Source organism: Cinclus cinclus, chromosome Z (genome assembly GCF_963662255.1).
Source record: "Cinclus cinclus chromosome Z, bCinCin1.1, whole genome shotgun sequence".
NCBI classification, from domain to species: Eukaryota; Metazoa; Chordata; class Aves; order Passeriformes; family Cinclidae; genus Cinclus; species Cinclus cinclus.
The window spans coordinates 26,951,292-27,095,470 of NC_085084.1; the positions used below are offsets into that span (position 1 = coordinate 26,951,292).

At 38.1% G+C, this 144,179-nt stretch overlaps 1 protein-coding gene across 1 annotated transcript; it reads left to right on the forward strand.

Annotated features, from left to right (window-relative positions):
• The first annotated feature begins 2,965 nt into the window (after positions 1-2,965).
• Positions 2,966-102,888, forward strand: COMMD10 (COMM domain containing 10). The gene is made up of 7 exons (XM_062513361.1): positions 2,966-2,997; positions 3,148-3,238; positions 6,044-6,154; positions 7,889-8,044; positions 25,414-25,524; positions 101,800-101,859; positions 102,477-102,888. The coding sequence occupies exons 1-7, from the start codon at positions 2,966-2,968 to the stop codon at positions 102,513-102,515; spliced, it is 600 nt and encodes a 199-aa protein (XP_062369345.1). The 3' UTR covers positions 102,516-102,888.
• Positions 102,889-144,179: the final 41,291 nt, after the last annotated feature.

Here is a 144,179-nt window from a genome sequence, read left to right on the forward strand (position 1 = left end):
AATGGACACTCTGAAATTAATTACCTCCCCTCATAGTTTAACCAGTCCCCTTTGTTATAGATGACAATACAATGTTGGATTTTGCATTCATAGATTAGCTTTTTGCATCACAACTATTTTGATATGGTACTATTTATACTTACTTTTAACTGTTTTTGTGTAGTATAATCTGTCAGTCTATGTATGTACTCTATAGTTTATATGAATAGTAGAGTGATAAATTTATTGTAGGCTTTAGCAAAATGTTAAAACAGAGACTAAAATGCCCCTATGTAACCAACTCAGAGAATCGTGTAAAGTAATTATTTTTCTTATGTCTGTGGACTGGCCTCTCCGAGTGATAACAGTGACAGAAACTAGAGCATAAGCATCTGGGAAGGATTTATTGACTCCTCGCTATCACAGAGTGTGGAACAACAGGATAGAATTAGAGGAAGAAATAAAATATATTGACTTAATCTGCAGAATGTCCTGCAGACGAGTCAGAGGTTAAAAAACCAAACAAGAGAGTTCCAGGAACATCAAAAACTCAAAGGAATTTTTGAATAATGTATAAACACATGAATATGCATGTACCCCCCAGCAATGTATCTGTTTATAGAAAACGATGTTTTAAGTTGAAGGTGTGTTCTTTGAATAATCGCCAAAAATACCCAGCGCTGGATATTTGTCTCTTATTAAACTTCTAAAAATTCTAAAGAGTGAACTTTGTTTTTCACTCTTTCCACCACAAGGAAGAACGAATATAAGTAAGTGTAAGCAGTAGAAGTAAGGAAATATAACAGTTTACTAACAGGCGAAACAGCAACAGGCAAAAAATAACAGTGAGTAACCCGTAGATACAAAATTGCTAAATCTCACTGGCCCTCCAGGAAAAAAGAGAAACTTGAAATGGTACAGCGAGCGCCTTTCCAGGATGGCCGGCCCCCCGCAGCCGGCAATGTGGTTTGAAAGACAATGGGAAACTGGCGACAAACCCCTCCTGGGAAGGTAGGAGCTGAGGAGCAGTTCTGATGGCAGACAGAAATCACGGGCATTGCTGAGTGTAACCCCGCGGTGTCAGGCTCTAGCTCGTTGGGTGTTGGTGCTGTCTGTCTCCTGTCATCCGCTGGACTCCGCTGGCATTGGTGCTACTATTCCTGAGCCATGGGAGCAGGAGGGAAGAAACAATCTCTCAGAACTGACATGCGGTGACCCAAGCCTGACGGGCTCAAGTTTTGCACAGTCGCCACGTGCTGAAAAATTCACTCTGAAACAGGTTATGGTTGTACAATGCAGTTTTTTGGATTGTTACTGTTGTGAGCCCAGAAAAATCCACCCGAATCAGCATCTGCTTTGAGCAAACGCCACGAGGGAAAAGGTCACTTGGATTGGGTGCTCCAACGTTTTAAAGGGATCTGCACCATCCCCACCTGCCCTGCAATTCCGTCTCTGGCAGTGGCACTGGGCCTTAAAGAATCAGTAACAATTTTGGGCATAGATAGATGTGGAATCCAATAACATTTTGGGTTACACAGGACGGAGTACAACACAAATGTTTTTAAAGTCTCACTCAGGAATTCTCTACTTTCAAATTCCTGTTGGAATATAACCATGTTTCTCATTTTTTTTTTCCCCCTGCTAAAGTTGCTTATTAAGGCCAAGTCTATTTAATCAGTCATTATCTTTTCAGATGTTCTGGCTGCTATGATGACCATATTGAAGTTGACCTCACTGACTAAATTCCCTTCAGTTAATAGAGGCAAAATTTCAGCATATGTTTATAACACATTTCTTCACAGTACCCTCAAAAATTTCCAACTTTTCCCACCTGTCTCTTGAGCTTACCATAATTCATTACCATTTATTTCCTTCGTGACACACCTTATAAACTTTTGCAGCCACATTCAGAAGTCTTCAAAAGACTTTTAATATTTTTAGCTGGCTTCCTAGGAAAGCAAGGCTTATGTAGTTATGCTGCCTGTTCCTCTGTTTGCTCATCCCATTGTCTTTGATCCTGCTTTTCAATTTCATCCAAATCTGGTGGAAAATAGGGGTTGCAGAGACATTGCATCCATTCAGGTGGAGTAGAAACACACAGTTCAGTGCCTAAGAGTGAATGGTTTCTGTTCATGTAGCTTGAGAACCTTGGTCTGAAACATGGCACTGTGTGCTCTGTATTGTATTCAGAGCAGTTTAATGGGGTGGGACAGAGTGGGACTTTGGGAGCATTACCTGGGCACAGGATGTTTGGGGAACGTGGGAGTGCAGCCAGTCACTGCATTTTGATTCCATGATCTAGATTCCACAATTTCATGGCCTCCAGAACAATTTGCTGTTGCTGTAAGGGTGGCAGCTTGCTTGGACAGGTTCATGGCCTGCAAACAAGGATCATGATGGCAGGTGTGTTAGGGCTGACTGTGCACTCCCACATGGGAACAAATGTCCTCATGGAGCCTGAGGCGCTGAGGACTGCCACACAGTGAGGGCTGAGGGATGTCTCTGAAGGACGAGCACTCGTCCTGCTGCCTTCAGGTGGACCCCAGGGCGGGTCGGACCCGTCCCCGCCGGGCGCTCCCTCAGCCCCGAGGGAGCGCCCTCAGCTGAGGGTCCGCACCTTCTCCCGGGTTACCAGCGACGGGGTGAGAGGACACAGCCTCAGGCTGCGCCCGGCGACGTTAAGGCTGGATCTAAGGAGGAATTTCTTCACAGAAAGTGTGATTAAACATTAGAACGGACTATCCGGGAAGGCGCTGGAGTCACCGTCCCTGGGGGTATCAAAGAAAAGACTGGACGTGACACTCCAGTGCCGCAGTCTAACTGACAGGGTGGTGCCCGATGATGGGCTGGAACGCGGTGACTCCAGATGTCTTTCTCCACCGAATTCATTCAGTGATTCCTTGGGCTCGCGCTGCCCTCGCTGCGAGCGGCGCGGCAGCGCTTGGCCCGGCCAGGCCGCCGTCGGGGGCGGGCCTAGGCCTCAGCCATGGCGGCGCCCGTCGTGCCGGAGAGCGACAGGTACCGGCGCTCCGGCCGCGCCGCTCCCACCGGGTCGCGCTGCCCCGCCGAGCCGGGCCGGCCGGCCGGGGCGGAGCGGAGCAGTCCCGCCACGGTGCCGGGGCGCAGCGGGGCGGGGCCCCTCTGACCGTCCTCCTTCTTTTCTCCCAGCATACGCAGGGCCGTGTCGCTGCTCAACGCCGTGGACCCGGGCCGGTTTCCGCGGCTCCTCTCCCGCCTTCTCCAGAAGCTGCACTTGAAGGTTGGCGGGGCATGGGGGGATCCGGCTGGGGGTCGTGTCGCGCTGGGCTGGGTGGGGCTCGGCGGGAGCGGGGGCTTGGCGGTGCTGGGAGGGCGCGGGGCCGGGCCCGGCCGGAGCTTGGGCAGTGCGGCTGAGGGACCTGAACATCCCCCTCTCTTCCCACTCCCCCCGCCCCTTCTCAAAGATTTTAGATATTAATTTTATTCATCACTAATTCTTCAGAACTGTTTCGGGGTGATGAATAAGAGCCGGTAGCGAATGGTGTGAGAGAGTGAATGGCATGATAAGGAGTGATGCTTGTTATAGCCCGCTGCCTCCAGGTGCTGGTGCCTGCCCGGGGACGAGCGAGTTGCTTGGCCTGTTGCACAAACTCCTTTGCCCCAGTGAATGTTGTCCTCAAGAACAGGATTTACTATCCGGTTTGCAAAAAGGCAGTGATCACACACTCGAGCGAGATGTTGGTTATTTATTTCAGAAAGTGCAGGCCTGATTTTCAATGGTATTCCCCGAGTCAAGCACCCCAACCATCAAAACTTTTTCCCATTTACGTATTTTAGCAAAGGCTCTAGTGTTCATTGGTAACAAGTTATATAGTTTTAATTAGATAATATTCTGTTTTCTACTGGTTAATGATTCTCTCACTTCCCATGCTAATTAGTCTGCATGCTCAGTCTTTCTCTTCTTTTGAGCCAGTGGGTTTCTTGGGCTGGTGTTCTGTGAGCTGATGGTTGCAGATTCCCCTGCAGGAATTACCTTTTACCCAGTCAGAGCTTATTTCAGCACAGTTGCTGAGTTGGCTTTATCGGTTTCTCCCTTATCTTGGGAGTTCTGCTAAATGTCCTTGATGCCCATAAATTCTGCATTCTTTGTGTTTGCCATCAGTGGTACATCCTTCTTCCCAAGTTTTGTTAACCTCCCTTAGGTCTGAGGTCACTGACTCATCTCAAGCCCTAAACCTTAACAAGGCAATTCTTCCAACAATTAATTTGTCTTTCTTAAACTGCACATCACTTAGAGCTTGTTAGCTGCTCTCTGTTGCATGCATTAAATCACCTTTCCTGTTAATTAGGCTTGAAAGGATGCAAGCATCAAACATCAAAGAACATATTTTCTTAAGAAAATGTTATATGTTCCACATTTTACAGTGCAGAGGAAATGCTAAACAGGTGTTTTAATTTTTTTTTTTTGCATTTGTGCATGTCCATCAACTAAATAGGCTCACAGAATTGCGGATAAAAATTAAATCCAGAGCTTTTAGTCTTTTAGTGAATATTTCTGTTGTCTTTTCAGAAGATGTTTTTGGTTGCAGAAAGAAAAAAAAACAAAAAAGAAGTAAATCAGGAGTCAGTTTCATTTTACAGTGCTCAAATGTCAAATGCAGGCTAACTTTAAACTTTGTACAAAGTAAAATTTTTGTAAAATTGTAAAATGTAAATATTGCAGGGGTCACTGTAAAATGAATCTTACACCAGAAATAATTTTGTTAGTTTCATTGTCTTACGCTGGCAGATTTTGTTTATTCCATTATTTTGTATTTAGAAAAAGTATAAAAAGAAACACAGAATTTGTTTTCTCTATGCATATACATATAGACTAAATGGTAAAATGTAACAGGAACAGCATGAAAAAATGAAAACGTATTAAAGATTGTAAGTGTGGAGCTGTAAAGACTCAATTGATTCAACTGCTTTTTTTTTCTATTAACATCACTAGCTTGGATGCTGCTGTTATTGCAGAGAGTTTTCTCAGTTGTTTTGTATAGATATTAACGGTTTGGTAACTGGAATGTATCACCAACTTTTTGTTTGTTTGGTTTGTTCTTTTTTGTTACACCTTAGCATTTTAATAGCTCTTCACAGTTTTAATTGGTATTTACAGGAGTGAAAGTGGTTGTTGTAATTCAGCCTACTCAATCTCATGAATAGTTTACTTTCTAAAGCACCTAACTAACTAGTTAAATTGCTGGAAGCTTGAAATGAACTTCATTGTCTTAACAATGCAGACACTGGGAGCTCTGTGTTTCCTTTTAACAACTAATGATTCAAATAATGTTTCCATTCTGATACTCTTGTTACAGTCGTTGTGATCATTGAAAGTTTTGTGTAATTGCCTCATTTTTTAATTTGGACAGCTAAATTGTATTGCTTGTCTGGTTTTGCAGTCTTGGATTACTAAGTGGTCTAAATGTGGTGTTTGTTAGTAATTGGGTTTTAAAAGAAGACAATATCTGCATTTTAAATTACTTCTTAATTTGCTGTAGTATAATATGTACAACTGCAGTAATTTTAAAGGTACAGCACATTCTCAATTGTCTTCAGTAACACAGCTGGCTACAGATTCAAATTTGACTTTCAAAATAAATATGTGTTAGGCCTTTATTTCCTTTGAAATAGCATGGGTGTTTTTTAGAAGGGTATCCAGAATGGAAGGAACATACATAATTAACTTAAATACAGTTTTATGTTCTGTTTTCTGGAGTGTGATTTAAGTAATGCACTTTGTACTTGCCTTATTTTTATTTATAAAAGGTTGTTGAAGATGATGTGATAATTGAAAGAGGAATATTTCTGTAGTGTCTATGACATACAAAGAGAAAGCTTTTTCTTCTGATGTATGTAATTCTGTGGTGCTGTGTTGGCTTTTAATTTTGATTTTCAGTGAGGGGAATTGCATTTGCTTTGTAATTTCTGTTTAGAAAAAAGTGGATAGCCACTGCATTTATAATGATGAGGAGAAAGGTCTTTATTTTAATAGGTATGTTCATTGTTAAATTAAATGTCAGGACTAAATATTTTTGTGCTTCAGGCTGAAAGTACCTTCAGTGAAGAGGAGGAAGAAAAACTTCAAGTAGCTTTTTCATTGGAAAAACAGGATCTTCATCTGGTTCTTGAAACTGTGTCATTCATTTTGGAGCAGGTATTTTGTTTTCACCATTAGGCACTGATAAATGTTTGTATTTGTTTTTAAATCTAGCTATAGATTTCAAAAATATGACAGTGAAGTTAAGGAATTAGTGGAAATATATCTGTAATATATTTTGTATGTTTTGGGGTTATGATTTAAGTGCTTTTTGTTTTGTGCCCTTCTGATTTGGATGGTACTAGTCCCCTTTGTGCAGTGCTTTTTCAGCTAATGTAAATATTAACAGTAGAAGTGAGGTCTGCATGACTCCAGGAGATCTCTTGATAATCATGAGATACAGTGTACTCTCTTATTCATTGTATCAAGCCAGCCATGCATTTTTAAAGTTCTTGTGAGGAAAATCCTAGATAAAATTACTGAACACAAGTTACTTTAAGAGTCAGTTGTGGAAAGTTTTCATGCACAGAAGCAGTCTGTACTGAGGTGAACAGGCACAACTAATGTAGCTCGAGTATTTGGAGGAGTGCATGAGAGAATGGTGCAGTCACCTTGTAAACAGAAAAGGTTTTCTGATTCCATGGTCTACCTCTGCTAAAGCTGAGAAGCTGTTGTATTACCCTGTGAATATGGTAACTGTTTTAAAAATTGTTAAGCACATGATGTTATCCATCCATTTCATGCAAGTATGAAGAGTGGAATCTTGTGCAGAGGGCATACATAGTTATGGTCTTTTGGTGGATTTAAATCTGGTCCTTTCTTACATATGTCAGTTTATGATCAGTTCACTTAATTAACACATTCCACTGCATTAGGAATAAAACAGTCTTCCTCGTAGCTCCCATCCACCAAAAAATCAAAATGAAATCTGAGGTCACCTCCAGACTGGAATTTTTAACTTTCGTCTTAGCAAAACAGCAGAATTACCTGTTTACTGCCTTGTCCAGATTTCCTCAGTCTGCTTAATTTATATTATAATTATGGAAGATGAACAGAAAAAGCAGTTAATTATTTTCTTTCTTCTTCTGCATTAAAAAAAGGAAGAATATTAGCTCTGTGAAAAAAAAAAAGAGTCCCAGGTGGACTACATGTTTTATGAGAGCTCTGTTTTCCTGCTAAATAACTGTGCTTCTTGGAGCAGCTGCTTGTTCTGTCAGATAATAATTGTTTTAACACCCCTTTGGTCAGTGGAGGCATTATAGATAAAAAGACTCCCATACAGTCTTTGCCACATATGTTCTTTCTTTTTTTAACTGGACCTGGAGGTGACACTACTTTAACATTGCTTTGAAAGTGAAGAGCCATACAGAATGTCTTCCACGAAAAATTTGATGCTAGTAGGGGGGTAATATCTAACTCACTCAGTTTAGGCAAACTGTTCTTGGTTTTTCAGAATATTACCCTGTAGTTAAGGTTTGCTTGAATAGTGTGAATTTGGAAAAGTTCTTCTTCCTTGATGGTCACAATTGGCTTCAAAGCCCATCTTTTTTTCATTGTTTGCTGCTTTGCCATTATGTAGAGTGGTAACCTGTACATCTACTGACCTGGGTTGTGTCTACATTTTTTTGGTAGTTTGTCTATCTTGAGAGGAGTAATTTGTAACACTGTATTTTGAGATAGTTGGCAGTTTTCCATGTACCAAGAGGGTTAAGATGAACAGGATGCATATAGTTCCCCTAGTGAAGGTCCTAGGAACATCTTGTGTGAACACAGTGGCCATTTGTGCTCAGACATATCTGCTATGACTTGTAGAACAGCACTTAGCAATAGCAGTTATTTTTCCTTTAACAGGCAGTCTATCACAATTTGAAGCCGGCTTCGTTGCAACAGCAGCTACAGAGCATTCACCTGGATCAAGACAAAGCTGAAGCATTTGCTAGTGCATGGGCAGCTGCAGGTCAAGATACGATTGAAAAGTTCCGGCAGAGGGTTTTGACCCCTCAGAAGGTAATGTGTGTAGTTTTTCTTCTGAGAGAATAGAGTTGTATTAGTTCCGTTTAAAGCAAGGAGTTTAAGGTGCAAAGTTTGTGACAAACCAGGTCACTTACAGGTCCTAGATAAATTTGATTGAGACAGTTGAATTCTGTTGTCTTAACGTGATGTTAAATGTTAGCTGAGCTCCTGTAACTGCTGGAACTGTCTTGCACTATTAATACATTACCTGCATACTGTTTGTGAACAGGCTTTGCAACATGGCCCGGGGACAATGTGTTCATGAGCATTTGTGGTGATTGAGCTCATCAAGTTGGTCATTCTCTGCACTTGTATCTGAGCTCCTGCCATCTTTAATTTTGTAAGCTGGTTTTGTAAGCATGGTCAGTTTTCCGAGATACTTACTACAGTTTTGTGGTGTTTTTCTGTGATGGTACATAATTTTTTTTCCTGTATGCCTATTGACACTTAAAACTTGCTGCATGCTTTGGAAGTCTCATTGTATCTTTAGACATAGACATCTATGTCTATGACAAGGTGTAATAACATAATTTTGTTGATTCATAATAACACTTCAAATAGTAAGGAATTATATATAGAATGCACCAGTGTCAGCCAGGATCACATTTTTCAAAACAATTGTGAAACATGATTAAATTAATCTTACTTTATTTTTATCATTGCTGGGATAAGATTGTTTGTTAATTAATGCTTTGGTGAGTAAGATAAACATAGAAAATAAATTGTCTATATTAAGTATACATGATGCACGGAGAGAACTAGAACAACATAATTTGTACCAGCCTGCTTACTTCTAAATAAATCTAGAATTTCACTTATGTGTAAAATTCACATTTTGAGAAGATGAGGTATATCTATGGAACAGACTAAAGATATTTTTAATTGCATCACAATTGATTTTTTTCCAAAGTATTTAAACTTGATCCTTTGTAAAACTGGGTAATTTTGGGCACAAAACTTATAGGATTCTGATATGCAAAATTGTAATAACTTATTAATTTAACAGGGTAAATGACTGATAGTATAATTGTGCAAAAAAAAATCAGCAAGATATTTTGGTTTTCTGTTTTTTTTTTTAAATAATGTTACTAATGCCAATTGTACAAGTCCCAAAGTTTAAATGGTTAGTGGTACAGTAAGTATAGAGACAGGTATGACTGTCCATTGAAGGAGGTAAGTAATTTGAAAACCAAGTGAAATAATGAAAGGTAACCTTTCCAACATACAGAGAGTAATGTGCAAAATGGAAGGCAGTTCTGAAGACAGCCTACAAAACAGATGTCTTTAAAAATTTTCTTCAGGCAGACTATGAATTAGTGCATCTTCTACTGCTGGCTCCTCAGCATATGAGAAACTAATAAAAACACCTTTTATCCTCTTCCATTTCCAGCTTGTATCATACATACCAGTGGTTCTTCTGTGACCTGGTTTGGGAATGACATTGCTCTTTTACTTATCTCAACTTTTGTGAGCCCTGCAACGTAAAATGTTTCTAGTGCATGTTACGGTTTTGGAGGTTCTTTCTAGCTTCAGCACCATCTGCTAATGCAGTGATGTTTTCCTCCTATATTACATCCCATATAAAGAAGTTTTAAACTGTCATTTTTAATTGAGCTTGCTGGAAAGCAACTGCAAAAATACTGTAGTGCCATTTATTGTTTTCTAGTGGAAAAGCAGGTTTAAATACAGGTGTATGCCCCTACATATACTTAAACCATCATTTTCCCTCCTGCTTTTTTGCCCAGATAACAGGTTGAGTATCAGTTTAAGCTGGAACTTGAATTTGCTTTCTCAGTTTGTTTTGAAAGTCTCTGAGGTATTAGTCCTTTAGACTTGACGTTCGTGAGATTTTTCCTGTAAGATTAAGTTCACAAAACTAATTGCTGAATAAATAACTTATTCTGCTAGCAAGAAGTAAAATGTTTGTAAAATTGCATTGGCATGGAAGAACAACTTGCCTTGTCCTTATAATCTTCTGAATCTCTGTGATATGTTACAAATGCAGTAGGTGACCACATTGTTTCCTTCAATATTATGTAGCATATCTCATGTATTTTCTGTATTGCCTTTCTGTACCTTGGAAAACAGTGGGCAAAATATTATCTTACTTGTGGCACATTGCTGAACTAGCCAATTTTCTGTAAATGTTCATCATAATCTCTTCAGTTGGAGTTAAAAAATAGTTATAATCCTGAAAAATATTTACAAAAGGGTGATGGCTTTTTAGATTAGATATACAATTCAGGTATTTATATTGATTGAGATTATATTAACTTATTTGTAAAAAGAGATTTGTATTGAATTACTAATACCTTCTTCAACACGTTAGTATGGGTATAACATATTAACTAATTAGTATGCCCTCTATATCAGCATTTGTTTACATGGCCATATATAAATTCCCAGTTTACATTGTTCACTTCTCTTCCAAAAGCAATATTCTGTGCAGAAAATATGGCATTTATATTATCACAAGTTTCAGCAACATAATCACAGGATAGTTGAAGCTGGGAGGAGCCTTTGGAGTGAATTTGTTTCACCCCCTCTGCTCAAGCAGAGGTACCTTGAACTACCTTTAAACTCAGTAGCTCAGGACCATGTCTAGACAGCACCTGAGCATCTGTGAGGATGCAGATTCCACAACTTTCCTGGGCACCCTTTGTCAGTTCTTGGCCACCCTTGAAGTGCCTAAATGTTTTCCTGTGTTCAGAGAGAGTCTCCCATGTTTTAGTTTCAGCTTGTTGCCACTTGTCTTGTTACTGGGCATCACTGTAAAGAGCCTGGCTCAGTCTTAATAGCTTTCCTTTACATAAGGAGTTAAAAAGCTCTCTTGTGACTTCTTCTCACATGTGACGTGCTCTTATCCCTTCATCATCTTGGGGCCTTTGCTGTCCTCTTTCCAGTATCTACATGACTTGCATACTGTGAAGCCCAGCACAGATTATGCTACTCCAAGTGAGGTGTCACCGTTGTTGTTGAGTGCAGGGCAAGGGTCATTTTCCCTAGCCTGTAGGCAATACTCCTCCTAGAGCAGTCCAGGATGGATCATGATCGACATGGTGTCCACCGGGAACTTCAGGTTCTTTTTCAAAAGGCTTTTTTCCAGCTGGACAGCATCCAGTTTATACTGGTGCTTGTCCTCTCCAGTGCAGAACATTTAATTTCGTCATGCTGAATTTAATGAGATTCCTGTCACACCAGCATGACCAAGTCCCTCCAGATGGTAACACAACACTTTGGTGTACTAACCACTCCTCTCAGCTCTTAGACCTCACCTGGAGTATTGCATGAAGGGCTGGCTGAGGGACTCTCAGCATGAGACAGACTCACATCTGTTCAAATGGGTCCACAGAAGGCCATTGAAGGGATACAAGGGCAGGAACACCTTTGCTGTGAAGACAGAGTGAGAGAGTAGGGGTTGTTAAGCATGCAGAAGAGAAGGCTCCAAAGAAGCATTATTATTGCCATTCAGTACTTAAGGGGGGGGGGTCTTACAAGAAAGATGGAGAGTTTTTACCAGAGCATGTACTGGCAGAGCAAAGGGCAACGATTTTAAATGGAAGGATTATGGATTTAGACTAGATTTAAGGAAGAAATTCTTGATGAAGGTGGTGAGACACTGGAGCAGATTTCCCAGAGAGGTTGTGGGTGCCCTGTCACTGGAAGTGTTCCAAGGATTGGATGGGGCATTGATCAAGATGATCTAGTGATCAACATGTTCCTAGCCCATGCTGGGGAAGTTGGACTAGATTTTCAGAGGTCCCTTCCAATCCAAACTGTTCTACGAGTCTATGAATGCTGGTTGTTGATTGGTTTTTCTTTCTCTTTCATGTTCTTTTACAAATACATGCAGGCTTTTTGGTTATCACTGTGTTTTTGGTAGGGTCTGTTGCTGACCTATTGAGGTGGTGTGTGGCACTACATATGAATTCAAAATTTAGTTCATATGTGATTCTTTGGTACTTTCACTTACCATGTGCTTCCTGCACATTAGTAACTCTGAATTTTCTTTAAAGCGGCTTTAGTGGATGTGTAAAGGGATTGCTTGTGAGGATCCAAATGCAGAATAAGGTTATGATTAACATTACTGAGGTCTCACTAGTTCTATTCCAACACATACACAGTGTCCCTGCACGCATGCACAAGACAGAGTTTATGATGTAACTAAGAAAGAGCTATTTGGAATTTTATATTGTGTTTTATTAAAATGTGTGTGGCAAAATAATTCTAAGTCTTCCCTGATGCATGGTACTTAGAGGTTGTTTCAAAAGTATTGAAATGCTGACAGTACAGTATTTTCTGTCATGTGCACAAGATGCGTTGGGCAGTAATTTTCCATTGCTCTTTCAAAACAATAAAAAATGGCAGACAGTTGGTTTTTTTTTTATTGGGGTTATGGTTTCTTACACATTAAGAAAACATTGGAACCTGTGGGATTGATTAGCTTATGGTCAAAACCAGTGGGTAACTGAGTGTCCAATTTTTGTTATTTCATAATAAAACTAAAAAAATTGACTTGTGCCATTTTTGAGAGTAGGCCAGTGCATCTTTTGGCTTGCAGAAGTGTTCAGGTTTGGATTCAAGACCACTAGTTATTATGAGAAATAATTTCTTACAGATAATTTGTCCGTATTGACTTGTTATTTCTCTTAAACTTGATTTTTTTCTTGCCTGCAAAGCACAGGTTGTTAAAAAGCAATATTCTGAGTTCTGGATCTGTCAGTTCTGTGCAAGAGGTGTAGGTGGTAATGTAATGTGCTGGTTGATTCTTCATTAGAATGACAAATCAAATTGTGTTTGTTAGAGCAGCAAAACAAGTATTTCCTAGAGTACTGATTAGGTGAAGTTTCCTGTGGCATATTGAATACTGTTTCTAATTGCTTGAGAAAAACTATTCTTTTTAGAGCATAAGTTTTTGAATTTTTTTGTGCAGACTGCTTAGTAGATAGGGATGTTACTGACTTGAGATTAATAAAAACTGTGCAGTTGAAACAAAGCTATACTGTTTAATAGTATTTCTTCATCTTTTCATTTTCCTTTGCTGAATTGTTGGCAGTTGTCAGCTGTGCAGTTATTAATTATATATATTCTGCTGTTGCATTAATTGATTTTTTTTGTCTTTACTCATGTGACAGTGCCTTTATTATATTATTTCTGCTGATGATAATGCAATCCTAGTAAATTAAAAATGATAGTATTTTTATAATTTTTTCCTTTGAACATATTCTTAATCTGGCCTTTAGAATGATAGGCCAGTGATAGTAGTTTGATATCAATCTGATCCAGTTGTTTTAGTCTTTTCTTGGTAATGTATAAGTTTAGAAATGAGGGCACACTGGTCAGATTAAAGGTATTTTTTTCCTCCCTGCAAAGAAGAGCTATATTTTTCATAGGGTTCATTCTGAATTCTTACGGCAGTTTTATTTCAGTTTTGTTGTTTTTCTTCACTTCTCCTCCCCCTAATATTATGTTCTCTCTATGTGTTTTGGTATTCTGCGCAAATCTGTTTTAAAGGCAGATCAAGCTAAGTGCTTCATAGCTTTCTAGTTTTGGAAAACTATTCACGGTATCCTTAAAATGTATATAATGCAAGAAAAAGAAAAAGGTCCTATGTTGCCAAGCAAGAGGAGTTTTTCATAGCTTTCAGACAGCATTGCTTAATATAATGATGCGTGGGAATGCAGCTAGTGAAGTTATGTACCTAAAATTCTTGACAGAGCTGTCAGTTCTGTATCTTCAGTGCCTACTTGAAGCCATATGGGAAAAGCTCTGAAAGTGATTTTCTCAGAAACTGGCCTTCTTGCTAATGGGTGTATATGTAATGTTAATATGCTAAATTCCCTCTGCTAATGCTGGCGCATCTACAGAAATATGCTGAAACACATGCATCCTGTGGTTATGCAAAAAAAAAAAAAAAACAAAAAAAACCAGAGAATTGGTGTGCTCTGTGTGTATGTCATGACAGAATTTTTTTTTCTGATGTCAGAAGAGCACAAAATAAGGAGAAAAGTTACTCAAACTGTAAGAAATAATTTTGTAGTTTCCTGTTAGTATCTGATCAACTAATTGTTCTTAGAGTGACAAGCTGAGTTCACAAAACCAGTTTTGTGCCTGTGGGCATTGTCACAGTGGATTGTGAACCAGCTTGCCTTATGTGATGCCAATACACTCACAGAGACAAAAAGACTGCAAATGATGAAATAAAAAATAAAAACTCAGTTTTATACCTAATGAGATTATTTTAATCACCCACTACAGCGTATCTGAGTCTTATTCTTTCACTCACTCAGCTTTGTTAGTGGAATTTTAATGGTTTACAGTTTTTAGATACTGCTTCTTAAAGGATATTTTAATGAGTTGATTCCTATTCTTGCCCTCTTCCGTCTTCTACCAAGAAAATATAAGTTATAAAGGCTGGAAGAAGGTACATTTTGAGAATGTTTGGAAATATCTGTAAGTTTTGTTCTGTTCCTACATGCAAAATAGCATTTTTAAAAGGTTATAAAAATGAATACTGTCTTTGTCTTGTGTAACTTCCTGTGTAGTACAAACCATAATTTTTCCTCAGTATATAGAAGAGCTTTCGGAACAGGGTCTGGTTGTGATTTCAAGGCTTGAAATGACAGGTAACTTCTGCGTTGTTTTTTTTTTTTATGGTTACTAAAAATGTTTCCCTTATATCCAGTTGAAAACTGTCCAACTTAATCTTTCCTCCATTGAATCTTGTTATATTTTCTGCTGGATAAAAACACCAGTCAGCCATGACTTAATAAAAGTGCCCATAGATTTGCCATAGATAGAGCACAATAGCACATTTACCTTTTGCACAAAGTGAACCCGCAGATGCTATGGTCTTTGAAACTGGAATGCTGTTTCTAATGTTTGTCATAGAGTCTCTTTCTGTTTGCTTTCAGGCTAGCTGTTTATCAGTAAAAATCAGTTAAAGATGAAAACTTGCAGTAACTTGAATTAGGGGAAAGTCTTTTGAAGTAGTTGCAACTTAGCACTAGTTTTATTCTACCAATTTCATGTCATATTCTTTCTTTTGTATCCTTCCTTTTGAAGCATACTGGTTGTTATTTGAGTGTGTCTTTTTCCTGATTTTCAGGGTTAAAGAGGTGAGGGGGTTTGATTTGAATATTTGAACAAAGAAATCTGAAAATACCACTTTTCTTGGTATACATGCTAAGTAAAATTTGCTGAAGAGGAAAATGTTTTTATCCTTGAAGATAAAAATGGAAAATCAGAAGAAATTAACCTCCAGCTAGTTTTAGATTAAGAATCTAGTTAAATATTCACTAGTAAAGTAGATTTAGGTGCATAATTTGTGCATATTTTCCTTTTAGAGTTAGATTCTAGTCTCATCTATTTTTAATATGCTTTAATATCTTCTCTGATAGGTAAGCCTCTTTGTTTTGCTCCTGTTACTTTTTCTAACATTAATTGCCAGTGAAAATAACAGTTTACAGAGTTAGAAAAAGTGCTGCTCTTAATTTTAATTTTTTTGCTGCCTTTTTAAGTTACTGAAGTTATTTGGGAAAGTTATGCTAAGGAGTCCAAGAGTTACGCATCAAGCGTGATGCGTTTGTTCACATTAGTGAAGATTCTTCACATTCAGTGTCTCTATCTCGCTTAGTTTAATCACTTGACAGAATCTTTGACCTAACCTGTTTTTAGTCTCTTGGTCATAGCAGTGCCTTATTTTGAGGCTAAGATACTTTTCTTCGCATACCCCCCCTGCCCCCACCTGGGAATTGTGCTCCATTTGATCAATATTTTACATTATTCTGTAAATTCACTGTCTGTCTGCCTAGCCCAATCCAACTCTTTCCTTGCCTTTATACTACAGCCACTTTTATTTCTAGTTATTCTTGTCTACCGGTGAAAAATATAGTTCCTCCTTTCTTTTCTTTTTTGTTTGTCTATTTGCTTATGGCCTCACAGTATCTACAAGATTAAGGCAGATTCTGGTTTGACATTGCATTGTAGCATTGTGTCTAGATAGATAGGATCCATCCAGTGATTCTTTCTTTCTTTTGCTTTCATGACTGAGAAGCATTTCAAAAATATTGCTAAAGTTTCAAAGTCCAGTCTTAAAAATTTAGTGGGAGTCATTGTAGTTAATTATGCCACTTCTACTTAACTTGGCTGTGCGTATGTGTTATGACTGACTGTAACTACAGACTTGTAGTTCATAAAAATCTTCAACCTATTGTACTGAATCTGTTATGTCGGTGAGTGGTTGTACCTACAGTTTTGTTGATGGTTACATACCAGTTTTATGAGGACTGCTCCAAGTCTTGTGTTTAATTTGAAGATTTGCATAGTACTGTCAGCTGAAGATGCTAGTCACTCATTTTGTAATTCATATATACAGGTAAAATATGAATGTTATAAATTTTAAACCTGCTGTTAAAGAGTACTTTGCACTGAAACTGCAAAATGCCTCAGTAACCCATTTATGAAATGGGGGTACTGATTTGCATTGAAGTTGAATATGTTTTTCCAGTAGAGGGACAAATTTTTAACTACTGTATACTTTATTTTCTATTTTCTATTAAAAAATTGGAAAGTTTTTCCATTGCTATTAAAAGTGTGATAAAAGACTGCAGTCAGAAATTTTATGCAGCTGTATGAAAATCCAGCTGTTTCACTGCAGTATTGCTCACCTATGGAGTGAGACCTACTGAAAAGGAGCTGCAGCATCCGGAACTTCCTTCAAAGATATTCATGTCACCTAAATTCAACCGAAGTCAAGTAGCAACAATGGAGAATAGAAATCAGTGTGCTTGTGCAGTCTTCTCCCACACTAACAATGCTTAAGTTTTCCATCAGGAGAAGCTTGGTGTTTGATCTGGGGCTTATTTTACAGGAAACACTCTTTTCCTGATTACAGATTATTTCTGTGTTGAAGACCCTACCTGTGGTGCTTGGCAAATTTTGCCTGTCAATCATTGCCTTCTCTTAAAAATTTGCCCCTTTTTTCTCTTTTAATATTTATCTGTTGTATTGAGTACACTTTTGGCTACATCCTGCTGCTCTCTCCTCTGCAGTAGTACTCTTTTCTTGAGATGGAGAGAGTTTTTGAAGGTGTTCATAGTCAGGCATGTTTTGTCACCCTTAAATGGTTCCTAAATTATTTTCATCACCACAGCAGGCAAAATTGATATTGTCATGTCTAATTTTGATTTTTGATTCTGGAATGCTGAGTTTGCTGATAATAAGTGTAACTGGGACTTCCAGCTGTAAATTTTAGAGAAAAGAATTAATGGTTTCCTCTGGTTTTATGCTAGTGTGATCATACAGGTGAGAAGTTAGAGTAATGCATTGTAGACCAGTGGGTTTTTTTTAATATATAATACACATTTAGTCCTCTCCCATAATACAAAATGGATAGTTAATATATTGAAACTAGCCATATATCTTGCAATACTTTCTTTAAATGAAAATTATTCATATATTTAACTGTGACTTAGTATATTTTGTCTAATTAATTACGGAAAGATGAGGGGAAGATATCTCCAGACTTTAAACATGAGTGTTTTGATTTTTGTTTTCCACAATGAATTGATGAATATTTTGTCTTCAATGCAGGAATTAAGTATGGCATTTACTGTTACAAGAATTAAACTGAGTGAAAGGATGGCCATGCTCATTTTCCTCTAGGTTATTTGCTTAGTACAACTGAAAAAATATTAGTGAACAAACTGCACTAGCAAATTTCTTATGTTGTAGATTATTTATTTCCTTGTAATATCTTATTGAATGGACAACATTTTTAAATGTTTTGTTGTTAGTGTGGTACATAATACTGTTATAATATGAGAAAAAGAGTTCCTGAAGATATTTTTCATATCCCAATATCTCTTCACTGTTCATAACAGTTTCAGTTAGGATAGTATGGATGGTTTAAATTACATAAAAAGCTGTTTTAATTATTCCAGGAAATGTTTATTTTTTACAGTTGGACTATTCCTCTCAAATTGGAGGGAAAAATAACTGAAGTGAATGAGTTAATATCTGAGATAAAATGACAAAATTCTGATTTCATTTGTTAAAATAAGATGTAATTTCTCTCCTGTAATTGTTGTATGTGGGACATTATAGGTACATTGCTAAGGTAGCTGTGGGCAGAGACATTGAGTTGTTAATTTTCCCCATTACTGCAAGCAGTGATTCTATGTAGTGCACTTTTTCAGTTTGTCAGGCTTTGTTTTTAAGGTATTGTTTTTGCTCACACTGGGGCTGTTCAAGGATAGTTCCTTTTTTCTTCAGCTGTGGGAAATCTACTTCCTCAAGAATAGGCTGAAAATTGGGTTTTCATCCCCCTTTCATGCACTCTTCCACAGTGTTACTCATTCTTAACAGTAAAATAGTAGACGTTTAGACTTTGCAATCTTAAGATGTCAATATTTACTTTTAACTATGAATTAAGGCAGCCTATTAAGTAGGGAGCACTCCAGCCTTGATGTAGTGAAACTGATATCACCTCCAAGAGTAGCTGCTGTGTGTGAATTGATGCATGCTCTTACAGATACACCATGTTTAGTAGAAATAGATGAGGAGACTGTAACTTTGAAAAATGGTGCTGTGCACTTGTGCATGATAATGGTACTCTTACTAGAAAGAGCTTCAAGCATGTCAGTTTCTTTCTCAGGCTATGAGAAGCATAATCTGATATTCAGTAACACCAAAGTTACTACAAATACCAGAACTAAATGGTCTCTTAAAGTAAGGATTAAATTATTTGAAAATCAAATGGGTGGATCTGTATACCAGTGGAGCATGACACGAATTTCTGTATTGCTGTAACTGACCTACTTTATCTGCAAGGGTTTGTTAGGCTTCAGCCTAATGGAAAACTGTTTTCTGTGGTACCTGTAAAAAAATGAGCCAATTAGAAGTTATTGGCATTCTGTTTCCTTTATGCAGTTTTTAAAAACCTCAGAAAAAATGAAGCCAGTATCACTACTTTGGCATGTCCTCAAATTAATCTGGCTTCCTGAGAATGGAAGTAACTAGATCCACCTAAACTATCCTGAAGGTAGTCTTTGAGGATGGATGTAGTCAGCACTCTGTGCGCTAGAAGCTGCTGGGAACCAAGAGCAGGGGTGTCTGTGTTAATCAAGTCTTTCAGCAACCACCAGTACCAGGAGGGGTCGATCCCACAAGGAGAGCCTACAAGAGAGCTGGAGAAGAACTTTTTACAAGGGCATGTAGTGATAGAATGAAGGGAAATGGCTAAAAACTGAGAAAGGGTAGATTTAGTTTAGATGTTAGGAAGAAATTCTTTACTGTGAGGGTGGTGAGGCACAGCAACATGTGGCCCAGAGGAGCTGTGCATGCCCCATCCCTGGAAGTTTTGAGGCCAGGCTGAATGCAGCTCTGCCTAACCTGGTCTAGTGGGAGGTATCCATGTGTGTGGAGGAGAGGGGAGTTGGAACTAGATGGTTGTTAAGATTCCTTCCAACACAAACAGTTCTATGATTAGAAGCACTTGGTTTTCTGCCAAGATTTGAATTTGCAGAAGGAGTGGTAGGATTTATTTTCATTTGTGCTTGTTACTGGCTTTTAATTCTGAATGTGGGCCACAAGCTCAGTTTGGTTTAAAATTCTCCTCAGTCATATTAGAAGGCATTAACAATTACTCAGCAACTTTGTGGTTGGGGAGTTTTGTTACTTTAAAAAAGTTCAAGCAGACAAACTCAACCATAGCCCATTGACAGTGGAAGAGATACTGAATTGAACTAATACTATTGAAAAACTGTGGTTTACAGCTGATTTTCAAAGATTATGATTACATGGCAATGTTACCACTTTTGTTTACCAATTACCTTCAAGCTGTACTGAAAACACTTGTACATGTAGTAGGTTTCTACAAATTGGATATGTTAGTTTGTCTGTGCTGTATGTTCCTTTCCCATCCAGGGCTTTTATAGCCTTTTTTCCTTCCTAAGCATTATTAAACTACAGGACACTTGCTGCAAGTTTAGAATTGCTTCTGCATTCTCTACCTGCCAGGCTTGTTAACCAGTTCAGCTCAGAATTGTGTTTTTCTCCCTTTTTAGATTTTAAGATGAAACACTGGCTTTCAGCATTTTTCGTCCTCTTTGCTAAGTACTAATCAGCACTTATTGCTCTGCCTGTAGAAATGTTTATGGTCATTTGCTTGCCAGAGAGGCTAATACTGGATTTGACAGGATCTTCATACTCTTTCCTGTAGCCAGGTTATCTGTAATGGATTGTTAAGTAGCATTTAACCTGTAACGCTGATTAATTGTCCATGTATTTTGAATCAAGTATGTTTTCTGAATATAACATTTTATTCTATTTAGCGTAAGCTAGGTATTCTGAAGGCAGAAAGTCTTGCCAGGAAAATGGAGAGCAAGAACCTGAACAAAATAACATGTGAAATTTGTTCTGTAAAGTAATTGGCTGTTTCATAACTGTCTAAATGCCTGGTGGTAATAAGAACTTCAGTGCTGTTGATTTTATATGTCTGAGCAGTATTTCTGTAGTGTTGTTCTTGCAGGTTCATTCCTGTGTTGAGCAACTCGTTGTTGCTCTTACTTGCTGTGAGTCTATGCTTAAAGTGTTTTCTAAGGGACAAACAGGTGCCAAATCAGGGATGAGCCATAGAATGGTGTTATGGCATCCTGCTGGGACTGTGGTAAGAAGTAAGCTGTAAGAAGTGAGTTCTGAGGGCCATGTAATACTGGTATTCTGTAGTTTCTGTAATGATTTGTTATTACCCTTCTAGAATCAAGTAATTAATTTACGTGAAAATTCCAGTTTTCTGCTTTAAAATGAAAACCAACTTCCAGTCTTCATGGGTGTAGAGACGGACAGGTGGTGTGATCTCAGTTCATCAGCCAAGACCAACTGAGAAATGTCCTCGTTGTCTCCTCTGGTACTGACTGAGTATTTAAGCCCCTTTTTTCTGTTGTCCTTTAAAAGTATTAGACCCTGTTCCAGAAGTTTGGCTGAAGTTGGCAGAATTAGATCAGAAATTTTAGGTGAATACTTATTTTCTGAAATTTTATTCCATTTTATTGTCCCTGTTTCACATTGTTTCACAGTGCTTCCCCTTGTTTTGTTTCTTCAAATTAGGTCTTTGCCAACCATTTCTTAGCATTAGTTTCTTGTTTATTTGGGCTCTGTCCTTGCTCTTTCAGGTTGGAGCCCTGCAGCATGCCTATATTAGCATTTGTTCTGCTTGCCTTCTCAGAGTTGTAGTCCTTCATTTTGAGTCTGACAGCCTGGTTCTTGTACAGTTAAGATGATTAACTTGAATTTCTTTGCCAAAGAGTATTTATTTTATTTCTCATTGAAAAGTGTAAAATAAATATATCTGTGTAGTTGAGAGAAGTGTCTTTTGACAACTTATATAGAAACTTGTCCTATGTAACAGACATCTTGAATTTCTTTTCAATTTAGGTTTAATTTATAATAATGTTTATGGGCAGCAAAAAGTGGAAGTAAGGAACTGTGGTGAAGATACTCTGGGAAGAGACAAGAGAGTGTGTTAAACCACAGTGGACTCTTAAGAGAAATGGTGGATTCTGTGGGTGTTGATTTTGGCTGTGTGAACTTTGTTTTATCTGGAGATTATTCTTGAGTTTTATATCAGCTGTAAAGGCTGCCTTGACATTTAATGCTCTGGGATTTTCAAGAGAGTGACTTTCACCCAAATGTTTTCCCATAGTTATGTTAGATTGGTGATGATCTTCTCTTACTGTGTAAAATACTATGCTCTACTATTTAGCATTATTTACTACTATTGTTAGCATTATTACTACTAATATTGTCTACAATTTATCTGTAAAGGTGCTGCTCATCTTCAGTTGGAGGATCAGATCTTCATTTAGTAGGGCAACTAGGTGCTTTCTACTGTGGATCTGCCCTGGCTGGATCAGCTGTGGGTGGCCACTGAGAAGTACTGTGGATGAGGGATAACAGAGCTGGTTCAGCAGGCAGTGACACCTTACCTCTTCCAGAGCCTGTACTGAGTGAGTGCTGGAAGGGGGAGCTGCATGAGTTCTTCCATGTCTGTTAGTCCCGAGTGCCATGGTAATCTCTTCAGGAGCCTGAATGAAACAAAATGGACACAAGAACTGAGGATTTACAGGCATTGTTGAAAGCTTCCTCATATCTTTGTTGCCCTGACTTATTTGCCAAAAGGTTCATGGAACAGGTCTGAAGCATCTTCATATGTTCTTACTATTGGTTATGTTTATTTCCCTCCCTTTTCTTCAGTTTGCATTTGTTTGCTTTTTGTTGTGTTTTTTTTCTAAGCATAACCTTGAAGTTAAATAAGTGCCGGAGATATCAGTGAGGATTTACAGCAATAAACAGTATATTTTCAACAGTGTTTAGTATTGAAGTGACAAGGCAGCTTTCACATTTCTAACATGCTGATAAGAAATTGTGAAAAGAAGCTAAAGGTCTACAGTAGCTAAATACGCAGCTTTGTTTTCATGCTAGGTATGGAGAAATACTTATCTTCTGCCCGAGTAAGTGCTTTTCAGTTAGAATATCACAGATTCTGGTATCGTTCTTCCATATTTTTTTTTCCATAACAAGTTTTATACCAGAAGTAAAAATAATTTTATAGTCCTTTCATATTTGAAAAAAATTGCCCTAAAATATGTACCCCTTTGTGACTAAAATATTTTGCCTGGGCACAAATACCATGCAGAAAGGTGTCACTACTCTCAAAAGGTTAAATGACATTGCAGGATGCTGAATGTGTTCTAAGTAAACAAACATAACCATTGGCAGATTCATGCTGCATTTTTCTTTCAAGAAGATGGACCATTTTGATGCCTTGAGCAGCATGTTATTTATTAATTGAAACTTATTCTTGTATGCTGTGTTTAAAACAGAAAACAGACATGAATTGTACAGGAAAACAGAGTAATTTTTAAGGTAAAACCATATAAAACAAGAGTTACAGCTGTTCTTCAGCTATAAACTCAGGCCAGTGTGCTGCCACATGGTGGTGTATTTGTTCTGAGCCCTCTACAGTATTCTGGAATAGATGTGTATTAAAAGTGAAATAAAAACACAAACTTGAATTTCTTTACTTTTGGTGGTTTATTCTTCATGCTACACAGAATACAGTATTTAACAGCTTCAGAAAAGTCTTAAAAGTCAGGCTCCCTTGGTTATTGTTTTTGTCTGTAGTGGCATTGTTTTATGATCCTGGGTAGGCTGCTATCTTGTCTAAGGCTTGGTTTCCATACTACAGTAATAAACTGTTTAAATAGCTGATAGAAAGTCCTTTCTAAATTGAGGAGCAGATGGTTTGAACCATAGTGAGTGCAGTATGAAGAGCTGTCGCATTCCAGAGCTCACTGTCTCTGTGTTTATCTTTAGTAGTTAGGTGTTTCATCAGTAGGTGGTACTGTTGCCTGCTTAGGGCTGCTTCCACTACTATAACCCATAACTTAGGATCTGAGTCCTTTTCTTGACCATTATCAATTTTCTTAACTTAACTGTACTTTTTTTCTTGATAAAAACCTAATTTTTAATTTTTTTTTAGGTAGTATCTTTATGTTCCTGAAATAATTAATTTCTTAATTTCGTTGAAGTTTGTGGAGAGAAAAATGTTTTCTAGTTGTGTCATTCTGGTATAATTTCCTGGAAAATACTGACTAGCACAGGGACATAGCAGAGTTGTCCGTTGGTGTGATTGACTTCAGTGTGTGGTCAGAAGTCACTCTAGATTGTGCTGTGCTTTTGGGTGGGATGGGCTATGAACTGTTGTTTTCACTAACCAAGATGTAATCAAGTTAGAGAAAATAAAGGCAGAATTATGATTAAAAATTCATTTGCTTTTATAAGTTATGTAACTTTTCTTTAAAGCATGTTCTAGTTCATAGGCTGTGGGCCTACTGTTATTGAAGCTATGCTCCAAATGAGGTGGACCGGACTTGGAACATCTTCACTGTGTCCCTTTGTGTGGTCTGCATTCTTTCATGGATTTGATTAAATACAAACTTCCTTATTATTATGACAAATTTAAGTTTGAATGGTGCATTGATTGCAGAGCAGCTGATGGACTGCAGGCTGACCTGCTGAAGTTTCTCCTGCTGTTCTGTTCCTATAGCTGCACACAAAGGCAGTCGGAGATGGTGTCTTTTCCTTAAATGTGGCCTTGACTAAACTGCCTAACCATCTTTTACTGGCCTTGGTGGTTAAGATGGTACATAATTTTCCTTCTGGTGTGCTTAGTTTTGTGGTGGCCAGTGTTTGGTACATAGTTCTGCTATTGATCCAGCGAACAGATAAATGCAGTAAATATAACAAACATTAGTATGTATGTAAGTGTAAATCACAAGAAATTTTGGAAGTTCTGTCTTTGAACTATCCTTTCCTGTCTTTCATCTAGGGATTACTGTCACTGTGGGATGCAGGGCATGTATTGCTGTTCGCAGTACAAGTCCTTTGATGTGGCTTTATTCTGTTGATGATTTTAGCTGAATTTAGCTCTTAGATTGGCAAGAGAATAACTAAGATGTGGCACACTTTCACTTTTACGAAGTCAGCTGCAATATTTACTAGAAGAGGGGAGACACTAGTTTAAAAGAAATTGTGTGTAAATTATCTTGGCAGACGATAAGACTTTGTATTTCCACTTCTTTTTATTCACTAGGGTCAGGAAGATCATTTTGTGGAAGCCTTGCAGTTCTTTAGTTGGGTACTTCATCTGTGCATGAGCAGTACCTTAATAATGCTTGAAAATATATATATATATAATTTCAGATTGATGATTAAAAAAGCATTTGAAAATGTATTTTCCTGGAATTTTCTATTAGAAATTCTATTGCTCATATGCTTACCTGGGTTTTGTCCTTTCAGCATTAATGATTCAAACAGCAGGATTATTTTTGTTGTTAAGATGTGCATATGGTACTACATACATGAGTAGGTCTGTGGATTAAGAAATCACCATTTTTAGGTGGTTTACTGTTTATTGTTCTTTTTTTTTCTTTTTTCTAAAAGTAAAATAAATGTGAAATGAAATTCAATCTTCAACTTTGCTGATAAACTTCCACAAGAAGAGGAAGCTACCATATTCTGGATCTGTTGTTGTGTTCTATGGATTGGGTCCATCAGATCTAAGACATAGGAAGTTGCTTTATTTGAGTGGTCATTGGCAGTTTGAAAGGTACTTTTGACAAGAGAAAAGCAAATCTGTCTTGGAGTCCAGTATAATTTGAGAGAAATGCATTATATACAGATGCTTAACATTTATAGAGTGTGACACTGTGTTCACTTCCACAGACCTCTGGCAGTTTTGAAAGTTGACTTCGTTGCTTTTGTACCATCTGATTGTCATCTAAACTTTTATTTTATAGCTTGAAACAATTGGATGGCAACTTAATCTTCAAATGGCAGAGTCAATGCAAGCAAAGCTGAAGTCTCCTCAAGCTGTGCTAGAGCTGGGAGTGAGCAATGAAGATTTGAAGGTAAGAAATGTAAGTCAGCAGAGTTGGAATGAGTTGTGGTGATGGCCTTATGGTAAAGTTCTGTTAAGGGCATCCATTGCAACTCTTAATTATTGTTATTTTTGTCATTATTTTTGTTTTATATTTCTTAAAGGTTATAGTAAACACTTGAAATTGTGAAATACTGACACAATAGCATAAGTTTTCAGTAGACTGAGAGCTGTGTTATTGGCTCTTTGGGCTGTAACAGGAGAATATGGTTATTTTAGTTCTCTAAAATGTTTTAGTAGGTAGTTTATTTTTATCACATAGCATATGATTGTGGTTCTTATGCTTTTAATACATAGTAGGCTGCAGCCTTCTACCATGTGTGTAGTTATGTAAGGCATTGCTCATCACTTGCAACCTTTCTGTGCTAATGAATGATGACACTGTGTGAGGCCACAGAAACCCAGTATTTGGAGGTTTTGAGGTAAAGTCTTAAGTTCAAGGATTTTAGTGAACTTGTTGGCATATCAGAACCCTAACTCACTAAAGAGCATAAATTCTTATTCATAAAATCTGTTTCTTTTGTTAGCCAGCATGTTTCAAATTAGGCACATGATTTGCTTTTATCTTTATCTTGCTAACAGAAATTGTAGTCTTCACTTCTGTGGTGTCTGTCAGAACATTTACCTATGAAAAATTCAGTGTAAGGAGTTTGAGGGGAGAAATCAGAACTCAGTACTGCTTAAGCATTGCATTTAATTCACAGTAATTTTACTAATGTGAGTGGAATTTCTGATTTATGGTGAAATAATAGAGAATACACAGCTTATGTTTGTGCATCTCACTAAGACTTGCAGCAGCTGTATATTTTGTCAACATTTCATTGCTGCAGATACAGGAACTGGACAAAGTTTTATGCCCAAGCTGCATGGGTGAGCCTTGAAGACACATTCAGTTCTCATGGCAAAACTATTAAAAAAGTATAGAGGGAAAAATGTCACTTGCATGTAAGACAGAGAGTTCTTCTGTTTCTTGTACAAACAGAATTCATATAGTGGACTTTTTCTGTTGTTTCCTCTCTTACTTCTTTTTGTGGATATGTTTAGATACCAAGATCAGAATTACTTTGTGAGAATTACAAGCCTAGAATAGACTTTAGATAAAACAGTACAACAAGAAAACTAATGCTCTCACAGTACCGGCATTAAAATTTAAAAATCTGGTGAAGATCATTACGGGATTGCGTCCTAATACATTAGATTGCTAATATTTGCTTAGTGTGGGTGATTCTTCTGGTGTATCTTGCATCTTTGTGATTTCTTGGTGCATTAAGTATTGTATCTGAAAATCATAGCTACTAGATACCTTTGCTTTTGCTCTACAAAATTATGTATGTGCCTTTTGTGCAGAAATGTGGCATGAATTTAAAGTATATAAAGTATATATAAAGTATATAAAGTATTTAAAGTATATATTGTTAATGATTGTATTTTTTTCACTTTTTTTTCGTAGTTCATGGCTGTAATTGTGTGATGCTTTTTTCAGGAAAGACAAAATGCTGTTACAGAACAGCTTTTATGGTCTGGTTCATTAGGGGGCAGTGGTGCTCTTTGTCATGCTGGTTCTTTGCTTATTTTTGAGATAATACTCAGAATCAATTTTGAAGTCAGTCATTGTGGGAAGTATTTAAGTGTTTTCATTTCTAATCTGTGTATGAAAATAGAAGTTTCACATGTATATATAGAAAAATAAAGTATGATTATAAAAACCATACTGAACAAGGTAAATGAAATGGGATATTATTTTCACATTTGCTAACTAAAATTAATTATACTAATACATTAGTGTTTACTACAAATCTCTCTACTTAAATAACATTTAAATAGTTCTTATTTACACGATTACATTAAAAACTAGTATATAAATTATCTCTTCAGGAGAGGTAATCATAAAACCTGTAACTATATGGATGTTACTTGTGTGTTATAAAAAGAAATCTGCTATATACTGTATAAATATTTATAGACTACATTTTGTCAGCTTCAGATGAAATCCAGAGTCCCAGAGGAATAAATCCATCGAAATGCAAAAGTAAGATGTTCTTTTAGTTCTTTCAGGTGATTTAAGCTGCTAGTGACATTTTCATTTCCCAGGAAATACACTGCTTGTGAGTAGCAAGAACTTTGATCAGAGCCCGTGATTTTTGTTAAACTATTTTTTACTGGGTTTTGTTACAGATTTCCTGTTTGCTTATACTCAGATGTGGAATTATGCTTGTATTAGCCCCAGTGTGAACAGGGAGGTGGATCAGGTGGGCTGCCCGAAATGGTCTTCCAGCCCAAGTTATCCTGTGGTTTAGGCTGCTTTGGTTGCTGCTATTGTTTTGTATGAGAAAGAGAAAAAAAGGAGCTTTCAATTAAAAATCCAATTAACAGCGTTTTATTACAATGATCAACTTTTTCAAATGTTTAATTGCATCTCATAATCTGAGGGGAGTGAAATTACTTTGAACTAGACACACAAAACAAACTGGTATAATAGGAAACATATTTTTGATTTGCAAGATCCCTTTGCTTACCTTACGACATTTTGATGAGTTTAGGTGACATTTGAGAACTGGTGTGTAGCATATCAGCTCTGTATAGGGGTTTTTTTTAATAGTAAATTTGGTTTTAGATTTTTGGACTGTTGATTGCAACATGGCAATCTGGAGATTCTGTACAGAGTATCATTATTTTTATGGCTATAGGTTTAGCTGACCAGTAGAAGGAGCACAAATTAACAGTCCTGAAAATCTGTGTTGCTAATTTAGATTTTTGATTTGAAAACAAAAACTGATCCCTGAAAGTGCTATGTTTATTAAATATTTCTTTCCTCCAGTAATCTATTTGGTAACTGCACAGACTCTCACATTCCATCCCACTGTTAATAGCAGTAATTCCTTAGGCAATCTAATCCAGACTTTTTAAAACAACTGTGATAATTTTCTATAACTGTAGGAGGAACCATATAAATAAATAAATGTTGTCCGAGTGTGTAGAAAGATTGAAAGGCTTCAGAAATGTCACACAATTGGTGCTGAATGTCTTCACAGAGGAATGTGAGAAATAGGAGTGTGTTTTTAGAGTTGTTGTTATTACTCATCATTAAGAAGATCCAGTAAGACACATTACTATATAAGGTATTTGTTACTGTGTATTTTCACACATGATCTGTAGTTACTGTTTATGCGTGAAAATCATTAGGATAAATAAATTATTCTTGCCCAGTGTTGTCTCTCGATAGTTATCCAATTTTCTTCTGTAAATCCACTCCACAGATTTTATTAGATTCAGTTATCTAATTGCAGTTTGTCTTATGGAAGGCTTTGCTCTTTTCTTGGTTTTCCTTCTCCTTATTTAATCTGTGAATTTATTCTTAACCATAATGAACTTCTTGAGGGAGCTCTATTTTTTGGTATAAATACTATGTAGAGATTCCTTGTGAAAAAAAAAAATTACTTCTTTTGTTCATTCTTTATAGATGTATCTGAAGAATTTTACAGGATTTTGTCTGCTAATGCAAGACAGAAAGTAACTGATAATTGTGCTGGTTTGTTGAACCTGGTAGTGTAATACTTTTGGCAAAAAACAGTTAATATTAGAATTCTTTTATGCTGATTTACTTTTATTTCCTTTTAAATAATTTCTCCTAATATCAAGATGCTTTAACAGCAGAATGTAACACGTGAGCGACTGTGACAAATTAAGAGAGATGGGCAATTGCTAACCAAATGAATTTTAAACAGAACAAATGCCAGATTCAGCACCTGGGATGGGGCAACCCTGGATATGTGGACAGAAAGGGTATGAGATGCTGGATAGCAGTGCTGTGAAAGGTGGTGTGGGGTTGATGGCAAGTTGAATCTGAGCCAGCAGTGCCCTGGCAGCCAGGAGGGCTAGCCATGTCCTTGGGGGCATCAGGGACAGCATCACCAGCTGGGCAAGGGAGGGGATTGTGCTGTTCTGCTCTGAGCTGGGGCAGCCTCACCTCCAGTGCTGGGGGCAGCTTTGGGTGCCACAATGTAAAATGGATACTAAGTTATTAGAGAGTGTCCACGGGAGGGCAACAAAGATGGTGACTGGAGGTGAAGTGGTATGAGCTGCAGCTGAGGTCACTTGGTCTGTTCAGCCTGGAGAAGGAGAGACTGAGGAGACATCTCATAGCAGTCCACCACTTCTTTGTGAGGGTAAGAGGAGGGACAGACATTGGTCTCTGTGGTCATCAGTGGCAGAACCTGAGGGAACACCATGAAACAGTGTCAAGGGAGGATTTGGTTGGATATTAGTAAAAGTTTGTTCACCCAGGTGGTGGTTGGGCACTGGAACAGGCTCCCCAGGGAAGAGGTCACAACATCCAGCTTGACAGAACTCAAGAAGCATTTGGACAATGCTCTCACTGTCACCATTCTCAGGCATGTGGTTTGACTCCTGGGGCTCTGAAGGGCCAGGAGTTGGAGTTGGACTTTGATGATCCTTGTGGGTCACTTCCAGCTCAGGATATTCTATGAAAATAGGACTGCGGTCTGATTACATTTGAAACTGAGCTGATTCTACATATTCATCATTCTACAGAGTAAGCAGAAATCTGGAAATCAGGAATTATTATATTTTACTTGTTAAAATAACAGGATATGTGTTTGGCTTTTTTTTTCTCCTGGTTTTTACAGATTTTCTATGTATTTCTGTAGAGTGAAGAAAATTTATACCTTTTTGCTTTGTTTACTTCAATAAATACACCATTCTGCTTTCTGAGTTTGCTATTGGTTTAGTTTTCCCATATTTCACAAAAGAAACCCAAAGCAAAGTAAATGCAAAATAAATCTATCAGAGCTACATCAGTTGCTCAGTTTACCCTATAGATTCAACTGCAGCCTGTATGGCATGTGGGCAGGACCTACACATTGATCACTGTTTAAGGAAATATGGTGATACTTCCCTTTCCATCTCAGTTTAGCCCTTTAGAACATTGAGCATGTACTCCTTTCATTTGTCATTTCAGTCCTTGCTTTTGGGGATGATGCATTTATGTGGTTGGTTTTTTTTGTTTGTTTTTTTTTAATAGAGGAGTAATTTTTATCTGTAGGGCTGTCCAAAAAGAGGACACTTGAAAATAATGCTGGAAGAACTATGATGAGCTCCAAAGATGAAACAATTGTAAATTGCTTCCCACATTCATCAGCTCCCTCTTCACCACTCTCTTTTTGGATGAGGACATCACCCTTTTCCTTCTCAGAGCACAAACAACCTTGTATGTACACCCTGGAACTGAGCTTAGTTTTCTCATCAAGCTTATTTGTAAGACTCTAACAATTGCAAAAAGAAAATAAAAGTAGGACAGGCTTTGGATGAATGTGAAAATGTTTAAGGATTAGATTGAGAGAAAAGGCTTTTTTCATTCCTTTTTGGAGGAGTTAACTGGGGACCTGGATAGTCTCAGACAGGACAATCCTGGTTCAAGGTTTGTCTGTGCTTCTGAATAAGCCATGTTGCTGCTTTTGGCAAGGTGTACATCATGAAATGAGTTTTGTTCTGAGAATTAAACCCTAATAAATAGTGCTGCTGTTAAGAGAGGAGAAAGTTCCCTGAGAGGAGGTTTCAGAATATGAGAAAGGTCCTTATATTTGTAGGAGTGGTAGTGAGAATGACAGGATAATCTTGAGTGTGTGGAACAAGTCGGAAAAATGAGACTGAAATTTATAACTTGATTCCAGCAGTAACATCACTATGAAAAGATGACAAATTTAATTGCTCTACCATGAGTGACAGAAATTCTGCACTTAAAATGAAGAGCAAATCTTGTATTAGACTGTTCGGTTTTGATCTATCATAGCTGTTACCTCTGATTAAGTCCATTTAATTAGAGGAAAAACATGAAGCTGTGGTCGAGAAGTTTTAAAATGCTCAGAGGACTTTTTTGTTTTCTTTCCAGCAATGAATGCTCATGTAACCTGTGTTAATGTAAGTTGGAAGTAGTTGGACATTTTTATTAGTAACCATTTACCAGGTGGTGTGGCTCCATCACCTTTGGCAATTGCACTGCAGTGTGTGCTTAATTATCTGACTTCATTTGTGGTTTTACATTATTTAATTATCCAGCTTATAGTAAGAATCTCTTTACAGTATACTTACATTTCTTTCATATGGCTATATGCACAACTTATGAATACAGACTATATCACATATGTTTGCAAACCCTGTAACTGGTTAGAGCCTCTACACATGCTTTGTTCATGGCAGAACATTCTTAAGACTTTCCTCCCTGTCTCTGTGTCTTGGAACTAAAGAAAAAGATGGTGCCAATTGGCCATTTATAGTTGCTTGCAGCCTTGGGCAATCTCAGCCTACAGTTAGAAGTGAAACTCTTGTTTTGTGCAGGAGTAAATTTATCTGTAATATGTAGTTGTAATGTGTAACTGTACTATTGTCACTCCCAATAAACAGCAGAAAAGTAGTTCACATACATAAGTTTAACCTTGGTGATCCATTTCATTGCCTGGGAGAGTTAAATTTTATGGACTTGAGACAATTTGAAAAACAGGAAGATCTGATGAGTTTTTCTTATTTAATGCAGTTGTTCATGACATTTTTTTCTAAGAAAACATGTTTCCTGTTTGTCCCACACTGGTTTTGTAGGCTTTGTACTTCAGTCTCTTCATTTGAAGAAGACACATCCCTGAGATTCCTGGCAAATTTTCAGGCATTTATATTCTTTCTTGTCTGTTTTTCTCAGAAACTGTGCAGTGCCTTAACAGATGAACTGCTGCTTTTATTTGTGTGTAGCAATGGAAGATAACCCTATTTTGTTCAGTACTTTTGCTCATCTTGTGCAGAGCTTCTGGACATTATTTTTCCCTGTGCTTTTACTGAGGCAATAAGCTCTGTAGTACCTTCACAAATATGTTAAAAATCATAATCTCTCCCATGTCTGTTTCTTACTAACTCTATGGTAGAAGGGTAGCCTAAGAAATGGGTGAGGTTAGGGAGAGATGAATGTGAAAGTTGGGCTTGCTCTCGAAGCGAATCTCAGGTTACCAATATGGCTCTTCTGTCTTTTCCTCTGTCACACTGATGTTTACTGCTGCCTTTGGGAATTGGAGGCAAAGGCAGAAGTGGACCAGGTGTAACAAAAAGGAGGACAACGGAACTGGTGAAGGGTTTGGAGTCTGATGCAGTGGAGCTGAGGGATCTGGGGATGTTCAGCCTGAGAAAAGGAAGCCTAGGGGAGACCTGATGGCTCCCTACAGCTGCCTGGAGGAAGGTCATAGCCAGGTAGGGGTCAGTCTCTTCTGCCAGGCGGGAAATGATAAGAAGAAATGGTCTCAGTTTGCACCAGGGGAGGTTTAGACTGGATATTAGGAAAAATGTCTTGACTTAAAGGGTAGTCAGGCATTGCATATGAAACTGGTTAATTCTGGTTAAGAAATCGCAGATTCTATTACTATATAAGATAAATAAATTAAAAATACTGTGCAGCCCAAAGGAGAAAAATTGGCCTGCATCAGAGGATTTTCATCTTGCTAGGCTCAGGCCTCACAACTTACTTTGGGACCACTTTGGGGCTGTGCATCCTATACCTAGTCATGTTTCCTTCTCCATACACAATCTGTTGCATGTCTTGTGGAAGATATGTGCTTATCTTCCTGATAATGCCAATACTCATGTCAGAAGAGGCTGTGAAAACAGTTGAATGGGTGACAAGGAGTGGCTGCCAAACCAATTCAGTACTTTGCTTTTTGTGTCATATATCTTTAAAAAACATTATGGTGAGAACGACCATTTCCAATTACTCTGTTGGTTCATACCTTGCCAGCAGTTTTGTATTGCTTAGGCTATTACAAACTAATTAGGTGTATTATGTGACAGACATGTCTCCAGGTCTGCTCACAGCAGTATAGAAGGAGCTCGCGCTTCTTCATTTACATTCAGTTTACATTTGTGTTGACCATTGTAATTCTCTCCTGTACTTTACTTTTTCTTTGTGAGTTCTTTAAATTCATTGTTTTGTGAGTTTTGGTACAAAATGGTACTGTCAAGGAAAAGTAATCTTATGATAATGAGTTTAAAACCATTAAGCAAGCATCTTCAGGGGTTAATAGCATGGTTATGAATTTTAAAGAAATTTGATTGCTCACTTTGTGGAATTGCTGGACTTGCTTTCCTGTTACTTTTGCTGACGTTTTTGTCAGTTTGCAACTAATGTAATTGCCAAATCTGGCTTTCTGGTGAAACAGTTATGTCCATCCTTGAAAGAGTAGAAAGTTAGCATCTCCTGCATTGCTAACATCTATCCTGCTTGAGGCAATAAAAGCACAGTACATAGTGTCAAACAGTATCAACGCTGAGCATTTGACATCCAGCAGGTGTCTTACAATGTTGTGGCACCCTTTGCAATCCCTCTTCAGGTGGAATAAGGTAGGTTATCACCTCAATCATATGCAGAGGACACAATTTTCACTTATTTCCTGTTGTTTACAGAAGTCTGGTATCTGAAACTGTGTGGCATCTCAGTTTGTGCCACTTGGCTTTGTATGAATGTTTAACAAACTTTAAAAACTGCTATGACAAGTGACCTTTTTCACTGGTTAAAATATATGAAGTATGACCTCTTTTGCAGGAAAACCACGACCTGCAACACGGCCTACAGCCTCTGAGAAAATCTTGTTCAGTATGATCATATAAAATCACTCCTAATGAAATAAAACATATTTCTTGAAATGCACACTCAGTGGCAAGACAATAATAGAAAGAGATTTCAAGGGAGAGAGGAAAAAACATTTTTTCCCGTATTGAGACAGATCCAGTTAGCAAGCCTTTTGAAGCCTTAGAGTAATGAAAGGATAATACAAAAGGCAAAAGAGAACCAAAGCTACTGAAAATGCTTGTCTCTCTTTTTTAGTAATGCCTGATTTTCAACTTATTATATTACCTCTGGTGCATAGAGGCAGGCAGTAGACTTTGTAAAAGGTTAAAAATACTATATTATTTCTCTGTCCTCTTTTGCAATGTCAACAGAAACAAGAAACTGGGAGATGTGTATGCTTTGAAATAAGTCATGTTATGAGACTTGGAATTTGACAGCAAAACAAGTTGCTGATAGCTATATTACTGTGGACCTCTACTGCTACTACTATTCTACTCTTGGTGTACAGTTGATTAGGTGCTTCAGCATTAAAGGGCTGACTTGTGTGCTTCATGAGTTAGAGAAATGTATTAAAGAATCATAGAATCCTTAAGGCAGGAAGGATTCAAGATCATCAAAACCAACCGTGACTTAGCATTGCTAACCTGTATCCCCAATGCCATATCCACATGCTGTTCCACATGCTGTTTAAAAAAAAACTTGGGGGACTGTTTCTGCAGGCAGCCCATTCCAAGGCCTGATCATGTCAGTGAAGAAATTTTTCCTGATATTTTTATGAGAGTCACAGGCTTAAGCTTTCTGGAGGGTAGTCACTGTACCTTAAGGGGCTGCCAACAGGAAATTTAGTTGTGCCATCATACCTAGTAGTTCTGCAAGGATTGCAGCCTGGAAGTGAGTATAGGATTCACAACTGCATAGAGGAGTTTGAATTAATGTCATCTTTACTCCTCTATTCTGAATCCTAAATAAAGAAATTTCAAGCTATAACCATACACATGTGAAAACAAATACGTCTTTTGTTCAGGAGCAACTGCATTTTCAAGCAAACACTGGCTGAAAATACCTGAACTTACTGTTAGGAAGTAAGTACCTTTTATTAGAAGATCTTATGAATAGTCAGAAGGAGAAGGTTTATTTGAAGATGTAGTTAGAGGCAGGAAGAAAGCATTCTGTAGATTGAGGAAAGTCTTTCTGACTACAGAGAAACAATTCCTGAGCTGTTTTTTCCCTGGTTGTCATTTCTAGATCACTTTGCCTCTTCACATTCTCTTTCCTTCTTACTTTTTGTCATCTCATCTTCATAGGAACAGATGTATTATTGTCCTATTGAAGAAATGCAACAGATTCCAGAACATTTTTGAAATTCCTCAAACATCAGAGTTGCTATTCAAGTGGGACAGAATTTCTCAGTTTGATTCTATGTCTATGCTATGTCTAATAAATTCAATGCAAGCTCTCAAGTGCTGCCACATATAGCTAGTTATTTTTTTAATGGTTGTTTCTGTTTCTTTTATTGTTGGACAATGGTTGATTAAGTGATATGTCATTATAGTCTTTTATTGAATAGGCATCCTTTGTTGTTGAGGCCTTAGAGCCCTCCTTATGCTGTAGGGTATCTTTTGCTCCAAAAGGATGTGAAGCACAGTGTTACATAAATACAGGATGTTTAGGCAGTTTTACAGTTTTGGAGTTCCTCGGTGGCAGTGTATTCTTGTTGGTACTCTTGAATGCTAAAATTTACTATGTTCTTGAGTGAGTATTTTGGTTTCCTCTTTCGAAATTTGTATCCCGTTCAGTGAAAAAGAAAGTCTTTCTTGTGAAGACCAAAATGGGATGGTAATAATATCGATGAAATGAAGAACAGCCAGGCTTTAGTATTGAAATTGTTGTCTTTGATTTCTTTCCAAGTGCAGATGTATTTGAGACATCATACAGGAGAAGAAGGTAAGCCTTTTCAGGAGAGCTGCTCTGCTGTAGCAGCAAGGAGCTGCTCTGTTTGAGTGCATTAATTTGCCAAGGGTACTGTAGCCAGGCAGATTCAGGTAAGCTGGCACAGTGATGTTTGAAAATGGTATAACACAGAGCAGAAGTGCATGAAACAGATGTGGGAGGTGGAGAGAGTAAGGGCAGTAAAGAGCACAGAAATGCAGGAAAGTAGTGTTCATTGAGAGCTACCTGAAGTTGAGTTGAGCCTGAAGAATTTTTTTGGAGTAAAACTGAGGATGATTATCATGCAGGCAAATTATGTGCTTTCAGAAGGGTTATGTAGCATGATGCAGTGCTTTGTTCTCAAGCACTGAACAGTCATTCTGAAAAGCTCTTGAAAATTCAAGTAAATTATAATTTGATTTTATTTTTTTAGTGGAATTGCTTTAAAATTCACATTGCCATTTCAAACTGCAATTGTATGCTTCTGTGGCCTTCAGGGAGTCATGAAACACTTGAAACCATCCTTGACTTTGACATGGAGGCCTGTGAGGTTTCTCTAGGATGATACATAAGTGAGTTGTGTTTGCTACTTTCAGAAGAGAAGAACCTGACACATTTTTATGTGTAGGACTGCATTCCAAGGCTGAGCCACAGACCAACAGCAGATCTTTTGAGGAAGTGTGGGAATAGTAAGGCAGAAGAAGGATATGGGAACAAAAAACTCCAAAAAATTACCAATTCAAAAAACCCCAAAATTACCCAAAATTATCTACTGTCTGTGCTTTATGGGTAGACAAATGAAACGTATTTGTCAGTACAGACCATGCAATGTGCAGTGCTGTAATTTAAGCACCACAGTGAGGCATCAGGTTTTTCCTAACTGTTCTAAACTCCTTCTTTCCTTCTTTGCAATAAAATTATTTGTTTTTGAAACATTCCAATCCAGCTTGACAGACTGCTGGCTTTTTATGGTGATGTGGCTTTAGATGCTGGAAAGATTAAAAAAAGAAATTCTTCCCACTGTCTTATGAAGCAGTTCAGTAATGTTCTTTCACTGTTAGCCTTTTTCCTTTTTCTTCTTTTTTTTTTTTAATAAAGATGGAAATAAAAATTGTGGACCAAACATGAATCAGCCTATAAAACTGCAAAAATAGCTTTGCATGTCAAAACCAAAGGGCTATTATTTTAGTATGTGTCTTTATATGCAGATAAGCACATCCCATTTGCAGAGTTATGTGAAACTGATATGTGTTTAATTCTGTCAAAAAAAGTTGTAGGAGTAGGGCAAGTGTGAATATCAGGAAGACTGCACATTATTACCACTGAAAACAACTTCCAGTAGTGTTCCAGTGACAGGTCTGGAACAAGTGCAGAAGTAGTCTGCCATTATATTTGTACATGTGTTTATATCTTCATATTACCTCAGAGCTTGAAAAATTGAATTATTCTTTGGCTTTGTGGAAACACGATCTTTTAAAGAAAAGTACCTATTTGTGATTCTATTTACATGGAATCACTGTTTCCTTATTTGAGTCTAATTCCTAAGCTTCTGGTAGAATACTCTCTTCAGTTATGGGTTTGGGGTTTTTTGTTTGTGTGTTTTTTTTGAGTTTCATCTGTTTGTTTTTGTTCGTTTGTTTTTAGAACTCTTCTTGTGGGGGGGAGTTTGGGTTTGCATTTGTTTTTGGGTTTTTTTTGTTAGTTTCTTTACTGAATGTAAAAGTGTTGAAAAGAAAGCCTTTGTAGCTAGAAAAGTGTCTTGTAGTTTGTGCCACAAAATGCCTTTCAAGTTTAATTGACCTGAACTGTAAAATTTGCCATTCCCTTTCTGCCAATGGTTTCTCCTACATCTCTTGGATTTTTGCCCAAACACTAGGTCATTATGAGTTAAAGTCAGGCTTTGATGTCGTTAAGCACTGCCTCTCGGGCACTGTGGGTAGCACATAGCCAGGTGCTGAAAATAATGCACCTTGGAGCAGAAGAGGTCTTGGGTCTGCTTCCTTCCTGCCTTGAATCTTAGTACAGGGAATCAGCTGTGTTCTCTCCACTTTCTGAAGTTGGTATATAAAATAGTGTAGAAGATGATGGATGATATTACCACAGGTGGGTGAATGCTCTACAGAAAGTAAAAAACCCCAACATTTCCAGCGAGTATAAAATAGGATGCACTCATACTAGCAGAAAGATGGGTGAGGTCACCAGAAGGATTTTCCCTCTAACTTTTTTGATTGTAATAAAATAATTTCTTAACAAAAGTTTTATATATACATATGAGACAATAAAAGTCTGTGTTGCTCTTAGCTCTCTTCCTCTGTGGCCTGAATTGCACCTGGAAACTAGTTCAAAATGGGCAGGAAATTCTAGACCAAGGAGAAGATTACCTCTGGAACAGGTATCAAGGACAGTAGCCCATCATTGGGGGTTCAGTTTCCTTGACTATTCTTGATAGAATGTTGAAGATGTTTTTAATACTAAATAATGCTTAACTTCAGTGGTATTCATTGCGTGCGAAAAAATGTCAAGTATCCTTCAAGACTGTCACAAAAGCAGTAGAACAAACTAGTAGATAGAAACATTGGAAATAAAAACAAAGCCAAACCCCTTTCAACTTCTGGCAGTTGAGAATTGTGTTGATACTCCCTCTAAATACATCAAACCCCCAAGTGTGTGCTTTCTTCTGTGGAGGGTGAATGAAGTTGATATTCTCACAGTTGTGCCTTTATCTTTGTAAAGATGTGCTGCAAAATGGGGTGCTGAAATGAATTAAAAAGTGAAACAAAACTGATGTCCTGAAAATTTTTAGAAATTGTGAGATCTTATGTTTCTGGTGGGATCTAAAGAAAAATTGTACTGGCACTGAAAGGAATAGACTGATTTACAAGTGGTTGTGAGTTATTAGCATGAGGAGGGATGTGACATAACAAAGAAAATGAAACTTCAAGCCATGCCCTATTTTTAACTATTAACATTTAATTTTCACAAAACAGGAGTCATCTTCCAGATTTTAGTAGGCTTTTAAAGGCTATCATTCTGCTTTACAGATGTTGATGAAAGTGAGACTCTTAAATATGTATGCTTGTCTCTTTAGTATTGCTACTAGCGCAAAGATAAGGATGATTAAAACTTATTCTTTCCAGAGGCAGGAAAGATAAATTACTTGCATGGAATTTGTTAAAGTTGATGCATTGGCATTTCTTTTTAATCAAATCAGTTACATGGAGAGAAAATTAAATATTTTAAAAATTCCCGCAAATTAAAAAAGCAGGAAATTGCTTAGCACTTTTTTCTTTTTGGTAATCATGTTTGTCCTTGTTTGTCTGAAGTGCTATTTGATTAGATTGTTCTTCTCTTATTAGTAGTATTGTTCATATGCTCAATCTTAAAATGACATCATTTTTAGCCCAAACAATTCAGTTTAAAAGAGCTATCTATATAAAGTTTGTATATCAAGTTTTAGAGATGAACATATCTTGTGCTACCATAGCTGTTCTAGTATAATTTTCCATTGTGTCCAAACATAAGTGAAAGAGTACAATAAGAACTTGATATGTAAGTGAAGTAAATAGAACTAAAAGGTACAGGTATGAAATAGCAATGATAAGAAAGAAAAGCTTATGTGGTTGTAATCAGCATGTATTATGAAGGAGAAAACAGGAGAGGAAGAAGAATGGGAATTATGGAAATGTCAGTGTGAGTAAACGGTTATAGTTACAGTTTACAGTTAGAGTAAATATTGGGCAAATTATTAATAGATAAGATTAAATGAAGCCAAAATTCTTTTTGTTGAAGGATCAAGAGTGATATGAAATGTATGATATTGATCAAGGCAGGAAATTAATGGCTGAGAATCGAACTCCTCTTTGAGCTGCAGGAATTAACCTACCACTTTGTTTTCACATCTAATAATTGGTGTGTATCTAAAGGAGCTAAGGAAATAGTGGATGAGAGGGGTATTGCTTGTATTATATCCAGTGATAAAAAAAATAATGAACTGTAGAAGTGTCTAAGAAAAGACAAAAATGGTTTGCAGTGATCAGGACAACTGCAACTGAAATGCAGAGATTCATGTCTACGATTATAGTGATTATTGTCTAAAGGATTTCATTGTATTTAGTACTTTAAGTAACATTTTCAGGGAGGGGAAAAAAACTGAGAACATCACTGGAAATGGCTTAATATGGTTTGGAAGAAATTATTTTAAACTCTGAAAAGTTTGAAATTTTCACCCTGTGGAAAACCTGTTCTCAGTAACTAAGATGTGAGAAGTAGACATTTGTGGTATATGTTGAAAATTCTCTGTAAAGCAAAATACTTGGGCTTGCAGAGGTATCCTTGCTTTGAGCAGGGAATATGGCCATGGTTGAGCCAGATGGCCTCCTGAGGTCTTTTTTCAAGCTAAATTATTCCACACTAATGCAGAGATTTCATTTATGAAAATGTAATGTTCTAAAGAACCCTGAAAAGATGCTGAAGAGATTAACATGTTTAGTCTGCCCTGTTTTACTTAAACAAGAAAAGTGAGATGGATTGCGTGGGTTCCAAAGATAAACCTTTTGTGGAAGGTTCTTAATTTGTTTTGACTCTTTCTAAAAACTATCCTGTACTAGTCAGTTGGTCACATTTTCCATTCTGAGTTTTGTGTTAAGATGTCCTTCTGAATTTTCATTAGAAATGTTGCTTAATTGGAGATGTAAAAAAAAAACCCTATAGCATTGCAGATGAATTTTTCACTGAAATTGATCCTCATTAAAAATCACTCAGTTTCTATTAGATAATGGAAAATAACAAGCTAGCTTATAGCCTGGCAGATTTGGGACCTATGTCAAACATTAATCAGTAGTATGATAGTTAGCACAGCCTGGCATTATGGTAATTATGTGAAACATGCACAGTAAGGGACAGTTTGACAAGAACGAGCACCAAAATTAGGTAAAAGCTATTTACAGGCTAAAGAACCAAAGGCAATACTTGTTCTGTGCCTAGAGTGCAAATTCTGTGGTATCCCATATGTAATGTTACATGAAAATAGCATTTGAGTATATATTTTTGGTTGCAGTTATTCTGGGCATGGCTTGTTGTTTAAAAAGCAAACAGTTTGAAACCTGTATCCTGATCTCTCGTGACTCTTTATGATTATTGACTTAGTTTATTTTTACTAGAGTAATACTAGAGATTTAAGTTTGTTTAGTACCAATAAGCAGAGTAGCATTTCAATGAAACTTTTTTCTGTTTCTTCTATGAGCCTGTAATCTGATTCTGCATTTTACAGTGTAGGATTTGGTGAGGGAGGTATGAAGGTTAAATGTTAAAATTAATTAATTTTTTATCCCTGCAAAGCTTCAGCATTTGAAATGTTGATCATAATTTTGCTGCATATTCCTTTCCAAACTCTGCAGTGTCCTACTTGGAGAAAATACATTGTTGTAATAGCTAATTTATACTCTTGGAAGGTCTGAAATTAGTGGTAGATTTGTTTTAACTTGTTACTTTGTGTGTAAATAAAAGAAGCATTTGTAAATTCCTTGCAGCCATGATATCAGATTTTTGCCACAATTGAAAAATGTTCCTTCAGAAGGAGGAGTTGAGATACTATTTTTTTTTCTCTCTTAATGCTCTTGTGATTTAGGAATGGAATCACTTTTATTCTGAGAATGTATTTTCATATGAAGTCATAGATTCTGATGTTAAATTTTCTATGTTACTCCTATTTGTAAATTGTTAAAAGTTAAAAAAAACCCCAAAACAATAAAACGCAAACCAGAACAACCAACCTGAATTCTGTAATCTGAATCAGACTAATTAACACAGAAGTAAAATATTAGCAAAAGGTCATGCTGTGCTTTGGTGGTAAGTTCAGGAATAGAACCCACTCACTGTCTCCTGGGAACCAGGATATCTTAATTGTACTTCTTGTGAACAGAAGGGAACAAGGTTATTTGTGATGTGTTTTGCAACAGCTGACGGACTCTGAACTGTTCTTATACTGTCAGATTCTCAGAAATAATATGTCTGAGGCATGGCTGCTTAAATTAGAAAATCACACGTGCTTTTATTGTCTTTAATCCTGTGTTGTAACATTCTGGACTGTATTATTGCAGCTTGTTCCTTTGTTTTACTTTTAGCAATGCAAATATGACATGCAGAACAACATGGTGAGGGAGTAAAGAAGTGAATTTTGACAGTCATAAAGTTTATGGCACAGTTAAAACAGTGTAAATGGAACTTTAGATTTGCATCTCACTGGGGCTATTTGTTCTAAGTAAGGTTTTGTAGAAGATGGACAATCTGAAGAAATGTTAAAGTCCCTGGCATGTGTTTCCTTTCTTTCTCTAAGATTTGCATTTACAGTGGCCATTTGTGCCTACCTCAGAACAGAAGCTTTTTAACAGCTTCTTGTGGCATGTGAGTTGTGGTAACTTCCGAGAAAAGTGAAAACTAGGCAAAATTTTTAGACTACGTGTAACCTAATAGTCCTGTCTTTCACGTTGTTGGGTTGTAGACATATTCATTATTATTTGTATAACTTACTACAGACACTCTTACCAGGATGTATTATGTATTAGTCTAGTAATTTTTTGAGATCATAATTTGATGGATGCCTTGCTTGTTGAAAGTAAAAAGCTTCTCTATGTTATTTACTTTTTCTTGATTATTTTTTTTATGTGCAAGGGATTAATTAATTCCTTGTGCTTTATCAATCTAACTGATCTAGTTTATTACACTATGTCCATAATGCTCATGACCTTGGAAAAAACCATAACAATTTCAAATGACTGCTACATTCACCCATGTCACTTGAAATGACAGTCCTTACAGGGTAAATGGCAGCAAGCAGAAAGAAACATGCTACATAGAAAACAAATACCTTTTTCTTTCTTGCTTCTATATTTAGGTTGGGATAGTTAACTTGTATTTTCAGAGGCCAGGTTTATATAATCCAAATAACCTAAGTAACCTGAATTCTGCATTTTGATGCAAACATAAATTTTAATAACTGACATTTATATTCATTCTGGACCACATTTTGGCCTTTTTGCAGGAATCAGAGAACCATGATTTCCTCAGTGCAGCAGTTACTATGAGTGTGGTACACAGTCTAAATATATTTGTGGAGGTGGTGTTATAGCTGTCTGTTGAGGAACACTATTTTACTTTGTCCTGAAAATACTTTTTACTTGGTGTTTACAAGGCTTAAAAGGCCTTTTTCCCAAATTTCAATATTTGTAAACAGGACACTGTGATTTAGTGGAACTGTGAATAATGTGGCAGGCAGTAATTTAAATTGTGGTTTAGTGGGTATTTTTGCCTAAAGGACTTTTTTTAATACAGTGTGATAATCACTACATCATAAAACATGGATAGGAGCTGGAGCAGAATTTTTGTCCACTGTGGAGATACCTGAATATAATTTTACTGTTGTCCAAAATCATAGGAGTAGTCCGTTGATCAGAATAATTGTATTGCAGCACTGACTCAAAAGATAACAGTTTTTTGTTTATACTTTTGCTGTGGCCTCTTGTTTTTCCAATAGCAGCTGGAGAATCTGTTAAAATCAAGTGAAGTGTATCACTGTAGGGCGAATGTGGAGACTTTCCTTAATCAAATGCTACAGCTTAGCAACTAGAGTTGCATAAAAGATCTTATCATTGCACTGTTTCAAAGTTATGTTTTAGTTTTTTCTGGGGTATGAGTGCAGGACCCTACACCTTGGTTTTCTTTTCTTTTTTTGTAGTAGTAGTGGTAATGTAAAAGATTTAGGAACAATTTACATCTAAAATTGTGTTTCTGATGAACTCCCATGTTCCTGTAGCAATTTTAGTAATCACGTGCTGTTTAACTGGAAGAGCGACTTGATATTGCCTGGTTTCTCTCTACCTCCCATGGTAAACCTTCTGTTTGTTTTGTGAACTTAGCAGTCAGAGGTGCTTGGATAAAACTTGCCATCTCCTACTTAATGCCATTTCACAGCCAGCAAGGCTGCCAAACTGCTATACAGTTTTCCTTTTTACTTCATTAAGCAGCACAGAGGAGCAGATCACAACAATTATTTTCTACCATAATGCCTCATTTGACTGAAACATTTAAGTCTTAAAAATACAGCAGTACCATAAAATAAAAGGCTTAAATGGGGGATGGACCTCTTCACAACTCCTAATAGGTCTGAAGGGAGAAAAAGTGTGGGGATCCAGGTTAAGAAAATTGAGCTTTTTCAAATGAGTGAAGCATGAGTTGGAAATGGTGAGAAAAGGTTAAGCTGTGCTAGTATATTACATTAGAGATAAAATTTAAACTTCCTTTTTTTTTTTTCAGCAAAGCCACACTGAAGGAACAAAATGAAGCTAAGTGTTTCTGCTTTCCCTAGTGGCAACACTTGAACTGTAATAACAGTTAAAATAATCTGTGTGCTGTTTTGCAAAGGACATGACTGTATCAAAAGTTCCTTAATAAGTGTCCAGCCTGCATCTGTGATGCTTTAAGAGTAGGGCAACAGTAGTCTGATTACCCCCTTCAGGTGCTAAAATGGCTTGCAGTATAAATTGTTAGCTTGTGGTAATCGAGTTTGTGATTTCATATGTGTTTTTTGATTTTCAAGAGCTGTAATAATTAAAAAAGAGAACATATTTCCTTATTTCTCCCTGTCTTCTTTCCAACATCAAAAAGTTGGCCCCTCCATTCATCTGTAATAGTGGTTTTGGCACATGGTGTTTTGTTTGTTAAAAGGAAAATAGACTCAGTGCTTGTGTTAGCCTGGCTTCACAGTTTTTTTTCTTGAAGCAGCAGATCAGACAAAATGTTCAAGAAGAAAAGGTGAAGAGTGGACAGTAAAAAAGTGTTCTGTGTGCAAACCACTGTATCTATGGAAAATGCTTCTGTGGCCTTGGGAGAAGCCTGCAAGCCAGTTAGAATAAAGTTTGATCTCCACAGTATATAATGGCAAATTGTTAGTACATATATGTGTTTCGAATATGGTTTTTCTGTTGTGAGTGGACATAGATCACAGTTATTGGCTAGACTGTGGTGGTGGTGTTAACTGAGCTTGTGTCTTGCTTAGAGCTTAACTTTGCTTGTGAGTTCAGATTTCGCTGGCAATTGGGCAATAGTTGTGATGATGCATTTACGTAAGAAAAATTACGCTTCAGTAGATTTACAGTGTGACAAATTGTGGACAGCACTTGGGGAGGGCTGGGTAATACCCTGCTGTTTAATGCTTTTACATTTCACTGAGGATAGATAGGATAGATAGATAGATAGATAGACAGACAGACAGATAGTTACAGCAGAGGATAAATAGGTAAGATTTTTTTTTTTTCCTTGTAAGGAGAGTAGGTTCTGAGGAGGTTCTAAGGAGAGGAGGTTCTGGACTTTCATAGTTTTTCATTGGTAGAAGACCTGTGTTACTATTTAATTTACATATTGATGGAACCTCCCATCAACTGCCTTCAGGGTTGAATCAGTGGCATGCAGATTACTTTGATAATACTACCTGAAAATACTCCAGAACACACTGCTATGGGACAGAACACACTGAATTAATCTTGAAAATTAGAGCTCTACAATTCTCATTGTTTCTGTCCTTCATACAAAGTAGGACAAAGACAAAATAGAAGAACTGACTCTTACAGAAAGCAATTTTTTGAATTTTTGTCACAAATTTCCACTATTTCATTATTTGTGTTTATTATTTTAATCTGCTTACCTCTTTAAATTTAGGTGATGATTTCTGAAGTAGTGTCTAGGCTGTCAGATTCAATTATGGCCTTTTGGTAAAATAATTTTAGCTCTGAAAATTTGTCATTTCCTTGTCTGAGATTCTGTTACTTGTTCTGGCTTCATAAATTTTACCCTGAACCTCTGGCCATTTCAGCTTATTTTTCCAACACAAATCTGAAATAATGAAAATACTGAATTGTTTCAATGGAAAATGTTAAAATAGGGCTTTGTGCAGCAAGGTGAGCCATGACTTGATAAGTAATGAATTTTGCTAATTCTGCATTGAATTAATTGTGGAGGAAACCACTGGGAATTTTCTTCTGGTATATTTTAGGATTTTCCCTGCATGATTTTCTGTGAGGAATCCACAGAGATCACTTTGTTGAGTTATGGGTTAATGTAATTAGCTGAGTAGACATAAATTTACCTTCTGTGTTTAAACTAATGAAACTGCAAAGAGTTACAATGCTGATTGTATTCCCCTGCTGCAACAAGCAAAACCAGGAGATTTTTTGATGTGATTTTGAAGAAAATATGTAAGTGCTGTTACTATAATAAAGGCGTAACACATGCCAAATCCTCATTAATATGATACTCTATATAGCATACAGGTGATGTGTGCTGACTGGCCCAGTGGTAATAACTTGGAGTGCTCATGCAGTGTCCCAGAGCTGTGATGGATAGAGTGGAAGAAGACAAAAATATGGAGAGCAAAAGGGAGCAAGTTCAAGGTTTTTGAACATATGACCTACAAAGCTCCTCCTCCTGTTAAAATACTGGTTGTCATTTGCCTACTGTGTGGCTTATTCCACTGCAAAATACTCAGTTGTGCTTCTTAAGAAAACTAAAAGATGCCTAACCAGAACCAGACCTACCACTGAAGTTCTGGATTATTTTTATTTTCTTGCTTCAGGAGGTTAAAATAAATCAGCTACTCCTACTTCAGCACCAGGAAAGGAACATATAGAAACAAGTATGCAAGAGCCAAAATAAGGGTTTGGCAGTGCAGTCTGTTAAGTGACATGAGAGATCAGACTGAAAATGTTAAGCTTTTTAAATAGAACTTTTGCTATCCCATTATCTTGTTTCTTAATTACACTCTAAATCAGGAGTTGTTTTAATTACCACTAGAGGTTTTAAAGAAATAGTATGAACTGATACCTTAGGCTGGCAAACCTGGTAGCACCAAACACAAGCTGTAGAGCCCTATTCATTATTGAAGACAAACTTAGTAGATCATAGGGTATTATAAACACACTACCAGTTAGTTTCCTTTGTTGTCAAGTTCAAGTGTATCTACTGTGCAGGCTAGAAGTGTCTTGGCTTTGATTAATTCAGCCTGTAGGGTGGAAGGAACTATAAGATAAGAGGAACAAGTATACCCTGTGGTTCCTTACAGTTGCCAAGTTTTTCTCTAAGTGCTAAAGCTTGTTTCAGTATAAACTCACAGAATGATTTTAAAGCAAAACCTAAAACTGAAGGCAGAAAAGGGTGTCATCATGCTTAGACTTGGTGTTTGTTATGAATTTGTTATGCTGAGCTTGAAGTACTTCATTTTTTTGCAAGATAATTTTTTTTCCACATGTTTTTACAAGATAAAAGGGTTTTTTTTTCCCCCACATTTGCTGGAATATTACATTATTGAAGTACTTTACAAAAAAACAACACAACCCTAAGAAAGGTCATTGGGCATTGAGGACTAAAGTAGCATTTGCATCACTGGTCTTCTACTTCTTTCTCTACATTTGGGTTTGGAGACATTTCTGAAAAACACTGTCCCTGAGTCCTGGAATGTTTTACCCTAATTTGATATTTGTTCAGTACTTGCACTGTACAGCTCAGGGTGAGAAGACATGATTTCCAGAGACCATGCAACACTTGAATCAGGTGCTTATAGTGCTGCAAGCTTTGGTGTTTTTAACATGAATTTTTCAATTTGCCTTTATTCTCGCAGGTTTCATGTGAGAATCTTAGATTTCATTCTGTCTGAAATGGGGTGAGCTCTTTTTGAACTGAAACCTAATTGCCTTTTTTTGTTCTTTACCATGGTTGCCAGCTAGAAAGATGGCAACCTCCCTATTTGTTTGCAGTGTTTCTTTTAATATTGACATCCACATAGCTATAACTCGGTTACTCAAAAGGAGTATTTATTTTCCGGAAAATACAGAATTTTTCTTTTCTGAAGAAAATGGTGGGTAAAAAATGGTAAAATTCAGATGAGGATTTATTCCAGCTTTTAAAAAAATTGAAACTTTCAGATCAGAGGTACTGTTTGTATGTTATCTCTGGGTTGGTTCAAGAAAGAAATAATGTGTTTATAAAATCTGTTAATAAATGTTTGATCAGTTGAGCATTCTAATTGCTGGAACTTGGAGAAAATACTGAAATATAGCTGGATAGTTATACAAGCATTCTTTCATTTTTATTTACAATTTTAAGTGACGATATTTTTAAGTGCAAATAATCTACATGTAAAAATCTGTTCTTGTGGCATAACATATACTTTCAAAAATAAATAAATTTATAGTATTGTATCAAGACAATATTGAGAAAATAGACCCCAGACTCCTTCCTTGAAAAATAAATAATAAATCACTCAGTATTACTGTTTTTTAAAAGGTGAAATAATATCTTAAACAATGCTAATATTCACATCAAAGTGGGAATTCATGGCACATGTAGCCTTCATAAACCCAGCAAGCACCATTGTCTGGTTTCTTCCACTTTCTTGTATTTGCATTTGATTTTGTTTAACCTTGTGAAGTGTAAAACTGGTTTTGGTATGAGTGACTTCTTACATACTGTAATTTTGAATTGTACATGGGAAGTACTGAGCAATACATAAAGAAAACTACAACCCATTTACTTTAGTGCACCTAATTATTTGCAGATAAATGGGGAAATTTTTTTCTGTAAAACTGGTTTTCATGCTTTCACCTCTGTGCAGTGAAGAACTGCCTGTTTCAGGTAAGCGTTTTTTTCTCCTTGTTTTAACCATTACTGTCACTACCCCACAGGTGGTAAAGCAGTAGAAAGTGAATTTTTATCATCTAGACCCACAAAATATAGGAAAGAGAGAGAATGCATTTAAATGTTCCTGTTTAAGATATGTAAGGCAGAATTAAAATATGTTTTTTTTTTATCAAAGTGTAATGCTTCAGCACCTGCACTGACTCCAGAACCAAAGCAGCAGTATATGAAGTGATGCCACTTTTAGGCAGGTTTAGCATCATACACCTAAGCTTCTTGTCTTGGTGTCTGCCTTTCACAAATGCATACAGTGGCCTACTTAATTTTTCCAATTATTTTAACAAATTTCTAAATGCCTGTAATCAGTGGCTGCTATGTGGGAAAAAAATACTCTCCCACAGCCAATCCATCCAAGCCACACTTAAGTTCATCAACTTTTTCCTATTGTAGAATCTTCTACAGTATTTCAGCTTAATTAGTTTCAGAACTCTGTTTGAAAGAGCACAGCTTCAATGTCCGTTGAAGCTTTTGCATTTCTTTGAAGCTTTCACAGTGTCTGTAAAGAGTGGGAAAGGAAATACTTCATGAAATTTTGCAATGAGAATAAAATATTAAAAATACTTTATGAGCTTAATAACCATAGGAAAAAGGAGTTTTTCTGGGATTTTTTTTCAGTTTCATGTGTACATTTTAGAATTGTATCTTTAACTTCCACAATGCTGTTACTGAGTGCTGTTAAGAATGTATAATTAACTATAAAATAGATTTCTAAAATATACCAGGGACATCCAGTGTTCAATTCAATACTGATTTTAATTGTATAGTGTTCTTACGCATCTTATTCCACCTTAGCTTCTTATTAATGATGTATTTGTTGGAATTTAATACCATGGCACATTTTATTAGGAAACTGCTTTTGATTTTAGTGGTTTTTTGTTTAGTTATTCTTCCTCTCTGAGGAACAGTGTGGTGCTTCTAGTCAAATTTCCTGGCTTCCAAGTTAAATTTCATATGAACTGTAGGGAAGAAAGATCATTATGATGCTTATGTTTTCAAAAGGAAGAATCCTAGGAGGGAAGCCTTTCTTAGAAGCATCCAGAAAGCAGGGGATATTGAGTGCACTTGTTTTGTATTGCGCAGTATATCTTCATTTCTTCTGGTAGTTGTTATCACCCAGTGGTAATCTAGATCAAAGGCTATGATTTAAGGTTACTGGTCTGGATGTTGTTTTCAACATATTATTCATCTTCATTCTCTGCTGTCTCAAAAGTATCATGCCAGTCTTTACATCAGAGGGATAGTCCTGGTCAGTCACTGTAGGAGGTGTCAATGCTGTCTACACAGCTGCCTCGTCCCAGTGATGGTGTTCTGCTTGCAGACCTACTCTGCCTAGTGGTTTTCTGTGCCTTAAGCCAGCTCTTTTTGGAGCAGCTTTCCTGCTTCTGAGATGAGATTTTTTTCCTTTTATATTCCAGCTTGAAGAAAAGGAGTATTGCAAAGGAAGAGTGGAATTAATATATGTTTTACTTCAGGCTAAATATTGAACCATGATCTGTGTAGTAATTGCAAGTTGAACTCTACCACAGGTAGTCATGTTGGTCTTGCAGGAGAAAGACATGAATTTTTTCTGGTCATGGGCTTGTGCTACATTATTGAACAATTTTTTTGGGTAGAATAGCAGTAGACCAGGGCACTTTCCTGTGTATTTCTGTTGTTTGTAGCAAATTGTCATTTTATCTGTCCCCAAAAGTAATATCTGAATATGTGAAAGTAATATAATTTATTTAAACTGAGTATTGAAGTGGTATACATAAGGCAGTACATACTCAGTTACCTTGAGGAAAGCACTGGAAGTTGAGAATTGCAGCGGAGATGTAGACAGTTTCTCAGAGCATTTTGCTGGAGTGTTTCAAGTATGAGTTTTGGACAGAACAAATTACACTTAGACAGGAGAAAAAAAAAAGGCAGTGTGTTATATAAGGCTGTCATCTTGAGGTGCAGATACATATTTTTAGGCAGCTGGTCTGAGATTGTCCTATATGTAACCTCCAATATCTAGTGGATATTAATAAACCTGGACAGTTTTAACAGATACTGTGATCAGATAAAGCTGTCTTCTAGTTGTGTTACACAGTTCTTATGTCACTGAGAAATTGAAGCACATGAAAGAAACCACCAGAGGGTGAATATCACAACTCCTGATACTCTGCAGATCCATACTGTGATTTAAATAATTGTAAGTGGATTTCCATAGGGCAGAACACATGTATAGCCTGTGTGTTTAACCTTGTGGCTCTTGGTCTTGTGTAAATACTAATTTTTTTAGTTATATTCTCTCATATTGGTATTTTTGTGTTTTCTGTCCACTAATTTGTAATATGCTTTAGAAATTTAGTGAAAGAGCTACAGAAAGAATTAGTAGATTTTCAATGTCACATTTGATTTTCCTCAATCTTCGTCTCTTTTCAAAGACTGTACCGTTAAAATAAAACCCCTCTTCTTGATCTTTTTCAAAACTGATGGACAAACTATACAATAGGAAAATCACATGTTGTCTTTTTGTAGCTCTTACACTAACAGGAATGTCTTCCTCAGGTTTGCAACAGAAGGAAAAATGACAATGAAACAGAAAATCAGTGATGGTATTGCTTTTGAAAGGCAACTTTAAAGTGAAAGTTTCAAAGAAAAAGCATTTTCATTTAAATTATTATTAAATCTTCTTTGTTTGTTGTCATAGAATCCTTCATTATGTTGATGAATGAAGTAGCTTCAGTAATCAAGTATTTCTTGTCAAATGAGTGATTTTAAGAGAATCAGTGGAAATGCTGGTGTTTATTGAGATTGTTGTATACATCCAAAGACTTAATATGTTTCAGCAGAGAATGCTGTTTAGCCTGAAAGGACAAATCTCACAGTGAAAGGTTATTGCCAGAGATAGCTAGTATTCTGTTATAGGTGAAGGGCTGCATGCTGGCAGAGTTGGAAAGGAATCCAGCATGTATGCTGCTCAGTCTAATTATAATGTTACAGATGGTCATTACATAGGGAATGCCTCCAAATCAGTATCATCCATGCTGAGAGGCTTCCAAGAGTATACGCGATCCTGAAAGAGCAGCAGCTTGCTATTTTTCCCCAGGAATGTAGCTCTTGAAGCAGCAAGGAGTACCTTCCCTTCCAAGTTACCTTCTTGTTTGCGCTGACTTGGTATTTACATTTGATTTTCCCTTCCTGATCACCATGCTACATTCCTTAATATGGTTTTCTTTTCATTGTATGCATGCATCAGGCTGAACCACATGTTAGATGAAGACAAGTATGCTTTACTAGAAATGAATGATGCATATATTGGTTAGGATTTTTTCATTAGAAGAGTATGGAGACACAGAGACTGAATTTAGCTAAAAGGGAGTAAACCAAGCTAACAGTGGAATAATGTTATTCCAGGTTATAAGAAACTATAATTGCCCAAGCTAAATTTGTCTTCAAGTGCCTACAGAAACTGGCAGTGAGCTTTCAGTAACAGCAGTAATTAAGATTAGCGTGTTAGTGCATTATCTTCAAGCACAAGCACTAGTGAACTGGTAGGAAAAGTAACTGTTAGTATGAGTAATATAACAGTGATGGGACTTGGGCAAACAAGTCACAGAATTTAAGTGACGTTTAGGTCTAATACAGGATTAGACATTTAATAGTCCATCCTATTTTCATGCTGAATGAAAATGCCTCCCCATCCCTAGGTAAAGAGCTCATCACCTTTCCTGCCAGTCCTGGACAGCACATAAAGAGGATTGTGTTTGTATCAGTGGTTCATATAGTTCACATTTGTAATTAAGCATACGTGTCTGTGTTTAGTTACGTTCAGTTTTATTGCCACCCATTTCCAAAATGCAAAAATACGTGCCAATTTGATGGTGCAATCTGCACAGGTTTGAGTAGTGTAGTCTTTCACCTGTGTCTGCACAGTTCTAGGATATATTGCTTTCCTACAGCTGGGTAGAGAATTTTGAAGGGTCTGAACACCAGGGATTTGGGATTTGCCTACGCATCTGTCTTGCTCCATGCACATTCATAAAGTAGCCAGACTAATGCAAGTGTAACAATGTAACTAATGTGCTAGATGAATCAAGGTCATATTAGAGGAAGATCATTGCTAGTCTGCTTGGATTTTCAGACATGTCTTTTCATAGCAGAATACTCTTTATTAGGGTAATGTGCAACTTTTGGGTAGAACAAGCAGAGTTTTTCCAGTCTGCTGCCCCACTATTTGAAAATAATAGGTGCCCTGCTGGGTTGCTATGTGTAGGTTCAAACAAGTGTTACAGATCTAGTATATGGACTAAATTGAGCGTGCTTAGGCATGATACAGATTGCAACAGCACAAATCAAGCTTTTGTCAGGTACCTGTAATTGTTGGGTTGCATCAGCTGCTTCTAATTGTGAAAAGTTACTGAACAGCTTGTACACTCCTTTCACGTGTTACAACTTTTATGCACCCTCATTTATTTATTTATTTATTTATCTATCTTTACATTGGGACCTTATTTTTAAAATACATTATCTTTTTAGCATTTAAATAATTAAATTTATTATCAGTATGATGCAGTCTTTGTACATAATGACAAATTGCATGACAAAGTTATGTTTCTTGAAAGATTGAAATCCTTACATAAGGGGCTTACAATGCCAGGAGCTTGCTTATATTAAATGGTGTGATTAGAATGCTTGGATAGTTGATTTAGTTTGTTCTACATTACATTACAGAACAGCTGTTAGTTTATTGCTGGCTTTCTCTGGGATTAAAATATAAGGATGGGGGAAGAAGCTGTAATTGGCAAATTGGTAAATTATGCAAAACAGCACAAGCTATAAAGTTGTTGTCTGGTGCTGCTGCATTGAGATGTCTTGCAGACATCAAAAATACCCTAATTTTTTGTTTACAGGAGAGTCTGACCAAACCACCTCTGCACCTTTAGGTGCAGTAGCAGTTACGTCAGGAAAGGTTGATGTTTCACCCTTTCTGCTAGAGTCTTCAAGCTGACGAATACCTCAGAGTGAGGACATTTTGTAGGGAAGTGTGTGCAAATGGTTTTTCCCACAGTATGTACCAAAAGAGAAGATGTGAAAGAAATGATAGTCAGAAAAGTGGTGTGTGAGCTTGGAATATGAGTAAGGTACAGGTCTGATAAAAAAGGACTACTGAGATCTTTTTGCTTTCAGCAACAGTAGTACTGTTTATAACCAAACAAAAAAAGTATTTTGCTCCTGTGGTGTTCCTTGCCTTGATTACTGCTGGCAAAAAACATTCAGCATATTGTTCATGTGGTGATGAAGGCTTCCAGTTCCCATCAGTGCTTATTAATACCCACTTATTGTGTGCCACTGTTGCCTAAGCTTAAGAGTTTTTCTCCTTCTCTTTTCTTACGTCCCTGGTTTATTTACAGAGAATAGTTACTGCCTCTCAGCTTTCATTTTATTAGTCTAATTAAACAAGCCTCTGTTGGTATCCTCTTTGTACTGTCCTTTCCTCACTTCTGCCATTACTCTTGTAGCTTTTCCCTGCACATGCTGGAGCTTAAATCCAGCAATGAATTTTCTATGACAGGTGGCCAGAAGTATTCACTGAGTTCCAGATGAGATTTTACCAGTCTCTTGTAAAACATCCTCATCTCTACTGAAAATTCGTCCCTTGATACAGTCAGATTATAGCATATGCTTTTTTATTAGCGTATTATTCTAGCATATGCCTTTTTGACAGCTGTAGCTCTTTGACAGGTTGTATGCATCCCAATTGATTAATACATCTAGGTCACATTCTCCTGCTCTATTATTTTGACTTGATGATTATCTAGTAGAATAGCAGTCAAAATTTGTCCTGTTGCCAGAATGCTTGACCTTGTCTTTGTGTTACTGTATTTTGTCATTACTATCCTTTGGTCCTCGAAGGCTATTGTAAATTCAGTTCTTGTAATATGATATTCTGATTTTACTCTGTATTGATACTAGTTCCAATTTTATGTATCATATTTATGAGCCAGGGCTTTTTGTTTATTTTGCTACAAGGTCATTTCTTGCAATTGTTTTTAAAGAACTCCAGTCTTAATCTCATTTTTAGTTCAATAGTTTCCTTCCACATTATGGCCTCACTTTTTTTAGTAAAATCCTTTGCATTCAGTTTGGCTTTTTGTGTCTTACTAGTGTCCCTACAATTTGGTATTGTAAAGACCTAGTGAAGTACCTGTTTTTGTAAGACACATAGGTTTCAGTTGTCTAAAGTATTTGTTACCTACACAACAAGAAGTTATCCTGGGCTATTGTGCTTCTGTATGTGAGCATAACTAAGTCCAGCCATTTTTGTTTGGGTGAGAATCTGTTCATTAAAATGCAGTATGAAGTTGATGAAAATGCCAAATGAAGAAAGTGAAGTTCTTCAGTGTCAGAAGTACCATTAGTGACTCTTAGCACTCTCTCTGAATTTCTTATGAAGTTTTCTGAATGTAAAATGTGCTTGTTTATAAGCTTGTCTGTGCATTTTTATGCGACCTTTATAAGTCTAGGCATACTTTTCAAAAGTGTATTAAGTAATTGGTAACCCTGGTGACACACTTCATTTTTGGATTATAAAATTAATCTGTAGACTCAGAAATACATTGAGTTCCTGCTTGCTTCATGCTGTGAGAGGCAGAGCATTTCACAAAAATGTTTGTGAAGTACTAAGTTTTTTTTTTTATGATGAAAAATAATACCAAGGATATTAAAAAAAAATATCTGGCAATATTCCACTAGCAGGCTAGCCACAATATTACAGAACATCTTAATGAAATGCACTATTCAAGCCTGTCTTTCTTGAACAGAAACATGCTATGCAAATCTGCTGGAAAAGACCTGTATTGGTGTGGCCTTAACCAACATGACTGTTAGACATGATTGTTAGATCCTAACTGTGTCAATCTTGCTAGCCTTTATCTTGATAATACCTGACTATCTCATTTGTATTTAAAAAAAGAAATTACAATGTCTCTCCCTCTGCCTTTTTAGTTTGATTAGTTCACAGTTGAAAGTGTGAGACATTTGAGGGAAAAGCTAAATTAATGGGTTGAGGCTCCCATTCTACATGTGGTTAAGATGCATTGTTCTTCCAGGAGCAATTGCTGCTGTCTCGTCTTTTGTCACAGTCACATGAAAGTAAGTCTTCATTTCAGTGCTTTCTATTGTTTGTCATTTGTGCTGGTGGGGAAGATTATGGCTGTTGTGCTGACAGAGTAGGGAATGGACAGGGAACCCATTCTGCAGCCAGTGCCATAAGAAGCATTGGGAGATGCTTAAGGCTGATGATTACTGCCTGCCATTAGGTTGGAGCTGCTAGCGATGATATCATTTCATCTTTGTGTCATGGAATCAGATGCAACTACTTACTGTAATTGAAGGTGTTGTTTTTCTCAGTACAGCTGAGAAAAATTACTTTTTAACAGTTAATTTTAATGCATTAAATTGGAAATTTCTGTGTTAGTTACTTGACTCTGACCAAAATGATGCAGTTTCTTCATGAAACTTGTGTCACCTAACCCATGATTTGCAGAGGACAGAAGTACTGCTCCAGTCTTGCTTTCTAGCTTTTTAAAGTCTTCCTTTAAAAAATCAATGTGAAGGATTTGCTTTAAACCTTCAAGGCTTTAAAAATTGCTTCCAAATTTTAAAAGTTGTCTCTGTGTTTTTCATGAATTAGCCAAATAATTTTGTTCAATGCCTGTATTTGACATTGGAAGAAGAGAAACAGTAGGGAAATTTATGGTTATAATTAATTTTTCTTTCCTTTTTTTACTTCTCAGAAAAAAATACTGGTAAACTATCTCTTTAAGAGCACCAGCAGCCTTTTACTCTTGATAAATAGATGTACAGCCAAAATGGAATCAAGGTTTAAGGATAGTAGATTGGCTATCAGCAGAAGGTGTGACTGGTCTAATAGTGAAATAGACTTTTATTTTTAAGTGAAAGAGTGTACACCAATTTGTCCTGTATTTTGTGGTTTTGTCTGTGACATTTGTTACAGTGCTTTGGATATTTTTTATGGCATTATATCAAGTATTCAATAACCTGATCTGTGGTGTTTAGAGTCCCTGCTACCAGTTTTCAGTTCAGAAAAATTGACTTTTGGTTTTGCAGTATTAGATTTCTTTGCTGCTATGCCTTCATCCACATCACATACACAGAAGAAGTAAAGTTTGTTATAATCCAGATTCATCATTATTTGCAAACCAGTAGGAACCAGACATTGTACTTGGCCAAAATCACTTATGAAACTAAAGGTCCTTTTTCACCATGCTAATTTGATCTTCTGTAAATGTCATCAAAACAAATGACAAAGTAAAATGCCACATGCAAGATGCACATATGTGAAAAACTGCTGCAGATAACAGTGAGTGGAGTTTTTTCACCACAGATGCTCAGCCTTGGGAGTCAGTGCACTTGTTTGAAGTGTTGCTGTTTGTGAGAAGGAAGATTGAGCTGTCATTTCATTGAATAGTTAATTTTGGATTGATGGGGGAGCAGTCTGTAGAATTGAATCATTTTTCATAAATGATCCTGAGTTAATTACTTGTATGGCGTTATGGAGTTTAAGGTTGCAGATTCAGGCCCAGACATTAGAGGTTATATCTGTGTAGCATTCTTTGACTACAGGACAATGTGCATTTTTTTCATAGTGTTTCTTCTCTCTGTTTTAGAAGGTGTATTATGGTGTAGGCAGAGGTATGAGGAAGAAGAATAACAGTCTTGAGACAAAGAAATTGGGGTATTCCTTGAGAATTCTTGGAAAAGCTAAATCAGTATTTGCCAAAAATTATTTAATTTGAAGCAAAGTTTGAAGCAGACAACTCCATGGAAATTTTTAGCCCAAGAATTGTTTTGGCAATATTGCCAAAACTCTCCTTTAAAAACCCCCCAAAAATTCTGTGTATATTCTTATGAAAACTGGGATTGGATGAAGTGGTGTAGTGTTTATGAAGCAATTAGGTATCTTGAACGTATGTATTTAGTCTTAAAAACAGTTCACTTCTTTCAAAGGTCAGTAGATCTGTAGTAATTTTTAACTAATTCCTCATACCCTGGAAGTTTATTTTACGTGTAAGACCTTAAATCTTAGTTAAAATGAAAATGTGTTACATGATGGTCCATTTCTCTCAAGTTTACTGTTGCATATGTATGTGTTACTCTGACTGTTTTTGTGTTACTTAATATCTTAATACATCTACTGTAGGAATTATCTCTGCATAGATGGCAGTAAATGGTTATCTGAAAATCAAGCTAATTTCTCTCTCTCTCTCTATCTAAAATATACGAATCTGATTTTTAAGTACAGCTGTCTTTTGGAAACCATGCTTTTTATTGTTTTTTTATTTATACCTTTTTCAAAATTTACCAGTAAAATAAAATCCATAATTCTAATAAACATCCTTTCTAGACAATAAATCAAGTTTTTGAATCCCCAAACCCTAGGAACAAAGGCAGAGAATTATGAAAAATTAAATTAACTTTCTCTGTTCTCAGTGCGAGCTCAGCAAGCTTCCTGCCCCTTAAGTGATACTGATCTGCGCACACCACATGGCAAAAGCTTTCTTGCAAAACTTTTTGGACACTTCAAGGCTTACTGTGATTTGACAAAATACGCAGTTTAGAGAGAGAAACATATTGGAGACAATACATCATATTCTGCTGAGATTTGGTCCCTTGTAGCTAGTAACTAAATTTAAGGCACTTCTAAATTTGTTGACAAAAAGTTTCAGAAATATTTATATCCTCTTTTCATTATTCCAGACACATTTTTAAAAAAGGCACAAGATACATATTTTCAAACTGTGATCATGTTTTATTTTACCTTATTTTTGAGAAAGCAGTATTTTTTAAAAAAATCTAATTTAAATTTTGGTTTTTGCCTGCACAAAAGCATGCTAAGCACTAAACAGAGTCTCAGGTTTTGTAAATTTGATTTAGTAGACAAGAGATTTTATTTTGCATTGTGATCTATGGAATCAGGATTTTAATGCGGTAGTTTGGGACTAAGTATTTTAAATACAAGTGTAGAATGGATTTCAAGCTGATAGTGATAAAATACTGACTGTTATTAAAACACTTCTTAATAGACGCTTCTTAATAGATATGCACCTATAAATATAGTTGCCTTTCATTTCTTATTTCATAACTATTGCATCATTCATTTTTATGACTTTTATGGGACAATAAATTGAAAAAAGTTTATCACTGAAGGCAAATCTTCCTCTAAAACTCTCTCTGCACATTTTAAAGTAATTTAATCTTTGTTCTTGACGTGTGCATTTTGAAATATTTTTTATTGATGCCACCATTCATTACGTTATTTTGAAAAATACTGAATTTAATAAAAAATGGAAGTCTCTCCCTGCAGAATTGAAAATCAAAGTAAATTACAGATATCATTTTATATAGAACAGAATTAGTTATTCCTTTATAATCTGTGCATTGGCATTTTCTGACATTGCCCTGTCTTTATTTTGGATTTGAGACCTGTGCTTAGACTTAAATTGCATGACATTGCTTATCATAATTTGTCAATTATATTGCACTGATACAGGTACCTAAAATATAAGTTGGATAGCCAAATACAATACGAGTTTATACTGTTGGATAAAAAACTCCCCAGGCTTTCTTAAATAGCTAATGGAATTTCTGGTGATTCCTGTGTGCTGTGGTCTCATTGATGTGACTGGACAGCTCTTAAATGTCTAGAGGCACTATTTAGATGTTTAAATAACTTACAACAGAATGTGGGTAATTTAGACTAAAATTGTATAATTTCAGCAGCTAGACACTGAGATGTAGAAAGATGTTATAGGAGGCAGAGTAAATATGTAGGAACATTCCTAGGTAAAGGAGTATTACAGGGGAGCAAAAAGTAGAAGCTGAGTGAATAAAGAAACAGCTTAGCTCTGTTGCAAATTGTATGGTGATTTGATAGAAATCCAAATTATATTTTTGATCTCTAAGTTCTGATTGATGCAGTCCATTGTTCTTGCAGTATCTTGGTCCTGAGTAGATTTACAAAACATTATCTTCAGACGTCCTTCATTGTTCAGTTGTAAGCAGTACTTAAAACAGAATAGTTTGTTTTTCTTTCTTTTAGCTACTGGTCATTCATTTGACCAAATGGAGCCTGAAATTATGGTACATATGAAAATGCATGCTGATTTGTGGGAGATAAACTTTTTGTAATGACTTAATTCTTCATAAGGCATATTAATAAATAATTTACAATTTATTAACTAAATCCTTAATTTATTCAGCAGACTTTTATTTACTGTTCCCTTGTGGCAGATCCAGACTTTCAGTCAGGTTGGGAGTGACCAAACCTGTTGAACACACTGAACAAGCAATTTTTGACAGTGTGAAACCTTGAGCAGGGAGTTTGAGCAGTATGTTCTCCAAAATCCCTTTCATCTTCACCCATTTTCTGAATCTGGAAAGGCTTCTTGTATTGCCTGCTTAAATGGAAAAGTGTAAGAAAGGAGATGCAAAACAATCCTGCACAATGTTGCTGGATTTGCATTAATTCTGCATTACTGCAGAAAGTTTACTGATAATTGTTTCTCTAGATACAAGAGTAGCTGGCTGCACTTGTTTTGGGTGCAGTATGTAGTGGTCTGGCACAAAGTGGTGCAAAGCAACGAGAGAGTCTTTGGGCTGCATGTAAAAATATGGTAACTGCCCCAGTTGTTCTGGAAGCTACCCTACCTTTGCACACATCTCTCAGTGAAATGGAGAAGGTGGCAAGTAGGAAGTAATTGCTGGCCTTGCTACCTGTGTTTGTCTTTTTGAATTTAGGGTGGAAGTGATGAGCTGGAGAGCTAAAGCAAATTAATGGAAATTCATGCTTAAACCTTTTTCGGGAAATAATTCTTAACTCTTGTTTGCATTTCCCAATGACAGAGATTCTAAAGATTCCTCTGTACATTCTTCTGGACCAGATTTTCTTTCCCACTCTATGGATGCTAACACTAAATCTCTCTGACTGCAATTTGGTCTGCTTAGTAGTTTTACCGTGAAAAAGGCTATGGAGCATAGATCTCTTTTGTAGCAGTCTTCTAAACGTATCAAATTGTGAAATGTATGCCCTTGATCAATTATTTTATTATAAACAGATTATTTTTTTCAGTTTTTTAGTTCATGTTCTCTGAATGTTACTTCATGCTGCTGCTTTTCCCTGAATTCCTTTCAGTTTGTGTACTTTCAAAGTGAAGTTACTGAAAACGGACACAGCTGATGCTTTTTCTTCTACAAAGAAAAAACCCTAAACAAAAAAACAGTGTCTTATATGCAACACTTCTGTTACTGTACTAGAGAGGGCAGCATCATCCCACTGTTGATTCAGTTTGTGGTCTGAAGTAGGTTCAAGATCCTTTTCTACAGAAAAGGAACATTTCAGCATTAAATTTCTTTCAGTACTGGCGGCATGGTTCCTTTGTTGGCAATGGCTTTATTTTTTGTTTCCTCCAAATCGAGAACCATTTTTCATTCTGTAGCAAAAGAAAAGGAAGGGAAGCTATCTGCATTTGAAATGCTTGATATCAGAGTTCTGAGAGGTTGATTGTTTTTTTATTTTTCTTCCTGTTTCTACTCTTCTCCATCCCCCTCACCCCTACATCCCAAAATCTGTGATGCTGAAAAAGAGGTTAAAGAACAGCATTAAAGATTCTGCAGTCTGACTGCAGAGGTCACTCTTCTATAGAGAAAAAAAGGAATCTAAGACTTTTTTTTTTTTCCCCCAAGGAGAAAATAAAAAAGTTTGAGGAAAGAAGGCCGTAATGCAAATCTTTCCATTGGAAAGTCTCTGAAAAGAACAAAAGCTGTCTTAGGAAGATCAGAGATTTCTTCATTTTTATGGGAGCAAGGATGGCTCTTTAGTCGTGGGGCCAAAGATTATGGAGAAGAATACAACTTTTTTTTTTTCCCTAGAAACATTTGAATCTGTCCTTGGGTTCTGTTTCAGATCCCATTTCCTAAAGAAATATATGAAAAAGGATGAATACATCTACATGTAAATCTACCATTCTTGTAATATTCTTGTTATTAGAAATAATGAGCAGAGTCAACCCAACAGTTTCCAGAGCATGTAGTATTTTTTGCATCCTGTGCAGGTCTTGTCTGCTGTTACTAAATGATGCTCTATGGCAGGAAACCTTGGAAAAATAAAAGCAATTAAATGTTTGCCTTATATGTATACTGCATGAAGGAGAGAATAAGTGGGGAGGGTGGAAATTTCTTGTGTAAGTATCTTGTCTGGATTGCACTTCAAATATATTGTAAGTCTAAAGCAAAAACAGTGATGCAGATTAGTTAGTCCCAGTAAAATTAATATGCAATTGACTTCATTTGTGTGCAGCATTGTATTAACAGTGCAAGATGTTTTTCCATGGAGAAGTGATATTCATGAAACAGTGGTTACAAGCCACATGTCATTTTTAGCCACTTAATGTTTGTACCAGTCAAATGTCTGAGACATGTCAGTGTAAAAATTATTCTGTCTGAGTCCTCATCAGATACTTCTGTTGAAAAAGAACACTTCAGCACCCTGTGTGGGTGGGTAAGACACACTGTTAAGTATGGGTTAACTTAGTCTCAATAAAAACAAAATGTGATTGTATTTGGAGTTTTCATTCCAATTATGGTAAGATGCTACACTGCCGAATAGCTATCATGTTGCCTTGTCTGTGGCCATGAGCACAGAATTGTGTGAAGATATAAAATTGCTCTTTATTTTTACATGGGAAAAAAAATCTCTGAATACCACCCTTTTACTGAAAAACCAAATAGCCTTATTTTTCTTCCCCTCTTACGAAGTCTTTGGGTTTCCTATCCTTTAAAGCTCATTATCTAACTATAATCACTTTAGAAACTAATATTGAGTGGAGGATAAAGAAACAATGGCATTGTTGTAGGAGTAAAACTCTGTCAAGAATAAAGATGATATTTATTACAAAAATAAACTCAGTTACTGGAAATTCTTCCCCCACCCCTCAAGCTTTTGTTGACATGCAAAATAGATTTTATGTTAGTAAATGAATTAAAATACAAAGCAAGCAACCAAACTGACATATGCTTCTAGTCCATTTTTAGTTTCAAATGCGTTCTGAAATTTGAGATTGAATACACTTTCTTTCCCATAAAATACCTGGGTATGCTGGTTTATAACTTATAATTCATTGTTTGTAACAGCTGCTAGGTTCAGAATTTTTATAAACCCTTACTGTCATGAATGGTGCAATTCTGGTTTTGTGAAGGGTAGTAAGAGGTGTTATTCTCTTCAATCTTCATATTCTTTCATTAAAGGCAATGAAAACACTAGCCTGAAAGGCCATATGAAACATTTTTAAAAGGGTGAACAGACTTATCCTCATGCTACTATTTTGCATGTTTAATTTGCAAAATGGAGTCTCACTAGTCTGTCTCTCAGAGCAATATCTGTTTTAAAAGTCATATCTTTGTCTTTTTAATTCTTGATGTTGGACATCCCATCAGGATGGATTTAAACACTCTCCTGACAACACTAAATACAAATACTCTTTCTTTACTTAAGTATACTTAATAATAAATACTTATGGACCAATCTTATTCAACAGTGTAGGCTAATTCTGAAGCAGACTGGAATTTTCAATTCTGGAGTAATCAGTGCTCTGTTTTGTTGTTATTTTTGTTTTCTTCTGTTTTCCATGAGTCTTTGGATTCTACATATTTGTCTTCAAAACAAGTGAAGCACATCATTTTTCTGAATTCATCTTTTTCAACCTGAGTCCATTGTCAGATCTTAAACTGTGATTCTGCTGTCACAAGAGTTTTTATTACCATTTCTGAAAACACAGAACTCTTGTAGTAAATCAGTAAAGCCCAGCCTGGTGCCTGGGGAGGGGCTGTCACATCTTGTGCTGCTGCCTGGTGCTGCAGGCATGGGGGTTATCACCACCTTGCTGCATACTGTGCCAAGGCCAGCCAGCTGAATGCTGCTGCTGCATGAGGAGTTGGCTTCTGTGGGCAAGCAGGAATGCTTGCTCTCATCTACTGAGGTTGCTGTCAGTCCTTTGCATTTCTTCTGGTAGCAGGACATAGGTTAAATACTCTACCAACAATAAACCCTCACAGAAGCTGCAAGGATTTCCGTTGTTTATTATTATGTTGCAAAGATTTTTTTACCTCTTTCAGAAGCAAGTTGAAATATGCTCCTTTTTAAAATTGCTGAATTTTACAATTCAGAACAGGTATGTTAGTCCTGATAATGGAATGATTCAGTGACAGCTCAAACCTTTGGTTTATGGAAATTATTTGCATTACAAACTACTGTGGGCACAAGTGTGGGAGAAAGAGTAATACCATTGTTACGGAGCAGGGAAATATACGCAGGAATTGGAGATACAGGAATGGCTAAGAGGGCCCACAAGGTTATTATCCAAGTCTTGGTCTTGAAAGTTTGTATTTCTTCACAGAAACTGACAGCAAAGAGATTTCATATGAGTTTTCATTATGACAGCTGCTACACTTGTGGTTTCATTTTGTGAAGCCTTGCTATTTTGAACAATACTTTATATTTTAGTTCTGAAAGTTTTACTCAGCAAGTGGGTATTTTAGGAATTGTTCAGCTTTTTGTATGAACTGTGCCATTCGCAGAGGAGATGTGTTGGCTGGTATATATTTCTCCTGCTGATTGATTAGATCTAAAATAGTTCAGATATTAGTATAACACTTCTCATTGCTAATGGATATCTGTTACCTGTCTGAAATGGAATCTTCTGGAAACTTTGGCATATATTTAGGGGTTACTTAGTAGACCTCTCTAACCTTTTCCCATTTTCTATGTTTAAAATATTAACAACTAACATTTAAAAATTCATTACCCAAGTCATGTTTTTCCCTCCTGCCCCCAGTTATTCAATACCTGTAGTTTTTGTTGCTGTTATTCTGGTTTTGTAATCAGAATGAAGAGTTAGTAAATTGTATTGTGAAATAAATTATTTTCATCTTAGAGGCTACTAGCATAGTATTTAGTTATTTTCATAGCAAAACAATATACTGTAACATTTTAGGCCATGGTACTTTAGTGTACTTACTGCTGCAACTGGTGTTGCTACGTTTGAATGTTTATGTTGATTACATGAATCTGTTTTGGCATATAAATACTTTGACTTATAAATACCTCAGCACAAATACAGGCTGGGCACAGGATGGGTTGAAAGCAGCCCAGAGATGAAGGATTTGGGAGTACTGGTGGATGAGAAGCTGGATGCAGTCCAGAAAACCAATCCTGGGCTGCATCCAAGGCAGCGTGGCCAGCAGGATGAGGGAGTGGATTCTGTCCCTCTGCTCTGCTCTGGTGACACCCCACTGCAGTGCTGTGTCCAGCTCTGGGGTCCTCAGCACAGGAAGCACATGGACCTGCTGGAGCGAGTGCAGAGGAGGGTCACAAAAATTGTCATAGGATTGGAGCACTTCTCCTATGAAGAGGGGCTGAGAAAGCTGGGGCTGTTCAGCCTGGAAGAGAGCAGGCTGCAGGGAGACTTTATAGTCTTCCAGTACCCAAACAGAGCCTATCGGAAAGCCAGAGAAGGACTTTTGGCAAAGGCATGTCGTGACAGGATAAGTGTGAATGGTTTTAAATTGAATGAAGGTAGATTTATATAAGATATTATCAAGAAATTCTTTACTGTGGTGGTGATGGGGCACTGGCACAGGTGGATGCCCCATCTCTGGAAACATTCAGGGTCAGGATGGATGGAGCTCTTAGCAGCCTGGGCTAGTGGGAGGTTCCTTCCCATGGCAGGGGACTTGGAACTAGATAATCTTCACCATCCCTTACAAGCCATATCATTTTAGGATTCAATATTGAAAACGAAGTGTCATCAGGGGGAAAAATTAATAGGTGTAGCGTGAAACTGAAAGACGTCTTGAGCTGTATGATTGTTACATGCAGCTTTATTGTACTTGGGTGGTTTACCTCCCAACTATTGCAACTAATTTCTTGAACAGTATCTGTTCTCTGAGAACAGTGAATTTTTTTTATTTGGTCTCTTTTGAAAGTCTTCCGTCCTTATTTTTGTGTGTATGTAAGAGTTATCTTTCATCGTAAGACTTCTCTGTAATGCTTCCTCTGACATTTAAAGAGGAATTTTATTCCCTAATTGCCATTGTATTGCAATCCTATGCAAGAGCCAGGCTACTTTTGGTGCTAATGTAAATAGGCTTTTCATTCCCAGAAATTCCTAGCATCCTTTTCCTGTTCTGCCAACTTGAATCATAATTTTTACAAATAGATCACTGGATTTTCCTGTCTCAGTTCTGATGAGGTCTTACTGGTACCCTGTGCTGTGGTTTGCAGAGTGTTCCAGCAATTTAATGGCTGGATTCCTGCTCTTGTCTTGTACCTTACCAGATAGTAAACCTTGTGTCATCTGTGTAGTCAGTGTTTGTGTTTTCATCCCCTAGCAATCTGAACCTTTTATTTGTTTACTTCCAACTTCGGAAAAAAAGAACAGAGGTATCAAAGATAATTTCTTCCCTGCTAATCTTGAGAGAAGGATGTAGACCATTCTGTAAATCCTTGACTAGATGAAAAGCTACAGAAGGAGTTTACATGCCATCTGGCAAAGAGAGTCCATGCAAGAAAGAGAAGTTATAAATGCCTCATCTTACCTGGACCACACAAATGTGTGCACACAGGTGTATATTAAGGACCTATTACGGACTGTACTTAAATGTTACTAGTTCATTTGCTTTCCAAGTTTTATTTTCTTTAGTTCTCCAAGAAAATTACATACTCCGCAATTGAAAGATTTTGATTACCATACAAGTTCTCAGCATTTTTGGTTGTTTTCCTGCTGTGTTTTAAAAAAATGTCAAGATCTTGTCTTTCAAGTCCTAAACTATTCAATATGATTTCACTGTTCTTACATGGTGTGGGAGCTCTAATACAACAGAACATTTACATATGGTACAAGTTGCACCTGTGATACTTCTGTTTCATTTCATGGGACTGCTCAGATATTTGAAAATGATTGGATTTTTATATTCTGTTGAGTTGGAACAACCAGGGTCAGAAGATAAAAATTGCTGCATCTGCCTCAGAATTGCATGGGGCATTTACGTTCATATTTTCTTAAACAAAATTCATCCATTCGTCACTTCAGTGGAGTACTGAGAAAGATGACTTCTGCTTTCTGGGTTGTTTGTTTTGTTTTGCTTGTGGTTTTGTTTTGGTTTGTTAGTTGTTTTCTTTTCTTTTTTTTTTTTTTTTTTTTGTACTCTTGTTGGTACATCTTGTTGAAAGGTGAGATTACTTCCATGCCTGAAAGTAAGGGAGTCTTGGAAGCTAAATGCATATACTTCAAAGCACTCTAGGGTCACTTGAATAATTAGTTAAAACAAATGACAATATTAAATAAATACATACTTTGATAAAAATTATTTATTAGCTGTTAGAAGTGTTGGAGTACTGAAATCTGTAGTTAATACACAATAGTATTTCAGCAACAGAAACTGCATCTGTTAATGCACATCTGTTCTTGCACATTTTGTCACCTTTTAAAATGATCTTCTGAAACTATGGATTTGCTATATTTTCAGAAAAAAATTATCTTTGAGTAACCTCTCTCTTGATAAAATTCTGTGAGTGAACCTGTATTGAGTCATCAGAGACATAGACTCAGTTTTTCTCTCTGAAATTACTGAATAAATGAACAGTAATAGGTGACTGTTGTTGTTTAGGGTTTTTTTTTTTCATCTTTAGTGAATGGATCAGTGTGTAAACTCCATTTGAAATATATTGGAAAAGCAGTCTAAATAAAGAAGTCAAGCTATTTAACTGAAATGTGATTGAAACAGTTTACTTCAAATATAGCCAAAATAAGTTATTTTTGGTCTTAGGAAAACCTAAGTATGTGAGACTGGCAATTTTACAGAAGTGACATTTGTGAACAATAGTGTTACAAGAATTCCTCTTACAAGATGAAGACATGTTAGCGCATATGTATTTAATGGAAATCATAATGTTTAGGGAATGCTTAAACATAAGTGCACAATCAGTGTTTCAGATTTGCCCCAGCATCTTACTGAAAGGAAGGTGGATGACAAATATAGCCCAGTTATTTTAGTTCTAAAAAATATATCCAGTGTCCTATGGATGGTTTCCTTTTTTATTCTTAGCATTTCTTTGTATTCTTTATTCTTGGCATTTTGTATATTGACAAGATATTATGGATATTAAGAGCTGAATTGTTAAGAAACACAATTTTACATTTATGAAGCTTCTATGTTCAGAAATAAAGCCTTTCTTTAATATCCATAAAACTCAAGATCACTTTTGCACCTAATTTCAAGCACTTAAATTAGCTTCCACTGTGCACTTCAGCATGTTGTAGGTCCTGTGATTCTCATGACATATTTTCTTTTATTTAAATTTGAACTGAGGCTAGAGGGCAAAACTATAATTTACCTTTATGATCTTAAAGAAGCTGAAGCAGACTGAGTAGATGAAATACTATTGCTACTTGGTCTTGAAAAGGATACCTTTTTAGTTTTGAAGATAAAAGATACAGCAGAGTGCAAACCCTAGTAAATTTACCTGTGTGGACTGAATGATTGGTGTCTGTTATCATTTAACTCTTCCTTGGACACTGACCACCTTTCTAAGAATGTTTTATGAAAAGGGTTTGTAAGTAATGTGATAAAATGAAAATGGAGAGCCAAGAAATCCTACTTTCAGTGTCTCTTGCCAAAGTGTGACAAAATTTCTGTTTCTGAATTCCTTTGGAATACCCATTATGGTTCCCCAAGTAGCTGGAGAGGTGCATGGCTGATGGCAGCAGCCTTTGGCTGCAATCTGGCTGCCAAGGAAAGCATTCAAGCTCATGGGATAAAGCAGTAGGAGCAGTATTTCATAAATACAGTGCTGTTCCTGCCTCAGCAAGCCTGAGTGTCCCTTCTGTGTGATTCTTTATTCCTTAGCCACCCAGCAGTTCCCAAGCCTCCACTGAGTAAATTCAGGCTCTGGGATTTTCATCTTCTTTCAAGGCATATGTTGCTTTATAGTGCTGTAATGATGAATCAAATCTCCCTGATGGAAGCTTTTTTAATAAGGGTGAATTTTAGACTATTACTGACTGAAAAGTAGTGATCGAATCTGAGAATCAGATAAGATTGAGTGGTACAGAAATGTAGCCAGGACAGTAGGGAGAGCCCTAAGAAGACAACTTTACTTAAGCAGTTGGTATTGTGAAGTAAAAGAAAAGTACTCTGGGAGCAGAAAAAATTCCCCAAATTGAATGCAAGAATAAGGGAGTAAGAAAAATAGTGAACATTTCCTTAATGAATTGCATTTTGATGGAAGGGTTTGTATTTTTGTAATGTGTCTCATGTGGCTTACAAAAGTACAGTAATCTTCACAGGAGATGAAGTTCAGTAGGTGCCATTGTGTGTAATCTTTTTCTAGAATTGTGCCGCTTATGCTGACCAAGTGGAATGCTGCTTTCCCTAATGCCATTTTATAATGGTAATTATATTTTTTTTGTGGAAACTCTATAAAAGAAGTTATTGTTTGGATGAAAGTGCTATATTTTACAGGAATTATTCTTTCTTAACTATTCTCATTTGAAAGTTCAAGGATGTTGTATCCTGCTGAGCCACTGGTGTTTCTATTTTCAGTACTTTGTGTGCTGCTTGAGTCATATTGATTTCCAAATACTTTTATAGTGTACAAAACAGGAAGAATGTAATAGCCTCATGCAGCAACTGAGATGGTGGTGGCTTTTTTCCCTAATTAAAGTATTTATTAAAATTGCAACAGGAATTTCTCAATGTAACAAGAAGCTGCATTTTCTCTGTTTGCAACCCAAGCTACTGCTTGAACTGATTCCAGCTGTTTCTTGTTATTTTTCAAGTGCAAGTATTATCTGCTGTGTAAAAAAAAGCAAAGGAGTTACTTTTTTTTAATGTCTTTTCTAAATGTAGGAATGGAACACACAGTTTGTGCAGGTCAGAAGTGGTGAAGTCTAACAATACCAAATTACTGACAAAATAATAATTTTCCTTGTGTCTGTGTTATCATTGTTTGACCTATTTATTTGAATGTCATTATAATAATTAATAGTATGGAACACCAACCTGCTGTAATTAGGGTACTTTTGTTTCACTTACCCTGAATATCTAAAATACACAACTTGGATAGAATTTTGGTTGTGAAATAGTGTTGGCAGTTCACATTTACATCTGTTTTTTTTTTTTTTTTTTTTTTTTAGTGAGAATGCCTGTAATATATTTACGTATGAAGTAAGTTGTGAAATGCGGGAACAGTGTTTTCTGCTTCTAATAGGTATGGGTACCAAATACTTCCCCTTTTTTAAGGTGGAAAAGAAATCCCTGGAGCACCTGTTTGGTTCCTCTCAGGAGGTTTAAAGTTCTGAGATTTGATGGTTCCGTGTAGCTGGTCACATCCTAAGAGTGATCAACAGTCTGCCAGATTTCCTGCTCAGACATTAAGAAGTCTGGTGGAAATCATCTGGTAGGATTTACTTTTGTGTTCTTAAAAGACTTGATTTCATTTTTTCCTGTCATATACGCCTGTGATTTCTCTGAAGGGCAGGACAAATATCAGAGGCTGAAGCCATCATCATCAGTATGCACCTTCCTCCTGGAACACAGAAAGCTTACCTTTTGCAGGTTTTCTGATCCCCATACTGGGAGGGAGAGGTGGGTTCTCATGGGTTGCTCAGTGTTTTGGTTAACAGCATTTTACAAATGTGTACTCAGCATCTGGTTTTCACATACAACTCATACACTGAGTCATGTGTGGTTAGGCACATCTGTTGCATCCACAGAGGAGCATCTGAAGCCATTGTCTGTTAGAAGCTTAGGTTGTGCAGAAGGTATTCTTTATTATTACTGGTGGAATTCATGGTTTAAAGAAGGAGGATATCAGTGATAGAGTTACATTTGTCAGTAAAAAGGATTTCTGAAGCTGAGGAGTGCAGGGTAGTTTGGACCTTCTCCAAAACTTGTTAAGGTGACTGGGTGGTTTCTGTAGTTGTTTATGAACTGTAACAATAGCACCTTAAACACAGGCAAATCATGCGATAATTTCAGGCATGGGTAGTGTCCTGGTTTGAAAGACTGGTATTTGCTAAGAAAGGAAAAAGCCTCCCTTCAAAATGAAGAGCGTGATCCCTTCTCCCTACAAATTATTATAATTTTGAAATTAAGGGCACTCTCAGGCAAAGATATGGGGATAGGAATAACAGTTCTTTACTAGTATATCTAACAAGACAAACAAGAACAACAACAGCTATGAAATTAGCCACAAACAGAACAGTAACTCAGTCCCAGTGTTTTTTGGCTGCAGGCACCTTTTCCCTGAGCTGCAGTTCCCAGTGCTGGGGGTGGGCAGGTCCCGCAGAGCTGCAGGAGGGCTGGGGGTGATGGCAGCGCTGTCCCAGGGGGAGAGAGAGATGGAGAGAGAGCTCTCCGCTCACGGTGTGGGTCCTGGTGCTCAGCAGAGTGCTGGATGGTGGCAGGTTACAGTGAGAAGGCAGCAGGGCAGGGTCTGACAGCAGTGAGGATGGCTCCCGACGCTGGGATGGCAGGGATGGAGCTGAGGCTGCGATCGTCCTTCTCGTCCGAACTCCGCGGGGTAATGGGGCGAGCCAGAGCCTTCTGTCTGCTCTTCTGGATGTTTGGATATGGAGGGGTTTCCCTCTTCCCTCCCCTCCACTCTTTCCCCTGTCATTAGATCCTAATCAACTTATCTTAGCATGACAATGGGGAAAATTCCACATAGAGAAAAAAGGGGGGGGGGGGGGGGGGGAAACAACCCCGAACAGTAAGTTTTAAGCATTTTGCCTCAAACTGCATAATGGACTTGTAAGAGCAGAATGGGCAGTCTGAATTTCATAAGGCATAAGCCCTGCTTTTATCCGTCTTCCTCTTGTACTGCTGATCCTTGGTCTTTCACAGCCTTTTAAATACAGCCTTTTTGCAACCTGGGCCTTTGCTATTCTTGCATCCTCTGCTTTTCGGTTCTCCATACTTTCCCTAGGATCTCTCTTTCTGGGAGAATACCTCAAGAATGTGAACTAGGCTGTGCTGAACAGCAGAGAAATGGGAGGATGATGTAAAGGCAAAGAAAAGGGTAATTCAGGCATTCTGTATTCAGATGTATCTCCTCAAAGAATTCGCATAAATGGAAAGAAGGATTAGGCCTCTGAATTAAGGGTCTGCCAGGAAATCTGTTGCTTTGAAGACAAAGGAAATAAATGAATAAAAGCTTCACTAACATGGGGTTAAAATTATTCATTGGTACTCTGTATTTTTTGAGGGTGTAGGGAATTGTTAATGCAAAGCATCTAGAAACGAGAAAGTGCATGATTTAATGTGTTCAGCTTCCACTACAGGATTTTAATTCTGAATTTCTGGAATCTTGCCTTGCTCTATCTTCACATGCTCTACACAGCCTCTTCAGGTGCTCTAACAGCTCTAGGCACAGAACACCTAGGCTCCTTGCCTGGCAAAATTTGGATTTTTAGATAGGTATGTTAAGTAGGGGCTTTTCCAGCACTGAGGTTACTCTTCACAAATTACACCCGATTTGCCTGGGGTTTCATTCTGAGATGCTCCTTTCATTTACTCATTGCTATACTTTCAGGATTCATTGTCATATATGTCAGCAGGCTATTAGTAATTCCATGACACGAAGGCATTTTTGTTCATCTCTAGGGAACTTTTCCCACACAGTCAATTCAGTTCAGCTGTGAAAGGAGGCATTCTTGATTCCTTGGGATAAATATGTACTCTTTTCAAATCACAAGATGCAGCTCTTCCAGGCTACTCTCACTAACAGCTCCACTGGTTGCAACACTGAGTGTTAACATAGTGAATGCAGCTGGAGTGTTTGCAAATGTGTGCTGGAATGTAAATGTGTGAATACAGCATAAACAATAACACATTGTTCTAGTTCATTCACATATCTATTCATGTATCTTATAATAATTTTCAGGCCCCTGAGAACCATCATCTAGTCTGGCCTCTTGGCTATCCTTTTCTGTATGGATTTCTCAGACAGTAGCTTCTGCTGGAGTTCATCTTTGAGTGCCAAAGAAGTCAAAATATGGACAACCTCTACTAATTGCAGAGGTTTTCCTATCCATGGACACTTGTCACTGGACCATTCCAAGAGACTGTTGGCAGGTCTCTGACTTCATAACCAAGCCCATTGATGAGGTGGTAAGTGCATGATTTTTCATAGCCTAAAGCACAGTCTAAAAGCATTTGATACACCAGAGGCACATTTGAACTGCAATAAGTTTTGTGAAAATTCAAAATATATGGAGTAAAGAGTGGTTTTTTTGTCATATTTCTTTCCATCTTAACTTTTCATAGGGAAATGTGGAAGAGAGCACTAGGCTTTTTTAAATACACCTTTTAGGTCCAGGTGTAAGATTGCTGAAGTTCTCATGCTTCATTCCTGTGTGCAGGGCTCAACAAGTCCATACAGGCTGTAATTCAGATGAAGAGGAGTTTAGCACATGAGTTGCCTTAAGGCGAGATCTTAAGAAGAGCCAGCTGAGGAAGAATACTTTCATTGAACTTGTGTTTTAGGTACTAACTAAAGTCAAAACTTAAAACAAGAGTTTGCATATTAACTTGTACACTGTATTTTTTCAGAGTCTTGGCTATGCCCTTCCTGTGTTAATTTTCTGTATGTGATTGAGCTGTGTTTTGGGAAAGCCATAGTCTCTAAAGCCTTAACACTTCGTGTTACTTTATCTGTGGTACTTTGTCGACTTGTTATGAGAACAACACTTCCCAATGCTCTCTATTAACTTCTGTAGTTATCCTTGCAAACAGTAATTGAGCTTTTGGTAAATTTAAATATCCTTCTTCAAAGGCATGCTGGTAGTTTTTTTTTCCTGTGACTGAGTGATAATCTTTGTTATATTTACAGCTTTTAACAAAGCTCTGGTTTCTCAGCTGATTAAATTGTACAGTTTCTATTTTGTTTTCTTTAAATAGAAATACTTTCATCTTCACTGCTTTTTTACTTCTTGAGATATTTTTAAAATTAAAATGATAATATGGAAAAGCCAGAAGACATATGTTATCCAGTCTTGGTTTAGACATTTGTAATGGATTCTTGAGCCTCAAGTGAGTATATATCAAGAAGAATTTAATTAATTTAACCAGAAAGATGCAGGAAGTTTGTTCATTTTGTCACAACTCATGATTTGTTGATCATGAGTTAAGATTGTATTAATTTCCACTTAATCCATTTGCTGTATTTCAAATGCAGCTTCTAAAAAGTAGCTGTTGAGGGGTGGTACATCATCCTCCTCTTGTTTTATCCTGAAAATGCGCTACAATATAGATTGCATTAGTAGAACTTGCTTTATTTGAAATAGTGTCTGAAAATCTATAGTAGCGTATATGTGTTTCAGAATGCATGTTTTTATATATATACATATATATTTACTTTACTTTTAAATCATTGCATTAATCACTACTGTCAAACCAGGTTAAGTCAGAAAGCTTTTTCAGACTTTTTTTGGGAAGAAAAAGTAATTAATGATATATTTTTTTCTGGATCAGGAAACTGTTTCTCAGTGCAAGTGTGAGTTCTGTCTCACTAATATCAATATTCTTTTATCAGTTTTACATGGATTCAGCAATCTAAATGCTTTCTTCAGCAAAACAAATCAAAATCTTTTAATTAATAGTCTTTAGGGTCTTTTCATTATTCTGTCCTCAGAGTTGTAAAGTGGAAGGTTTTTATTATTTGTTTTTTTTTTAATTAAGAAAATTAATTTTGTCTTAGTCTTGCAACATATTTCACCCCTGGCATACTGAGCAATGCCATTTTGTTCTGGTGATAAGTGAAATATCCTAGAACTTTCTTATGTGGAATCGTTTGGCTTTGTTAAACTAAACACGTTGAACATGTCAGTGTGCTTTGTTCTCCTTCATGTTCTGTATTTTGATGAGAGGTTCAACAACTAAGGTATCCATGGGCTTCGCAAAGTAGAGACAGTTTTGTCAGACTTTTCCATGCTGTGTAGGGCATCAAGATTTGATTTAAGCATTTGAAATGCATTAATTTCAAGTGTTAAATTTTGGGGTTTATTTTTTGAATTGTTACATGAGCTGGCTAAACAGTAAAAGGATGATGGTATTCCTTATCTGGAAGCTACATTTGAGAAATTTGGTGGAAAGATGGGAGCTTTAAAAATTTGAGCCAATTCTGCTTATGTTGGGAATGGGGGAAGAAGCTGTTTTTGGTGAGCTGCATCATTAAGGGATAGCAAAAAGTTGCATCGTATTAAAGAAAGGGTGCCAGTAATTGGAGTTTTTTGTATTTGGGTGAAAACATTTATGAGGGCTAAACTGCAGATTGAAAAGAAGTGACCCAATTTTGAAATGCTTGAAGTAAGTTGTTCTTTACAATCATGTTCCAGATAAGCATGCTTGCTAAGGACAATAATCCCTGTGCAGTGTAAATAAAAGGGTGTTGTAATTAGAGATGCAGCAGGGGCCTTGGACTGAACAGTTCATAGCAATAAATGTGCTTTTCTGATCACAGGATGGTGATAAAGTGTAAAAGCCATTCACATTTGTCTTACTGAGCGAGTTCTTTTATAACGAGCTAGAATTTACTGTTCTGCAGTGTTGGATGGGCCTTTGAGTAACCTGATATAGTTGGAGTTACCCATGCTCATTTCCAGGGGGCTGGACTAGAGGACACTTAAAACTCCCAGCACAAACCATTTAATAATTCTGTGTTTTCTTCTCATCAGTAAGGCTAGAACTGAAAATATTTAACAATCATACCCAACCAGTCTGACTACAGTATATGACTTTCATCCTAAAGAAGCCTGCAGATCCCTTTCCAGCATCTGTAGAGCGTAGGGTGGGAGAAGGAATGAAGAGACCACTGCTGCTTTGATTTTTTTATTTTGTTCTGGATTGTGAAGGCATGAAGACTGTGTTATGATACAGGCTGTGCATAGGCTGCCAACGACAGAACGTATGAGCTGCGGGATAAGCAAGTGTGCCTGATCTCAGGCCCTGATTGAACTTTGCAGAGTGTGTGGAGAGCATACTGTCTCAATGTGTGATGCTTTAGTAGTTGCATTTTGTGTTTGTTTTGTTTTCTCAGAGAAAGAAGAAAGCCTTTTACCATTTTTACAGTCTGTATTCAGGAATATTTTGAGGGAAGATGTAGTCTGTGTTCAGCTGTCACCTAGGCAGTGTACTGGAATGTTCTCAGTGATTTTATGGATTTAGAAGTAAAGGAACTCAAACTGAGGGAGATGTTGAATTGTATCACTGCAAAAATATTCAGCAGTTTTTAGCCAGTGCACTCTTTTGAGCTGCTTTACTCAATTTGATAAATTATTCACAGATGACTGCAAATTCTAGCCAAATTGCTTATTTAAATGCATCATTACTGGCCACCTCACCAGCTTATCTTCCATTTTCTGCACAGTGTACTTCTACTTCATTTCAAAGCTTATTTTAGTTAAGAAACCACTCTATTTTCCCTGATTTACTGGCTGTGCTCAGAAACTTACAATTTTTCTACTCTTTTAAAGCTGTTTATGTGTTGCTCACATTGCAACAGATACAATGCTTGACTGTAAGACTTTTTTCATGCATATTTGGACCAGTTTATATGATAATGTGTAAAGTAATTTGTTATTTAATGAACAGTTGTTTATTAGCTTTTACCCTTCAGATTTGGTTGGCAGATGTTTCATACAGAATGGGTCGGGATCCAAGATGTTACAGTATATGTAGTCTTTTGCTATTCAAATGTTTTAGCCGAAATATAAGTAAAAACAGCCTGAATTTTTTATTCAAATCCAAATTGTAAGGGGCAGGCCAGTTCTCTTGGATGACACCACAAATGTGGGTAAATCAGTAGCTTTACAGACTACAAAATCAAGTCCCAGTGAAGAGATAAGGGAAGGAAAAGACTAATTTATTGCATTTTCTTTTATATTGTTTTTTAATCATTTGAAACCTCAACTGCAGCACAAATGAAAACCAGAATCTTACTGTTTTGTCCTTTGCAACAAAAGGCCATTGCCTTTATCAAGCGGGCTGAGGCTATAATAACTACAAAGCTTTCCCACACCTACTGGTAGGTGTGGGAAAGTCACATACAGATAGGGATCTTGATTCCTTACAAAGGAACTTGTCAGATGCCAAGATAACCCGGATGACTTCTAAGGCTACCCAGTATGTCAGACTAGCAGGTGTTCGGCCAGCTGCCACCCAGGAGCACTGGTAGCCTTGAGGATCCATCCAACTAGCCACCAGCCAGCCTGTTGGCCAGAGCTTCCAGGAGGCCCTAAGATACTGCCGTTAGGTCTGGAGGTCAGAAATCCCGGTATCTTCATTGTCCACAAGTCAGGGATGGCACTGCTTTGGAAATCCCAACCTGTGGGTGTCTCAGTATTTTTTGTTCAGCAGCAGCCAGATGGTAGAAAATGTGGGAACCCTGTGTCCTTGACAGCCTTCAAGCCCAGGGAAACAGGCAGAGAAGCAGACAGAAGAGCAGGCATGTTTCTAGCCATTCTTTTTGTTAGAATTATTTTTTTTTCAGGGACCTGTAAAATTCAGCATTTTCTACCTGAAAGTTACTATACTGAAACATTCTTAACTGGCTATATTGAAGGCTAAAATCCTTTCAGTTTGAAAAAGAAAAAATATTAGAAGATAGGAAGTTGGTGATATCTTGGCATCTCTATGTCTACAATACTGTTTATGAAGTCAGGTCAGAAAACTAAAAGATCCAGAAGAAATAAGGATTTGGATGTTTGATTTCCAAGAAGGAGCTTGAAACAGTGTAAAATGTTTTGCAGTTCATTTAGAAATTTTTTAAAAATTTGAGGAAGAAGAAAGATATTGAGCATAAGAAAGAGGTTGTAAATAATTTTTTATTCTTCTTACATTTTAATCCTGATTTACCCTGTGGCAGATAACAATCAACAGTTTGCAAGGCAGTGTGCCACCCATTTTCCTATATTTAATAGTTAAAACCTCAAAACATGTTTATGCTTATGTTTCTGTTTTTGAATATTTGTTCAGCTTCTAAGCTCCTGGTTTAGTTTTTTTAGAACTACAGAACTTAATAGAAAACATTTGATCTCAGTTAATTTTTTAAATTTTAATTACTGGCATATCAGAGAAGGGGAGAACAATTTGTCCTGTTTCCAAATACACTGTAAAGCTTGATGACACTTACTGACAATCAGAGCATCATCAATATGCATGTTCCTAACTGAATTTTTACGAACATTACCTTGAGCACAATTGTTATCTTTGTGAAACATTAATTAAACAACATATCCCAAAGCACATCAAGAGTGAACAAATAAAAACCCAGGTGGATTGCTACTCTCATTAGATTATCTGCCTTCCTTTCTCTTCCATTCTTTGCCTAGAATTGATATTTCTATTTGGAATTGCTAGATCTTAAAGTGGATGTTTTGAAATGTTACTGCTGTTAATGTGGTAGAGCAGATTTATCATTTAGAGAAGGAAAGAGCTGAGAGGAGGCAAGAAAAGCAGGTGGCCAGAGGCCCCTTTTCTGTTGTGCTTCATTCTTATGTGTCTCTGTGCAAACCCAGTACTTTAATACTGAGACTGTAATACTACATCCACCATTGTCCTGGGGTTATGGTAGTTATGCAAACATCCACATTTAGCAATAGGGTAAATTTTTATTTAGAATGAAGGATGGTGTTGAAATGTCAGTTTTAGAAAGGTAAAAAATAGTAACAAAATAAAAGCTTGTAAATCCTTCACTACATCTGCTTGTAAAGACTGACCATTTCAAGACATGTTCAGATTTTAACTCCGTGTTGTTCTCATATCCTGGAACTGCTCATGTCCTCTGTATCAAATGTATAATGTATATTTTACGCATATTGCCTCTTTTTTATCTCCTGTTTTCAACACAGAGATCCTTGAAAGTAGTAAAGATAGGCTTTGTGTTTAGTGGCTTTATATTGTGGTAGCTTTTGACTTGTGCTGAGAAACACTGCTCTTTTTCAAATATTTCAAATAAAAAGGATAATGTCTCTTTTCGTTTTCTCCATCACAAAATAAGTTATTCAGATGTGACCCTACATTATGGCTTCTATGAACCATTTGGCTTGAATTTGCATAATCCTCTGTTAATTGTTCTTAGTGTTCATGGTCTCTAAGGTGTGAATTTACTATTTACTCCATGTTTGTTCATACAGACATGCGCCTGACAGTGAATTTGCTTACTTTGTCATTGTTTGTAGCTCCTCTTTCTTTTAAAGAAAGAAAACAAACCCTAAAGATGCAAAAGATACTACTACACGTTACTTTTTTTACAGATTTGGTTTTAGAAATCAGAGTGTACATCACACAGGTCCTCTGTTTTCAAAGCAATTTTTGAGGAATGGGAAACTTTTCTTACTATTTGAGGGAACTTTAATTAAAAACATTAAACTTGTTCTCACTCAACTGCAGATTGTTTAGTGATATACAGTTGCTAAAGTGTGACAGGATCCTTCTACAAAATCCCATAAATTGAGCTTTGCAGTTTAAATGTTCTTTTTATATCTGTTAGCTGAATGAAAGCACAAGAAGAAAATTAAAATTAGTTCCTGTTCTGTATCTGAAAAAAAGCATCTGAAGACTGCATTTAAAGACAAATTTGAATAAAGAAGGCTTCAGGGGTTTTTTTGGTGCAGAAGCAATAGGCTGTAGGAGATGAGATTATATGGAAATAGGAAGATTGGAGATTTTCAATTTGGACAAAAGCTGACTGATAATGTTTTTCTGTTATGTGGAAATCAGTGCTATAATAGTAGCAAAATTAAATATTCAGTGTGTGTTCATTTAGCTACAGATTGGCCTTTTTGGGACTTCTCTTAAATGCAGGAGTTAAACAAACTACTTCTAAGAGTTTTGAAGACTTTCTTTTCTCGGTGCCCAAGAAAATTAAAGGGAAAAAGAAGTAAAACATGGAACAGTGAACTCCTTTCTCAATTATTTTACAAAACAATACAGATTGCAGGGAATGAATCATCTAATGATATTTCACTTCTTAAAATTTTAATGAAGGAGATTATTCTCTGAAGTAACCTGCTGTGTGTGTTTCACAGTGACAATACACAACATTTCCTGAAGCTATTTCTGACATCACTGAAGCTAACATGGTTTAGGATGTTTGCTGGAAAATTAGGTGTGGAAGAGATGCTGGTTAGAGTACACACGGGGATGGTACACAAAACTGAGAGTCTGGGCAGAGTGGAATTTTATTACAAGCTGTCACATACACTCAGGAAAAATATATAAATGGGCTGACAGTCTGATATACTATGCTGTCACTTCACAGTAGTAGAAAGCCTGCTTCTGAGATTTTGTAGGTGTGATAAAGTTAAGGTACATGTTGCTATTAGTGATGTGTTGGATGTAGAACTGAAAGCTTCATGTCATGTTGGGTCATATTAGCAACAACATTGTGATCAGTGGGCAGAGGATAAGATATGTGGGTGGCTGTTGTTTTGAACTTCATGATTTTAAGGTTCAGTGGAGGCTTGTTGTCACTATCCAGTGGATTTTCAGTTTATTTTTAATATGGCTTAATATTTAGCATGCTTTGAGAAACTAATATTCTCTAATACCTCTGAATCTACTTTGTTGTAATATATTTAGTGATACAGCGCTCAGTGATAGCTTCTGATTTAGGATGCATCACTCTTTAGATGAGAATTTAAGTACCTGGAACTAAAAATCTGCTATGATTTCCTAGCTTTCACTAGATTGCTCTGTCATACAGCACCTTTGTAAGTTCTCTGATCTTCACTATAAAATCAATTCAGATTTTTTTCCCCACTGCTTTGATGGCAAGACTCTTCCAGGTTTTTCTGTCACAGTGTTTAAGAACCTTAATTTCAGTTTGAAGTGACTATTGGCTAATTTATGCCCATTTGTTTTCATTCCAATGTTCTTTTACCCTCTTCTTTCTCTCAGTCATATTTAAGCTGTTGTATTTATGCTCTGTAATAAACTGGAGTAATCCTGCATTTTGAAAGAATTTGGGAGAGGTGAAGTAAATCTCTTCAAGCATCTCAATAATTAATTACTTCTAATTTTCTCCCTGCCATTATAGTGGTCACTCTTTACATTTAGAGTAATAGCATTATACCACTGAGACAGTGTTAAATGCAAAGTTTTCAGTACTCCTTAGGATCTGTACTCCCTTTCTCTTTGTAGATGCCCTGTACACTTCATGCTTGATGATGTAGAATATAATGTATAATATTTCCTGCCTATATTGGCATTAGATTTGCTGAACATTCTAAATATTCAAATTACCTATTACAGTGTAATTTTGACATGATATTCTGTGCAGCATTACATTTTCTAGCTAGGATTACATTGATGTCATCAGCACAGATTGCTTTTGTTCAGTTCCTTTTATTTGGACAGACCTCAGAAATGTATGTATGACCTCTGCAATGAACTGTGAAATCATAAGCTGTCCAAATCTTGAGCTGCTCTTTGTTGCACAAGTGCCAGTAAATTTGTGGAGTTATCAAATACTAAATTACTTCTGTACAGAAGGACCAAGGCACTAATATGCATTCAATAAGTTCTTCGTTTTCTTATGTAAAGAGAAAAATAAAAAAAACAAGTTGTGAACAAGGGAAACTGGGTAAATGAGGAACAAAGATTCTCTGCAGCCCATGTTTGAGATTCTTACAAAGGGAGCTGAAGAGACACAGCGTGATCTTCAGCTAGAACTGTACTGCTGTTGTGCTGAATTTTATAAGCATAACGGGCTTGAACAGAAATTAATTAAAATTACTGTTGTGCTAATGTTAGTTGCATAGGTATAAATACTGTTCCTGAAAAATGCCGTGACACATACTCAGAGAGAGAAAATAACTTTCAGCATCTTTAAATATCTCCCTGTATGTAGAGTACATATGTTGTAGACTTTTTTCCTCTTTTATGTCTCATTTCTCTGCTTTCCTACAGAACACTAAATATTGAGTCTTATTTTATGACTCAGGATTCATCAAGTCATTACAGTAAATTATGGCTTTAAAGTGTTCTTATCTCTTTTTTTTCTTTTCCTTGTATTAGGAGAATTATAAGTTTGTCCATTGTTTATTTTGGTAAAAAAGCAGTGGACATAAGTATACCTTTCTATTAAAACCCTTAGTGTTAATTAGAGTTCTGTTAAAGCAATTGCCTACAAAAATCACTGAATTCTACTAAAGGTGATGAAAATATTTCTTCGTTCTAATTAGAAGTTTTACATGATAAGCAGAAGCCTTGGTGAAAGGCATCATGCTCTTGTAGCTGAGGGGCAGGAAAAAGAAACAGTCTTAAAAAGTAAGTAAATTGTTTCAGTGTTGACATATGTGAATGCTACAATATTATTCTTGTTTAGTTTACAGTAAGCTCCAACCAAGATGTCTTTTAGATAAAATTTTAGCTGCTTATATCCTAAAAGAAAGAATCAAACAAACAAACAAAGGAACCCCAACAAACAAATCCAGTAATAAAGTGTTTTTGATTGTTGTAAAAAGACAAAGCAATCTAAAAAGTATTTAGTGTGTGTTATAAAGGGAATTTAGGATTAAATAATTTTCAAGAAATATTAAATCTTTTACTTACTAAATTCAGACTAGTTGTTGCTTTATTATTGAAAAAAAAACTCTAAAATCTTGGTAGAAGTAGGAAAATCTGCTGCAAGTTCAATTTTGGGGTGGCTCATCTTACCATGTGGTTGCATACCAGCTTTGCAATGGCTTGAAGAGGCAAAGCTCTTACAAGAATGTAACATCTAACTTCATTCTTCTGCCTGAAAGTCTTGGTGGATTTGAAAAGTTGACTCACATTACCCAGTTTGCTCCTTATGAATAAGAGTGTCAGCTGAACTTTCCTGAACTGTGCTGCTTTAACCAGCTGCATATGCATAGAAATCAGGTGTCTTAACATAAGCTGATAAACAGTTGACAACTATACGAAGTGATTATCAGATTTGTCTGGATGTAAATACTTTTTTCCGTTAATATGCTGTCACCTAAAGCTGTATCAAATCTTAAAGCATATTTATACATGTTTAGGCAGAGTCTAGTGTTTAGCAGCAGGCTGGGAATTTCTACAGTAGAGCAGCAGACTACATTTTAATGAAATAAAGGGAGGGAGTAGATAAGTGATAATCTTGCATAGGGGGTGTTGCACAAGGAAGGAAAAATATTTTGCTATCCAGAGAAGCAGTAGGTGCTTTGGCAGCAAAAATATTAATCATGTATGTACTTTTTGTAGTCTGAATAGGAGGTTTTGTATTTTTACTGTAAATTTAATGCTCATTTATAGTTAGCACATTTATTTTTGTCCAATATTTGATAGAAAAAGGGCTCATTGGTTTCATAAATTTGACAAATGTGAGTACAAGAAACAGTATATACTAAATCTGCAGAAACAACAATTAAAACAATTACTGTACTTTGTGTTTACTTAAAAATAATATAACATTCTGAAAATTCTAATTCTAAAGGAAAACAACCATTTTATTAAAAAAGGGACTTTAGGAATGGGAATGCAATATTAAAGGAATTATCCAGGTCTTGAAAACAATATTGTGGAAAAAAATACATGTTTGCAAGAGGTTTGATGGTGAGCAATAATTCTGTTTAATTACCAGTGTAAAAAAAAAGAATAATAATTTTCAGAATCCACATGGATTCTTACTTTTAAAAACAGAACTAAAAGCAGGACATAATGCTTTTCTAAAGTTCATTCACATTTCAGAGTCATATTTGGCCTATTCCTGGCATAAACCATGGCTTTTCTTTTCCTGAAAAGAAATTAAGACCTCTCAAACTGTGAGTTCAGAGTATAGAGAGAAAACTAAACTATTTGTGAAAGAGAAACTGGAATAAAGGTGGAAAAAATGGAACTGAGAATTAAGGTGATTTGGGAGTTAAAGCAAATTCCTCCTTATTATGTAATTAAATATATCTTTCTAAAGCTGAGTAGATAAAATACAATATAACCTTTAAGCAGCCACTTAATATATTCCCGTCAATTTGACAATGGCATGACAATTAACAGATGGAAGGAAGGCATTTACTGGGATTAGCAATACAACTGTCATTGACTCATACTTACTTTATAAATTGAGCTGATATGTCAGGAAGTTTTTAGTTGAAGCTAAAGTGTTGGTATGGTCATGGAAGTAATAATACTTTGGAAATTTGTGCTCAGAAATGTGTTTGCAAACTTTTTTTATGAGTTTAAGGAAGGATGGGATAAGCCTTTGAATAGAGGTCTATTGAAGGTTATTAGAGAAATACATGAAACTGAAGAAATCCAGATGAATTCTGAAAGGTTGTCTGATGGGAATGCACAGCTGCCTTTAAAGCCATTGGTTTCAGAGTGTGCACAGTGAAACAAACGAAATCTGAAAATATTATATGTTTTTTTAATCTGGAAAATGGTTTATCTTTTAAGGGAAGCTTTGCCTGCACATTTCCTTTTACCTTTTTCATTCTAAATATTTGTTCTGTAATTTCTGGCATTTTGATCCAAGGGGTGACTTCCTTGAGAATTTGTCAGGTTTTGTGTTCTGGGGTAGAATTAAACTGAAGTGCCAATTTGGTCTAATTCTATAACATCAAACAGAAATTGTAATGACCAAGAGTGTATTTACAAGTTTATTCTGTCAATTAAACACATGCACAGAAAGGTTCTTTTGATGATGTAAGTAGATTCGTGAAAATGAATTGGCATTTGTTTACTTTTGGGGGCCAGACACATTGTTTCAAGAAGTAGTTTCAAGAACCTTTGACATCAATACCAAAATATTTGAAATATTGCAAATGCATGAAGGGAGAAGAGAAAGTCTGAAGAGAACTTAACAACTGAAATTGGTGGAATTTAAATGGCATTGCAGTTCTGGTTAGCAGAGCATGACAAAAGGTGTTTCTTTCTGGACCATTGAGTTGATTTCAAGTTTAAAATGTTTATGGTGGGTGTTAGAATCAATGTGGATTAGGAATGGAGACAAGCATCAAATATGCCTTTGGTTTTTAGAATTCTTAGCTTTTCTGGTATCGCAAAATGAAATCTGTCACACTTTGCATCCCTGGAAGTGTTCAAGGCCAGGTTGGATGGATTCCTGAGCAACCTGAGGTAGTGAATAGCATCCTTATCCTCTGCAGAGGGGTTGGAACCAGATGATCCTTAATGCCCCTTCCAAAACAAGCCAGTCTGTGATTCTATGATGAAAATAGCTTCCTTCTCCAAGATTGTATCTCTGGCTTCCCTTGTATTACTAGGTATTCCTGTAATGTGCTTCAAAGTCTCTTGTTGAAATAATTTCTAATGCAGGAAAAAATGTATTTTCTAACTTAGTTTTATTTAATGGCAACTTTTCCCCCATTTATTTTATTTTTTCTGTCCTCTGCCAGTTCTACTTGGGCAAAACCAAATACAGCTATGCATTTTTTAAAAAATGACACTTATTTGTTTTATCCTGATTGTATAAAATGCAGATAGCACAATTTTCAAAAAAAGTAGTTTGTGACAAAAGGTTTGCATATTGAGAAAATTTCTATTGTCAGTCTGCTTGCTGTACAGACATGCGACCTGCTCATCTTAAGACTGGCATTCTGATTCTGTGCTAATAGGCCCATTGTTATTAATATATGCTGCCTGCTTCTGATCTGCTTTGCTTAGAATGCATGTGGTTTTTTAGTTTGTGACATTTAGGGGTTATGGATTAAAAATAATTAAATTTTCCAAAACAAAAAATATCTCATACATTTTTAACAGTGTTTACAAAGGAGCTATTCTACATTTTCCCTCTAGCAAGATGGTTCAGTATTGAATTAAGTGTTGGTGTTTCTATGGCCATATAAGTTTTAATGTTCTGGGCAAAGATATTAATTGTCTTTTGAAATGGACAGACAGTTTTGCCTAAAACTGCTTGTTAATTAATTGGATTTTTTGAAAAGCAAGTAATTTTCAAATGAGGTTTAGATCTCAATTTTTTAATAGAGACTTTTTCATATTGTAGGCATGAGGGTTTTTCTAAGAAGTACATTCTGTGATGTAACAGTTTCTATTGGACTATGAAGGTAGAATCTAAACAGTATAGTAGTTCACATCAACTGTCATGCAAAAGATGTCCCAACCTGGACTGAAAGTAAATGAAAATAACTCAAGAATCAAGGTGTTACAGATCTTCATTACATGAGGAAACTCAATTTACTGATTTATACAGATCTGCTCTTTAGTCTTAGTAAGAAATATAAACTACTAGTATGAAATTATGTATGAGGCAAGTTACCACTCTTGGAGTCTCCTAAGCTTCTTCAGAAGTGCCACTTTTAAAACTTCAGGTGTTAGTGTTGAGGATCAAGAGGAAAGTGAAATCAGCAGATGCATTTGCAAGTAATTTCATCTTTCTGCAAAAGGGAGAACTGAACATTGTGGCTAGGTAAACTTATAAAGAAAGCATTAGACTGTATAGCCAGTCTAATCTCATGCTGTGCTGCAGATGACACACAAACCTGTGAACAAATGTAGTATATCTTTGGTAAGTTCTCAGGGATGCTGGAAAGCTCACTTGTGTACATTTTTATACATTTGTGTACACCATTGCAGTTCTTTTAGTCTACAATGATGTAGTGTTAATCAGTGAATACAATAAAAGCTGGTAGTTTTACCCTGTTCCATTCCCCCCTTTTGTCCACTGATATTTATCTTAACCATAATAAAATTATTTCATGCAAAGTGTTTACATAAAATGTGGACACCCTTGAGCACATTTCATTTTTGTGAGAAATTATCTCTAAAAGGAGTTTATTTATTTCAGGTGCATTTTTTCTCCCTCAAAGGGGGACCCCCCCAAAAAAATAAAAAGCCCAAATAATATGTTCACTGCAGTTCACTGGAAAGCAGCTGCAAAAAAAACCAAAATGCAAACAAATTAAATAATAAAGCATTTACTACAGTTCACTGAGATGTAGCTATACTAGCAAAAATACTGTGCATATTTTGAGCCTTTAATAGGTGGACTTTATGGTGGTCTGTACCTGTGGTCCACCAAAATTGCATTTTGCCATGAAAATACCAGGGCAGACTGTAATGAAGTCCAAGTATCATCTAATTGGGTATTTTGGGGATGGCAAAATGTCTTTTCCTGTCTTTTCCTCCTCGCTCCTAGAGCAGGGTGATGACAAGGCTGGACAGAAGCCACTCTTGCAGACTCTTGATTCTGAGATCTGTCTTTTTCAAGGTCTCTGTTGATTTCTACATTGATCTGCATGAACTAAACACTTTCTTTGTAATTCCCAGTCACAATTGATTTCACACATTTTCTTGATTGTGAAGCTATTTAAACCACCATGGTCAGGCTGGAAAACATTATTAGTAACAAAGTTATATTTAGTTTTAAAATCCTTGCATTATTTTGTGCTTTTGATTGTAGTCATTCAACTAGAGAAGATTTTGGAGCTTTTTGTAGTCAGCAACTAGAAGCAGTGGGATTCTGGAGTAATATGAAGTAACTGAAGTAAATGCCTTAAAGTTTAATTAATTTGTGTTGGTTTTGATTGTGAATCTCTGTCAGTGTTTCTTGGTTTCCATGAAACAGTGCTAGAAAAATGTATTATACAGGAAACTGCAACACCAGGGAGATGATGTCGTGCTACATTAAAGAGTAGTGTAGAAAATACAGCATTTGCTAGTAACCATTGTTATTATTATCATCTGAATATTGGCCTGTGAGATTCATTCTGGTATGGCTTAAGAGTAGTGAAATATTCCAGGCAGATTTTGAGTAAGAGCATTCAGGAAGGTAATTTACAGCCCCATTTTGATATCTATCTTCGCCTCTTCAGTCTCTTGTTTGCTGGGGAGTATTGCCACATACTGGCCTGTAAATACCATTTTCAGTTCAATTCCTAACCAGTCAGTACCCAGCTGTGAAATAAACGAAGTCTAATTTCACAATTAGGTTAACACCATGGAGTCAAGGCATGATTTCGCAATCATTAACTGTATCTCTGCACTGCTGGTAGTTCACAGAAGAATTGTAATGTTGGGTACAAGATAACCATTCTGTCACATTAACTAGAATATATGCAGCTAATACAGAGTTTATGCCAGCCTTGTGTTTTTATGCTGTCTTTGATTCTGAGAGAATGGGTTATGTAACCACTAATGCAAAATTAACATACTGACTTTCTATTAAGCACATTTTAGTGGTTGAAGATAATCTAGTTCCTTGTATTATCTGACCATAGCATTTTGCCTCTGCACCAAGAGCCCTATGGCCCAATGATGCTCTGAATGGTAGTGTCTAGAGGTGAAGATGACTAATAGTGGCAATTTTTTATCCAAGAGCTCCGGACCCTTTAGGTATTTACTCTTACACTTGCTTTTTATGGATGTTTTATACTCTTCTTAAAGTTTCAGAGTTATTGAAGCTTGTGCTGGAATTCTTTAATCACACTCCAGTTGCAGCACTTTCAAACTGGTTGTGATAAACAGGATGCCAGTAGGTCTTCAGATCCCAAGACTTAACTGAACAACAGCCTTGTCTCTTGTGAACCTCATTGGTCTCCTACCAGATTACCTGGATCGTCTTTCTGTCTACTCTCACTGCTTATCACTCAATATCTACTGAAATTACTGATGCATCCACAGCTACGTTTTTTAAGAGTGAAGAACAGTGGCCATGGAGAAGGTGTGGTTGACAACTTCTGGGATTTTGTTTAGATCGGCTCCCTGTGGGAATTATTCGGAGAAACTGAATGCTCATTAAATGGATTGAAATTGTATTCCTTGTCAAGTCTTCAGATAAGCGATGGTTATTACCTGTTGGCAAACATGATTGTTATGAGGTGAACTCACTAAACAGATAACATCTCAAGTATTTAATAGAATAACCTAAAATCACCTGTCACAGAGATACATTTTAGTGCTACAATTGTTACATATAGGTGTATGGGTTTGAGACAGTGTAAAGAAGTGGGCAGTCTGAAATTAGTAACTTCCTTCCCACCTATGATTAAAGAGATACCAACAGATATTAGTGGAAAAAAATAAAAAAACAAAACCACACCAATTTAGTAACAAAGCTACAACAGGCAAGAATAAAGAAGGTAACAGTAAATGGCAGCTAGATAGCAAACTGCTACAAACTCAATATCCCCCGCACCAACAAATAGACCCGAAATGCTGGAAATGCCCTTCCTGAGACCCTGCCCAGCAGGGACACCCTTGGGCTTTTGGACAGAGCGACGAGATGGCAGCAGATTCCTGCCGGGAAGGCAGGAAAGAGCTCCCAGAGCAGCTGGAGAGATACTGGATGGCTCAGCCAGGGCCAGGCCCTCCCCACAGAGGCACATCAGTGCGAGCCCTGGCCAGGGGCTCTCACTCGGTGTTTGCCATTCACTCAGTGTTGGTGGTCCCAGCCTGGACACTCACTCAGTTTTGCTGGCCCGGCTGGTTGCTGCCAGGGCCACCACACTGCTTCTGGCTAGTGCCTGGACTGTGGGTGGGCACCTGCGGAATCCTCCCCAAGGCAGTACAAAACTCCTACTGCAACCTCTCCAAGATGAGGAAAAAAAAAAAAGTGACAGGAGAATCCAAAAAGGAGAAGATCTCTGCTTAAGCAAAGACCAAAGAGCCAGTGAAGCAAATACTACATGGCAAAACCCAGGAAACCGCCTGCAAAAGATGGTTGTAAAAGCACTTGTTATAAATGAGTTCATGTTCGGGGGTGGAGTTGTGGGTTGTTAGTTGATGTGATAAAGTTATTAATCGTTACAAGATTATGAATTGTTAATTGATTGCTATGAAGTTGTGAATAATGATGGGTAAGTTGTGACTGACAGGTTGGTGGCACTGCAGTGTGGGTGTACGTGTGGATACTGAGGGCAGGTGAGAAGTGTTCGGCCGGCTGGGTGAAGGGAACTTTCTAGATCATTACTTCATGGGGTGAGGACAGCAATCTGTGAACTGTGATTGGACAATGCGCCAGCCTGTAAGAACAAAGGGCTCCGAAACGATTGGTCCAGATTGCACCCCTGTAAGAACCAACCAGCGACCAAGAAAGAAACCAATCACAGCGAGGGTTGGAAAAGGCACCAATCCGTGAGGGGTGAGGGCTGTGAGGACTCCGAGGTGCCCAGCACAGCTGGGTCCTTCCAGGGAGCTTGATGTCCTGAGAGGCGCTCTGTGCAGCGCAGTTCTTTGGCTGGCTGGCTTGCCGAGTGCGGCCTGGCCTTATCCTAGGTTCTCGCCTCTGGTGGTTTTAAATAAAACAAAGTGCACTTACCAATTTTCTCATTTGTTCATTGAACACCTGTGATAGCACACTCTGCACTAGGGTTCTTGTTTGTAGAGTCTTAAAGATACAGTGCGAATTTTTGGGCACAAATAAATAAGGACTGCAATAACATTAAGGATTACCCCTGGACAATAGAACTGCAAGTAGATTCCCTATTCTTAACCCTGTTACAAACTCAGCAAACCTTCCTCTAGTATCTCCTCACTTCAGGTATATCCAGATGATAACCCTTCAGATCAACTGCCCCCAGCTTCCAAACATCTGTCCTGTACTGGGGCTGTGCAGGACTGGGTGCAGAAGCCTTACAAGTGGTGAGCAGAAGAGAATTGCTAAAGTAGGGCTGATGGCTGTGTTTTTGCTTGGGGAGGTAAATGCTCTCTTATCTTCTTCTTATGATGGAATGCATTTTAAGGATAGACTCTCTTGTCATTCCTTGAAGGGTGTATTTCAGAAAGGAAAGTTTTAGTTCCCAGAAGAAAAAAGGAATGGCAAATCGTTCTGGATCTTCATTCACTGTTTTACCAAGAACAGCTATGTTAAATGTCTTGTAGCTTTTGTCCTTCCATATGTTTATTTTCAGATTTCAATATTTTCAACACACAGAAAATCTGAACAACTACTGAAGAAACATTTTAGTTCAAATACAAAACCTAATTTTGACTATATATCAGAATTCTTGCTGAATACAGGCATGTGGTTTATTCAGCTGGCCCTTTTGCAGTATCAGGCTTTGTTACTGCATTATGGAATTTTATGTCTCTGTAGGCTTCAGCTTTAGAAGGATATTATATAGAAGGATTTAGAGGATATTACCAATGCCACAAAACCCCAAGTACTGTGTTCATCAGATTGAGAAGTAGATTGCCTACTGGCAAATCAACTGTTGGATCTATGTATTCCTTAGGTAGCCTCTAGTCCCACAGAGCCATTGCCTGACCATAGAGTCCTGCCTACTTTATGGTTGTAAACCAGTCAAACTTTTTATCTCCAAAATAAACAAAACTACTCAAATAGCATTACTTCTCTTTCCAAACAGTGTTTTAATCCTTTAAAAATAATGCTCCCACATATGTTAGACTGTTGTTCTCATTAAAGAAACTGGTTTCTAATTTGGGCAATTCAATCTTCTGTGCAGAGTTTTGGAATTACTTTCTTCAACAGATAGAAAACATTTCTCATACCTGGAATCCAGTGGCATCTCCCTTTAGTGTGTGTTCAACTATTAATTCTGTCACACCAGTAAGAAAACATAGATACTCTTAATATGCTCTTTTATAAAGAGTGCTGTCACCCTGATCCTGACCAGGATCATCAGGCTGTCTTTCTGGTTCACCAGTTCAGCTGTCACCCATTCATTCTTCTAGTTAATTTTTTTGATGCTCAGTGACCAGTTTTACACCTCAAATGCAACTGGTCGCTGCCTTGGTACTAACAGCTGCCTGAAAGGAGGTTGTAGAAAGGTTGGGAAGTAGTAGCAGGACAAGAGGAAATGGTTTCCAGCTGCTCCAGGTGGGGCTCGTGTTGGACATCAGGTAGAAATTCTTCCTGGAATGGGTTGTTAAACGTTAGAACAGACTGCCCAGGAAGGTGGTAGAGGAAGTGTTCAAGAAATGACTGAGTGTGGCATTCAGTGCTGTGGTTTAGTTGGCATGGTGGTGTTTGATGAAAGGTTGGATGGACTCTTTGATCTTGGGGTGTCTTTTCCAATCTTAATGGTGTGTGATTCTTAGAAAATAGTATTTGCAAAGTGACCTGTAATGTCTTACTATTCCATTTTTCCCTTTGAAGAACTCATATGCTAAAAAGATAAAAAGGATGTTTAGTTTAAATATTAATTTTGTGTCTATTTTTGTGAAAAGATTACGCCACATACACTTTTTATTGCTTGCTCTGCTATTTTAGTTTTGCATCCTGCAGTGCTGTCTTGAAAGAGAAAAATGTAATTAATTGGAAGCTAAATGGATTCGTTTTGAGAGGGAAGCATAAAAAGTATCTTGGTTTTGATAATTACTGAAACCATTGCAGCCAGCCTGAGTACTGGATTGTGCTCCTGCCATCCGTAAAATAATCTGTACTGTATTCTTCATATTACTTGCTGTCTTTTAAAGCAACCTGTTTGAACTGTAATTCAATAGCGTACAGACTTGAAGAAAATTAAAAAGGATTTGATACATTCTTTCAAGTTGCTTATGTTAGCCAAAAAATTATTTTTCGTTTCTTTCCTAAGATATTACTTACATGCTTATATTCATAGTCTGGCTTTGAAGGAAACTGTGGGTGAGAAATCTCATTTCGTCTTTGGTGTATGTGAAAACACACAGAACTTGTACTTTCTGTCCTTAGCACTTCGTCCAGTTTTCAGTAAGCAGTGAGAATTCACACCACTCCACTGCATCAAGCTTTAAATAACTTGTCATCAAAAGTAGTAAAGCAAAATCCCTGAAATTCCATTGTCTGAAATCCAAAAAAAAGCTGATTTTGTGTCATTAGAACGTGTGCAACCTTCAGTGACAAATTAAAAAGTTGTTGCTTGATTGCTTTGTAGTAAGTGGTTGTTTCCACATTCTTATTAATTTTGTGAAGCAATCATGAGAGAAGACAATATAATATATTTGTAATTGTTATAAAAAGGTGAAGCATTTTGTCTAATTTGAGAAACTTTGATTTTAATGGTCTCTTCCAGTTTTGCACTGTGGCCTATTGCCTGAGAAATGTTGGTGTTTACTTAGTCAGGCTAGTGGTGCGATGTAATTTTGTTCACACTCTGACATCAGTGTGTCCTTGATACGAACAGGTAGTTCCAGTTCAAGGCTTTGCTGGGTTGCTTATAGGAAGGAAGAGATACCACCACTAATTTGTAGATTGGGAGCATCGTAGCAAAAGCTGTAGATATAGTACAGCCCTTAGAATGCAGTAAAAATAGTAAGTAGGTGACTTCCTCATAAAAAGAAGTAAATTTTAAAAATGGATAAAATATGCATTACTTAGCAAGTTAACATCCCTCATTCCTGCATGACTTCCCTGTCTTTCAGCAGCTGAGATTTGTTTGCAAGCCCCTAGTTGCTAGCTGCTGGAATTATTTGCCCACTGGAGATCAAAAACATACTTGCAGACGGCCACTAGCATCCTTTTAGCACAGAAAAAAAAAAGCCCCAAACACTTTAGCTTTGGTGATCTTCCTAACAAAATCCAAATTTGTGATACTCTGAGTGACCCATTTCAAACAAAAATAACTAATTTACAAGTTATCTAATCTTGACATTTTGTAAATATTTAAGCAGATTTTTTGGAAGGGTGTTTTCACATCAGTTACATTGATTTCTTGTGGATCTGAGCTTCCTTAGATCTCTCCTCTCACTTCTGGCATCTTTTTTCCAGCTGCTTACCTTGTGCCTCTGTAGAAACAATAGATACTTTCAAGTATTCCAGAGATGAAGAAAGACTGGCTCTTTGTGGTAAAACAATACAGCAATGGAGTTTCTTACTGAAGCAGGGTCAGAAGGTAGTAATTCAAAAAGATGACAGCTTCCTCCATTCTTAAATGGCGATATAAATCCTTCTTAGAATGTTAGTCATCTGCGTGACTTCACCATGTAATGTTTCTGTTAGATCAGTAACTCTAGACGTGGATGCAGATGATAACAACCCAGGTTTCTTCCCTGGACAGAGAGGATTTTGTCTATCTTTTAGACAAGAACAAAGGGGTGGCTTCCTGAGTGGTTTGAATGACAATTTTGGCTTCCTCTAAATCCAGCTTCAGACCCAACATTAGATGAGTAACTGACTAGAACATAACGTATTTGTAACTCCAGGTTAATTAAATCAGCTGCAAGCGAGACATGCAAGAAGCTCTTTAAAACACTCTGTGCATGATGTTGAGCTGCTCTTCTTGCTAATAGGGGGTTTTGACATTTGTATGTCTAGATGCAAAGAGTTCTCAGTGCAGCTTTGATGCTGTAGGCTGAGCTTCACTGTTCCAAGACACTTACCCAAGGTGCATTGTTTGCCATTTAAACTCAAAATCTTAAACTGGTGGATGACAATACTAGGTTAACATTGCACTCAATATTTACACTCAGTTTTGTTCGTTTCCTAGAATTTGATTATTTTCTGATTGCAATAATGAAAATACTTCACAACTATGGCTATGTGGCATCTTTTTGATATGTACTTAGTAAAATTTAATGTGGCATCAAATCAAAATGCAATCCGCTGTGATCAAATCTGGTGCACACGTGAGGTCAGAAACGCTTGAAAACATTTCTAGTGCCAGCATGCCTAGGTTTTCCGTTTCTTCAGCAGAGGTTATCTGTGAACACTATAACAAGAAGAAAGGTGAATTCCTTAGTATTAGAGGTGAACTGATTGTTGTGTCAGTTTTGATGTGAGCTATCTTTAGAATAGAAATGTGAACTCACTGATCTTCAAGGCTTTGAAGATTTATACATACTAGCCCCATTGGAAATAAAAGAAACACACAACTGCCTGTTTTTCCTTGCAGTGTTCCTGAACTTAATTTTTTTAATATCCTAAGTTCTGTGACAAATTACTAAATTGTGAAACATAAGAATTTAGTTTCTTCTGAAGAGTAAAACCAGTTATCACAGTATAGCTCTGACTAAAGAAGAAAGTTATATTTTGATAGTTACAGACAGTATAAGCAGTATGCAACAATTAGGGTGTATGCAATTTCCCATGAACTTTTTTCCAAACTTGATATGGTGAAATTTGATAGGAAGAAAGAGTGTTTGGTTGTTTTGGTTTTTTTTAAATAGTAAGATTACTTTTTTAGAGAGCTTTCTGCAGTATTTGGAGTACAGTAGAATTTGCAAAATTAGCTGAGAAATGAAACAGGAAAATAATAATTATTAGGACCTGTTCCTCAGATTAATCTGTGACATTCTTAGTAATTGTGACAGCCTTTCAGTGAATGAAGTGATTTTTAAATATATGCTTTGTTGGATATACTTTTTTTGAAAGTTATGCATGTTTTGCTATTGAATCCTGAAAATACAGCAATATTCATGTGGATGGATGCTTGTTGCTATTAGTGACTGAACCCATGTGGAATCTAGTAAGGAATCAGTCAGGAGCTTGTGCAGTGTGTATAGTTATCTTCAAAAAAGGAAAGGGCATGTGAACGTAAATACAAAATACAGAACTGACATAAAGCAAGTCAGTAGATCTTTCAGTAGATCTTCTATGAGCCATTTTCTGTACTTGCAACATACAGGGAAGTATCAATATAAAACACGTGCTTTTAAGTGATAGGCATACACTGTTACACATCTACCCCCATTTCTCCAAAAAGCATGTTTGTTCACTGATGTTTTTCTAGAAATGTATTTAAAATAATCTGCACAGAAGTGTCAACCTTCATCTCTAGATTCCTGGTTTTGAGAGATTTTTCATGAAAAAGTATCATTAAAAGGCCAACCAATATAATGATGGTACTCATAGGAATGTAAATTCCCTAGGAACACTTTGCTTGGATACAGCTATTGGAAAAAAAGGCTTTTCTGTCTCTCTTTTCTTTAGCAAGATTGTATTTACTCTGACACAATGTACTGAGGTGAAGAGTGTAGTTTTTGGGGTTTTTTTCAGATAATTCTCTCAGTTTTAAAAGCATTTTTCTTGCCTACTTGAAAAAAGGGACATAGCTACCTCTAATGCTCTGTGGTCTTCCCAGCCTATGTGATCTTTTTAGTAGTTGTGTCCCATCTCCTGTCTATAGTTTTGCATCAGTTCATTCAGCCAGTAATGGATATTTTTGTGAGGATGGAGAAGAACGGGAGTTATGAAAATGGCAATAACTGACAATTCTTATCACAGTTTGGGATTATGTCTGGTCTTCTGTACGTTTCCAAATGCCTGCAAAATCTGTTTCCTTATTATCAGACTAGGCAATAAATTAATTCTTGGTATTTTCCATGCAAACATGTTTAAATGATCTGCTGGAGTGAGATTCAAGATTTATCTGTATGTATCTCCAATTTATCTGTATGTATCCAATAAATCCCAGTAACACATTGGTTAGATCTTAGGAGACAATACAGACCTTTTGATAGGGTGCTTACATGTAGGTTTTGAAGGAAGGGAAAAACATCTTTAGTATGATGCAGATCTTGATCTACCTGAATCCACAAGGAATTTGAATTTCTTAAGTTTAAATGTAAAAGAGCTGCAACTCTGAAAGGTAGAGCGCAATACATTTGCAAACCAGATGTTAATATGTTGGTCAGGAAAAGAATGGATTAGTATTTTATACTTTATAATGGTTAAACACTTAAACTTGAAAAGCATTTAATTCAGTCATAAAATATGATTTTTTTTCCTCTACAAAAATAATAATTTGGTATTGGAAATGGAGATAAGCTGGAAAAAAAAGCTTGAAGGTCACATTTTTTGATGATGTGAAAAAAGTTAAATTAGGAATATATTAGTCTGTATATTAACTCTCTGTGTTTTGCTGAACCCCTGAGCTGAATTACATCCATTTACAGCTGTAAGAATATGAAGAAGTTGTAATTACTGTCTCTTATGTGCAGAGTTAAGAAAAAGGTGTGCTTCTAAGAGATGCTGGTCTGTTTTAATGCATGTACTCTTCATAAAATTGATCTCCTGACCAAGCAGCTCAAACTTTTTGATAAATTCTGTGAGATACAAATAAAAAAAGGGCTGTAAGTTGTAAGTGCCTAGGTGAATGCACCTAGTTCTCCTGGGTCCAAGCAAATCTAAAGGAAGTCTGAATTAATGTAGCACAAAAATTGATAGGTCCAGAGGGAAATGTAAGCTAGTAATAATCAACTGGGGTCTGTTTAGGAATGTATCTTAATTTGTCCATAAACTGATTATCTTAGTTATCCATATAATTCTGTTATATCTGAGATTTTAAGGATATCTAATAGGAATAAATTGGAGAATGGGTAGCAAATGTGAAAATATTCTTCTCTCAAGCCTAATGGAAATGTAGCTCAAGATAATATTAAAGGTAATATTAGAATATGGAGACTGGGATGTATATTATCTCACTTAGTTACTATTAAAAAGCTTTGCTGAATATACTGTATTTTTTACATGTGCTCAGTCACAGAACATCATCATTACCAATAGACATTTAGCTTATAAATATATAATTCAGCTTATCCCTCCATTTGCTTCAAAATACTTGACATTTATTTTTCAAGATTGTTGAAGTAGTTATAGCTTTGCAGTTGAGAACAGTAGTATTGGGTTTTTCTGTTCAAGTTAGCTTTAAACCAGTAGTTTAGCTTTTGCTTATAACTTCTTATGCATTTACTCTGTGCTTATGCACGGGGTTGGGAACTTAAATGTGTGTAATAGCTGTGTAGTATGTAAGGTTGCAAAACTCTGTCATTAGTAATAAGGCTTTTTGCAGTAGTACATCAAAATAAGACTATCTAGAGCACTGTATTAAAAACAAATCCCAACAAACCACTACAAACACATAAACATCCCCACTGTACAACCAACCAACCAACCAACCAAACAACCAACCAGCCCCCTAAAAGCAAAACCCCATTCTTTTGGTTCTAACCAGATATTTACCTCTGCTTTCTGAGGTATTTCAAGGAGTCCATTTTTGCTTGGTTTCCATAGAAACATTTTGCAGCAAGAAGGTATTAGTTTTTAAATAGTTAGCCAAGATAAGAGGAAATTGGAGACTCTTACATATCTTGTATCTTATATAATTTTATGCTGATGATCATGTTCAGCTAAATGCTTAACTGTTTGGTCGTGGTTGTAAGCTAAGTATATATTAAAAGACTGTGTCTATTTTGTAGAATTAGCCAGACATTCAGAATGGCTGTTTTAGTTAGGATAACATATTAATATTGACTGTGAATACAAAGGTTTTATCTTAATTTTCCTCTCATTTCTCTTTTGTCTTCCCTGCCCCTCTTCCAACCCCAAAGGAAATTTGGTTTTGGAGACTGATGAAGGTGTTATGTTTTTACAATAATAGCAGACAGTAAGTGAGAAGATACTCAAGGGAAGAAAACAACTCTAATCAGTTAAACTTACTAGATTTCAAAGTTCTCAGGAGGCTGTAAGTTGTAAATTGATACAACCCTGGGGTGGGAGTGGAATGAAATCAGATTTCTTCTAGTCATATGAAGGCAAAATGACACTAAAATCTAATTTTTACACTTAAAATACATTCACTAATGATACATGGCCAAACACGTTAAACCACACATTTCAGAAAGTTATTACCATATTCCTTACAGTGAATTCAGAATGATATAAAGATTTTTCTTGGTGACACCTGCAATTCACACAGACCTTTCTGATAGTAAATGCAAAGCTTTGTCATGTTTTACAGTTGATGAACACATTGAACTTAACAGTAACTTTTACTTAGCTAATGTGCTGCACACGCTCATTAGCTATGCTCATTGAACATATTGCTCCAGTGCAGTACCTGCCACACTTCATGGATATTGTATCAGTCAAAAAGCCTGTCTCCATGTTCTCAAAGCAGCCCAAAGAATGAGCGTTTGGTACTTTATAGAGATTTATTTGTCTTCATAAGAATAGCATGTTCAGCTATGTTCCTCTGATGCTATGAAACTGTCACACTCATGGCTGAAACTCTTAGAAGTAGGAGCTAGAAGTTAGCACTGGCACAGCAACAAAATTTGGGATGTAATTAGAAAAACTATTGGAGTGACAAAGTGTGACAATGGGAATAAATTTTGTTTTCTGGTTGTTGAATTTAATTTTGTTTCATGTGAAGATGATAAAAGGAAAGAGAAGATGAGATGCCAAAAAGTGAGGAAGAGAGTAGTGTGAAGGTGAGGGATGGGAAGATATTTATAAGAAAAGTGGAAAAAAGAATGATACATTTGATGAAAAGAAGAAAAAAGTTAGACATCCAGCAAATCGGTGTTTTCTTATTTACGTCTGGGAAACACATACTAGATCAGCGGCAACATCTGGAAACTTGTATGTGCAGATAAAAGAAGTCATCTTAGCTGTACGTTTCATAAATAGGTTGAGGCTTTGTCTCACAGTGACATTTAATTAAGTAAGTAAGCTGAGGGTGATTTTTTTAACCTTGAATTTTAGTTATGGTTGAAATATTATTTGTAATTTTGTATGCTTATCTGAGTAAAATTCCATTAAGTATATTAGGAATTTGCCTGCTCTAGGGAGTTTACCAATATTCTATCTACACAGTTACTTTTAAGACAATTTTATTGAGTAATTGAAGAAGTGGATGGTAACCTAGTCCTGTGGCACATGTTAATTGCACTTGTTTATATTCACAGAGAATCAAGCAAATAAGTGAATAATGGATATCTCAGCTAAAAATGGGGAGCCATCAGCCTCCTCAGAGGCAGGGTTTTTAGGTAGGGATCTCGTTATGATACAATGTTTTTGTAATTTATATAGGAACTCCTGACCATATAATAATGATAATTTGTCACCTTCCTTAATGAAGTCATGCTAGTGAAAAATTTAATATAGTAAAGAAACATTTTAAATTGTGCCATACTTCTGCATGGGTTTTTTTGTGACACTACACTCTGTTGAAGTGGTGTAGTAGATGTACCAGGTTTTTACACATACAAACAAATGTGCTTTAGCAGATGATTAAATGCAGATAAACAACATATTTCATACAAGATTGTTACACCTCTCTCCCATTGACACCCCTACTCCCACCCCAGACCAGAAACATAGACTAGCATAGCATGCTTTCTTTTAGAACTCCACAGATATTTGCCTGTCACAATCCAACATGAATTTCGTCCTGGTTTTCAGAGTATGATTATTAAATAATATGGGAGGACAGATCTCATCCTGTTCATAAAGCATAGTGGGTTTTTTTAGTACATATAGAGAGAATCTGAATTAAAAGACCTACACTTCTTTCATTTGCATATTCTATCTTCTAACTAGCACTAACTAATGTAGTTAGAAAATAAGAAAGACAAGTAGTGAGAAGGAGAGAGAGAGAGAGAGAGAGAGAGAATTTATTGTGCTTGCTGGTCTGAAGTAGTACCAGAAGATGCCCATCTTGAATGAGACAAAGGGATTGGAGAAATGACATCTGCTGGCCAGAGGTCTTTCTCTGCCACATCAAAATCCAGCAGACTCCCCTTCCAGAAATTATCCTAGTTATTAACTGTGACTGGTAAACTTTTAAGATACATGATGTCTTCCTTTAGTTGAACCTCCTCTTTGCATTTTTGATTCCTTCCATTCAGTCACCAAAATCCTAGGAAGGCAAATGCCAAGCAAACATCCCAGCTGAAATGGTGGATCCTTTTGCTATTAATGTATCTTTCTTTTTCCTCAACCTTCCTTCTCTTCTGAAAAAAACCCTTGTTTGCTTTCTTTTTTGTTTCTTAGCTGTTAGAAAGCCTTTAAAAATGCTTTTACTTCCCTGTCATGGCATTATGCTCTTTGGAGGGAGAATCAGCTGGAGTCATGGCAAAGAAAACTGCTGTCCTGGTACTTTTATTTTGCATTCACCATACGATTCACAGTATTGCATTGTTCCTTCCCAGAGGGGGAAGATTGGTCTCTCATGCAAATCACTGGTCCTTTTCTAGGCTTTTGTAGCTGTCCTGAAATTGTTGGAAGGGATCCTTCTTTCTGCAGAGTGAGAGGGAGGAATTGCACCAGACAGGCTGGCCCCAGTTATTTTATCTTTTTCCTGTGTCTCGTACAGCTCCTTTTGAAGAGCAGGCACCAGGCAGTACATATACTGTGTTCCCAGGGCTTCTGCTGGTCTTGTGCATTTGGTGTGCCAAATTCAGTGACATTATTTGGCATAACTTGAGACTTGCATTGCTTTGAGTACATAGAATCTGGCCTGCAGCCTTGTCTGTATGCAAAAGTGTCCACTCATTTAATCTGAGTGGATAAACAAGATTTTCTATTAACCCAAGTGGTACATGAAGTTGGTACCAGTTAAAGAAACGTGTGAGTATGTTATTTCAGCACCATCTGTTTTATCTACAGTAGTTTTCATCAGTTGTGTTATGTGGTGGGTTTTTTAAGTGCTTAAGCACTGCTTTGAAGCTGTTGTGTTAATTGTTAACTTGGGCTGAATCTGCATGGGTGCCTAGCAGTGTCAGCATGCTAAGATTGGAACTGTTAGATTAGTGAATGGAAGTATCAGCTCTGTGCCTGTGCAGTACTTTAATAGCTGTGCCATTTCAGTCAAATACACTACTGACTTTGTTACTGTGAAATGGTATTTACCAGATCTTAGATGGACTGCTGAGAAAGATGAATGTAATCTTTCATTTTTGTCTGACTTAAGGTAACTAAATTCTTTACATAGATTATTTGATTACCATTCTTCACAGGAGGAGAGTAGATATACTAGTAGATTTGAATTCTTCACTTAAATGAAATATACATGTATGAGGAACATTATAGTGAATGGAAGGAAACTAAACATTATCTTACATATAGCTTAATCTCATATTCTGATTTACTGGAGGTAATGTTGAAAAGAGAAAAGAGAAATTAATAAAAGAGAAATTAAGAGACAGAAAAAAAGGAGCATGTTTTATTCCTCAATTTTCTTTAATTTGTTTTTTCTTTCTTCTTTACAGAACCTGAAGAAGGTGTTTGTAGAATTTAGCCATCAGGAGCTATTTGAGTTCTACAATAAGGTCTGTAGATTTTAAAATACTACAGTTTCTTTGTAAACACCTTACGCTGCTCAACAGGGATTGTTGCTTTATTAATTAAATCTAATAAAACTGGAAAAAAGGGATGCAGCTTAATTTAAGGTTGTTGGATTTCCTTGATCGCATAAACCATTTTCAAGAAGAGCCTGTGCATTCAACTTTGGAATAGGCAGGGCTTGGATCACTGTACACATACCTGGCAGTTAGATCAGGAGGAGTAGCTGATGATTGACAGTGGGCTTCTCTCTGGAAATAGCATCTTTGTGTTACATCTTCAGTCAAGATGCTAGGCATATAATCCAGTCAGAATGAACTCTGTTATTTCTTTTTCCCTGTTATTATGCATTGGAAATTCACAGGAAAACATCTGTGCATGCTAAAGAGGTAGACAACTGTTTCTTTAAAATTTGAATATTTGAACTGCAGCAATGAATTCTAATAGCTTCATGTAAAAACAAATATTCCTGAGTACAGGATTTTTATATTGGTATGCAAATATATTTGGTATGCATAGTAGAAGATACAGGATATTTCTGTTTGCGTGTTTCTAAATGACATTTTATGAGTGGAGGTTTTTTTCTCTTTTTTCCTTTAAATAGCTGGAAAATATACAAGCACAGCTGGATTCCCTTACGTGATGTTTTTGAAGACTTATTTCTCCATCATGCTCCTGCCACCTCATTATTATGAATTGAAGATAGATTGCCAGGCTGTGCTGCCTGAAGGATTCAGCAGGTTGCTTCTTGTAAAATTATATGGTTTATCTGCTTTTAAGACCAGTGCCATTAACCAGCCTTTCATGAGGGTCTGAAGATTCTAATGGACTTTCTTTTGTTTGCTTAGCAGTTGTGAAAAATTCACTAAAGTTTTCTTTGCATGCAGTGGGGAAACACCCAGCCCAACCCCTCTCCCCCAGAAGAATGCTACCCTGCTTCAGAAATATTTTTTTCATTCTATTATGCATGTTACTTGATTCTGGTAGAAATTTGTGTATTAGTGAGAGACTAAGAAAAAAACCCTTTTTCTAGACATAAATGTAGAAATTGTAAGAAAATACATAGCTAATAAAATCTCTATACTTTTCCAGAATTATTGACACAATTGATAATGCTTCTTGCAGATTTGTCAAAATAAATTCAGAATTTTAAAAGCTTGTTTTGGGGCTAGTCAAACTTCATTTCTTTATCTTTGTTCTATTTTAGTTTGGTGGGTTTTTTTTCATTGAAATAATCAACAATGTCTCTGATTTCAATGTTTACTCTTGGCACTGAAAATAAACATGGTTTGTTAGTAGTGCATACCCATTAATGAATCTAAAAATTATGGTGTATAACTGAGGGGAGAAATCTCAGAGTATGAAACAAAAAATACTAAAGTGGCCTGACAGGTTTCTGAAAGCTCTGTTGATCCTTACACATGCTGTTTTTACCAGCAGTGTTTTTACACTGAACAGGAAAAATTGAAGTATAGTTATTAAAGGCCAAGTTAGTCATACTTTCACCCATTAGTTCCAGATGATTCATGAGCAGCAGGAGAAAGGTAAAAGTCATCTTAGTTCTTGTTTGTTGCCATTTGTTGACAGGCAACTTCATTTTTGCACAGTATATGACTCTGGGCTTTGGGCTTATAGAAGGTGAGAGGAAATTTGCCTGTTCAGAGATTTAAGATTTTTTTTCTTCCTGATGCCTATATCCTGATGCCAGCCAGACCGTTTCCTTCTGTAGCTTGTTTGCTCATGACTCTAGATACAAGTACAACCAAAATGTATGTTTTGAATAGCTGGTTCTCCTGAGTAGTTTAGGTCCTCCTGTCTCAGATTTTCTGCTTTGTTGCTTTTGGGGAGTCTTTTTGTTGCTTTGTTGTTAGGGATTGTGCTGTCAGCTCTAGAATACTGTGAGGTTTGCACAAGTTGCCCAAGGTGAAAATTAATAGATCCAGATGATAAAGCTGTTAACAGCCTATGTGTGAGTAAAGGGCACTGAAGAGAAAACACACACTTAGCATACTTCTTAGCTCTCAAAGGAAATGCCAAATGATACTCTACCACTCTGGTACAGTAACACTGTTACCCTGGAAGAAGAAATGAGTCACCATTGCACAGCTGAATATCCTCAGCTATCCGCTATAGCTTGTGAGGCTGGCTGCTGAAACCACGTCTTGTCTTAAGTCCCTGGCAAACACGCCATGTCTTCTGGAGATACAGTGCTGCCACCCACAGATGTCACATCCTTGGTCTGGCTGTTCAACCAGAGTATGCCAGGTCATCATGTAACACTGCATAAACTGGTGCATGTCTGCAGGTGGACACATCCCCAAAATTCCCTCAGCTTGCTTACAGTAGCAGTGTTTTGTAATTAGTGCAGCTGAGGGAATCCCGTTCTGCATTACATGTCTTCACTACCAGTCCTGTGGCACACTGCTTTGTGCAAGAACACTGCTCTTGAGCCTTTTCACTGAGTTTCCAGAGCTTATGTTCTGGAAGTCAGGTCTGAAGTGAATTCAGACTTTCCTTTGTGGATGCAGGAGTTGCGTGAGGGGTTTAAGTTACCTTTGTGAATATAGGCAGTGATTGATGAATCCTGGAGGAGGAGGCGAAGGCTGGACTAGTTTGGAGAGCAAGAGCCATTGGACAAGTCAGCAGGCACATCTGAAAAAGGAAGTCAGAGTAGGAAGAAATGGGGCACAAGAAAAGGGAAGGAGAGAGCAGAGAAATTGATATTCCCAAGGATGGGTGTTGGAAAATACCAGGAAGAGAGTAGAAACACTGGAAAAGATGACAAAATTATATCTACAAAGAAAATACTAAGCAGAGGGGGAGAAAACCTTATAGAAGAGTGAGAGGAAAATTGGGGAATCAAAGTAAATCAGAATTGACTGTGGAAACTAACTAGTTGTCTAATTGCATCTAGTATTTCAAACTAACCCAGAAGTGTCAACCTTGGTGCAAAGTTGACCAAGATCAAATTGTGGGATAATGAAAAACATATTTTAAATCTCTCTTTAATAGGAAATATTTTAAAATGATAAATTTATGTTGAAAGGGAAGAAAAAGCCTCAGATTGCAATAATTCTGTAGACTTTATTTATTTTTATTCTTGTTTGCAGATGACTGAAAATATTTATGATTTCTTTACAGTGGCTGCCTTTTGTTTTTTACTAACCAATGAATTCTTATTGTCAAAAGCTTTATTGTAAGAAGTACAGTGGTTACCTTTGGTCAGGGATTGATGAGAAATAAACATTTAGTTAAAAAAGACTTTTCTGTATGTAATGGGAAGCTTTGGAGTTGTGCATTGTTATGTAGCACGGGCATAACCTGTGTCATCTTAGAGAAGTACATTGTCACTTAAATTTTAAGTGCTCCTGACTACAGAGAGAAAATTGGCTGAGAAAAAGTGGGAGAATTTGGGGGAAGTTTGTTAGGTCTTGGAGAAAGGAAGGCTTTTATGCTGATTGCTTCTCTCTGGGCCTGAATGCACCTGGAGAGGGGAAGCTTAGTCTTCCCCTGAAAGAAGCTGCCTCTGCTTGATTTGTATAACGTCCGGGTGTCTCAGAAGTGTCAGTGAACAAGAGGGAAAACAAGCACTGGCACAGACTGAGTAATGCCTGGGTAGATCTGCCTGGAGGAGGGTCTAGACTGCCTTAGAGCTGGCAGAAAGGAAAACAATTCCTGGGAGAAAGGCAACATATAGACTACACAGAACTGATCACACCAGGATGATGTGGGAGCTTAGACATGTGTGTGCATTCTGAAGGTGTTCAAGTTTTGGGTATGTGTACTGGTAAAAACCAGAACAGTGAGTCTCGGGGGGTATTTTGAAGGTTTTATTGCAGAAAACAAAAGGGATGCATCCCATGCTCTTTCCAGTTCAGGATCCCAGCATACTGGCCTGTAATATCTTTTGGACATGATCCAGATTTGAAATTATCAAGGCTTGACATAGTATTGAAGGAAGATACTTGCAGAGATTTATTGAACTCTAAAACTGGAAATTGCAATGAGTAAGAATTGCTAAATCTTCTTTCATATCTTTCAGTGCATTTTAAAAACATTTGATTCGTCTTTGTTCAGACATTAAAGACAGTATTTTCTGTGACAGTACTTCTTACAAAACTATAATGTCAAATGGACTTTAAAAAACTATCTGCCTCAAATGGACCACTGGCAAAAGAGGGAATTCTTTTGATTCAGTTGTAATAAGCATCAGTAATATTTTGAATATTGGCAAAATATCAGTAATATTTTTTGAAGATTTGGAGTTCTGAACCTAAGGAAAAGCCAATGTGAGAACTGCCTCAAAAGCACCAAATTACTGGTGAAGAGCAATCACTTGTACATCACTGAGGTAAACCAGCACTAGCAGTGCATTAATGCTTGTTGAGTACACTTGCATTAGATTATCTTTGCCCAATTCAGACTTGGACATGTAATTCCTGTTTTTTAAGCAAATATGAAATGTTTGTAAATTTTTGCATTTTATTTTTGTTGAAATAAAATATACAGTTAGACAAATATAGCTTTGCTGTCTCAAATTTTGATTAACTGCCAAACCTATTTTGGTTCTCCAGAGGAGGCTTTCAAATCCTCCTTTAATTCCTGGGTTTGCTGACACATGCATTTTAAGTAATGACCTGCAGTTTCATTTCTACAGTCTGATTTTAAGGGCTCTGAATTCTTGTTCTTTCAAAGCATAAAGAATTTACTGACATGCTAATTCTTACCTTGGTCAAAGGAAGAAAAGTGGTTATTGTTACAAAATTGTATAAGCTCCCCTTCACACTTTTTCATATTCTCATATTCTTGTTTCTAACATCATCAGTAACATTTCATTGCTTGGCTGTATTGGCATAACATATCTTCAAAGATTATGAATTCTCTCACATTATGACATAATAATGACAAAGCTTAATAATGCCTGCTGACCAGTGAATAAGTATCATAGCACTTTGTGTTATAAGCTTTTATAGCTTATTTTTTATGACAATGAGTAATATTTTGAGCTACTGTTTGGATGTTCCTTTTCTGTGGAGCAGATAAACAGACCTCAGTAACAGTGATTTTGAGTAGGTGTGTGAACCACAGTGCTGCTGACTAATACACTATTACAATCAGATGCTGTTCATCTGTGTACAGCTATGCATCCAGGAAGCACTTAGTCCCTCTCACTTAGAGGGATTAATCTTTTTTCTGTTGAGGTCAAAATATATTTCATGGTTACCCAATGTTTCTTTCCTCTGATTACTGAAATCATATGAAGGCGATTTGGAGTCCTACAGACACTGGATGCATAACTGTCTTGACCAGCTGTTCTAATGACATGATTGCATTTTTAGAACATTTTTAACTTCTTGTCATTGGTGTTTAACATTAAATGCCCCTTATGGTGACATAAAACATATATTCAGGAAAATGTGGATGAATGTAGTACCTGTCTCTGAGATGACTGTGCAGATCCACACAACATGGCATGGGCATGGGCCACTGTAGAATAATAGTTCTGGGACTGGACACAGTGGAGCAGCAGATTAACTCTTTTGGAATTCACCATCTGGTCATTCAGATCAAGGGAAGGGGAAAGGAAGCAGCACTCCCTGCACAGTGCTAATGAAATTCCTCACATCTTCACTGTGTTGGAAGGGTTGTCCCACGAGGGTTAATATGAAGGGCTCCACATACAGGTGAGCTGCCTTTATTGCACTTAGTTCCCATCCATGGTTTCAGTAGGTAGGGCAGATCTTTAAAAAATTGCATTTCACAGGCAGCATGAGAATGCTGCACTTTTCCAGTCATTCACTTGTCTGTATTTCTGCTTCCAGAGTTAAGAAATGCTTCTTTGTTAAAAAGAAAGAAAAAAAAAATCAGTTTAAGAAATTATGCAGTTAATGTATGCAATAAGCATTTTAAATAATGTTTGCATTCTTGTGTTTGTTTCTAATTTCAAAATGTTTGTCATAAGCCTATATCCTTGCAGGCAGCAAAGAATGAATCTCAGTGATGTCAGTGAAGCCCCAGGAGTGAGGAAAGGATCATGTATCCCGTTCCATGCACTCCTCCAAATTGAGCCCTATGGGGCAGCTCAGGCTGTGAGCCTTTGTTTGCACCTCAGACTGCCAGTTGCTTGAGCAGTCACTACCTCTTTCCTGGATAACAATGCATCAGGAAAAGGTCAGAGATGCTGACTGCATTGGAAAAAAAGTCAGAATAAGTGTTGTTAGCTTAGCTCTCCACTTTGGAATGGATGAGAATATTTTTTTTTCATGCAAGCTGCAGTTCTGCCCAGGTCTCCTACATGTAAGGAATGAGATCAGAGTAGTGCTTTGCAGATCAGATGAATCCCTGATACCTCTGTCAGGACTCATGCATTGTGATGGTGGATCTCCACCATCTTCTGCTCTTCTAATTCCTAGCAAATTTTTGCTGCTTCTGGCTCATACACAGCCTGGAGAGAAGCACAACAGGCCTCAAGAACAGGAAAGGATCTTGCTCTTGCTTCATCTGTGCTCCCAAGAGGATGCCTTCTCCTCTCTCAGTCTAGTGTTCACTACAGTTCCAGGTGGTACCCTACCTACAAGCTTTTGTTGTGGTTTTCTCATCACCCAAAGTTTGAAACTCACTTTTAGAGAGGTCCAGAAAAGATCTGTATGAGATGAGAAGCAGAACAAGACCAGCTTTTCAGGATAGTCTCTTTTATTGGTATTATTCACTATTTGGCCATTTCTAGAGCAAACTCTGTGTTCAGCTAATCAATGATACAATTTATTCTTTGCAGCCAAACTGCCTATGTGAATAGAATTATCATTGTTTCCTCCCATCATCCTTATGGATTGCAACAAGCTAAAATATCCTTGAAATCAGATTTAGGGCAACAGAGGTGAAGTACATCAGATAAATGTAGTAGAAATGAAGCCTGTTAAGTGTAAACTGATACCTTTGGAGCTGTGTTCACACACTCTGACAGAATGAATGGCAGTTTCTTAGGTAATCTGATACTAGGAAATAATAAAAACCACCCTAGTTAAAATATATATAAAGAGCGAACAAGGACACAAATAAGCAAAGCAGAGTCTCTTTTAAGCAAGAGCGCACAGTATGTCACTGATGATGCTTGAAGTGAGAAGTTTTCTCAGGTCTTACTTGGGGCAGCACAGACTGTGTATAAGCCTCGTGCCTCATTGCAGTACCCAGTAAGTGACTCGGAGTGCTTTTAATGTCCTCCTCCAACTGAATTGCATCTCCCCATATTCTGTCAAATGTCACCCCTGCATCTACCCATTAACATCTGTTTGGCAGCCTACTGATTGATTCCTTTGGGTCTGCAGTCAGAAGGACAGTCTGGGCACTCTTCTGTATGTCAAGACAGAAAACACAAGGTCCTGAATGACCTCAAGCACTGCTGGGCAGTGCTGCTCTTAACTGCTTCTGGAAACAGCACCTGAATGGGAATGCAAAGCATCTCAAGTAATTTTAGTGACTGTCTCAACAGGCTTTGTTTGCTAGGGTTGATAGACCAGGTTTTGGGTGGGTTAGTGTCTCTCTCAGCATTGAAGTTGGTAAATTTTTAAGATCCATCTTCTGTCTGAGAACAGAGGGGTTTCAAATTAATATTTAGTTAAAATACTCAGTATGAAAGAGAAGCCAAAGGTGGAGCTTATTCTGGTGCCTGGAGCAAAGTTCATGCTTTAACTACTATGTTAGATGAATAAAATCTACCCTTGAGTTCCTTCCAGATAGGCCTGGATATGAATGTATAAAAGTAACTGAGTAAGAGGTCATATCCCTATGGCATAATGATTTCAGCATGTTCGAAGAAAGGAAATTCCTATTAATCAACCTTATTCCAGTGTGCAAGGCCACAAGGCGTGAACTTGGTACCTTATTCTGATTTCATGGCCCTGCCTAAATCAGATCTAGGCTGCAGATATGACTGTACTTTTTACTTGCCAGAGTAGCCCTGTTGTCATAACTATCTTCAGTCAAGTGATTTTGGTGGTTTCAATTAAGACAGAGCCTTCAGCTGCCATGTTAGCCTACTTCTGCATCCAAGGTATTAGTCCTTTAAAATTCAGCCCTTGAGAGTTCTGTCAACCCCCAGATAAAGCAACCATATCTCTTGTATAAAAAGATACAAGAGATCTTCTATCTTCTTATCACTTGTATGAAGATCTACTCTACCTCTTGACTATATGTGTGTGTGTGTATATATACACACACACACATAAATATATGCACACATCTTTTCAGAATACTTCTGATGACTTGGTGACCAGTCAAAGATACTACAGCTTTCTTTGCATAATTTTTCTCCTTGTTTCTCCATTTCTCTTTGTATTTCTCCTGCATTTAAAAGCTGATTTTTTACCCAGTCTGGGAATACAGTGCAGCAGTAATCGCCTGGTATATAGACATAAGGATGAGAAAGAACAAGAAAACACAACTGTGCCAACCTGTAATACACTTTGCAGGAGCTGATTTCCCCAGATTTATATTAATTTATTCAAAATGGAATTTCTGTCCATGCCTTTCCCCAGGTACAAGTTAGCTGAAATCCCACTGTTATGGATCATGCTAAGAGCACATTTTCCAAAAAATGCAGAATGCCTATCTGTAGTCTCTAGTCTTTAATCCATCAGATTTCATGAACATGATCTCTAAGGACAGTTGTAAGCCCTAGTAATAAAAATTATGCATCCCACTAAATCATGAACTGGTGTTCTGGTTCTCCCTTGGATTTTGTGAAAACCTTCCTCCAAACTCACTAGTTTTTTTGACCTCTTTGCTGATAGACTCTATCTTTTACTGATTTTACCTTATCTCACTGAGCAAACTGGTTTTGTTCACAATTTTCCCTATGTTCTTTAAGTTGAAATTAATGTTTTCCTGTGTTCTTTCCCTATTTCTTACATATGTACTCTGTTGACTTTTCAAAAGAAGAGTCAGGAGTTGCCATTTTTCTGTCAAGAATCCTCTGTTGGTGCGCACTTTTGAAGGACTCAGTGCAAATCTTAAAGTCAGTTAAAAAACCATTCGCAAATAAATTATACTGTATAAAACTGCACTATTCATTAAAATGACACCCAAAGTCACTACTGGTGTTCTGGGGAAGTGGTGAAATAAACCAGCTAAACAACTGAGAAGATCAGAAAACAGTAAAATACAGAAAAGAGGAAGGGAAAGGGAAAGGGAAAGGGAAAGGGAAAGGGAAAGGGAAAAGGAAAGGGAAAGGGAAAGGGAAAGGGAAAGGGAAAGGGAAAGGGAAAGGGAAAGGGGAGAGGAGGAAATAATCTCTGGAACTTTGGACACATGAAGCACATATCTAATCCACTTTTATTAGATAATCAGTCCTGCTATGAAATGAATGTTTCCCTTGCTTCTTTAAGTTATCATGTAAACTTCTACTCTACAGATGTTTTGCTGTATTAGCAAGAAGATCCCTCTGTTATCTATAAGTAGAGTCTGTTTATTTGAGTACACAGTGGTTTTCAGTCACTTCATTGAAAAGCAAAGAGGTCTGAGAATGTCCAAGACAGTGTGGAACAGCCTTGGAAATTCATTTTACTATCTATAAGGAATGATGGGAGCATTATGTTCAAAAGTACAGAAGGTTGAAAACAGAAATATCAATATTTGAAACAGATTTTTATTATCAGAAGAGAAGGCCCAGCATGAAACATAGCATGGCAAAAACCACTCAGAGTCTTGTCTACAAGTCTTACGAGATTTATGATCCATGGTCCTGACCCATGCATTTTTGCAATGCTGAAAAAGCAAACACAAGGTAATGGAAAACAATCATGAGTCATTCCTTTACTTCAGAGGTGATTAATGTGACACGGTCAAGTTAAATCCTCCGAAGAGACATCAGCTATGTTTTGCACTGATAGGTTTTGTAAGCATGGGTTTGATACTCTTCCATAGGAGATTTTAATTTCCTTCTAAAAGATATGGTTCATGATCAAAACCAAGGTATACATAAATACTAGCTGCTCAGCTGTTAAGACTAATGGTTTTTTTATCAGCAAATGATCTGAACACAGAACATCTTTAGTTTTATGATACAAATACCTCTGGACTACCAAAAGCATGTGGAAGTGAATTGAAATATTCTAATGGGCTATGCTGCAGAGGATACAATTGTGTCTCGTCAGACTGCCATACTCCTGGTCTGCATTTAAAATCGAAAAACATTTGTTGCTTGAAGTGAAAGAAAGAGTGGCACTCAGAAACACAGGCAACAAAAAGGATGATCTTAAAAATACAGAGGTCCTTGGAAATGCTGCCAAGTAAAACTGTCTAAATAGGCCCACTTCCACACACCTGGATTGTCACTTTGTCAGTATGCTTGCAAGCATTATTGAGCCCTGATCTGGCTCCCTGTGCATATTTGTGAACCTACTGGTGTGATCACAGACAGCACAAAGTTACATTTAATCCCTCAGTAGTTTCTCTTGATGTGTGTCACTTAAGGCGCTAATCCAAGAGCTCACGACTGTCCTTCATCCAGTTCATCTTCAATTTCTAAAGGGAAACATGTCCTAGGGATGCTTTGCCACTACCCCCAGCACTTCAGTCCTAAAACGCCTCCATTCAGACCTTTGATTCCAGTTTTGTGTGTGCTGCGTTAGCCCAGCTCTTCTATTGCCTTTCTCAGTTTCAGCAAGTCCTTAGTTGCAGCAGCCTGTCCTCTGAATGGAAGCTGAGCCCAGAGGTTCCCTCAGTGTAACTGAGCCTAGTTTTGTGGCTAGGCTGGAGGGCAGTGTTTTGCGGAAGTTATTTCAAATTTTGTCTTCTCTTACCTATCATCAGGATGTCAACTCTCAACTCACATCCTGTTTCTGCTCAGAAAGGCAGAAGATTGGTTATATGAAACTTGTTTTTGATGTATTGAGTGCAGTTGTATTCTAAGGTCACAAAATCAGGTACTGTCCTACCACTCAAAGTGTGAAGTGAATGTGTTCTTGGGATATGAATTCCACCTAGACAGAGTCTGTTCACTCCTTGTTTCCTTCTATAATATCAGAGACAGGTGAACTCAGGGCTGTGTACATCCACATACACAGATGTATGGTTCATCATCCTGCTGCAGAAGAATACATCTGTATTGAATGAACCATTTGTATTTGGCACTTTTATGGTCAGTTTTTTCCTAGGGAAATACTGGGAAAGCTCAACAAACTCAGTGTTTACCTGACACTTAATGAACAGAATTTTGGACACAGTCATTTTGGCATTTGGAAATGTATGACTCATTTAATAATAAAATTTTAAGGGCACTATAGCAGCTTGTTCCCACCCCATCAGCTCTGCCTTTACCATTCATTTCATCTTTGCCCCCTCTACTTTTCACAGTTTGTCTTCTTCCCCCTGCCCCGCCCCAGACTTCACCCATATCTACCTAAATCCATATTCACCATATGTGCAATGGCTGCTTGGGCTTCAAAGGGTCAGTGCTGCTCCATTCTGTGTGGCAGATGAGCTAATGGTGGCACTTCAGGAGCTGGATTTAGGGTTTGGTGGCCCTGGAAAGGAGAGAGCTGAGCAAGCAGGTGGGACTCATCTCCTTCTGGCATCATTCTGTCATGGGCTGCAGTACTGTGACTTCTGCTTAAACTCCTTAAATCCCTTTGTTTATCTTGTAAGTAAATTCCCTTTCCAAGTCACCATTTCTCAGATTGCTCTCTGACACCTTCTTGTTGCTCTTTGCCTTGGAGAGCTTCTGATACTAAATTTCTCTCAGTCAAGGCATTTTATTTAGTACACTCTTTATACCAGCCCTGAGTTTACTGTGTCTTCACCTTGTCTTGTTCTTACATTACTCACAGAGATAGTTCTTATTTTCTATCAGAATTATTTTTCAGGAACATATAGTGTGACAGATCTCCAGGGATTAAATGTCTAGGTAGTCTTCTCCTGGTTTCCCAGTTCTGTGTTGTAAATAAGGATCAACATGCTAATCAGATTTTTTTTCTCAGGTTCATGTTAATGTCAGCTCTTGAGCACTGATTTCTTTCTTTGTTGGGAAAGTGTGAGGTGGGTGAGTATATCCTCATTTATTCACCCAACTGTTTTTCTTATCTGTTTTTTATAGCATCCAGACAACATAAAAGGAGTTTTTTCCTATCCTAATTTCTCTTTGTTGTGTTTTTGTTTTGTTCTGTGGTGTGGGTTCTTGTTTCTGTGTGTGGCTTCCCTCCCCCCCGCCCCCGCTTTGTTTATTTGGGGCTTTTTTTACCAGCTTTTGGTGTTATTATTTATACAACCTTTATTCTTAACTTTGATCTGATTATTTAGAAGTTTGCTCTATTTTTGTAGGATCCCAAGTATAAGATGTTAGACTGTACTTATTCCTCTAGTACTGCTCTGTTACACTGGCAATCCATAAAAGAAGAGTTGCTTTAAATGTGCTGCCCACTGGAAAAATAGAGCTTAATTCACCTTTTTCCTGAGAGACATCTTCAGGCTGTGAAAACTTTTACAGAGATATAAAGGAGACTTTATACTTCTCATATAGGAGAAGCCAAAGGCTGCTTGAATGAAAGCAAAGTGACATGGAATTTCAGTCCCAAAAATTTTTACATGTCTTCGCAAAAAAGGAAATAAAGGATGAAATTGAATCTTGAATTTATAGACACATGGTTACGCATGGAGTAACCATGCAGACAGAGCTACAGATTATGACCTTGTTGGTGAAGTGTGAAGATGGTCAAGGAGCACCCCTCTGATGTGATGTTCCAAGAGGGATAGCTTTTATGCTTCAGGAGTGTTTGAAAGTTCTTTGGTGCTTCTGTCTTTTTTTTGAAGGGCAGATAATTTCTTGAGCCCACTTAACTTGTTTTTTATATCTTTCCAAATTGATATGAATTCATAACCTTAGTCCTTGTGGTCTGTTGCTGATTTGGAGTTGGGAGTAGAGTCAGTGGTAGGAGGATAGAGAAATTTTATTTGAGTAGAGTTCATTTCACCACAAAGTGCTATCAAATTATTTCTCAAGTGTCACATATTTGAAGTAAAAAGTACTGTAGTGCTTCAGGGGTCTGGCAATATCTACAAGGGTGACAGAAAGGTAATAAATTGGGCAGGGAGCTAAGCTATTTCAGAATCCTGTCTACTGCCTCTGTTAAGATCCATTCTAAAGGCATTACATCAGCTTAAATAGAGGGAGTACTTGCTCACATCCCCTGTTGGGTCCTAGAAAGTTAAATGGTCAGCAGAGGCAGAAGGCAGATGAAAAATTATTTGCTGCTTTGAATTCCACCAACCTTCATCTTTGGAGTTATCCTAACACATTGTAAAAATCTTAAAAAGTCAGTATGTGACAGTGGTGTCTAGTAATATAAGTAAAAAAGAAGAAGAGTTTCTATTATCTGACAGTAATAAAATCCACATGCCAGGCAGTTTTTATTCTTTGATCCATAAAAGCCAGGTGTTCAAAGTACAGCTTTAGTGTCTACCTCATTAGCTAAAATGGAGCCTAAATTGAAAGTGGAACAAAGTGTTTGTGTGTTTTGGTACATCTTTTAATATAGATAATCTATTCAAGGGAAATCAATCAAACAGGCTGGCTTTCAGAGAGTGCATGTCTGAAAGGAATAGCACTCGCTTCCCAAGACTTCTGTTTTAAAAACATACCCCTCCTTGAATACTATAAATGTGGCTAATTGTGATAGTAAAAAGAAATAATTGTGTAAGAATTTACATTGTTACAATATGAATAATAGGATTCAGGCCCTTAAATTCAGTTGAGAGACAGATTTGTTATTTAGAGTCTATTTCGTAATACTGTTTGTTATGTCTTTTGAATCCAATTCTGTGCTCTTTAGAGATTCTGGGGAGGGGGGCTGCCACATAGAATTTCCTAAGAAAAAAAATATTCAATGTCAGTTCCATAGCAAATGAAAATAAAAAATGGGAACACAGGCAGGTCAAAGCAGTGGTATACAGGGATACCTGGGCTAGGTGGGGTGCTGAAGTTGCCACAGAAGATCAACCCACTACACAGGATAATATATTTTTCTACTCAGCAGAGTTGTGTAGACAGAAGCTATAATAATGGTTTAAGAACTCAAATTTTTGAAGACCAGTGGTGGCAAATGGTTCACTTAAAATTTTGAAAGAATCATTTGTATTCTTCTCCCTCTCCTCTACTGGCCTCATCTTCTAGCACTTCGTAAGTAATTTTAAAACTATTTATATTTTCCTTTCTTATGTAACTGGTCACTGATTCAAGATTCAGGATTCTGTGTGGAGCAGTTTTTATTTGCACTCAATTTTATCTGTCTTATATCTATTTATACTTTCTTTAACTTTTGGGATAGGTTGGCTTGTACAATGACAGAGTAAGGCAGTCCAGATTCTGACAGGGCCCTCTTCTGTGAACTAAAATAATTCTGGTTTGCAGTGAGAATGCTTACTTATTTGTCAGGCTTCCAGGAGGGAAGTGGCAGAAGCAAATGCTCTAACTGCTAAACTTCAGCTGGGTGCTATTCATCAGGGTAATGTCATGTTAAAACTGCCACATAGCTCACTCTTAAGGTGACTCCTATGCCCAGTATTTCCAAAAGTAGCACTGTCATAATTTCTGTCATGACCATACACAAGGCAAAGAATAACTAAGGTGTGTGTCAGCTGTCAGAAGACTTTTAAGTATACCTCTAAAATGTACTTAATGAAGAAAACTTTCAGATGTTACAGACTTCCATTGGCTGTGTTTGTATATCTGCATGCCAGATTTTGACCACAATAGACAGGGACTTAGAAACCACCTATTTGAAGCCTGTAAAGCAGAAGATAGATCTCCAGTAGAAGTGATTGGAGTCCCCACCAGACTTTTTTTCCAGGTGCCTGTGCTGATGGGACATGCTCTTCCTCAGAGGGAATCTGAAAGGCAGTTATCTGTTTTACAGACCAGTATTAGGTAAGTCTGCCATGTTCAGCAGATGTGGTGTCTGGAAGTAAAGACTCCTTTCTGTGATGTCTGGATAGTCACTGTACATTTAACCAGCAATCTGTAGGGTACTGGCACACTTATCTTTAATGGAAGGAATACCGTCTCTCTTTATTCTCACTCTTGCCTGTTACCTGTGTGTAAATCTAATATGTGGAAGGAAGCTGTTAGGAATACAGGTGAAAAAAGTGCAGGAGTTCTTCCAAAAGGCTTTTCTTTCCCTCTCAATCTATTTTTTTGAAAACTCTTTTTTTTTCCTGGAGAGAGGCTGATGTGCATTGTCAGTAAAATTGCACCTCTCAGCCTTGAACAGAAACATGAAGGAGGCTCATCTGTCATGTCCCTCAAACATCACAGTGAGAAGATGATGTACCGTTGCCTTGGCCATCAAAGGGAAGGGATGCTTTTCATGCTGTGTAGCTCATGGGTAGATGACAAGGTTAAAAACATGGTTTCAAATCTGCCAAGTTAGATTACAGATTTGATACTCACTTTTAACTTTTAATCCAGAGTTTTCAGGGAACTTTCTTCAGTAACTTTTCTGGGAGCATCCTTGAGACTCGTTACGCAGTCTGGCAAGCATGAGTGAGACACTACCCTGTCACTTGAGGTCATGAGTACATTAGGCAGAGCAGTGAAGGAGTCTATATGTATGTATATGTATATGTATATGTATATGTATATGTATATGTATATGTATATGTATATGTATATGTATATTTGGCCTAATTTTCTCTGTTGGGATATTTGCTTTCTGTTCTATAAGCATTCTTTTGAATCGTGAGCTGGATTTTCTTGTAAAATATAAAGGTCAGAAAGCTGACTCGTACGCAGATTCTTTGTTGGAATGAGACTACCCAGGTTTTTTTCAGAATTTCCAGAAATTAGACAGGTTCCATTTGTTTCTTCTCAGAACAGATGGTGGGGTAGAATTTGAATCACTGAAGTGATAGTGGGAGAGAAGTTACAGTGGGGGAAAAAAGGGAATTTAAGTGAAATTTTTCGCACTTTCCTATTTTTTTGCTGATTCCCATCTTTTGTTTTTATATTAAGAGTTTAATAGATCCAGTTTTCAGATTTTTCTCCATTATTCAGAGAACTATAAAATCAGATGGATACAATGTAGAATACTCTGTACTTTTACTATATACAAAATGGATAGTTAAAAAGAGTTATACTTTTGCCTCTTTACTTGAGGTGAGGTCTATTTTAGTTGCCTGTTTCCTTCTTCATTCCCTGAAGTGACAGAGCTAAAATCAGGACTAATTCTCCCACTCTTTAAAATTAGATGGATGTCTGCATTTAGCACGGAGTCTGAAGAAGGCACATCAAAGCCACCATCACTACCAAAACTGAAGCCCTGGGTAAGAACTCAGTCTATTTCTAAATCATCCCTTTAAATTATTTCTGTGGTGATATTTTTTATTTATTTTTCTGTATTGTCTGCAGTTGTAGGATCACAGACCAGGCTAACCCAAGGAAATAGCTGACACAGGGCAGCCACAGAGATGGAGGACTACGCTCTGGATACCAGCAGAAAAGGCAAAACTGAACCCTAAGATGCTCTCTGTTGAGTTTGAATTCTTATTATAAGTGGCTCTTATACATGCCACAGATGATCCTGAGAGAATACATGAATTAATGTGCCTTGAGCCTGCTTGCAGCCCTCTCACTGACATGAACAAAATCCCAGAAGTGCCTTGCTGCAGGTTATATGAATGAGAGATTTCCCCACTCCCTACATCATAAACCAGTAAATGCAGTGAGGATTTTATTGTTGGCTTCTGTCACTTCTGTTGTATTGAATCTGTCCTCTTAATGTACCATGCACAGAGCTGCAGAGGGCTGAGAGCTCAGGTGCCCTGTGCAGGGGTCTACAAGCTCCTGCCTTTCACAGGCTTCCCTCAAACTCATTGTGGGTGGGCTCTGCAGGCTGACCAGACGTTCACTGCGTTGTTTAAAAAAATGCATGTTTATTGTTTTCTTCCTTTTTGTTCATGTCTCAGTCTGCTCTCTCTGCTATTATGTGCCCAACCTCAGTACCTCGGGCTCCCGCTGAATATCACCTCACCCCCTGCAAGGGTCTCCAAGAAGCTGGATGGGATACTTGTGGCATAGACACTTGATACAAGGTTAGAATTTCACCCTTATGGAGATTTTATCTTTCTTTGCTTATCTGTCTTGACTTCCATCTGTGCTTTCAACTGTGCTTCTGGGTTAAAGGTCTACACATGGTTGAAAAAAAAATCTATAAGCTTCCAGAGACATATTCAGCCAAGTATTTACAGAAAGTGCCTAAATGGAGAGAGAGATGTGAATAGCCCTACAGATTTCAGTGGGATTATGGATGCAATTAAAATCACACCTATGATAAAACACCTGGCTGCACTGAAGTCTAGTAAGGGGTTTCCCAGAAGTGTCTGGAGCCCAAAGCCCTGGGCAGTTTCCAGGGGGCTCATCTATAGCCCCATTGTGGTGCAAATGCTAACATCCATGCTGTGCCATTGGCCTCCCTTGCAGCCAAATTTCATTTTAGAAACCACAGAGCTAGGCTGGGAAGCAGACAGAGGAGAGAGCATGGCTTTGCACATGTCTCCTCCTTTTCTGGTGAATGAGCAGCACTGCCAGAGTTGCTGGCTCTGTGACCTGTGATGAGCTGGCAGAGGCAGCCTCAGGGCTGCAGATCTGAGTTAGCCATTCTTGTCCCTTACCACTCTTCCCAGTGATTTTCTGGCAGGGAAGAAAAGCAAGTTAGATTGATAAACTTTTAGGCAGCATTTGCTGTAGCTTCAGGAAACACGACTGTGGTCAGTTTTATCTCAGTGCCATCCAGAACATGAAATAGCATAAGGAAAGTAGGGCAAAAATGAGAAATCTTAAGAGGGAAATGTAGTAACACAAAAAAGGGCAGAATTCAGTGAAAGACTATAATAGTAGTATAGAAAATGAAAATAAAGGTGTTACAGTTCATCAATGTGAGGGTAAAAAGGTGAATTTTAATTTTTTTTTTACCCATTGACTACCCCTCACATGATTTTTCTACCTCTTGGATGCTTCAAATTACTTTTCAACCTCTTTTCAAGAACTTCTAATGATAAAACACCAATTACAAAGCTGTTGTCACATTGCCCTTAAACTTTCTGACTGCATTATTAAAATGCTTCAGCATACCACTGTCACCTAAAATATCCACAGTGCATTAAACTGTGGGTGTTTGTGGGTTACTGTAAATGTCTCTACATATAGGCTTAAACGGCTCTCTGTTGGTTCCCTAATTTGGTTATCAGAAACCACTGCCTCCTCCTCTGCCCATCCCTGGTCTCTCTGCTTCCACACAACCTCATTAGTTACCAACCTTTAAATGTTCCCCCTCCAGGTCCAGGCCACTCTCCATTAAAAGAGACAGCATACAGTTGGAAGATTTTTGCAAGAGATTACATTATACCCTCAACTCCCCTGTGTTTCATTTCCACTTAACAAAAAAAGCAGCTTGAAGACACTGGAGTCATCAGGGATCTTGCTGTGAGTAGTGGTGGCATCTTAGGTGCCTGTTGGACTGTTAATGGCAATCCCAGATGGTCATTTAGGAGATCCAGGCTTGCCTTTTCCACTGAACAATTCAGTACTTCTAAGTATCCTGTCTGCTCTGTTCAGAGCCATGAATCATCTCTGAGGAGACTGATCTGAGACCCACATTTCACAGGCATTTTCTCAATATCTAAGGTGAGGACTTAGCCCTACTTGATATTTTTTAAATCAATATTTCTTTAAGCAATGCTTTTATGGCATTTCAGTATTCATCTATAGTAATTAATGAAAGCCTTTTATCTGTGTAAATCAAAACACTTTTGGAAAGTTGGAGTGCATGAAAACTCTATTAAAGATGAAGAAATATGAATCATGCAGAGAGATTATGTACTTTGCCCAATTGCCTGGCCAATTAATGGATTAATTCTTAATCCAGTTCCATATCCAGAGGGCTACACTGCCAGATTTTATCTCCTAAATATAAAATATTCTACATCTGAAAAAAACTAATCAAGTTAATGACACAGTCACTTTGCAATTCAAGTAATACTCTATTTTTAATGAACTTAATGAAAAAAAGTGTTTGATAAGGGTGTTTTTCTGAAATGTCTGTATTACAGCCAATGTTTAACTCTCAACTGTTTGGCAATGTTTAATTTTCCTTATTTTAATGTTTTGCTCTGGTTGTCTGCACATGCAACTGGGAGAGAAGTCTGTGTCACAGAGAAGCCTTATTTCTAAGGTGTTTCATCACCAAGACTTAGGTGAAGAATACAAGTGGAAGGTGGTGTTTACACAAACTTGATGTTCTCTGATTTCCCTGTGCTTTTAGTTCCAAGGGGCTAGCAGCTTTCCATTTCATAGCAGGAAAACAACTAAACCAGAGGGACCTCACCTACACAAATGCATTTTGTGAGATAATTATTCAACTGACATTACAGAGCTTAAAGTCTCTCAGACTTCATGGTCTCTGAAGACTGAATTCATTATATCCTAAACAAGACAAATTCTCCTTTGGGGATTTTCAGTCTGTCTGTTTTTCTTGTATATATAGTTTATCTGCTTAGGAACGAGGCAAGGAGAATAGATCAGCTCAAATTTGTTGATACTTTTGACATATCTTTTTTCATAAAAAAAAGAAAAATAAAAGAGTTGCTTGTTACTAGAAACATAACCTACTTCTTATGCTTCTCTCCTCAGCTGAGACACAAGGCCCTATTCTTAGCTCCGCTTTCATTTACATTGTGCCTTGAGGCAAGATGCACAGGATATAACAGCTCTGCAGTTATGACTGGTTTAAACTATGCAAAATTAGAGCTCTCTCTAACATTACAGGCAATTTTAAGGGTATGTGAAAGAGTGTTAGGAACCTATTATAGAAACCCTGTCCAAGGATATGCAGTCCTGACAAGCAAGGAAGGAACATTAAAAATATTTGGAAATGTTTGAATGCTGTCACTCAGATGGGTATAGAATCAGCCTGCTGTTTCATCCTCATGGCAGCTGAGAAGCAGGAAATGTCTGCAGTAAAGGGTCAGGTCCCCAGTGGATGGAGCTTACTTGGTTTCACTGATGTTGATTTGCACAAATTGACACACTAGACAGGTTTGAGAAACTGACAGACTCAGAGCATTCACCTGTGATGGATGCACTCAAGATCCTCAATCAAACTGGAGTAGTCTGGTACAAACTCCGAAGAAGGTGAAGACCTGGGCCATAGGCAAGACAAAATCTCCCCAGGTAAGCCACAATGTGGCAGAGTGACCCAGGGAGCATCGATGCACATGGACTTGGAACACCAAACATGCTGTTAATGTAAGGAGAGCAGAAAGTTTTGCCAAGACTCGTATATGTGGGTGCAAGGAATCTCATCCTTACCTTTCTCTCTGTATGCACTTGAACTGAGCCAACTGCTTTATCCCATAAATATGACAGCCTAATTGAGCTCTCCCTGCTAGGCAATGTGGCTGCGTAAGTATAATTTCCACTGGAGCTGGGATGCCACTTGAAGGTTGAGATTCTTCCTTAACCCAAGGCAGAGAGATTCCTTCTTTGCAGGAGATCCTTGGTAAGTGGCTGATAGCATGCTACATTTATGCTAATGAAATAATGTAACTGACTCCTTTACAAACAAATTGATTCCTTTGATACAAACAATTGTCTGAGTCTGAGACTAAGATTGGCCTTAGGGGCAGCTAGGCTTCATCAGGAGTTTGGAAAGCAAGGGGTTTCACTCTAGCCTCATGGCTCAAGAGGAAAGCCTCCCATACCCTGTTGCATTTTTGGTCTTTGTCACTTTAAATGGATTCTTACTTGATTTGCCTTTGTATGTTTCATCCATGTGGTAGGTAATAGAGTGAACCTTGCCATTAAACTTTGTTAATGCACGTTTTTATAAAGACTTATTAAACACATTTTTGCTGATACATTTGATGGTGATTCCTTGAGTGACCCTGAAGTATTCATTCGTGACATCACCACTTGTTATTTCTCCACTATTGTTTCAGCACTACTTATTTTCCCTTTCTTTAAGATCTGCACCTTACCTATCCCTCCCATCTCTGCACATGGATGAAAGCAAGGCAGACTAAAAACCGTCCTTGGAATATGGCCTTCATTATCCCAGAACAACCCTAAATTAGTTCACAAACATCCTAGAGTATTTGGCTCTTGGTAAAAGAGTAAATCTTCTCAATAAAAATCCAACTCACAAGGTATTGAGCAGAAGAAACAGTATGGAGACAGTTCTTATTCAAATCCTGATGTGTCAGCTTGGCTAGCCATGGCTTTTCACTCCATCCTACAATATCCAAACCAGGGGCTTGCTCCTGCAGAGCAAGAAGACTAGCTAGTGACTGGTCACGTTTGGGAAGGGCTCTTGGGAGGGTGCTTTGGCCTGGGATATGAGCAGGAGACACATCACCCTGCTGGTGGCGAGGCCAGGCTGCACTGGGCGATGCAATCTGTTCCACCTAACATCACGGTGAACAGACACTGGCTTTGGAAGCTGTCAATTTCTTCCTAGCCCAAAAATAGTGGTGAGATCCCTTTCCCTCCTCATGAACTTCTTGAAGCTTCCCTTGAAGCCCCTGAGCAGAGGAGTAGATTGTCCAGGTGCCTTGAGGGTGCCTCACTCCATTTTGAGGGGAAGACAAGAAGTCAGAGGAAATTATTTATTTCTCTTTCTCCCTCATCCCCTCTCCAAGTGTGCTTGGAGGGAATGGATAGACTGGCATCACTCCCCTCAGGCACAGCTGCTGCAGAGTTTGGCACAAAGCTGAGAGCAGTGACCATGGCATGGAATACTGACTGGTTCAGCACTGGTGCCAGCAGCAGCTATTCTAGTTCCTAGCTTAGGGATTTGGAAATAATTTCCTGCAGGTGAGGAATCTGGCAAAAAAATGTTTTTAGGCCTTCAGATGATGGGCATCTGCATTTTGAGTGTTGGTGTATAAAGAGTTGGAGGGGACTTGATCCATGACCACGTATATCAGAGGGCTGATGAAGCCAGTTACTGCAGTGGCATGTGTCTCCATGAGGAAAGAGTCTGGCTTCAAACCAGTATCCCTGGCTGTTCCTGAGAGTGAAGATAAAGCGTTGATTTCATCACCACAACAAGGTTTTCAGCAATTAGAGCTATTGGCATGTCTTGCAGCTGGTGCTGCAGCAAAACTGCCAGAGATCTGGACATTTCCCTCCTCTGGGTAACAATGATAGATAAAGATGTAACTTCATAATTGACCAGGTGGGGATTTATATGCTCACTGGTCTTTGTTCAACAAGTTTCCTTGCACAGCACAAAATTGCTGTCTGTTGTCTGGTTGCTCTTTGTCTTGTTGTACCTGAAGATCTGTCAATGCCATACAAATACCCTGCACTAAAAAGAAGCAAACAGAACCAGTACCATTTCTGCTGCCAGTGCATATACACAGAGCCTGGAGCCTCTACCTGGGCCAAGTCAGTGACTTGACAGGGCTGTGTGATGACAAAGACATCATCAGAGCTTCCTTTCCCTGGACTTCATTCCTTCATCTCTTACTGAAAGCACTTAAGGAAGCCCTGTCTGCTGTAGCTCTCTTCTTCTATGTTAGCTTAGTGCCAAGACTGCTGAATGGTGTTGGAGGAACCATTCCACTAGTAATTAATTGTTTGGGATATTCTCTGACAGATCAGATAAACTAAAAGACCTTTTGGTAGCATAGGTGCAGAGTCAAAGTTGAAGATGTCAGATGAGCTGGTACTGATGTACCTCACAGCTTTTATTTAGCTTGGTGGTTCCAGAGTCTGTTTTGGTTTCTAAAAATAGCTGTGCTGCTGCAACAATACAGTCTTCAGGAAGTAATTTTATAAAGCATTAAAGTGGCTCTGCTCTAAAAAATAACCCAGGAAAAAGGTGTAGTTTAGGGGTCTGTATTTATTGTTTTTCATAACTGGTTGGGATCCGTATATGAAGCCGTGTCTTCTACATCATTCTGCACTGTCCCTGGTAAAGGAAATGTGAAACTGATTAAATAGAGGAAGCCTTTTTCTCTTTCTCTTGCTCTCAATGGTGTCAGTATTATGCAACTAGAAAGCAGAAGGTAGTAAAAATCTCTTTCAGTCACCTGAAATCAGCAAAAGTGACAATTCACAGGCTGAGCAGGTTGGTTATGTGAGAAGGTGCTGCATTTGCAGTCAGTTTTCAATGTGGAATTTCACCATGTTTTCTCACTCCTGGGCACACATGATGATTTGGGAGAAAGATATGCATTTTCTCCCCCAGGAGTAATAGCTGTCCAGACACAGGGAGGTAACTGCCAAGACCTGACTGCTGGTCTCTGGTGGTTTTTAGGTAAGGACCCTTTACTGCTTGCTAACCCTCCCAAACTGAAACTTAGTCCCCAGACTTGTCTGGCCAGATGTTGTCTCTGGTATGAGCATTCCCTGAAAGCTGTAAGTGAGATGCCAGCAGAATGGTGCAACATATTCCCCATTGTGACCCATCCCTACATCTCTCTGATCAGTAAGAAGACCCTCCATCTTCCTTGCATGTTTTGTCTCAAATATGAATTTGCTTGCATGATGCAACTCCTCATTTTTCAAAGAGGGAAAGTCCAAGATAGTCTTTGAATTTGGGACAGCCCGAGAGAGTAGAAGGAGTCAGTCTGGAGTAAGAGCAGTGGTAATTAGACTGAATCAGAAATTGAAACAAAAGACATCAATTCCTTTAACTGCTAACTCTGTTTTTCAGAGGTTACTCTGTCTCCAAAATGCTCGTGATCTGCAGGTAGAGAGGGAGATGTGACACTAGTGCTGGGTTCACGCTCTGCCCTCTGACCCACCAACACCCAGCTCAGTCCTCAGGGATCAGACCCCAGCCTGGACTTTAGCAATGTGGGCTCCCTCCCCTCTCCTACTCACAGCTGAAGTGTCATTTGCCCTGCTCGCATCCATTCTGCATCAGAGGTGGTCACTGGGGAGCACAAATGAGTCATTGTTTTTCCACAGAGCCATGGGATGCTCCAGGAAAAAAGAAATCACAAGCTGGTGCCCAGGGAAAAATTTCCAAGTTAGACTTCAAAGCTGGATTGGGTAGGGCTGCTGGCAATGACAACTGGAAAAAAAAACAACAGAAACAAAGGTGTTCTGTTTCCCTGTATGTGTAGCTCAAAGTGCTGCCTCCTGGATAGTAATTATATTCATCCAGGTTATTTTACTATTCCTGGGGGAAAAAAGAAATAAAATTCTTAAAAAATACGTTTTGTGTACTAATCTGGCACTGTGGCTTTCCTGAAAAGAGGCAGTTAGCTCCAATTTATTTTCAGCAATGAATTGTAATGTGGTTGTGAGGTTTTTTTCCCCACTGGCAACCAAACAAAGTGGTCAAAAAAAAAGTCCTTGGAATTAGTTATTGGACTTGGTCTTGACTTTGAATTTTATTAGGCCTAATTAAATATTCATATTAGGTCTTTCTTAATTGTCATTTGGTCATTATTAAAAATGTTAAGGTTTAGTAAGTGATATTTTATTAACTATTCTGTGTAAATGCTTGTGTCCAAACTTAATTGTAATTTTGCTGGTAGTTTATTTAAGGCATCTCTTTAGTGCTGAATATGATGTCTGAATTGATCAGTCTTTATATTTGTTCTTACCATTCTTCATAGAATCACAGAATCATGTGATGGTTGGAAGGGACCTTAAAGATCATTTTGTTCCAACCCCTCTTCAATGGACGGGAACATCTCACACTAGACCAGGCAGCTCAAAGCCTTATCCAGCCTGGCCTTGAACGCTTTCAGGGATGAGGCATCTCCAGCTTCTCTGGGTGACCTGTATCTGTTCCCTACCACCTCCACAGTAAAGAATTGCTTCCCAATATCTAACCATAATTTCCCCCCTTTCAGTTTGTATCCATTACTCCTTGTCCTGTCACTGCAGTTCCTGATGAAGAATCCCTCTCCAGCTTCCCTACAGGCCCCTTCAGATCCTGCAAGGTTGCCATGAGGTCTCCACACAACCTTCCCTTCTTCTGGCTTTGTAGGGGATGTGCCCCAGTCCCTTTATTGACTTCATGACCCTCCTCTGGACTTGTTCCAACAGTTCTGTGTCCTTCTCATGTTGGGGACCCCAGAGCTGGACACAGCACTGCAGTGGGGTCTCACCAGAGCAGAACAGAGCAGAGGGACAGAATCCCCTCCCTCGCCCTGCTGGCCACGCTGCTTTTGGTGCAGCCCAGGACATATTTGGTTTTCTGGGCTTTCTGGGCTGCCCCCTAGTCCCTCATCCACCAGCCCTTGTCTGTGGGTCTGCTCTCAATTACTTCTCCACCCAACAGTAGGTGTGCCAGGGACTGCCAGGTGCTGTTTTTAGCTTGATAATGAGCCTGGTGAGAAAGCCTGGCAAATATGAGATAAACAGGTCTTGTACACATTGTCAAGACTGAAGCTGAGAAATAGCTAATCAGACTTTTTCTCCTTTGCTAAAATAATACTGTAAATTTGTTGCTTTATCCTGGACAATAGTTGTGAAGAATTAGAGTACAGAGTGTTTTTGAGAGGAAAACTTACAAAACTTGAGGCATTCTTCAGCTTGATAGAGAAGTGAAAGGCTGCACAATTTATAGTACTATATTCACTGTGCTCCACCACTGCTTCATTCATAAATACCTATATTCAATGTGGTTTTCAAGCAGAAACAAACCTTTGCATACGTGATATCTCATTGGACAAGCAGCCAAATTAAATTTAGAGTTCTCAGACCAAAAACAATTACGTTTTTGAAGGAGCTGAGGAAAATGCACCACTTATGCCATTGAACATCTTGACACCAGTTCAGATTTGAAGCCGACTATCCACTCAGCAGGAGATATATTTGTTTAAAATTAAACACGCCAAGAATCAGTCTTCAAGGGGAACAAGGCGAGTTTGTTGTTTCCACACTGGAATCTCTATGTCTGCATCAGTGAATTTTGGCTCCGTATTTTTCCTACTTAAATTAATTGCTAACCATGCTAAAATAGAGCAATTAGGGCCTGAAAGCTCTGATGCAGTGGTTCTTGGTGAGGGAACTGCAGAGTGGGACAGGGGAGTGGAAGGGTAACTAGAGGCAAACCAGCCTTTATCAGGGGTAGAAAAATAACAGGAATGCAAGAGAGCTTGGGAAAATAAGGTCTGGTCTTTTAGTGAACAGACTGTTGGGCTCAGATACAAAAGTTTACTGTGTGAAAACCTGGGATTATGCAGTGGGATGAGGGAGAGGAGGCTTGCCCCAGCACGTCTCTCGCAGCTGCAGTGGACATTGCTGCTCCAGAGGTATCTGCCAGGACGGTATCTGTCATGTCTGTGTTTACAACAGGATTAGAAACACCCATTTTAAGGGGTCTGCAAATCAACTGGAAAAATTGGCTCAGATCAGGAGCCTGGCTCACAAAGCTATGGTCTTAAAGCAATTGTAAAAAACCCCAGATCATCTGCTTTTCAAATCACAGCAGGAGAGCAAACAAATGAGACTATTTTTTTTTTTAAATTCCCTAGTTGTGGTTGCATAACACAGGATATTTTTTATATTTTAGATTAAACCATTGGTTGTTGTTAACTAAAATTTGAGATGTGTGAGAAAGAAGTGTGAATGTATTTAGTAAAAAATAAACTGATTGATACTACAGTGTAAGCTTTTATAAATGCAGAGCTATATTTTGATGTTGTAGCCAGATTGCAATATAGTATCAAGATCAACATAATTTGAAAACATCCATATAGATTTGGAACAGGAATTGGTGGGTGAAGCAGTACTCCCAGGATATTTGGAAGATCACACTACATTTAATGATGGTCTCTCTGGCCTTAAAATGCACATTCTCTGCAGTTTGTCTTTCCCTGCAGCCCCAGAGGGCTGGCTGGGTCTCTGTTAGGGCCATGTTGTGCAGAGCAACTCCTCTCTGCCCTGCTGCCAGGATGCTGAACCCACAGCGTGGGTTCAGGAGCCTCTCTGATCCTCAGCCAGGTACAGGGGCTCCCCTGGTCCTGTAGCACCCTGCAGGGGACGTGGGCTGGAGCAGATGCTGAGCCTGGAGAAGCCAGCTTCCAATTCCCCTGTGCTGGTGCCCAGCCCTGGGACTGATACCCTCCACCTGGGCTCTGTGAGCCCAACATCCCTGGGTCACCAACGGGGCTGGATGTGTCCCCCACGAGGTCCCTGTCTCTGATGTTATCTTTCCCTGGGCAGTGAGTTCTCTTCCCTGGGAAGTGAGGTGGGACCAGCATGGAGTGCTGCCCAGCTGGCATTACAGCTTCTGCTGCAGCCGCACCTGGGGCAAACACCCCCATGAACATGCACTTGTTTTTCCAGCATAATAGATATCTGTAACTGGGTTGCTTGTGAATGAGTAATCTCTTTGTTCATTTAAATTCTCTGTGTGAAACCTCAGGTGGGCTCTGGTGGGATGCCTGAATTCAAGCAGGGTGTCATGACTCAAATGGAGTGCCTGCAGATGGATTTACTTGAGTGAAGTCTCCCAGCAGCGTAGCAGATCAGTCAGTTCTTTGGTTTGGTTTGGTTGCCTTTGGCAGAGTGGAAGTCCAGGAGGCTGCAGCTTGTGGTGCAGTGATAGCAAGAAAATCTCAGAGGGCCACTCATCTGTGAACTCAGCATAACTTTTGGCATTACCAATAGCAGTAAAATCTGGGCTCTTGAAACAAAGCCAGCTGTTTCTCCCTGTTGTTGGCTGAGGCCTGTTTGTACAGGGAGAAGAATGGCAGCATCAAATGAGCAGGATTATTGAGGAAAAAAGCATAGCAACAGCACAGCCTTGTCACTTAGTAACAACGGAGAATTATGATGAAGAAGGAGGGAACATATACAAATAAAATATTCAGGAATATACATATTCATTAAAATGATACCCAGAAAACAGAAAGAAGAGGGGCAATAGCCAAGCATCTTATGTTCATTAATGAAAAAGAATTTTAAATATCTGTCTCTGCTCTTCAGAGCTCTGTGGTGATATTACCTTACTGCATGACACTATGCTATTTCAGGTTGCTCTGGTTTCCTTCCCCCATCTTCTCACCTCAAGTACATGAGAAGTCTGACAGATGAGCTTGAAAGTGTTGCTTTTTGTTCCCAGACATGTGTTGCTGCTTTATTATCCCTACTGTGTCTATGTGAGTGATGTTCTTTATGTGTCGCCATGCCCAGTGCTGATGAATACACAGTGATATATTTCAGCCCTGAGCAGCATCCCAATTAATTTGCCTGCTACAAGAGGCAAATTTGCTGTGGGACCAAGAGCATGTTCCTCATTGTTTTGATTGCTTTCCTTACCTCCTGGATCAGGTGAAGAGCAGAAGATGAAAAAATGGTGCTAGTAAACAAATAAAACTCTGTCCTTTCCACACCTCTACACTAAAATATATTTATGTCATCTTTAATTCAGGAAAAATAAAAAAGCCAACAAAGAAAAACCAAACTCAGAATCAAAGCCTCAATAATCTAAAATTCAAACCACTTTCACAGAAGAAAAAGTGAGAGCTTGGAAGCTGTTGCAAAACAAGATTTTGTGTTATTGGATGTTGTTCTTCTACCTGGAATATTTAATCAAGTGCCCAACTCTGTTCCCACATAAAGTGAAAGATTAATCATTGCCTTATAAATCATTCTCATCTCCCTTTCATTTGCACCAAAGGTGCTGTCCTTCAGTCTTTCAGTGTTATAGAAGCTGTACCCTTCATTGACAGCTTCACTTTTTGTAAGGGCTTCATTTGGGATTGTAAGTAAATGTTAGACAATCACCTTTATTGCTCATTTTATGTATGGTAAACTGATCACATGGCTTTTGTCTTCAATCCACTGTTTTTCATAAATATTTTACTTTCCATTACTGAAACACTAGTTATGAATTTTCATGAACAGCTTCACATTAAGCTTCTTAACAACTCTCCACATGAACAGGGGCTTGAAAACACTGTTCTGGCCAGGCAAGGATCATCTTATATTTGGTTACTCACTCTCCAGTAGAGTATTTTCAGGGATTCAATGGAACATTTGACACAAAGAAAGGTGTTGTTCCAGGCTTCATTCATCTCTGTTGATGACAAATGTTTAATATGACTGAGGGCTACATAGTGTGCTTGTGTAGCAGTTAGTTTTGGTAGATCCCTAAGATAAAAATTGTTCCTGTTTGGGAAATACTCAGAAAAATTCACATTTATATTTGGATGTGTACCAAGATCACATTTGGTGTTTTCCATATGAAATTTTCATAGTAAACTCAGCAGCATGTATTTGAGGTATAGATACATTTCAAGTTTATCTGGTGTATAAATATTAATGTAATCAGTTTGTCTGTGCAGCACCTGTACATGGTTCATAGAGATGATGATGGTGAGCTACTGTGGCTGATAAATGGCCCCTGTGTGAAAAGATCCACTGGCAGACAGCAATGGCATTGTCAAAAAGCTGAACAAATTCTTTGCATGCATTGGCATTCACTGTGATGGAGACATGGTGAATGGGGAAGGAGTCTGAGGAACCATCTCAGATGGAGGTGTTGGGAAAAGGGATGTTAGGACAAATTGATAAACTAAACATTAACAAATTCTCAGCACCAGATGGTGTTTACAGGAGTCCTGAAAAAACACGCATCACAAATAAGAATTTTCTGAATTGCTAACTATGTGTAATCTGGCACTACTATCAGCTCTGGGTTTAGAGGGATACAAGTGGGAACATGATGCCAGGTTTAGAACAAGGCTTCAGGGGTGATCCTAGGAAGTAATGGTCAGTCAAAGATTTGCAATAGTCAGATTTGATTTGAGATTTAAGAAGAAGCATGGGTGTGGGGAGGAAGGTCCGGCTTGAAAGCCACAAGAACTCTTGGAAGGATATAATGGGCATATCTGTTGTGCTTGCTCAGGCTATGCAGCTTTCAACAGAACCTTAGGGAAGCAAGACTGGCCTTAATTTAAAATTACACTTACTATGGAAGAGGAGAAGTTACTTATGAGCTAAACCCCACAAAAGTTGGAAGAAACGGGCATCTCATATATCAGGTGGAGGTCCTACAGACACAAGACGTGGTTCTGGTGTTCAGCACCTTCCTAAGAGGCCTGGAGAAGGTGGTACAAGCAAATAGTGATGTTTACAATGTTTACAACTGATGAAATATTATCAGACTAACCAAAACTAGTCTTGACTCTGAAAACTGTTGAAATAGTTCACTGCACTAAAACAGAAATTCTGTGTTAGGGCTGTCAGGGGAAAAGTGACTAGTTATATAAAATCATGATCTCTTTGCTCACGAAAAAGTGAAAGCCAGTTTGAGTCATTGTGGCATGTTTGCTAAAAGCATCCAAGCACTCCTCAGTGGGCAAGCTGGCTGTTGGATTTGGAGCGGAGGCAGAAAAGTGCCTTTTCCTGTGGTGTGGAATTGCACTTTTGCTTCTGCATATTGGAGGTGCCAGAGTATCAGTGGGTTGAGGGGCATGAGCAATCTGAAGGAAGAGGACTGTGGGGAAAAATAAACTGGACAGCATGGCTACACCTCCTGGCACAGCCATGTCTCAGACTGGCAGCAGCACAGGAGCAGGGCAGAGGCACTTGCCCAGTTCCACATAGCTCCTCTCAAACCCTTGCTTTAAGCCTTAGATGGCTCTGTTTTTTTTGGGTAAATGGGACTTTGGTATGGCATTTCTCAAGGCAATCTCAAGGCTTTCAAGGGTTTGAGATGAGTTATTACACCCAGGAGAATTGAAGCAAGTTGGTGGTGGGTAGCAGGATGTCTGTGACAGCTTACATTTGTAGCTGGGCAGCTATGGTTGAGACACACCTAACCAGCTGGTAGTCAGAGGGGTTTTTTTGCCAGGACTTGTTTTTTGTGCTGGTATTTGAACCTTGATTAGTATACTCAAAGTTGCCCTGTCTTATCTTACTCCCTCCCCTGTCTGAAAATAACATTGTTTTTTTTCCCTGGAGAAGTAGAACTTGGCTTTCTGCTGTCCTAGAATTGCCCACAAGAAGAAAAAAAGTAAAGACCAAAATGAACAACAAATGCAGCTGTTTTTCCTAATTATTCTATATGTCTTGATTTATTTTCAAGACAAGAAGAATGTTGTTAATGTGAATATATTGAATGGAACACCCTATTGTTTTTATCATGGTGACTTTCTCTTTTTATCATGTGAGAGAGCAGTGGATTTGCATCTATTTGACATTTGAAATGTTCTGCCTTTGGCTGATCTGCAGCTCTATGCAGTATGATCCGGACTAAGAAAAACCCATTTCAGTTCTTAGGACAGGTGCAAGATTAAGCATCAAGCATGTCACTTCTGAAATTGCTTGTGATTGTTTTTTCCTCTGCAAATGTCTGCATAGTGAGCAATTAACTGCATCCAGAGATCAAAAGTAAATTGTCTCAGACAGAAATTGCTGTATCAAAGCTTAGTGCTACTTGTACTGTACTTCGACAATCAGGCACTTCCACTGCTCTTTCTTTGCTTGAAGGTAAAACAGGCAGGCTGAGCTTGCTCTGCAGCCAGGGAGAACAGAAAGGGAAAGAAAGGACTACATGATGAGTTGGGGAGAAGCACAGGTTTTATGGTCCTGAGATTGTAACACCACTTGAAAGTTGTTGCTGTTTCCTTTGTAGGGCTAGAAGAGTGAGAGGGGGCTCTTCTCTGGACTTGCAGACCAAAGTGCCCAGATGTCTTCTGCTGCTGGTGCAGGGGGAAACCCTGGCCTGCTCCCCTCTGGCATGGCATGGCATGGAACCTGGGGTTGGCCATATCCTTGCAAGACAGGAGGTGACAGATCCATCCACCCAGCTGGGGGAAGATGAGACCCAACAGGTGGAGAAGGCCTGAGTGTGGCCCCCATCATACTGCAGGCAACGTGGGCTCAAGGAAGTGGAGGGCTTGGTGCCTTAGCGACTTTTTCCGGTAATTTGTAGAGAAGCTCCTGATGCCTTCAGCCTTAATTGCCTTAATTAGTCCATTATCCTCCTCTAGGGGAATTTTCCACAGAAAGAGAAGATGTCACTCCTTGAAATGTTTGACTGGTAGACCAAAAACTCCACTGCCAGCTTTTTTCTTTTATTTTTACTATATTCTAAGTTGTGCTATTGTATTGACAATTTAGCATCTAATCCTATTGCTCTAATTCAGTCATTTGCCTGTGCATTAGGATAAGAATGATTTGCATAACAGCCTTCAGTCTTCTATTCAGCAACAAAACATTCTGATTTTTGCTTGAGTTTAGTGGGATCAAACTGCGAACAGGCTGGAGAGTGGTCCCAGGGGACCTGCACTGATTCTGGCCCTGCTGGGGAAGATGTGGCTGCTCCACTTTCTTGTAGGATGCTTTGCAGGTAGCTGGGGCTAACTGGCAAATGTCCCTTCTTTGGAAATTTGAAAAAAGAATAGGAAAATGTCTTGCTTGCCCCAGTCATGAGTGGTTAGATCCCTCTTGCCTGTATTTATCACTTTCTGCACCACTGATAAGGATTGTTTTAACAAGTTGACCTTTATGTGCTGTTTTCCTTCCTTAGAGCAGAATAGGTTTGTAAATTAATTGTAAACCTTCCACTGGACTGGCAGGACTGATAGTTTTTTGCTTTCATGGAGACAGTCCCCAAAGAGATATCTGCATTAGATTTTCCTTGTGCTAGCTGGAAGTGTTCATTCCCTGTTTGAAAACTGGAGGGCTTGGTATGGTCAGAGTCGCTGTAGGTGCCCCCACAGCCTGTTACCAAGCTGTGGATGACCTTGCCCCATTGCCAAAACAATCCTGCTCTCACATGCTAAAGCACAGCCCTCACCCCACATTCCCTATATAGCACTTTGGAATTCTGAGATGTTATTCCTTCAATTCACCCAAATTTCCAGTTTCTTCCGCTAGGCATCTTTATTTTGTTTAGCAGCTAGATTTTATACATGGACTGCTCTGTAGAAATTTAATATTCATTTTCTGTGGCTGGCAGATAACATTTTCCCAACTGATTTAGCATCCAGGCTAACAAAGATAGAGCTGCCATATGTGACTATAGGCCCCTGAAAAGTTGTAACCCCCTGTGGTAGATCATTAAATTAAGATCAATGGGAAAATCACTTTTTTCCCTGCCTTTTTTGTAATACTTTTTTTTTTTTCCCAGTGTCCAGATTCTTCTCAGGGAGATGTTATCAGAGAGAGCTGTCATTCCTGTAACACAAAATTGCATTATCAAAAAACTTTTGCTGGTACTACAAAAATGAAATGCAAATCTAGACATTAAAAACAACTTCCTTAATAACTGAGGTAGATTACTTCAAGCTTTCCTCTTTTGAATTGAACTTCTTTTCCTAGGAAATAATATGGAGAAAAAGGAATGTTTCTACAAAGATCCTGTTTTTACAGCCCTCCCTCAACTTTCATGTATATGCTCCTGAGGAGGCCTGTGGAATCATACCGCTTGCACATGTCCATGTCATGTGATATTCTCCATTGTATTTTAACATATATATTTTTATTAGGTTGTGATCTATCTATTCAATTAAAATTACTACTCTGTGAGGGAAAAAACTGTAGGTGTTTTAATTTTCCAGAGACTGTTGATACTCTGGGGTTTGCTTGTTGGAAGAATGTATTTCAGTGTTTTCTCCTCTTTCCTGCTAAATTATATGCAAACACTTCTTCTGAAGATAAGCAAAGTCCATTTTCCATTTTGAAGATAATGCTGAGGTGCCCCTGTCTGCATGTCATCTCTTCCACAAATTCCCCGTGGTCTTATTTTAGCATCTCCCTGTGCTGTGAGGTGGAGGGAGGTAGGAGCAGCTACCAGGATGACTGGGCACCCTGGAGAAGGCTCAAGGGCTCAGGGGCTCAGGGTCTGCCCAAACCTGGTGTGGTGTAGGGGGTGTGGGGCTTCACCCCATTGCTGGCTCCTTCAGTGCTCCTGAATGAAGGGAGGGACAGAGAAAGTGGTAGGTCTCTTATGAACCAATGGGTCTTTAGGATGAGTTTTGTAGCATTTAATGCCTCTGTCTGTCATTTATTACTTCTGGTGCTTTCAGATTAAGAAGCTGGCATGCTCAGACAGTGGGGAAGCCACATCTGCAGCAGATTTTGGTCACTGTGGCATCGATCCTATTCATGCACAGCCACTCCCAATGGCATGTGTGAACATATCTCACCATCCTGGCTGGGAAGCAGCCAGGTCCCCACTATGTCCCAGGCTCAGGCCTTTGGATGCATTACATAAATTAATTTCTCTTAATGGATCAGGTTTTTTTTCTTCTGCACTAGAACCTACTCAGGAAGAAAAGGTGGTCCCCCTGGTTCATAAAGGGTTAATATTTTCAGTCCCCAGGCCCTTTATTTTTATTTTATTTTCATGGCCTTAGTCAACACCATAAAGCCCCCAAATCCCTGTCAGTCTTTACCGCAGAGATAACCACACAATGAACCTATCTGCACATCACAAAAAGCCGACAGTAGATTTACAAGTACTCTGTGGGATATGGGGCCTCGTTGCTGATAACCAGCTTTGGCACTGAATAGGAGCTGTATACTTATGCCTGCTTTGTTGTGCTATGTTTTCCCTGTAGATAGCAGCTCACTGTGGGAAAAGGCAAGGGCTGCTGCTGAAGCACACTCAGTGCCCTTGAAAACACATCTGTGCTCTGTCTCAGCTCTCCTGCCCAGTTTAGTCAGCACTGGTGTTTGTTCCTCTTTCTCTTTTTGTCCCTCCTCTCCATTGTCTCTGTTAATAATTTTACAAATTCTCTCTCTCCTATGGTCCGGAGATAATTTCTATTGAAACTGGCTGAGTTGCACAAATTGTGAGATGTTTTTCCGTGGTACTCTTGTTTTAATCTGTGTTGATGATAAGATCCTCCTCTCTGCTGAATGCTTGCTGGAGTGTGAAGCATCTGCTTAGCTGTTATGTAAGGAAATACATTTATTATTAGGTAGTTAGTGTAATCACATAATCTTGCCAGACACCAGTGGTTGCAGTCACAGTTCCATATTTTATGAAGTGGGAGGATATATATGCAGGCAGGCAAGAAAGCAAAAGTAGGCACATTTCTGCTGTGGAGGGACACCTTTTCAGCATTATGTTTCCACTGTCAGTTTTCTGGAAAAAAAGCATGGGGTCATTAGCTCTCTATGAGTACAACAAATGAGGCAGGGGAGGAGCGACCACTCTGTGTCCATCGTTTCCCAGCTGGAGGGGCACAGGGCAGTGCTGCAGGTGATGCAGTGTGCAGGACAGGGTTAGGAACATGGCTGGGCAGCTGGAGGAAGGTGACAGCAACCCTCAACCATCTTAGCTGGTGGAAGTGGTGATGTCCACATAGAAAGTGGGGATGGAGCAGGTGCTGGGAATCATCTCATAGCGTGGCCAAGACTGGATGGAGGGGCTGGGTGGTCAGGAAGTGTTTTGGAGCCTTGTTGAGGTGTTCAGCAGGCTCCTTCTGACACAGTTGGTGACCAACAGGCCATGTGAGTTTGTTACTGCCCTTGAATGGGAAGGAAATGCTTCAATCCCTTGTGCTACTTGATCTGCAGCAGAGCTGATTTCAAATGTACACAGTTCTTAGCAAGGTGTGTGCAGGATGGGGATGAATGTATATGGAGGGATCCCTGCACATGCATTACTGGCAGGACTCCCTCTGCATGCACTGCCCAGCCCTGATAAGTGGTGGGGCCTATTGGGAATCAATTCCACAATAACAAATCCCAGAGATTCTGAGCAACTGTGCACAATTACCACCAGGGGAGGAATTTCCTCAAATCATTTCAGTGCAGAGAGCTGATGGAGGCCACATGCTTGCTTTGTTTCCCTCATTCAGGCAGAAGCCAGAGGCTGTCACCCACAGATCACTGGGGTCACTTTGCCCACAAAACTCCAGTCCAGTAATTGGAATAGCCTGCATCTGTGGGAGAGGTGCAGGCTAGAAATCTCACTAAGCATTTTAGTCATGCAAAACTGTCACCTTTGATTTTCAAAAAGCTGCTACCCCCTTACCATCTGCTCCTGGTGCCACTTCTCTCCCTGGAGACACCCAACAAAATAATGACATGGATTTTTGCATGTGAGCTGGAGATGATCAATAGCAATCCTTCCTGCAGCAGTGGCACAGTATGTGAAGCACAGTCTGTAACATTAGAGAATAGGTGGTTCAGGAGAGACAGAAACAATGCCCTGCACTTCCTTGTTGCCCAGCTTGTCCTCCCAGTGCTCCGGTGACCAGAAATTCTTGCTACTGTGCGTATGGTCTGTGTCCACAATGTAAAATGAAAGCAGGAAAGGCTGCGCTACCTGCCTACTCTGAGGAAAGTGGTTGCTTATGGTGGACAGGCTGGAAAATAGTTTTCTTTCTGTTTCTTCTGTTAATGACCTCTGTTATATTGTCAAGACCTGAAGTGATTTGCTATCTCAGTGCCAGTCAGGCTGGCTAAATCTGTTGACTGCTTTATTATACATGTCCAGGGTGTTTTCCACCCACAAAAGATGCAGCCAATTTGTATAAAGACAGTATGAGCGACTTCTTTGGGCCAGTTCCTTTATTTAAATATTTCTGCATCACCTGAACTCCCAGTATGCATTGCCAGCATTCCTGGAAGGAATTATTCCACACTGAATAATTACAGAGAAAAGTAAATGTGTCTATGTATTTTTCTAAGTTATTCAAGGATGTTTCATGCAGCATGAGTGAGCTCTGAAACTGTGTATATGTGAATCTACCAACATGATGGAGTAATATTCTACAGAACTTTTGGAGGAGTTGCTCCTCTCTTCCTTAAACTGTCACTGTTGATGATGAGAAGGCAAAAATATTTCCAATTTCTTTTTCACTTTGCTGGTGGTATAAAACAAGACATCCCACCACTCCATGATACTTTTTCTGTGCTCCTGTGTCACAACAGAGGAATGAAACTGGAATACCTCAAATGGATATATAAAATAGTCTCTCTTGTGTCACATGGTAATCAGACATGGCATCCAATTCTTTCCTCACACAAATATCAATCTCTTTCTGAATTTGGAATTCATTGTAATAAAATGACAGAGCTCTAGAGATTTATGAAAAATAAATCAAATGTCAGTTTGCTCTGAATATTCTACATGTCTCTAGTGCATGTTGAAGCAAAAACCATTTAATTACCATGTAATCTGGTATCAGATGTCTTCCAAATTAGCAATTTCTGTAGCATCATGGACAAATTAGAATTCTGTTGATACTTATTTTTATATGAAGCTGGTTATGTGATACATTAGGTGTATGCCATTGTGTCCATTAGCATGGGTGTATTTTCAGCAAGTAAAATGTATGCAGTTTAAAGGATTTTGCTAGCTGGTGAGGTTCACTTTGGTATGCATGGATGGATAGTGAAGAGGGTGTCTTTTCATTTAAATGTGTTACCCTTTGGATAGGTCTTAATTTGCTTCACTCTGTTTACAGGGTGTAAATACATGTCTAAGTAATTATATTGCCAATCAAGTCCTCTTTGCAGCACAAAACGACATAATGAAATAATGGCAGTTTCAGTAAATTTGTGTTAGAATTAGCACTGTAATTTCTAACATATCTTAATATTTTTGTGATTTTTAAGTGTCACACTTCATACCCTTTTTTTCCACACTCCCACTCCTACTGTCCCAATAATATGTGCTATTGTTCTAGAGAATGCTACAAACACATCACAGGAGGATCTGTAGTCTCAGTTCACCTGCCACATGCTGAGCAATAGCATCAAAACAGACTAATCTTGTGGAAGTAAACTGACTTTCTGTTTAGAGCAATATTTACAGGGATGTGAGAATTGTGGCCAGTGCTCTCACCATGTGTGTGAAGGATGATCTTTCTGCTGCCTCTAGTTCCTCCCCCCAGCAATTTCAGTCCTCCAAAGTTTTACCCAGTGAAGCTGGAAGAAAGGGGCTTTCCAGCTCTTTGACCCTGGTGTATGTTTGTGCTGTGCTGCAGACAAAACTGTGGGAAGGTAAGCTCAAGCTGTCAAGTGGCTAACAGCCAACTTTGGGCAATATGTGTCTATCCCACACAGATACTGAAGTTTGGGTGCATCAGTGGGCATATGGACTAGTTCCCAATGTTAGGTGCAAGTGGGGAGGGGCATTGCATTTGGAGAGGAGGATGCTTAGGGGTCAGGGTGTGCCCTCTTCTTTAACTAAATGAGTAGCTGATTAACTGACCAAGTCCACAAGACAGCACTTGGCCTTGCAAAACTTGGTTTATACCTCTGAGGAGCTGAAAAATGTTTTTATTAGAGGGTGGCAGGACTACCTCAGGAACACATCACAGGAAGGAGGAAAAGAGGCATAGTTGTGTCAAAGGGAAGGTTAAGACTCCCTTGGAAGAGACTGACTGTAGGGGTTCCTGTGTTTTGAGAGCTTGGGTGCTCTCCAGCCATCTCTGGAGAAAGGCCAGAAGGGAGGGAGAAACACAGAGATGTTACATATTTTTACTAGCTGAATCTTAAGCATGGTTTTCCTTTGTGTCTGTATCTATGACTTCAAAAGAATAAACTATCCCATCTATTCTGAAGGTTGTGATCAAATGTTTCTCTATTTGTGCAGCCTGATCTAAGGATGGTGTGAAAGTAATTGGACAGTGAGCTCTCTTCCAGCAAAGTGCTGCCAAATCCGTACTGTGATGCAGCAGTAAGTGTCCATCTCCCCTCTCTGTGACTTTTGCTTGCTGCCCTCCACATTATCAACTTTCAGGAGCGAGGAATGTCTCTCCCTGAGTGTGGTACTTAGGAAGACTTCGGCAGCTCCCCATGTGTATGTGTGTGAGCAAGAATACCCTGTAATGGCATTTTTTGACCCCAAGGGCTCTCCCCAAGGCAGAAACAGTGAGTTTCCTGGGTTGACAGCCTCAGAAAAAACAAACCTGGCAGAAGTCTCTGCTTGTGTCTGGATGTTATGCCTGTGCCTTGCACCAACTCCTGCACAGGAGACCCTTGCTGTAGGAATATCTGCCCTCTTATTTGGCTGTCCCTGGGAATGTGTGTGGGCCCACATGAGGCTCCAGGCAGTATGAGCAGCTGATGAGCAGATTCTATCATGAAGTAAAGGTCAAAACTGCTCTGGCTTTGGCAGAGCAGTGCTCATAGTTTGATCTGAGGAATGTATCTGTATAATTTTCCTTCCAGAAGAATTTCTCAGTGCATATGTTATCTGCTAGTGCACCTAAGCAGTTGTCATTGGCAAGCTAAAATCATGGTCTGCTGTGGAGTGGATAAAATGATAGTCATAAAAATAAGTGATGGACCAAGGGTACAAGGTGAGACCCTGTGGAGTAGGTGGAAGAGTATCCCTGTAGCACACAACAGCCTTTAGGATTCACTGCCCAGAGCTGATGGAATGCTGGGAAATGGCACCTAGAGACCGTACAACACCTGTATTGGGATGTTCACAGGGTGGCTGTAAGGACTGGAATAGCAAGTGTGCTTTTCACAGCTGATTGACTCTTCTGCCTGTATGCGCGTCCGTGTGCTTTCCATGCCAGCTGTGGAAGTCAGCCCATGGACAAGAGGTCCTGCCCAACCAGGATCCTGGCACCTGGCAAGGACACACTGTGTGCAGTTTTCCTTGGGGACTTGTGTGTGTGTTTGTCTGTGTGTGTTTGTGCACAAGAAGCTCTGAATAGGAACTGGATGAGGTTTGGGGCTTGTAAGGCAGTCAGGGAGGCTGGGGACGCAGGACCAGCTACAGCAGAGACTGCCTAAGGCCACTTACTGCGTGGAGAGGGGGACCACAACCAGGCCATATGCATGCTTCCCATTTGGATGAGCACTCTATGTGTTTTGGTAATAGAAGCTCAGCCTCACTGCTGGGTGGGTTCTGGGACATAGAGCAGCAGCAGCAGCCTCACATCTGTCAGGACACCTCTTCAGCAGCTCTGAGCACAGGGATTATTCAGTAATTCACTGATTACCTGACTATTGGTAGGGATCAGGCTTATCAGCGCTGCTGCAAGGAGGTTGAAAGTCTGAATTAACATTCAACATAATGTTGACAGTAGAGATATGGACTGAAAAAAAATAGGATATAACTCAATTGGAGTGAATCTAAGGTGGGTGAAATAATAGATTTAAATAGAAATAGAAAGCAGTGCACAGACACAGTATTAAGTGGCAGCCCACCTGTCTACAGCACATGAATGGGACTGTAAGGTGGCAAGGAGACACGATATACATTTTCTGCTTCACAAAGAAAAAAAGTTCCTGAAATTATTTGGTCCATTATTGGACACTGCATCTCAAAAAGAGGGTATCTTACTTGATTAAAGCCAAGAGGACAGTGGGAGTAGTACAGTAGACTAGAAAACATGAAAAATAATTTGGACAAATTGCTTCCTTAGCCAGAGAAGAAAATTCCAGCTGGAGACAAGATGACCTTGAATCCAAACCAAGTTGTGGTAAAGAGGCTGTTTATACTTTATATTCTTGGGCAGGCAAGAAATGCTTAGTTGGTGCCAAGAGAGACGTGGAGATCCTGGAACAGGTCCAGCAGAGAGCTGCTATGTTGGTCAAGGCTCTAGAGAGTATCTCTCACCAGGAAGTACTAAGGGAGTTGAGCTTGTTCAGGCTCAAGATGTGAAAACTGAGAGGGTGCCTCATCAGTGTCCAAGGTATCTGCAGGAGGGTGCCATGATGATGGACCAGGCTCTGCTTGATGGTGCCCAGCAGCACGACAAGAGACAAGGGGCAGGAACTCATGCAGACAAAGTTCCACCTGAGTATGAGGAAGAATTTATTGTGCAAGTGACCCCACATTGGAACACATTGCCTGGAGAGGCTGTGGAATTTCCCTCACTGGATGTACTTAAGAACTGTCCAGACACAATCCTGTGCCATGTTCTCTGGGATGACCCAGCTTGAGCAGGCAGGTTGGATTAGGCTCTGTGGTCCCTTCCAACTGTACCTGTTCTGTGATTCTGTAAACCACACAGGGAATGAAGGAACACAGAACCACGGAGGAGTACAGGTGAGGCTGTGGGGCCAGCTGCCAGCTCACAGGGTTGGGGGTCTCCAGTGCCCCAGTGTTGGTGTCATCAGGCAGGCAGGTACCAGAGGTGGCCCTGGCACACAGGATCCCTCACAGCCTGTTCCTCTATGGGTGCCTTGGGGAGGTCATATTCCCCAGTCTATGCATGGGAGCACAGGTCAGGGTTTCCTGTCTTCACTGGCAGAAATGCACAGACCACAGCTAAAGCAGTCAGGAAAGCAGCCGGCCTCCCAGGCTCTGGGCTCACTGTCAGCTGAAAGCCATGCTTCCCTCTAAAACTTTGCCGACCTGAGGCTTTGTGGGAAACAAAGGGCTATTGAAAGCTGCTTCCAGCAAGAGATGAATGCAGAAAAGTTTTTGTTGCCTCCAGGCTTAGTATATAGGTCAGGTAAAAAGTACAGCGTTACTAACACTTTGTAAACAAGTAATTAGAGCACTTAATGTAATTGAGCAGCATAATGAATAGTAGCAATAGAAATGAATTGCAGAATGTTTCTGTCCTTCAGAGAAATGCATAGGTATGCAAAAAAACCCCATTTGCTGGTATGTTACTGTGTTTGTGAGTGAGAGTAGCTATCAGAGAGACAGAAAGAAATCTTAGGTTTTCCACTCCAGTGTCCTGCTGGGGCAGATTTGGCTCCAGTAATGCACTTTATAGTATTTTGTTACCAGAACTATCAAAGGTGGATGAAATATATACTTTTTAGACTCAGGTCCAAGAGGCTTAGTGGGTGTAGGCTGACGGAGTGCTGCTGAGGGCAGCAGGGGTGTGCCAAATTTCGCTGTCTGAATTAGCTAATGCACACTCAGGGCAGCACATCCTGCTGAGCTCCACCAGCCTGTGAGAGCTCAGCAGATTTTGTCATCAGTTGGAAAAGACAGTGGCAAGTTTTGGCTGCATCCTGCCTCCAGCTCCCCCTCCACCACCCTGCCTTTCAGTTTCTTCCTGGCTCTGTCCCCTGGCCCTGTAATGGGGCAGCATCTCCCTGACTCAAAAGCTGTTGTTATGAGTCAGTCTGTTCAAAGGACCTTGAAGTGACTTGGGTATCACAAGGAGAGAAACCCTTTAATTATCTAATGTTAGGCTATTGGAAGCTGTTGCTGGGTATCAGAGAGTTAGATATAGTTGAACTTGTGTAGGCTGAATTGTGAAGATATTGTTTCTGGCATATAATAATTGCTTGTAGAAGTTTCATAGAGTAGCTCCTGAATTACTGGAGAATGCTCCATTAGCTCCTGAATAAGACTGGAATATCCATGAAGTATAACCGTAAGGGAAGCAGAGTAGCTGAATATTTAGCCACTCCACCTTTTTCTTTGATTAAAAACCACCTTTCTTCCTAATA

Excerpts from the sequence above, each read along its gene's own strand:
- COMMD10 (XM_062513361.1), top strand. The coding sequence starts at position 2,966 with ATGGCGGCGCCCGTCGTGCCGGAGAGCGACAG. Across the intron at positions 8,045-25,413 it reads GGGTTTTGACCCCTCAGAAG|CTTGAAACAATTGGATGGCA; the intron begins GTAATGTGTGTA and ends TTTATTTTATAG. Across the intron at positions 25,525-101,799 it reads TGAGCAATGAAGATTTGAAG|AACCTGAAGAAGGTGTTTGT; the intron begins GTAAGAAATGTA and ends TCTTCTTTACAG.